The 123,360-nt window shown below is 48.5% G+C and overlaps 1 protein-coding gene and 1 pseudogene across 1 annotated transcript; one reads left to right on the top strand and one right to left on the bottom strand.

Moving 5' to 3' along the window:
• Nucleotides 1-3,790: 3,790 nt before the first annotated feature.
• LOC136119133 (large ribosomal subunit protein eL21-like) lies at nucleotides 3,791-4,276 on the bottom strand (annotated as a pseudogene).
• An 11,848-nt stretch (nucleotides 4,277-16,124) lies between these two features.
• Nucleotides 16,125-116,973, top strand: GALNT16 (polypeptide N-acetylgalactosaminyltransferase 16). Its single transcript, XM_065872953.1, has 15 exons — nucleotides 16,125-16,432; nucleotides 87,073-87,230; nucleotides 88,802-88,900; nucleotides 90,086-90,153; nucleotides 90,701-90,766; nucleotides 92,866-92,987; nucleotides 95,516-95,603; nucleotides 97,156-97,240; nucleotides 97,521-97,624; nucleotides 101,923-102,049; nucleotides 103,524-103,616; nucleotides 105,004-105,087; nucleotides 110,194-110,335; nucleotides 110,999-111,121; nucleotides 114,787-116,973. The coding sequence occupies exons 1-15, from the start codon at nucleotides 16,256-16,258 to the stop codon at nucleotides 114,922-114,924; spliced, it is 1,674 nt and encodes a 557-aa protein (XP_065729025.1). The 5' UTR covers nucleotides 16,125-16,255; the 3' UTR covers nucleotides 114,925-116,973.
• Nucleotides 116,974-123,360: the final 6,387 nt, after the last annotated feature.

Below are 123,360 nucleotides of genomic sequence, written 5' to 3'. Positions count from 1 at the left end.
ATAAAAATAATACATAATCCTCAGAATACTCTTGTTTTGGAAATCAGTTATTCTTTTTAGGTATTCACCAAGTTGCCCCCTCATGCTGGAACCAAATACCTTCTGTCTTTCCCCAGTCCTGGGACAGTTTTGCATCAGGTGATGGAGCAGGGCTGACATGCAGCCAAATGTTCGTTCCACTTGTTCAAAAGTACCTGTTCCACCTACCCTACCAGGGAGATGTCTTTGCCTGCGGCACCAAGGTCCTTTACTTAACTGGCAACATGTTATTTGGGAAGGTGGGAAGTACATTAGACCATTGTTTCCTTCTAACCAGCTTTGTCTGTGGCCAATTCTGGTTATTGGCAGTCCCTAGACGCTGTGTGTACTGGACCAAATGGGCAATCACGTGGGAGATAACCAAGAGCTGACTTGCTGTGCATAGGAATAGGGAATGTCAAAGGACCTAGTTCACACATCCTGGGCTGTTTCCTCCTCCAAGGCAGTGGTACTTGCTGCCTTAAAAGGTCATTCTGTGCTCTGACTAAATGGAGATAGCTAGTTAATCTCATACCCTCCAGATTGAACTCAAAGCATTTGCCCTCCTTGCAACTTCCTTGTTTTTTTGTTTTTTTTTTATTTGCGGTACGCGGGCCTCTCACTGCTGTGGCCTCTCCCGCTGCGGAGCACAGGCTCCGGACGCGCAGGCTCAGCGGCCATGGCTCACGGGCCCAGCCGCTCCGTGGCATGTGGGATCTTCCCGGACCGGGGCACGAACCCGTGTCCCCTGCATCGGCAGGCGGACTCTCAACCACTGTGCCACCAGGGAAGCCCAACTTCCTTGTTTTTAATTCTTGAATTTTTCTCTCGCTCGATAGGTAGCCTGTTGCCTTTCTGCCAGCATAAGCTTCCAGAGCTGCTGAGTTTACAGTCAGCATTATTATAAGCATGATGTGTGGTTCAGATATTCCTGAGTTGGAGAGGCTCCTTATATTCTACTCCTGTTTCCCAGAGACCTCCCTTCTCAGGCTGCAACATGCTGGGGCAGAGTTGGGATTCTGACTACCAAGACCACCAGGGTATCTATTAAGTCCTGGATAAGAATCCAAAATTTGAGCTTAGTAAGCTAACAGGGCTGAAAAGAAATAGGAGATTGAGGCACAGGTAGTTTTAAAGAAGGTACATTTATCTTGTTGGTGGGGGTGATGGGAGTATAGTCTATGGACTTCGTATTTTGCTTTTTCCTAAACTCAGTTGTATAGTGTGTTGGAGGATCAGAGGAGTGGGTTAGTGACCTGGGTTCTGGTTGTGGTCAACAGCTGTGTGTCTTTGGGCCAATCACTTAACTTTTCTGGACTCCTTTCTTTACCTGTAAAATTAGGAGTTTGAATTAGATGTGCTGTAGGGGCCCTACTAGTGTAGCATTCTGTAATACATCCCACCGTTTCTTTATGTGGCACTTTCCCTTGGGTGCTGTGTACCTTCTGCTTCATCGCACACTCTCATCCCACCCCCAGCCCTGGGAATGGAGGCTGTGCGTGAAAGGAAGGGGGTGAGGGAAACAGGATGACACACGGTGTCCTCCTGGCCTCATTGACTAGGGAGAAGCCTGCTCCCTCCATCTGGAGCTCCGCTGGAGGTCAGAATACTCTTCTCACCAGAGTTGTACGATGTGTGGCCTTAGGGAACTCACATTTCTATTCAGTTCACTATTTAACAGTAAAGAAAGAAGAGAAATCTTTATCTTCACCCACATCGCCAGTGCTGTAAGGCTTAACAAGGAAAAAGCATAGAGTAGAAATGAGGTAGCTTTTGCCAAGTGCTGTAATGGGAGGATGTTGGTGGGGGGTGAGGAGGGGGAAGAATGTTTCTCAGCTTAAAGATAGGAGAAATTAAGGCTGTGCTATAGAGAGAGAATTGAATAGAATTGGATACTTGAAAAGGAAAACATTAAACCAATAAGTTAAAAATATTCTCTTTTTTTATGTTGTCAGGACTGCCTAAGAAAATTTGAGGGGCCCACTGTGTTAACACATTGTTCTCCATCTGTGAGTCCTAAGACAAGGTTAACTCCCAGGGAGACTTGAGAAGTCTCAGGGGCCTGCCTTTGTATAACCCTGACCTGCCTGGGACTTGGTCCTGCTTACCTTTGCCTGGCCACCAGTGAGACGAGACATGTGCAAAATGTAAAGTTTGTATTTTATAAACTGCTGAGAGACATTTTTCCCATTTCCGATATATCCATTCCCTGTGACCTGGCAGGAAATACATTTTCCATTCCATCCTTGTGCTTAGTTTCAGTCCCAAAGGGGTATAGTGTATTGGCTTTTCTTTGTGTAGCACAGATTTATTTGTACCAAGTATGCTAAACTTGAGGCTCTTTTCACAATAATCACTTCGATGTAGACGTGAGCCCCCATTTTCTACCAAATTGGGGGCATTTTGTTGATGTTCCAGAAAAAATGACCAGATAGCCAAAAGAGAGGCTAAAGTATATTTCTCTGCCCTCTCCTAGATGGACCCTAACTTTATCTAAAATGTTGACATCTTTGGTTAAATCTCATAGAGCCAGCTGGAGCCCCAGTCAGCTGGCTTAGTTCCTGTCTAATCAAGATCTGTACGTTTGGCCCTGGAGGTTGGGTCAGCCTGTGCCGTAGCACATATGGCTCCCTCTGAGTTCTCGGATACAATGAGCAAGACTAAAGTTGGCTCAGAAAAGGAACAGAAGATGACTTGGGGTTAGTTTTTCCTTTTTAAAATGTTATACAAGTACAGAGAGTTGGCTGCCATCCCCCTCTCAAACCATCAGCAGAGCTTGACCTTGGCCAAGATTTTGCCTCATCCTCTCGGCATTTTAGCATCGAGTTGCGTTTCAGCCATGGAATGCTTAACCAAAAGCACATGCTGTAGTGGTAGTTTCCAAAGAGCAAGTTTTTGCAGGAAGTCCGCAGCGTGTTTTCTCAAAACAACAGTTTTCTCCGAACCGCCAACCCAATAAACCCCCAAATGGTGATTCTTTGGTTTATTTGTACACAAAGCTGGGATTTTTGTTGCTATTAATAATACTTTATTGGAGTACAATATAATGAACATATAATAAAGTGTACAAATTTTAAAAGTACAGCTCAGTGAATTTTTACAAATGTATACACCCGTGTAATCATTAAGGGCTAGAGTTTTTTATATTACATGAAACATACATCCTGGTGATGTACAGCTTGGCGTTGGGAGGTTGTCCATTCATCTAACTGAGCAGATTACTGTAACACAGCAAATCCAGGTCAAAATGCGATAACATTTGGTGCTTCTGAGTCCGGGCAGTTTGCCCTTTTGTCACACCTAGGGGACTTGGGTGCTGCAAAGCTTCGTGATGTTTGTTTTTAACAAGTTACTTTTAAAATGTATAATGAAAAAGGAATCTCCTCCCTGGTCCTTTCCCTCCCTGACAATAACCACTGTTACTATTACTTCTTCATTGTGCGTCCTTCAGAGAGAGACAGAGACAGAATGTGAATGTGTGTTTGCGGGGGGGGGGTTGGTTTTTTTTTTTAAGTCTCAGGTTTCTTCTTTGATTGCCAAATAAGAATTTCTCTGCCCTTCTCCCCATACTCTAGGCTCTAGTCTAGGGCATTTGTGCAGCCTCACTAGGATTAATCCTATTTGTCTTGTACTGTAAAGTTCATACTCTGGATCTGTCATCTGGCTCCAAAGTCCATGGTTCTCACAGGATTGGCCATGAGTTGTTAATTGTCTAGGCTGGGTTTTTTGGGTTTTTCTTCACAGTCCAGGTCTTTTATTTTCTTTACACCCATCATGCCATGAATTCATAGGGAATGGGCTCCAACAGTTCAGGCTCCTTTCCATTGGTTCTCACGAAGTGTGCTTCTCTGGGTGGAGCAGGCTGGTGCTTCAGTTGAATCCAAGTCCCTTTCTCTTTGGCTTCCTTCTTTTTCTGATCATTCTCCTTCACCCGTTTCAGGAAGCTGTCTCGGCTCTTAGAGTGTTTAATATTCTCGATAGGCACATGAATTCTCTTGGCAAGAATCTTGCCCTTAACCTGTTTGTTTACAATGATGCCAACAGCATGCTGGGTAACATTCTAGACTCTCCCAGTTTTGCCATGGTAACATTTGTGGGGCATTCCTTTTCAAACGGTGCCCATTCCCTTGATATCGACAATATCACCTTTCTTGTAGATTCGCATGCATGTGGCCAAAGGAGCAACTTCATGTTTTCTAAAGGGCCTAGAGAACATGTAGCGGGTGCCCCTCCTCTTTCCCTTTGTGTTGATCATTCTGGCGAATTACTGGAAGATGGCTGTTCCGGCCGAAAAGAAGTAGGCTGGGTTTTTTACATTAGGCTTTCTACTACTTTTAATATATATTTGAAATTTTCTGTAATAAATTTTTTAAAAATTCTTATTTCTTTAGCAGTAGCTCCTGCAACACACCTATCTGCTTAAGTTTTGCGTTTGTTTTAAAGTAAGGTTTAAATTGCAACCTAAAAGCAAACCATAGATGGATCTCTAGATAGTCCCATCCTCCACCCCCTACATCCATCCAAATCAGTCATTCAAAATTCCAAAGTTACAAACATGAACCAGGATGATTATTCACCTTCAAAAGACATCCTTCTTTTTTTTTTTTTTTTTTTTTTTTTTTGCGGTACACTGTTGTGGCCTCTCCCGTTGCGGAGCACAGACTCCAGACGCACAGGCTCCGTGGCCATGGCTCACCGGCCCAGCCATTCCGTGGCATGTGGGATCTTCCCGGACCGGGGCACGAACCCGTGTCCCCTGCATTGCGACAGGCGGACTCTCAACCACTGCACCACCAGGGAAGCCCCATCCTTCTTTTTAAACATAAAGTTGACCTCAAATTTATTTTGAAAAGCCAGCTTCTCTGGCAGGCAAAATTTCATTTGATTTGTACACTAAGTTTCTCAAGAATGTAAATCTCATGCAAAACAGAGGGCTTATATTCAGCCTTGAAAAGTATTTTATACAATATATGGGCTGAAGAGCCAGGGAAGGAAGAACCTCTCAGACCCACCCTCAGCTGGGGAGAAAACATAGCTTGCATGGTTTGGCCGCATCTCCTAGCGGCCACCTTATTTTGTACTCCTCTGTGACAGGTGGATGAGGGGTCAGGTCTTCTCCAGATCAGAGATTCCCAAAAGATACACAGCCCGGGGAAAGGTTTTCCAATTCAAATCCTATATGGTTTCCCTAGGGCCATTTTATCCTTGATGTCCTTTCATGCTCTCTACTTTGTCTTGCTGTAATCTGATCACCCAGGGCCTCTCCAGTTATCATTAAATATATTCCCACTGGTCAGGGAGCTCCCTTTGAGCACCCCTTTAGAGCAGCTGTCACATTTGAGCAGCATCTGTTTTCTGACAAGCTTCAAGACTGAATGAAGGAAGTCACTGAGTCTTTCCCAGTGGAAGTGCATGACACAAGTAACCTTTGGGACTGCGATCAGGATGCTGTGAGTTGAGTGGCCTGGCAACTCGTGTGTGCAGGGAGAGGTGGGTGATTCCTAGATGGGGCAGTGGATCTTCATGGTCTCAGCCCTGTAGTCCATGCAGGGTCCTAACACTAGAACGGTTCCCTAAGCCTTTGGCTCCAGCTCTTTCTGGGCAGGGAAACAGAACGAGGCAAGACGCCTGGTGTGTTTTAAATAGATTCTGCTTGCTGCAGCCAATAAGCCCAACAGCTTGGGAGGTGAGTGACCCTTCCTGAGAGATTTCTGTTGCTCCATTTCTACGGCCTCCAGCCCCGCAAGTGCTGACCACCCCCTCCCTTCCTGCTCCTTCCCTCTGACCTAGCTCCCTTGCTTTCTGGATGCTTTCTGTTCAGCCCTTTCTGGTTTTAGTATTTATTACACTTTTATTGGCTTTCGCTCTCTGCTTTTTCTTTCCCTGAAGCTGTTTTTCCTCATGCGCTGTATCTTTTCATCTCTTGGAGTCTTGTTTCTGTCCACTCTCTCAAGAGCACATCTCCACCTTCTGCTCCTTGTCTGACGCTGTCATGGCTTCTCAATTGTCCCCTTGCCCCAACCTGGGCTTTATGGACCCTGGCAAGAAAGAATGGTGGGTGGAGGAATCCACCTTGAGCAATCCCAGTTGTAGGACAGGTAGTGGCTCCAGTCTGGGAAGTGGACCTTAAAGATGGCAGCTGTTTCTGGACACGGTGGCAGTGCAGTAGGCAAGCCAAAGGAGGAGGAATCAGAGATGACAGGAGGGGTGGAGTGGCCCAGTACCCATCGCAGGTGACAATCAGAAAAGGAGGTGGAAGAGGAAGGCCAGGTGGAAGCTGGATGTCGTGAGGGAAAGCTGAGGAGGAACTGGCACCGGGGGAGGAAATCAGGGATGTGGGACCCTGCCAGAGATGCTGCAGCCCAGCTCTGCTGAGCAGATGCAGGCAGAGTGGGGTTGGGGCCAGGAGAAGAGAGCACCTTAGAGACCCTTTCTCCCCACTCTTCTCTGGCCCTTTTGTTCTTTCTCTTTCATGTTTCTGTCTTCATGTTATATTAGCAGCAGGAAACAATACAAAACAAAAGGCAGTCTGGGGACGTCCCTGGTGGCGCAGTGGATAAGACTCTGCGCTTCCAATGCGGGGGGCCTGAGTTCGATCCCTGGCCAGGGAACCGGATCCCACATGCAGGCTGCAACTAAGAGTTCGCATGCCCCAACTAAGGAGCTGGCAAGCCTCAACTAAGTAGCCCACGGGCTGCAACTAAGGAGCCCACCTGCCGCAACTAAGGAGCCCATGTGCCGCAACTAAGGAGGCTGCCTGCTGCAACTAAGACCCGTTGCAACTAACTAACTAAATAAATATTAAAAAGGGGGGAAAAAAAGGCAGTCTGTCTTTGAAAGGGAATGGCGAGATCTGGAGGATTTAAGGCTGGATGCACTTCCGCCTATGCTGAACTCTTAGGTCCTTTGCCTGTCTGGCTGCTGGGGCCATGAAGGCCAGCCCCTTAATGGAGCACCTTGAATAGAGGCCCTGTACCAGCTTGACAGTCCAGCTGGAGTGCCACCAACAGTAGGAGTGGTGGCACTCCCCAGCAAGGGCAGCCAGCAGTAGTGTGCACCCACAGACCCCCTCCAGGCACACAGGGCAGCCAGGGGAGAAGGGATGTTGGCTAACCCAGCCGGAGGGCTTGGGCTGAGGGGTGGCTTCCAGAGAATGATGGCAGCCCCATCATGGGCTCCTCCCCAGCTAGAAAGTAAGCTGCAGAGGGGCCTGTGGTCGAAGAAAGAGAAAGGAAAACTCTTGCTTAAAAAAGTTTTTAATTGAAGAGGTAATAAATGCATGTGGCAAAAAATTCAAAAGGTACAAAAGAATATATGCAGTAAAATCTCCCACTCCCGTTCACTGCGGGTTCCCCTCCTCAGAGGGGTCCCTGGATGTAACAATTTCTTGAACATTCTTCCAATTTCTCCTTTTTAGTTTGCTGTATTCTGGAAATTTTCAGATTCTTCATGCAGTGGAACATTTTAAATTGTCTGGGTGTATATGTATGTATGTAATATGGGCCGGGGGACCCAATGATAATAAAGAAAATTGTATCTCAGTTTATTGCCAATAATTCTTGCTGGGGCAGGGAATGGTTTAAAAAATTAAAATAAGTAAACAGAACCCTAAAATACCAGCACTAGAAAGGACCTTCCAAATTCTTTTGTACCAAAGATCTTATTTGAAACATAAGTAAGGGGTCACCAAGCTAGCCTATGGCACACCTAGGACTAAAACCCAGGTTCCCTACCTCCTAGTCATCCCAGTTGCCCAAGAACATACTCAATGCTCTGTCTTTAGGTAGTGGCCTTTGTAAAGGTATGTGATTCAGAAATGGAAGGAAAGACAAATGCTTGGACACGGATTTAGAAATTTCCTCCACTGGACACAAATATAGGGAAAGGAATCAGTAATTCCAGGAAAAACCCGAAGTCCAATTCCAACTGAAAAATAGCATGTGCGTGCGCGCGCACGCGCACACACACACACACAGACACTGGCAGAAGACAGAAGACGGACGTCTGTAAAGTCTACTGTCTGTCTCTCCTGCTGAGTCCAGCAGAGGCTGTGAGAGGTGGCACGACCCCCCGCTGTGCTGAAGAACCTGTGGCCCTTGGACTCGCTGGGATGTAGGTAGAGGCAGGCATCTTTGGTTGGGCAAGAGAAAGAAATGCCAACCTAGACTGGAGGAAGAGGACAGTCTGTGCAGGGACACGGGGACAGGGATGCCAAGGGAGAGCAGAAGTTGTGCCTGGCCAGGCCACCACGGAGCCCTGCCACCACTGGCCCCATGAGCACTGGCAGCCCCAACTGTTTCTACCACCTACCAGGATGAAACACCCCAAGATTTATGTGCCAACAAAGTGGCAGCATAATTTTTAAAATTCTCTCTGCTTTCCCATCAGCTCCAGACACTGTGTACAATTTCAGTGTCCAAGCCAGACTGATGGGCCTTTTGATCGCTTCAGAGGGTGACTCCAGTGAGAGGGGACACGTATGACTATAAACATTGGCTGTAGAAACCCTCAATTGCTTTGAAATGGTAAATTTCCAGGCAAAGTGGATCTGATGTCACACGCCTCCTGCATTAACAGCTTTTTCTTCCTCTTCAATTATTTTGGCTGGTAAGGGAGTGGAAATTACACTTCAGAATATATCGATGGGTATTTTCAGCCTTGCTGAGAGCTTCAAATTATATACCAATCCTGGGAACATTCCCTTAGTTTCCACTTCCCAGTTTCTCAAGGAAAATGGAGGTTTTGATTATAGGCACCATTAGATGGAAGGAAATGCAGGACCAGGACCACGGGTCTCTTTTCAATTCAAATGCTCTCTGGTCTTATCACCTGACCTATTTTTGAGCCAAATTTTGTTCCGGCCCTAGGTGTAGAGGTCCATCCTAACATGTACGAGATGATGAGGTCCTTGATAAAAAGACGAGTATGTCTAACAGCCTGGGTCCAGGGCTTGAATCAGGGCATCTGACAGGCAAGGGAAAAAAAAAAAAAAAGCCAGTTCTGTCTCTTCATCTTCACACGAGGGATCCAAAAGTCTTGATCTCTGGTGCACACGGCCTCTCCCCCGTGCTTAGGTGCTGGGTACACGGGCAGCCTCCCAGCTGCGTCTTTGCCCCAGCTGTGTTCTGGTTTTCTCTTCTCGACCTGACCGGCCTCTTCTGCTCTTCACCTGAGGACCAGACCTGGATTTACAGCTCCCTTCCTTGGCAGACCACAGAGAACTCAAGTTCAACTGAACAAGTCTCCCGAATCTGCTCCACATCCTGTGTCCCCATTTCAGTCAGTGGTTACCTTACACCAAGGTACTTGTCTCCTACGCGAGAAATGTACATGTTATTCTCAAATCCTTTCTCTCGCCTCCGCCTCCAACTGATCCCCAAATCCTCTGAGTCTAACCCTCTTTCTCTTCTGCTCCAGTGTTTCTGCCCTAACCCAGGCCCACAGCATTGCTTGCTGGGACTATTGCAAAGTCATTGTAATCCCCCACCACTACTCTCCAGCCTCTTCACTAAAATTTATAACTGATCACATCATTCCCTGTTACAAAATCTTGGGTGGCTCTCCGTGGCTTACCAGAATAAGTCCAAACTTCTTACAAAAGCATACAAGACACCTGTTAACTGGCCCATCTACCTCTCTAATCTCGTTACCATCACCACTCCCTACCCAGTACACACCACCCGCTGACCATTTCCCAGGCTCCCTCCCATACACTTCCACACGTTAGTTCCTTTCTTTGCTCTTCCTCTGTGCAGAATGCCCTTCCACGTCTTGTCCACCTGCTTATCCTTAATACTCAGCTCTCAGATGACTCCTTCCTTGGATGAAGTCCCCTTTGTGTTTGACTAGAGCTCTGTTATACCCTTTTGTGACCGTCTGTGCCTATTTCCCCATTATCAGTTACTGGGCTCCTCGGGCGGTGGAATCAGGTTTTGTTCGTTTTTGTATTCTTGGAACCTAGAAGTGCTTGGCGTGGTAGGCATTCGAGAAGGAAAGGGAAGAAAGGGACTGGAAATACCACCCTAATGGGCAAACAGGCATTGGCTTACCATCTGAGTGGGCTAGGTGGCATTTTAGTGGGACAGGATGGGGAGTAGCAACCAACCTGCTGCCCTAGATACTTATTCATTCATTTACTCATCGCACAGATACTTAGTGAGAGCTGCCATGATGGCCCATGCTGTGCTAGAATCTGGTGATACACAAAAGAAGGCTGCCAGGCCCAGAGGAACTCCCATTCGAGGGCAAGAGACAGGCATGTAACAGGCAGTGGCCTGACATTTGGGGCCAGCTGGTCTGCTCTGAGGATCTTTGCCACTCAGCTCCACAGAGGCTGTGGAGGAGGGGAAGGGGCGAAGGAGACAGGCAGTGAGATAGGGAGGTCAGGTAGGCCTTGCAAAGGGCTCTGCCTCCAGGACCAATTCTGCTGACCAGCTGGCTTTATTTATGCATTTCTCCTTTGTAGGAATTCCTTGCTGTTAAGAAAAAGCATTTGACACATTTCTAATTAGCCCTCTAACTCTGCAATCCTATTATTCCCAAATGTAGCAGCTGGGTCATTTCATGATCAGTAATAACTTTTGTAGTTCCTGCAGTTATTCACCAAATTGGGGTCATTCCTTCCCTGACTTCTGGTGGAACCACAGAGGATTTTCTCATCCCCTCATCTGGGGCAGCGGGGTTTGGCTCCTGGCCCCATGGTTGGGGGGCAGCCAGCTGCTCCTGTGGAAGCGCTGGGAGGGAACCTGGGTTACTCACTACACTGGCCCACACTGACCCAGATGAGTTGCGCCCTTTCTCTGGGTTCTAGTCCTGCACCATCTCTCAGGTGCTTGACTTAAGACAGAAATGCATGCTGCACTGAGTACCCTGCCCATCTTCTTCCCTCCTTCCTTCCACCAACAAATACTAAATGAGGGACTTCCCTGGTGGCGCAGTGGTTTAGAATCCGCCTGCCAATGCAGGGGACACGGGTTCGAGCCCTGGTCCGGGAAGATCCCACATGCCGCGCAACTAAGCCCGTGCGCCACAACTACTGAGCTTGCGCTCTAGAGCCCGCGAGCCACAACGACTGAGCCCATGCGCCACAACTACTGAAGCCCGTGCACCTAGAGCCCATGCTCCGCAACAAGAGAAGCCACTGCAATGAGAAGCTCACGCACCACAACAAAGAGTAACCCCCGCTGGCTGCAACTAGAGAGAGCCCACGAGCAGCAGCGAAGACCCAGTGCAGCCAAAAATAAATAAATAAAATAACAATAAACTTACGTTAAAAAGAATACTCAATGAGCATGGACTATATACACCAAGCAGTGTTCTAAGCACTGGGAGACAGGTGAACAAAATATACAAGAAACCCTGGCCTCATGGAGCTTCCACTCCAGTGGCAGAAACTGATATAAAAAGCCACGGTTCTCAGACAAACAGAATGATGACTAATAAAGAACTGAGTCCCTTTCAAAGAACCAGGTCCTCAACTTGATCTATAATGGTTCGTAGAAACTTAACTTATAAAAACCTTTTCCTTAGATACGCTGGTGCGTTAAGTGGGGACAGCTGGCAGTGGGTAGCATACCTGCCACCTGGTGGCTGGGTGACCTCTGCAGGCATCAGTCTCTTCATCTTTGAGATGGAGAGGGTGGAGCCTTCCTCACAGGGTCATCGTGAGTATTCTGAGATGGTGTATTGGCACAGTGTCTGTTTCATGGTAATGTACATTCTGTTCACCATCCCTGGCTCCTCTTTCCTGCTTCGAGCAGACACGGGAGTCTAATCAGGTCCCTTCAGCCTCCTTCTGGACCCCTGCTGCAGATGCAGACGGGACAAGGGGCTCCTGAGGTGACCCAGAGTCTTGAGGGTAATGGGTATGTAGCTAGATGGACACCCAGCAGAGGCTGCGGTGTACACTCTGCCTCTCCCCTCCCCCCAGCCCCACTGAGCAGAGGCTCTGGAAGAGGCAGCCACGCGCCGCGCCGGTGGGGCAGGACAGTCATCCCTGTCGGAACTTGGGTGTGGCTGAAGAGGCCTGTCTGGGGTCTGTTCTCCTTCGCGGCCCAGGTGAGCAGTCCCCCGCAGGTGCCCTGGTGGGCCCTTCGGGAGTCCCCGTCACCCCAGCAGCCAGCAGCCCTGCCTGTGAGAGTGGGCCTCCAGGGGACGCCGGTGGTTACCAAGCACTGGATTTTACTTGCTTCATTTCATCCTACCTTTCCCAACAATGCTGCAAGTTAAGGGCTGTCACTGCCCCATTTTACAGTTGAGGAAACCGAGGCTAAGAGAGGGAGTAAGAATTTGCCCAAGCCACTCTAATATGTGACGGAACCAGCATCTGAACTCAGGCTGTCCAGCTCCAGAGCTCGGGCTTCACACTGACCTATACCCTTTCTGCCCTCTGTTAACAACCCCAATCCCCAAATCCGCACATCAAATTCACAGGGGCAGACAGTTCCCTGGGACCTCTGGGAGCGCCAGGGCCACACGGCACTTTGCCCAGCTTACCCAAGTGCCGGCTTCAGCAGCTTTAAAGAGAAGGGGACCGTGCCTGAGAGCACTGTGACAAGGGAGACCACTGGAAGTCCAAAATGGCACAGCTGGAGGGACCTTGGAGGTCATCCCTCTGCAACCCTTCTTTTACCGAAAAGAAAACGGAGGTCCAGAGAGGGAAGTGAGGTCCCTACCACCCTGCAGACTGCCCAGTGGCCTCAGAAGCCCGGCACTGGTGCCCAAACACCGGCATGGAAAATGGATTCGAAGCCAGTCCCTCCACCCACCTGTTGTAGTCGAGGGCTTCACTGAGCCTCAGCGTCCTCTCCTGCAGGTCGCGGGGGCTTTAGAGATAATGTGTGTGAGACGTCAGCACAGCAGCCGGCACCTGCTAGGTACTCAGTGAACTGTAGCTATTATTATCACTCTTGTTGGTCTTGAAGTTCAAAGATGTTAGGCAACACTACCTCTCTTAGGTGTTGCTTTGATTCTGTGGTTCTGCTAGCTAGGCCCAGAGAGGGAACAATGTTCACAGCCACCTCTGAACGCTGAAATCCATCTCAGGGAGGGCTAAGGCTCAGCTCTGTGCCTCTTTGGGATTAGAATCTGGAAGAATGACCGTGGGCTGTAGCCGAGGTGGCAGCTGCAAGTTCCCAGCTCTTCCAGTGTGCCTGTGGCTTGAGACCCATCACTCAGCCTCTGTCTATATCAAATTTCTGTGAGTCCAGTGAGCGAGGTGATTACCTGCCACCTTACCTCCACCACCCACCCCCAGGGAAATTTATTGTGCTCATTTAAGGAAGGGCTAGCTATGAAGTCTAACACCTTCCAGAAGGGCTACACTCCTAGGGGTTTTGGGGGGTTTTTCTTCGTGGTGGGGGGTGAGTGGAGAAGTCTTCTCTTTGAGACAGAGCTACCTGGTGGTGACAATTTGGTGCAGACGTAGAGCATCCTCACCACTGAGCCCTGAGGAATAAGGGGTAGACTTGTAAAAACCAGCTCCTTCTTCCCTCCCTCTCCTCATGGAGCCCTCCTTCTGGAGCCATCAGGAACCCATCAGCCTGATTTCGGTTTAGCATGGTCCAGCTTCATCCTCCATGCCTAGGGGTGACTTTGGAGCCTCTCACTATGGGTTGATGTGATGTCTTTGGATCCCACAACCTCTCACCTGTTTCTTTCAAGACCAAAGGCAGCTAGACCTAATAGACCAGGCTGGGATGAGAGGAGCAGCCTATATCAACAAAGGGTCATTCCCCAGGTCTTCCCACCTGGCTGACCTGAGAGCCTGTATGGGGGTAGGGACACCAGAAGGGCAGTGCCCTTACGTTTCCTCGTCATCTAGAGATGGCTGTGGGGCCTGATTCCTAAGGAGCAAGTCTCCCTAGCTTCCCACAGAGGACATGACCACTGGGTCTGCCCCATGATTGTTGCAGAAACAAGCCAGTGGCTTGACAGGGGTTATCTTGGTCTATGGAAATGAATCCTGGTCCCTACTGCAGTCTAATTAAACTCCCCAGGCAAGGGAGACCTGGGAGAGCAAGGCTGGCCTGCATCTCCACACCATCTCCTACTGCTCCTGACTGCCACGCAGCTCACGCCTCAGATTCCCTGATATTCTTTTTTTTTTTTTTTTTTGCGGTACGTGGGCCTCTGACTGTTGTGGCCTCTCCCGTTGCGGAGCACAGGCTCCGGATGCACAGGCTCAGCGGCCATGGCTCACGGGCCCAGCCACTCCGCAGCATGTGGGATCTTCCCAGACCGGGGCACGAACCTGTGTCCCCTGCATCGGCAGGCAGACTCTCAACCACTGCGCCACCAGGGAAGCCCGCCCCGCTATTCTTATAGATTTCTTTGTGAGGCCCTCTTTTACGCGTCCCCTTCTTTCTAGAGTCACTTTCTTGGTAGGGCCATTTTTGGACTTGTCCTTGTGGTTAGTCTTCTGAGTGAGGAAAGGGTATTGCAGTTAAAACAATGACTTTTCTGCAGCAAAAAACCCATTCAGGTTTTCTTCCTTCAATTCACTTCACTCCAACCGAAGCGTACGGAACATCTATTACAAAAGTGCTTCAGTCCTGAGTGCTGGAGAAACAGGGAAATGCTGATGGGGGTGGTTGGGGGAAAGCATGAACTGTGACCTCACCATCTGCCTGATTCCGGAGGTAGCTTCATTCAGAGGCCAGGACCTAATGTGGTCCTTCAGATGAGCCAGTGCCCAGGAGTACCAGCAGGATGCAAACACCCTGACAACCCTGTGTCTCACATAAAAGGGCCTCCTGAGTCCAGACTCGCCCAGCCTGACCAACTTCAACTCCCACCAATGACTTCCCAGCATCTTGGGCCGTGGCACCGCCAGGTAGATCTCTTCCTTGAAAACATCAAGCACTTTCATCCTCTGGACCTTTTCTCATGCTGTTCATGCAGTACATCCTGCCCTGTCCTCCCTTTCCTCTCTCTTAAGAATTTATTCAAAGGATTTATCTACCTTCTGTGAGAAGCCTCCCCCTAAGACCACCTTGCAATACAATATTTTTCCTCTGTGATCCCTGCTTGGTTTGTTTATTTCACATCTGAGTGTCTGTTCTGTCCCTGATACTGTGCTGATCTCCCAGAACTAATTTAGCCCACCTTGCCTTCTGCCCGGAGTGAGAGTAGTTCACATCAGATGCTCAGTGCCACCAGGGCTGGGGCACAATCTCAATGATTTCTGTGTCCGTGTCTCTCAACACCGTGTTTTGCACTTTGTTCAAAGTGGCAGACGGAGAGGTGGTTTCTCGACTGGGCTCTGCCCACTCATTAGTCGTGTGGTCTCCAGCGAATCTTCCAGCCTCTCTGGCCGCCTCCCTTCTTCCTGATGAAATGGTGATGATAATACCCCAGGGTTGTCCAGGGGACAACGAGGCGGGGTGGAAAGAAGCATCATGAAAGCTGGGAGCCCCAGGCCAACGGAAGAGGTGGGGTGGTTGTACCCCCATTCTCCTTTCACTGGCTATGAAACAGCGTCTCTTCCCCTTCGCTCTCTTCGAATGTCAAGTGCACCAGCTTCCAATCCCTCCTCGGGGCGGGACCTCCGGCGGCTCGGAATCCTAGGCTGCGGAGGATTCCGGTGCAAACTCCAGACTCTCCTCCCGCCCAGCCGTCCCTTTCCAAAGACACGCCGAACACACCTTAAACCCTGTTCCAGAGCGCAGTTCAGAGCGCAGTCCAGAAAGGCAGCTCCGCAGCGCGGGCCCGGGCCGGGGTCGCGCATCTCCAACCGGTGACTCAGGGCCGCTCGGTCCGGGGGTGGGTGGAGGTAGGCGGGACAGACCAGGGCCGCGCGCGGGCAGCCGCCAGGAGCTCGGTCGCCCAGCCGTTGGAGCCGAGACTGGCTCTGGCCCGTCGCCATTCCGCCGCGGGCGTCTGCCTCGCCGGGCCTTCCTCCGGCGCCGCTTTGCACCCGCTACGCTCCTCTCCCGGGGCGCAGCGGCCCCGCAGCCGGCCGGGGCTGGAGCGGGGGGCGGGCTCTGCGCGCGAATGAATGGGCGCCCGCGGGAGGCGCGCGCCTCGGACTGAAGGGCATTAGGACCGTGAGGATCGCTCCGTGCTCCTGTCTCTCCCTATCCCCCCCCCCAACCCCCCACCTCTCTCCTTTTTCTGCTCTGCGGGACTGAGCAGCCCGGAGCGAGCGAAAACAAACAGCTGAGGCTGCGAGTGCCTCCGCCCCGGCTCCAAGAGCACGCCGGCCCGGGCCCCTACTCCGGGCGCCCAGCCGCCCACCATGAGGAAGATCCGCGCCAATGCCATCGCCATTCTGACCGTAGCCTGGATCCTGGGCACTTTCTACTACTTATGGCAGGACAACCGAGCCCACGCAACATCCTCCGGCGGCCGGGGCGCGCAGAGGGCCGGCGGGAGGCCGGAACCGCTCCGGGAGGACCGCACCATCCCGCTCATTGTGAGTTCGCGTTGCGAGCCGAGCGGCCGGCCGGGGAGCCGCGGCGCGCGTCCTAGCCCCGCGTGGCAGCAGAGGGCGAGAGGCCGGGCCGGGGGCTGCGTGCCCGCCGCGCCCCGCCGGCTTTGTATACGTTGGAGCATTCCTGTCCGTTGTTATGGCAACCTCTGTCGGGCTAGCGGGGCCAGGGCGCACGGGTGGAGGGAGGGTGACAGCGGGTGGGGGTTGGGAGAAAGTACTGCAAGTTTGGTGGGCCCGGTGTGCACGCGCGACTGGGAACGTGGCGGCTCTCTGGGCGCTGCGCAGCCTGGGCCGGGGGCCGAGGGCCGGGGGCCGGGGGCCGAGGGCTAGGGGTTGTCCGCGTCTCACCCGCCCCCGAGGGCGGCTGGACCTTGCGCGCGGCGAGCCGGCAGTGGGAATCACACGCTGCTAAGCGCGTAGGTGGTTGTGCGCACCCCCCTTCAGCCCCTCGGGGGCAAAGGACGTGGGGTGGGTGCGCTGGGTGAGGCAGGGTCGCTAGGGACTTGCTGGACTTTGAGCTCCCTTCTCAGCCCGGGTCAACTTGAACCTGCTTTTTGGGGGGGCACGGAGGACTCCCCACTATCACCCCCGGGGTTCTTCGGGTCGGGGAAAGGTCTCGTCCTGAAGGCGTCCCACGCCCCAACACCAGTCCATCACGACGCGCTAACTAGCAGTGTCTGCGCCCAGGCTCGGAGATTGCCTCTCACGAGGTCAGCCCCGCGATCTCAATGCGAGCGGGGAAACCAAGGCGGCGGGGTACGGCGGAGGTGCGGGGGAGCCCCCCAGGCGCTCCGGGGACCTGGGCTGGGGCGTGCCTGTCACCGCCTCCGCCCGGGCCCCGGGAGCCGGCTCTGTGTGTCAGGGGCACCTGTTGAGACGGGAGGCTCTGGAACCCGCGAGAGGCGTGCTCAGGCGGGCCGCAGTCTTCCGATGGGGGTGGATGGTGGGCGAGACTCTTGGGCGACCCGACTCGCAGGACAGACAGCTGGGCCCGGTGCAGCCTGGCCGGCGGGGGCCGGAAAGAAGGAGAGCAGAGTGAGGGGCTGAGGGTGGGGGAGTGGAGCAGGGTGGCCATTCTGAAAGATCTGGGTCTGGGGAGGCAGGGGTGAGGAGCTCCTGGAGAGGCGCAGGGTCAGGAGGGCAAAGGTTTGTGTGGAGTAGACTGAGATCTTTGTGCCAAGGCAGCTGAGCCCCAGGAATACGGTGTGTTGTTTGTAGTGGCAGTTGTAGGCGTGGAAGTGCTCTCGTAGTCCCATCCTGCCCTAGATTCCCTTTCTTGTTACCTACCTGGAAAGAAGTGAAAATCCCCTGCAAAAGAACCATATTTCCAGGCTTTGCCTGAGGAGACCTTGGGGTTTGTGGGTTTTCCCCAGCCCCACTCCCCCACTGCCAGATCCCCGTCTGGTTGAGCTCTATCGGGGTGAGCCTGACTAGGTGGAGTGTTCCCTTCTGGGCTGAGGGTCCCTGCCACTAAGACACTGTTTCCAAAGCACTTGTGGATATTTGGACGGAAAGGCTGATGAGGGAAAGCCTCCTGTGTTAAAGACCCCAGAATGTTGGGATCTAGGTGGACAGATTCAAGTCGGAACTGGGCAAACCAGGAATGGCCCCATACCCGCAGGGAGCTTCCACAGCAGGGACTCATCCAAGCTGCCCTGTTCTTACGCTCTGAGAGGGCCAGCTCTGGTCCAGGGTAGGCGGGCCTGGAGTGGCAGGGGAGAGGCAGGCTGCCCAGATGTTCTTTCCTTCTCTGTGGTGACGTGATGGAAGGAGGGTCTGAGCTGGAAGAGGAGGAGGGGAGAGAGGAGGGGGAATGGAAGGGAAGAGCACAGAGATACTAACTGCTGCTCAAAGCCTGAGGCTGGTCTCATCACGGGTGCCTCTGCTTCAGAATCCGGGAACGCCACTCAGACTGAGAGCCTGGGAATGGTGCTGGGGGCTTGGGGGGGGGCATTGCTGGAGGTGGGCGGCACTCGTTTTGGGGGGTGGCAATGGCAGGTCATGGGGGCTGCAGTGAACATCCTCTCGACCCTCTCCCTGTTTCCGTGGGGTTTGACTTACTGCAGATTAGAAGAGGGCTGTGAACTGGAAGCCGAGTAAGTTTAAAGTGTGAAGGAGTATCGGGGAGCCAGGAATGGAGGTGCAGGAAGAGAGGGAGAGTGGAAGTTCCTGGGAGTGAGCCGCGAGCCTCCTCTGGCCACTCGGGGCATAGCCAGCTCCCTCGTTGTTCTTAGGCTTTAAGCCCTGAATGTCTGTTCCATAGGCATTGATCCCCAGTCACACCCTGCCTTTGACACAGCCTTGCATTGTATTCCCATATTCGGGGTATTTCGCTTCAGTGGGACTTTCAGTCATCGGCCTGTCTCCTCACTGAATGGAAGCTATCATGCAGGGACAATGCAGGAAGCTTCTTGCATCCCCACCTTGATGAGCACAGCAAGACTTAATAAGTACTGTTACACGAGTGAAGAAGGATTTCTGCCCAACTCTGGGAGCAATGAGCCAAGCTTCATACCCCACTACTGTATTCCAGCTCCAGCTGACTATAACTAGAGAGCCAGGGGAATGTGTGTTCAGCTTCTCTGGGAGGTAAACCCTTTGTTCAACTTAAAAGGGGCAGGTGCAGCTGAAGATTTAATTTCTCTTTGAAATCTGTGGTTAACCTCTCACTGGTCTTCTTGCCGTTCCAGAACACGTCTCTGTCTAGTTGGACCAGAACACGCTGCATGTGGATTTTCAGATTCTTAGGGAATGATGTGGCTAGTCCGGCTGACAGAGGCTGAGAAAATTCAGACAAGCATCATCATCACTCCCCTGGGGAATCAGAGAGCTGAGCTGGAAAAGGGAGGGTCTGCATAACAGCCTGGGCCAGGAGGCAGCTCCGTCTTCACAATGTCTGGGTGATTCCAAGCCAGCCAAGTTGTTTCTGGACCTTGGAGGCAACTGTTTGGCATTGCAGGGTGTCGGCATGGCAACCGTATGGCCCAGATATCTCAGGGAGGTCCTAATTTTTAATATTCTGTCCTGTTGTCAGCCCGTGTGTCATAAATTTTGATGTGAAAAATTGGTTATAGAATCTGTAGAACTAAAGGGAGATACTGACTTCATCCATAAATGGCTGCTTATGATGTGGCAGGGTTTGTGATTTTTCCATGCTGTACGTTATGGGCAAGGCAGTGGATTTGGGGATATCCATTTGAATCTACATTGATGCTCGCTGGCTCTGGACTGCAGCCAAAGCAGGAGGTGGAGCAGACACAGCTGGCCTTCAGTCTTTAGGACTCACAGTCGGGAAGAACATTTGTGATTGGTTTGGTTTTCCATATGCTAATTCTCTAATAGGCATGGGTGGGATGCTAAGGTGTTACATGGAATTTCACTTTACAGACATATTTTTAAAAGACTGTCCATTGTGGGTATTTTCAGGATAGGTGTACTCATTTGCAATGTCTCCTATTTGAAACCATGAACGTTTTAGGCAAGAGTTTTCCTAAACTGGAGTTTTTTATCCCACAGTTGGGATACTGCTGAGTGAGCATGGACAAAAACTTACGTCTCTGGACCCTGGGTATTTTATATGTTAAATTTGGGTGAGGGAAATTCCCTGGTGGTCCAGTGGTTAGGACTCTGCGCTTTCACTGCGCAGGGCACGGGTTCGATCCCTGGTTGGGGAACTAAGAGCCCACAAGCCTCACGGTGTGGCCAAATAAATAAATAAATAAATGTGTGTGAAATGGTTTGTTAGGTGTGTTGATCCTTGGATAAGCTGATGATAGCTTCCTTTCTAGAAGCAAATAAATGGCTTTAAGAGAGTTCTTTTGAATGGTGTTGTGAGATTTATGGCTAGCGGAGGGATACCCCTGTCCAGAGTTGGTCCTGTAGTAACCCCTGAGGCCGCACGGGGATCCCCACTTACCTAGTAGAAGGGAACAAAGAAGGTGGCTTTTCCAGCACTGTTCTCTGAGAGCAGAGGCTTCAATTAAAATAAATATGAATTAAATTATATTTAATTTGTGTAGGTGCCCAGTTCTCTTTGCCCCACAGACACCCCCAGTTCCCTTTGCCAAAGTGTCTGAACTGAAAGGGCTTGATTTCCCATCCCTGAATTACTCTGTAGGGTTCCAAGGAATGGAACTGGGGCTAGTGGGTAAAAGTTGCAGGGAGAGAGATTTGTTTTTACCAGAAGCAACACTTTCTCACTGAGCTGTCACTGGAATGGTCCAAAGGCTGACCAGCGTTTCTCTTCACACTCCCTGTGGCCAGGTCAGCGCTTTCGTCCAGCAGCAGTGGGAGGAGGAAAAAAAGGCCCGTGGTCCTGACTGTGTCGGAAGATGTTAGGCAGCTCTGTAACCGAGTTTGAAATAGGGCCCAATTATTATACTGCAAGAGACCTGGCGCCCTGGGAAGCAAGGCTGGCTGAACACACTGAGACCAGGGAGGAGGGTGATGAAAAAGAAACCCATAACTGCCACAGTGCTGTCCCCTCCCTGTTCCTTTGGAGCTGCCAAACAGGGAAGGAGAGGGGGCCAAGGCTGGTCAGAGGCAAGGCTGCAAAGCCGGAAGTGCTGGTCTTCAGGCTCTTTCCTGCTCCCCAGAACGAGGCCCACAAATGTTTTCCACCCACCTGAGGCCCCTTGAGTCTGACCTTCCCATATACCACTTCTATTTCCCTCATCCAGCCTGGGGAGAGTTTCCAGGTGGCCTGTCCTGCGTCCCGGGGCCTTGCCCATTGCTTTCCAGGGCGGTGCCGGCTGGCAGTGCCCCTGAGCTGTGTTAATGGAGGAGGCTGAAGCTCAGGCCTGCCTGGCTCCCCAACACCCTGAATTTCAGCCACACCCTTTGCCAGTATCTGGTTAGAGACAGTAAGGCCACCGGAGGACTTCTGTGAACATTTCAGAACCGGTAGGAGTGGCAGACAAGGGGTGTTTGGGGACAGAGGGAGCCATCATTACACTCTGTAGGCAAGATAAGGCTCAGGCCACAGCTGGGGAGACACCGAGGCAAGTCTGCCCCAGGTATGGCCTTTCCACTTTTCTGGACCTATTAGGAAGAGCTGCAAGTTTAGCTTAAGGGCACCAGTGCCACTTCCTTGCCATTCCGTGAAGTGAGGTGTGGCTCCGTGGAGATGAGGACAACGCTGTCTCAGAGCACAGGGGTTGGGGGGGGGCGGTGACCACATCTCTTAACATGCTCCGAATTGTGGGCCCTGACGTTGAGATTCACCCAGGCCCTGGCTAGGCCAGGTCCAGGCAGAAGGAAACGGCTCAGGATGGAAACGGATGTTGGCTGCCAGGGATGAGGAGGTGAAGGGATAGAAAGAGGAGGCAGAATGAAGGCCAAGTGATCCCCCTTCTAGGCTGAACCCTGCTCCCAAGGGGCTGTGTTTCCATAAGTGAGTCACTTCCACTTTCGGGGTCTTAGTTTCCTCATCTGTCAGATGAGGGTTGAACTAGAGGATCTCCAAGGTCCCTCCCAGCTCAAACCAACTTTGACCTTTTGGACCCATTCCTACAAAAGTGAGGTGGCCCCAAGCCAGGGCTCGTGGTCTGATGGTGCTTGGATTAAGGAGAATAAGGCCGGGGGTGAGGTGTACAAAGACCAGACCACTTGTGTTCGGAAGAGCATGAAACCAGTTCTCATAAGGAATAAACTGTACCAAACCCACCCCGTTCTCTTCTCTTGAAACACTGTCTGATGGAGTGACGCAGCTCACCTTCTGCTGAAGGAGAATTCCATTGTATTTGTGCGTGTCTGGGAGGCATGCAGACACATGTGCAGGAGTGTCTCTGGGTGGACTTCAGACTCTCAACAATCCGGGAAGACCAGAAGGACTTTGCAACAATCTGCAACGACCCCTGAGTAGAGAATTCATAGTCTCAAGCTCTTGGACTTTATTCAGAAGACAGGCGTGGAATTAGGCCACAGCCTAGTAATCCGCTTTTTTTGGCCTCTTCGCGAGGCATGTGGGATCTTAGTTTCTCGACCAGACATCGAACCCGTGCCCTCTGCAGTAGAAGCTCACAGTCTTAACCACTGGACTGCCAGGGAAGTCCCCGAAATCCACACTTTTTGTAAAAATCAGTTTAAGGAGTTCAGAAGGTTGTCCATCTCCTGGTAACCTTCAGGTTTTCATAGGTTACATATACAGTAGATTAAAAGAAGCAAGATGAGGACAGAGCTAGGAGCTGCTGATACACTGAGAAGTGACAGGTGACAGCAAAGGACCAACCAGCCATGTGAGGTTGGAGCAGCCCCCCTCCCACAGGTACACACTGGTCAGAAGTGCTGAAGGCATCGTTTATTCCTTCACTTGACAATTATTTACTGAGTACCTACTGTGTGCCAGGACTGTTATAGGCTCTGGGGATAACAAAACAGGCAAAATCCCTGCTCTCAAAGAGCTCACATCCTAGTGGGGGAGACAGACCATAAATAGATATACAGTGTGTTAGGTGATGGCAAACGCTATGAAAATAAAGTGGCAAAAGGGGACGGAAAGATGAGAGAAGGATGGCCAGAAAAGGCTTGTTGGATAAGATGGTGTTTGAGCTGCAGCATGAATGGGAAGAGTGAGCCATGCAGACATCTAGGGAGACAGTGTACCAGACAGCCAAAGCCCAGGGCAACTATCTCTACAGGGTAAGCAAGGGTAAAAGTGGCCCAAGGTGAAAGCCCAGATCATTAGGCCTTGTAGGTCATGGCAAAGATGGGCTCAGAAACATGTTCCTGAGTCATCAGGAAGTGATCAATTACATTCAGTTTACTGGCTTGGGATGTCAGGGAGCTTATTTCATTCAGTTCAGAAAGATTTCCAGCAGTGTCGTCAGATATATTAGTAAGTGTTGGTTCTTAAAGAGGTAACTAGGTTCTTTGAAAAATGCTCTATGGCTGGAACACTTCGTTTCCCCACAATGTGAGATCAGTGAGGTACTTGTGTGTCCTGTGTGTGTGTGTGTGTGTGTGTGTGTGTGTGTGTGTGTGTGTGAGAGAGAGAGAGACAGAGAGAGAGAGACAGAGAGAGAGAGACAGAGAGGAGGCTGGTAAGGGGGAACAGAGGGTGCTAGTGCCTGAAGAGATTTAAAAGACAAAAGATAACGGAGCCCTTGTTTAAATATTGGAGTAGGGCAGGACGGGAGACTGCTCTGGGGGAGAGTTTTGTGCAGGAAGGGGAATTCCTCTGTGCGCTGGTACCTGATCCAGCACCCCTTTGTTTCTTTGTCTGGTTCGTGTTCTCTTCAGGTGCATTCGGGACTCCGGAAAGGATGTTTTCTGGCAATGCAGGAACTTGGAATTCTTGCCCTTTCCTGCTCTCTTCTGTACAAACAGACCCTGGAGGCTGAAGCATCCAGGGCCTTCCCACAGACAGGGAGGTGGGCACCTATGCCTGGGTGGACACCTGAGGCCTGGCAGAATCAACGACCCCACACAGCTTTTTGTTCAGGCGGGAGGTGGGTGAGAGGAGCTGCTTTCTGGAAGTGGGCTCTGCCTGGGCCTGTCTGAGGCCACGTGCACTGATGTTTCGTGGATTTCCCAGTGCCCAGGAGACTGGTATGATGGGGCTTCATGTGGCCGGCAAGCTGCAGCCACTCTATTTTTGTGGTTCAGGTCACACACCTTCAGTCCCAGAGCCCTGTCAGTCATGCCCTTTTAGACACCGCTTTTCAGACTTCAGATTTCCATCCCTTTATCTTCTTACAGCAGCTCCGGCTTTTAGCTTCTTTAAACTAACTGCTGGGGAGGGCTTCTGACATTTCAAGGTCTTTAATTTCAAGAGGGTCTGGCCTTGATGCCAGAGGGAACCTATGTCGCCTTCCAAAGTGGCCAAGTCAGTTCCAGGGGGCTTAGCTTCTGCTGCCTCATAAGTCTGCGACCAGATTCTTTGCTTGGAAGCCATCTTTTCCCCTTCCTGTGAAATCCCTTACTGGGTGCTGGGGGACAGCTGGCGGGGGGTATGGGAGGCTGGAGGCATCATCCCAGCGTTTGGGGTAGAGCCCAGCCTGAGGCTCAAGGAGAAGGAAACTGTGATTGATTAGTGATGTCTGCTGTGGTGCTGGTGGGTTGAAGGAGTAAAGTGGTAGGACTGAGCCACAGCCCCCAGATAGTTCACCAACCCAAGAGGACAGAGGAAGAAAGGGAACCAAGGGACAGAGCGCACCCTACAGGGACCAGGGAAGGCGATGGAGGACCTTTTGGAGCCACAGGCCAAGAGGGACTCCAGATAGGAGCAGAGGTGCCCATAGTAACGTTTTAGTACCATCTTGGTGACACCTTGTATGGGCATGAAAATGGCAAGGGCCTTCTCCCAAAACACCAAAAGGAAATGACTTGCCCCTGGATGAACCCCCAAATTGCCCACCCCTGGTTTTTTGCAAAGCAGAAACACAGCATCACCTAGACAACCCTTCCAGCCAAGCAGTGTCCCTGAACCACACCTCGGCAGGGGCACAGAGCCAGGTTGGGGTGGACTAGCCCAAGAACTGCAGAGCCTGGAGCCTGGGAGATCTGAACACCTGTGCTGGGACAAATCTGAGAGCAAGCCAAGCTGAGAGAGTAAGAAGGGGCCTGGTCAGTGAATGAAACCGGTTGTGAGGCCCACACCTGAGCAGGCGTGTTCAGAAGAGCCAGGCCATGGGTTCCCTGAACATAGTCACAGGGGCTCTGATGGGAGATGGCAGCTGCCCACAGGTAGGGAGAGCCCTGCAGGGTCCAGACCTGCACTGACCAAGGTCAGCAGCCACCAGCCCCATGTGGCTATTGGGTACTTGAAACGTGGCTAGTGCAACAGAAGAAACTGAATGTTTCATTTTATTTAATTTTAATTATTTAAATTTAAAAGCAGACACCCATGTCAGTTATTGGAAAACTTCTAGGAGTGTTTAGAAGAACTTCAGTATATGGAATCTACATTTTCAGCTGTAAATTTTATGAAATCTCAATATAGATAAAATATTTCGGGTGAAAATTTAGTATCTTTTTTTAAATTTGATTTTTAAAATATTTATTTATTTGGTTGCACTGGGTCTTAGTTGCAATAGGGGGGCTCCTTAGTTGCAATTTTGTGGGCTCCTTGGTTGCGGCTTCATGGGCTCCTTAGTTGTGGCATGCGAACTCTTACTTGCGGCATGCATGTAGGATCTAGTTCCCTGACCAGGGATCGAACCCGGCCTCCTGCATTGGGAGCGCAGAGTCTTACCCACTGTGTCACCAGGGAAGTCCTGAAAATTTAGTATCTTAATTGAAATGTGCAGACTTCCCTGGTGGCGCACTGGTTGGGAGTCCACCTGCCAATGCAGGGGACACGGGTTCAATCCCTGGTTCTGGGGGGATCCCACATGCTGCGGAGCAACTAAGCCCGTGCTCCACAGCTACTGAGCGTGCGCTCTAGGGCCCGCAAGACACAACTGCTGAGCCCAAGTGCTGCAGCTACTGAAGCCCACGCGCCTAGAGCCTATACTTCGCAACAAGAGAAGCCACTGCAATGAGAAGCCCGTGCACTGCAGTGAAGAGTAGCCCCCTCTCGCCTCAACTAGAGAAAGCCTGCACGCGGCAATGAAGACCCAAAGCAGCCAAAAAATAATTTTAAAAAGAAAGAAAGAAAGAAAGAAATGTGCTATGAGTGTAAAGTACATACTGGATTTCAGACACTTAGTACAAAAAAGAATTAAAATACTTTACTAATATTTTTTATATTCTGTGTTGAAATATTTGGATATATTGGGCTAAATAAAATATATTATTAAAATTAATTTTACCTGTTTTTTTCCTTTTTCTAATGCGGCCACTAGAAATTTTAAAATTATATATGTGGCTTGTATCCTGTTTCTTCAGATGTCGCTCGTCCTTACATGTGTTCATGACCCCTTTCTAAAGCGCTAGGAGGTTGTCAGCAGAAGGTTATATATAAAGTAAAGAATGTGGCTATGTTCCTAGCTTACCTTGACTTCAAGATGAGTACTTTCTGGTCCAGCTGCTGCTGAGTCTTTAGTTCCTAATTCACCATTATCTATGGGCACAGACACCTCCCAGTCTGGGCCCTCATCCTTATACCATCATTAAAACCAAAGTCAATGTTTTCTTTCAGTGTCTTCTCTTTTTAAAGTCCCTTCAAGGGCTTCCCTGGTGGCGCAGTAGTTAAGAATCTGCCTGCCAATGCAGGGGACACGGGTTTGAGCCCTGGTCTGGGAAGATCCCACATGCCGCGGAGCAACTAAGCCCGCAAGCCACAACTACTGAGTGCCCACACCTAGAGCGCATGCTCCACAACAAGGGAAGCCACTGCAGTGAGAAGCCTGCACACTGCAATGAAGAGTAGCCCCTGCTCGCCACAACTAGAGAAAGCCGTGCACAGCAACGAAGAACCAAAAGCAGACAAAAATAAATAAATAAACCCAAACAAAAAAACAAAGTCCTTTCTAGACATACAGATGGCCAAGAAGCACATGAAAAGCTGCTCAACATCACTAATTAGTAGAGAAATGCAAATCAAAACTACAATGAGGTATCACCTCACACCAGTTAGAATGGGCATCATCAGAAAATCTACAAACAACAAATGCTGGAGAGGGTGTGGAGAAAAGGGAACCCTCTTGCACTGTTGGTGGGAATGTAAATTGATACAGCCACTGTGGAGAACAGTACGGAGCTTCCTTAAAAAACTAAAAATAGAATTACCATATGACCCAGCAATCCCACTACTGGGCATATACCCAGAGAAAACCATAATTCAAAAAGACACATGCACCCCAATGTTCACTGCAGCACTATTTACAATAGCCAGGTCATGGAAGCAACCTAAATGCCCATCGACAGACAAATGGATAAAGAAGATGTGGTACATACATACAATGGAATATTACTCAGCCATAAAAAGGGATGAAATTGGGTCATTTGTAGAGACGTGGATGGATCTAGAGACTGTCATACAGAGTGAAGTAAGTCAGAAAGAGAAAAACAAATATTGTATATTAACACATATATATGGATCTAGAAAAATGGTACAGATGAACCAGTTTGCAAGGCAGAAATAGAGATACAGATGTAGAGAACAAACGTATGGACACCAAGAGAGGAAACTGGCAGGGTGGGGTGGTGGTGGTGGGATGAACTGGGAGATTGGGATTGATATATATACACTAATATGTATAAAATAGATAATTAATAAAAGCCTGCTGTTTAAAAAATAAGTAAAATAGGGCCTCCCTGGTGGCGTAGTGGTTGAGAGTCCGCCTGCCGATGCAGGGGACATGGGTTCGTGCCCCGGTCTGGGAAGATCCCACATGCCACAGAGCAGCTGGGCCCGTGAGCCATGGCCGCTGAGCCTGCGCGTCCGGAGCCTGTGCTCCGCAGCGGGAGAGGCCACAACAGTGAGAGCCTACGTACCGCAAAAAAAAAAAAAAAAAAAAAAAAAAAAAGTAAAATAAATTCAAAAATTCAAATAAAAATAAAATTGAGGTATAATTGAAAAATAAAAAAGTGCCTTCTTCTCTTGCTTGGAGGAGAGGTAAGAGCAGTGGAGGCAGGGAGCCTTTTTACTCCCTTGGAAACTAGAGGGATTAGTTCCAGTCTGTTGCTTTTGGTGTTTTGTCTTTGTCCTGTTAGAGCCAGAATGACAAATAGGTCTCAGCTCTACTGCCAACTCAGAACCTGTGGAAGTGGTGTCCTGGAGCACTGTGGTGAGAAGGATTCTGAAACTGCATCCAGACTGAGTGGGAAACAGGCAGTTGATTAGCCATGTCTGTAAAGGGCAAGTAATGGGACTGTAGAACATGTACATTGTATTTACAGATCCTGCATTGATGAAGCTGCCTTATCTGAGCGGTTTTCTCCGCTTAAAACACATGCTTTGGGACTTCCTTGTGGTCCAAAGGGTAAGACTCCACACTCCCAATGCAGGGGGACTGGGTTCAATTCCTGGTCGGGGAAGTAGATCCCACATGCATGCTGCAACTAAGAAGTCTGCATGCTGCAACTAAAAGATCCCGCGTGCCACAACTAAGACCCGGCGCAGCCTAAATAAGTAAATAAAAAGAAAGATATGCTTTAAGACATTGACCACTTTGAAGAAGCAGGGATGAAGCTTGTATTGAGTCAGATGTGCAGAGGAATGTTCTTTTTTCTCCCTTTGGACATGGTACATGTTTAATATACAAGAGATGGGAAATCAAAAAGGACCTGAAAATCACCCTAAAACCCACCGTTCAGGCTTACCACTGTTAACATTTTGGTGAATAATCAATTCAGATCTTTTTTGGTGGATTTTTCTTAGTGAAATCTTACATTTTATCCTGCTTTGTACCTGGTTCTTTTCATATAACACTTTATCTTTCTATGTCACCTTTCTATGTCATTGTCTTCTTCCAAATATTTTTTAATGGCTGCCTAGAATTTCAGTGGGTGAATGTTCCATAGATTATATAATCACAGTTCATAAATGATGGATATTTACATTAGACTGAACAATATGAAACTGTTCTTTTTAGGTGAAAAATAGTCAAATGTTCGCAGTTTCATATGGTTCAACCAAATGTTCTCCTGTTTTTTATTTTCGTGAACAACACAACAATGAATATCCTTGCAGGTAAATCTTTACACATAGCCTTGATTAATTCCTTAGATAAATACCTGGAAATGGAGTTGTTGAATAAATACCTGGAAATGGAGTTGTTGAATAAAATATCAAAAAATAAAGACATAATCTGATAGGGCTGGGATTAGGGTGAGGTGAGCGAGGTGAGCGCTGTAAGTGCAGGGCTGGATCCTGTCTTTAAAATTTTAATATTTGATTTAAGAAAATATTTCAGGGCTTCCCTGGTGGCGCAGTGGTTGAGAGTCCGCCTGCCGATGCAGGGGACACGGGTTCGTGTCCCGGTCCGGGAGGATCCCATATGCCGCGGAGCGGCTGGGCCCGTGAGCCATGGCCGCTGAGCCTGCGCGTCCGGAGCCTGTGCTCCGCAACGGGAGAGGCCACAACAGTGAGAGGCCCGCGTACCGCAAAAAAAAAAAGAAAATATTTCAGTAAAATATAATCTATGTTAATTCCTGAATTTTTTTGGTGTCCCTTTACATTTTGCACCTGAGTTCCTCACTTCTCTCACACTAATCCCAGCCCTAGATAACAGTGGTATTTACCTTTTTGAATTGTTATGATGAGTGACTGCACGTAAAGCTCTCAAAGCAGCATCCACGGTGAGCACAATAAATGTTGTGTACATTTCCACTCAGAAGGCATTTGTTTTCTAGTATGTGACAAGCGCTGAACTAGAAGTTGGGGTGCAAAGGTGAATGAGCCCCGGCTCCTGCTCTCTAGTTCCTTGGGCTTGGAAGGGAGCTGATGAGGGTGGGGAAGTCTGTGGGTGCCATCACAGGGCATGTGCTGAGTAGAGCAAAGTCTTTGCCTCCCTCACTGAGAGGGTGATGATGTGGCTGAGACTTTATTTATTTATTTATTTCACAAGACAACTTCAATTAAAAATTTTTATTACATATATATACATTCTTTTTTATATTCTCTTCCATTATGGTATATCAGGATATTGAATAAAGTTCCCTGTGCTATACAGTAGGACCTTGTTGTTTATCCATTCTATATATAATAATTTGCATCTGCTAATCCCAAATTCCCAATCCATCCCTCCTCCCCCGCCACCCCTTGACAACCACAAGTCTACATCTGTGAGTCTGTTTCTGTTTCGTAGATAAGTTCATTTGTGTCATATTTTAGATTTCACATACAAGTGATATCATACGATATTTGCCTTTTTCTTTCTGACTTACTTCACTTAGTATGATAATCTTTAGGTCTATCCATGTTGCTGCAAATGGCATTTAAATCTTTTTATGGCTGAGTAGTATTCCATTGTATATATACACCACATCTTCTTTTTTTTTACACCACATCTTCTTTATCCATTCATCTGTTGATGGACACTTGGGTTGTTTCCATGTCTTGGCTGTTGTGAATAGAGCTGCTATGAACATAGGGGTGCACGTATCTATTTGAATTACAGTTTGGTCCGGATATATGCCCAGGAGTGGGATTGCTGGATCATATGGCAACTCTATTTTTAGTTTTCTGAGACACCTCCATACTGTTTTCCATAGTGGCTGCACCAACTTACATTCCCACCAACAGTGTTGGAGGGTTCCCTTTTCTCCACACCCTCTCCAGCGTTTGTTATTTGTAGACTTTTTAATGATGGCCGTTCTCATTGTAGTTTTGATTTGCATGTCTCTAATAATTAGCAGTGTTGAGCAACTTTTCATGTGCCTGTTGGCCATCTGTATGTCTTCTTTGGGGAAATGTCTATTTAGGGCTTCTGGTGGCCAAGACTTTAAAGATGAGCATATGCTGGCTGAACATGGAGAGAAAGGAATATCGGGCAGGAGGTGTGGCCTGAGCAAAAGCATTGAATGCTATGCCCAATTCCAGGTAATTTTCTAAGGTTGTAGCCTGGAATGGGGGGTGGGGGGTAGGTCAAGAATGAGACTGGGTGGGTGGGGGAAGACCCTGGGATTCCACCCTTAGCCGAGCATTCGTTCTGTTCCCAAGTCTCACTGACTACAGGAGAGCTCAGCCTAGAATGGTCCACTTTTACTCCCAGGGGTGCCGCTTTCCCTGGGTAACAGAAGTGGCAATATTGATGCCTAATATTGATTTCTTCTTCTTATTTTCCTATGTTTAATTGCAGTAAAATACACATAACATAAACTTTACCATATAAACCATTTAAAAATGTACACAGTGGCATTAAGTACATTCACACTGTTGTCCAAGTGTCGCCACCATCCGTCTCCAGAGCACCTCCATCATTGTAGACTCAAACTCTGCACCCATTAAACACTAACTCTCTCTTCCTGCCAGCCCTTGGAAAGCACCATTCTACTTTCTGTCTCAATGAATGTGCCTCCTCTAGGTACCTCCTATAAGTGGAATCATACAGTATTTGTCTTTTTGTGACTGGCTTATTTCACTTAGCATAGTGTCCTCAAGGTTCCTCCATTTTATAACATATGTCAGAATTTCCTTCCTTTTTTTTGTTTTGTTTTTGTTTTAATTTTTGAGTTTTATTTTAATTTTTTATACAGCAGGTTCTTATTAGTTATCCATTTTATACACATTAGTGTATATATGTCAATCCCAATCTCCCAGTTCATCACACACACACCCCTACCCCTGCCACTTTCCCCCCTTGGTGTCCATACGTTTGTTCTCTACATCTGTGTTGCAATTTTTGCCCTGCAAACCAGTTCATCTGTACCATTTTTCTAGGTTCCACATATGTGCATTAATATACGATATTTGTTTTTCTTTTTCTGACTTATTTCACTCTGTATGACAGTCTCTAGATCCATCCATGTCTCTACAAATGACCAAATTGCGTCCCTTTTCATGGCTGAGTAATATTCCATTGTATGTATATACCACATCTTCTTTATCCATTCGTCTGTCGATGGGCATTTAGGTTGCTTCCATGACCTGGCTATCGAAAATAGTGCTGCAGTGAATATTGGGGTGCATGTGTCTTTTTGAATTATGGTTTTCTCTGGGTATATGCCCAGTAGTGGGATTGCTGGGTCATATGGTAATTCTATTTTCAGTTTCTTTAAGGAAGCTCCGTACTGTTCTCCACAGTGGCTGTATCAATTTACATTCCCACCAACAGTGCAAGCGGGTTCCCTTTTCTCCACACCCTCTCCAGCATTTGTTGTTGGTAGATTGTCTGATGATGCCCATTCTACCTGGTGTGAGGTGATACCTCATTGTAGTTTTTTTTTTTTCTTTTTTTTTTTTTGGCGGTACGCGGGCCTCTCACTGTTGCGGCCTCTCCCGCTGCGGAGCACAGGCTCCGGACGCGCAGGCTCAGCGGCCGTGGCTCACGGGCCCAGCCGCTCGGCGGCATGTGGGATCTTCCTGGACCGGGGCACGAACCTGCGTCCCCTGCATCGGCAGGCAGACTCTCAACCACTGCGCCACCAGGGAAGCCCCTCATTGTAGTTTTGATTTGCATTTCTCTACTAATTAGTGATGTTGAGCAGCTTTTCATGTGCTTCTTGGCCATCTGTATGTCTTCTTTGGAGAAATGTCTATTTAGGTCTTCTGCCCATTTTTGGATTCCGCTGTCTGTTTTTTTAATATTGAGCTGCATGAGCTGTTTATATATTTTCCAGATTAATCCTTTGTCCATTGATTCGTTAGCAAATATTTTCTCCCATTCTGAGGGTTGTCTTTTTGTCTTGTTTGTAGTTTCCTTTGCTCTGCAAAAGCTTTTAAGTTTCATTAGGTCCCATTTGTTTATTTTTGTTTTTATTTCCATTATTCTAGGAGGGGGATCAAAAAAAATCCTGCGGTGATTTATGTCAAAGAGTGTTCTTTGTCTGTTTTCCTCTAAGAGTTTTATAGTGGCTGGTCTTACATTTAGGTCTCTAATCCATTTTGAGTTTATTTTTGTGTATAGTGTTAGGGAGTGTTCTAATTTCATTCTTTCACATGTAGCTGTCCAGTTCTCCCAGCACCACTTATTGAAGAGACTGTCTTTTCTCCATTGTATATCCTTGCCTCCTTTGTCATAGATTAGTTGACCATAGGTCAACTAATGGGTTTATCTCTGGGCTTTCTTTCCTGTTCCATTGATCTATATTTCTGTTTTTGTGCCAGTACCATATTGTCTTGATTACTGTAGCTTTGTAGTATGGTCTGAAGTCTGATTCCTCCAGCTCAGTTTTTTCCCTTCAAGACGGCTTTGGCTATTCAGGTCTTCTGTGTCTCCATACAAATTTTAAGATTTTTGGTTCTAGTTCTGTAAAAAATGCCATTGGTAATTTGATAGGGATTGCATTGAATCTGTAGATTGCTTTGGGTAGTAGAGTCATTTTCACAATGTTGATTCTTCCAATCCAAAAACATGGTATATCTCTCCATCTGTTTGTATCATCTTTTATTTCTTTCAACAGTGTCTTATAGTTTTCTTCATGCAGGTTTTTTGTCTCACTAGGTAGATTTATTCCTAGGTATTTTGTTCCTTTAATTGCAGTTGTCAAGGGGAGTATTTCCTTAATTTCTCTTTCAGATTTTTCATCATTAGTGTATAGGAATGCAAGAGATTTCTGTGCATTAATTTTGTATCCTGCAACTTTACCAGATTCATTGATTACCTCTACTACTTTTCTGATGGCATCTTTAGGATTCTCTATGTATAGTATCATGTCATCTGCAGACAGTGACAGGTTTACTTCTTTTCCAATTTGTATTCCTTTTATTTCATTTTCTTCTCTGATTGCCATGGCTAGCACTTCCAAAACTCTGTTGAATAATAGCGGTGAGAGTGGACATCATTTGTCTTGTTCCTGATCTTAGAGGAAATGCTTTCAGTTTTTCACCATTGAGAATGATGTTTGCTGTGGGTTTGTCATATATGGCCTTTATTATATTGAGGTAGGTTCCCTCTATGCCCACTTTCTGGAGAGTTTTTATCATAAATTGGTGTTGAATTTTGTAAAAAGCTTTTTCTGCATCTATTGAGATGATCATATGTTTTTTCTTCTTCAATCTGTTAATGTGGTGTATCACATGGATTGTTTTGCATATATTGAAGGATCCTTGCATCCCTGGGATAAATCCTACTTGATCATGGTGTATGATCCTTTTAATGTGTTGTTGGATTCTGTTTGCTAGTATTTCGTTGAGGATTTTTGCAGCTATATTCATGAGTAATATTGGTCTGTGATTGTCTTTTTCTCTAGTATCTGTGTCTGGTTTTGGTATCAGGGTGATGTGGCCTCATAGAATGAGTTTGGGTGTGTTCCTTCCTCTGCAGTTTTTTGGAAGAGTTTGAGAAGGATGGGTGCTAGCTTTTGTCTAAACGTTTGATAGAATTCACCTGTGAAGCCATCTGGTCCTGGACTTTTGTTTGTTGGAAGATTTTTAATCACAGTTTCAATTTCATTACTTGTGATTGGTCTGTTCATATTTTCTATTTCTTCCTGGTTCAGTCTTGGAAGGTTATACCTTTCTAAGAATTTGTCCATTTCTTCCAGGTTGTCCAATTTATTGGCATAGAGTTGCTTGTAGTAGTCTCTTAATATGCTTTGTATTTCGCGGTGTCTGTAGTAACTTCTTTTTCATTTCTAATTTTATTGAGTTGAGTTCTCTCCCTCTTTTTCTTGATGAGTCTGGCTACTGTTTTATCAATTTTGTTTATCTTCTCAAAGAACCAGCTTTTAGTTTTATTGATCTTTGCCATTGTTTTCTTGATTTCTATTTCATTTATTTCTGCTCTGATATTTATGATTTCTTTCCTTCTGCTAACTTTGGGTTTTGTTTTTTCTTTCTCTAGTTCCTTTAGGTGTAAGGTTAGGTTGTTTATTTGAGATTTTTCTTGTTTCTTGAGGTAGGCTTGTACTGCTATAAACTTCCCTCTTAGACCTGCTTTTGTTGCATCCCATAGGTTTTGGATCATCATGTTTTCATTGTCATTTGTCTCTAGGTATTTTTTGATTTCCTCTTTGATTTCTTCAGTGATCTCTTGGTTATTTCGTAATATAGTGTTTAGGCTCCATGTGTTTGCAGTTATTTTTCCCTGTAATTCATTTCTAATCTCCTAGTGTTGTGGTCAGAAAAGATGCTTGATATGATTTCAATTTTGTTAAATTTACTGAGGCTTGATTTGTGACCCAAGATGTGATCTATCCTGGAGAATGTTCTGTGTGCACTCAAGAAGTGTAATCTGCTCTTTTTGGATGGAATGTACTATAAATATCAATGAAATCTATCTGGTCTGTTATGTCATTTAACTCTTGTGTTTCCTTATTAATTTTCTGTATGGATGATATGTCTGTTGGTGTAAGCAAGGTGTTAAACTCCCCCACTATTATTGTGTTACTGTTGATTTCCTCTTTTAGAGTTGTTAGCAGTTGCCTTATGTATTGAGGTGCTCCTATGTTGGGTGCATATAGACTTATAATTGTTATATCTTCTTCTTGGATTGATCCCTTGATCATTATGTAGTGTCCTTCCTTGTCTCTTTTAACATTCTTTATTTTAAAGTCTATTTTATCTGATATGAGTATTGCTACTCCAGCTTTCTTTTGATTTCCATTTGCGTGGAATATCTTTTTCCATCTTCTCACTTTCAGTCTGTATGTGTTCCTATGTCTGAAGTGGGTCTTTTGTGGACAGCATATAGATGGGTCTTGTTTTTGTATCCGTTCAGCCAGCCTGTGTCTTTTGGTGGGAGCATTTAATCCATTCACTTTTAAGGTAATTATTGATATGTATGTTCCTATGACCATTTTCTTAATTGTTTTGGGTTTGTTTTTGTAGGTCCTTTTCTTCTCTTGTGTTTCCCACTTAGAGAAATTCCTTTAGCATTTGTTGTACAGCTGGTTTGGTGCTGCTGAATTCTCTTAGCTTTTGCTGGTCTGTAAAGCTTTTGATTTCTCTGTCGAATCTGAATGAGATCTTTGCCGGGTAGAGTAATCTTGGTTGTAGGTTCTTCCCTTTCATCACTTTAAATATGTCATGCCATTCCCTTCTGGCTTTTAGACTTTCTGCTGAGAAACCAGCTGTTAACCTTATGGGACTTCCCTTGTATGTTATTTGTTGTTTTTCTCTTGCTACTTTCAATAATTTTTCTTTGTCTTTAATTTTTGCCAATTTGATTACTATGTGTCTCGGCATGTTTCTCCTTGGGTTTATCCTGTCTGTCTGGGACTCTTCTGTGCTTCCTGGACCCTGGTGGCTATTTCCTTTCCCATGTAAGGGAAGTTTTCGACTATAATCTCTTCAAATATTTTCTCACGTCCTTTCTCTCTCTCTTCTGCTTCTGGGACCCCTGTAATGCGAATGTTGTTGCATTTAATGTTGTCCTAGAGGTCTCTTAGGCTGTCTTCATTTCTTTTCATTCTGTTTTCTTTATTCTGTTCCACAGCAGTGAATCCCACCATTCTCTCTTCCAGGTCACTTATCTGTTCTTCTGCTTCAGTTATTCTGGTATTGATTCCCTCTAGTGTAGTTTTCATTTCAGTTATTGTATTGTTCATCTCTGTTTGTTTGTTCTTTAATTCTTCTAGGTCTTTGCTAAAAATGTCTTACATCTTCTTGATCTTTGCCTCCATTGTTTTTCCGAGGTCCTGGATCATCTTCACTGTCATTATTCTGAATTCTTTTTCTGGAAGGTTACCTATCTCCACTTCATTTAGTTGTTTTTCTGGGGTCTTATCTTTTTCTTTCAACTGGTACATAGCCCTCTGCCTTTTCATCTTGTCTATCTTTCTGTGAATGTGGTTTTTGTTCCACAGGCTGCAGGGTTGTAGTTCTTCTTGCCTCTGCTGTCTGCTCTCTGGTGAATGAGGCTATCTAAGAGGCTTGTGCAAGTTTCCTGATGGGAGGGACTGGTGGTGGGTAGAGCTGGCTGTTGCTCTGGTGGGCAGAGCTCAGTAAAACTTTAATCCACTTGTCTGCTGATGGGTGGGGCTGGGTTCCCTCCCTGTTGGTTGTTTGGCCTGAGGCGGCCCAACGCTGAAGCGTACCCCAGCTCTTTGCTGGGGCTAATGGAGGACTCTGGGAAGGCCCACGCCTAGGAATACTTCCCAGAACTTCTGCTGCCAGTGTCCTTGTCCTCAGGGTGAGACACAGCCACTCCCGCCTCTGCAGGAGAACCCCCAACGCTAGCAGGTAGGTCTGGTTCAGTCTCCAGACCTACCTATGGGGTCACTGCTCCTTCCCCTGGGTCCCGATGTGCACACTACTTTGTGTGTGCCCTCCAAGAGTGGAGTCTCTGTTTCCCCCAGTCCTGTCGAAGTCCTGCAGTCAAATCCCGCTAGCCTTCAAAGTCTGATTCTCTAGGAATTCCTCCTGCCGTTGCTGGGTCCCCAGGTTGGGAAGCCTGACGTGGGGCTCAGAACCTTCACTCCAGTGGGTGGACTTCTGTGGTATAAGTGTTCTCCAGTCTGTGAGTCACTCACCCAGCAGTCACGGGATTTGATTTTATTGTGATTGCGCCCCTCCTGCCGTCTCATTGTGGCTTCTCCTTTGTCTTTGGATGTGGGGTACCTTTTTTGGTGAGTTCCAGTGTCTTCCTGTCGATGATTTTTCAGCAGTTGGTTGTGATTCCAGTGCTCTCGCGAGAGGGAGTGCAGAATTTCCTTCCTTTTTGAGGCTGAACGTTTTCTCTCGTATGCATATACCGCGTTTTGCTTATCCATTCATTTGTTGACGGACACTTGGGTTGTTTCCAACTTCTGGCTCCAGTGAATGACGCGGCTATGGACATGGATATACAGATATTTCTTCGAGACCCTGATTTCAGTTCTTCCAGGTACATACCCAGAAATGGAATTGCTGCATCATATGGTAATTCTATGTTTAATATTTTGAGGAGCCGCCATACTGTTTTCCTATTCTTATTATTTTTACCAGATAAGAGAGCTGAGGCACCAGGTACATTGCCTGCCCCTGGTGACGCTGGTTGACTGAATGGGTAACTTGCCTAAGGCCCCGCAGCTAGAGGTGGGGGAGTGAGGTCAGAACAAATTCAAACCCAGGGGCCAACCCAGGGGCCAAAGGCTCTTTATCTCCAGGCTATTCCCATTTCCTGAGAGGGCCTGGCTGTCATCAGTCCTGGGAGGAGTCTCACCCTCCCTTCTCCCTTCCCTCCTTCTGGGGCAGAATCTGAGGATACAGCCCTTAGGGAGCCCCCCCAACCCTTTGCAGCAATTAGTTCCAAAGCTGCCAGTGATAAGTGTGACTCTTAGGAAAAGAAAGGGGCAGGCAGGTCCAGCTTCAGTCACCCGCGTTCAGGAGAAAAAGAGCAGCTTGGGCTGCTCATGACTAATGAAAACTTGGAGCCTTCGCCCCATGCCCACGCCACTCTCCGAGGGCCCAGGCACCTGCTACTGTGTCATCAACCCAATCACGCTAGAGATTACTCCTCCTTAGCTGATCCCGCACACCCAGCAGACAGCGTTAGCGTTTGTACCTGACCTCCACGGTGCCTGGTATGTGGTGAGCACTGATTCTGGGATGATTGAACCTACAGGGCCTCCGGTATGATGGGCCCAGGGCAAAGAACTTTACCCACGTTCTCTGACTTGACTCTGTGAGCTAGGGACTGTTAGTGTCTCCATTTGACAGATGAAGATACTATGGCTCAGAGAGCGAGCGACCTGTTTGCTGTTGCGGCCAATCCTTTGCAGTGCTGGGATATGCAGCAGGGGGATGCTCCCCACAGACTCATACAGGAGAGGGGAAGTCCATGGCAGCTCCAGACTCGTTAGGTTTGGGAGGTCTCACTTGAAGCCCCCACTTGAATCCCTAGATTAGGCGGGAGGAAAAGAGGGGTGATTCCAAACCTGGTGGACCCCTGTGCCCTGCTTGTCTGCCTTCCCCTCTTTGCAGGCTTCTGTGAGCTCCGGAGGTGGAAAGGGCTCTCCTTTGTTGCGAACAGGGCTGTGTGGTCAGGACACCAGCCCAGCCCTCCATCCTCCTGGGCTCCACATGCTCCCGTGACCCGGGGAGCCCTGACTGCTCAAGACAATGACAGCACTCTATTCTCTCAGGACACAGGCCTGTGGCATTTCTGAGGCCCGATATTTCACAGGCCTGGGGAGCCCCACTAAGTCCCCCATCACTCCAGACACAGTCCTCTGCCCCAGCATGGGGGTGTTGGTAGCAGCTGAGCCTGTTCCCAGGGCCCGTCTAAACCCCAAGCCACCACGATGGTCATTAGAGAAATGATATTCCTTCTAAAGTTACTTCCTGCTGGTGAGTACTTGCATACACAGAGCGTGTCAAAGACCAGGTGTTAGGACTATTGATTTTCCATAAGTTACGTGGTGGTGGTTTGCCCCAAAGGACCTCTGAGAGACATCAGAATTGATAAAGATTATGTTTGCACTTGGTAGCTTTTTTTTCTTTACATGCAGACAATTCAAGCTGCATGATGAGGTCAGCACCCTTCACAGGGGCTTGGAACCTGGGACCACCCTTGTCCTCTAGAGGCGATTCCTTGCATCGTTCCTTTGCACACAACCAGCTTGGACACGTTGTACGTTGGAGCACACAGGCCTGAAGTCAGCCAGGCCCAGGGTCAAATCCCCTACTTTATTGATCTCTTAATGTTCCCCCTGTTCACTGCGCCCCAGCCACACTGCCCTCCTGTCTTAACATCAGGAAGTCAAGTTGTTCTGCCCCAGGTCCTTTGTACAGGTGGTCCCCTCTGCCGAGAGCCTCCACCCCCACCCCAGAGCTGACCATACTGGCTCATCTCTCCTGCCTTTTACCTTGCTTTATTGCCTTCCCCACACTTATCACTCCTGCAAATGATCTTGTTTACGTGTTCTTTACTGCTCTCCAACTCACCCCCTTTACCTGAGAGCTCCCTTCTGTACTACCAGAGCAAGACCTACCGTGCAGCTACCTGTAAATACGTGTAGTTACCATGGGGCAAGTGACCTGACCTCTCTAAGCCTCTGTTTCTTCATCTGTTCAGTGGGCATAATTAGTCATGAGGGCTACATTAAAAGAGATATACCATACACACGGGGGGTGGCATAGAGCAGGCACATCACAACTGGTGAATCGCTAATGTCCTTCACTTGAGTTCCTTAAGAGCAAAGAGCACGTCTGTCTCGTTGTGCCGGAGAGTGCCCGTAACCTACCAGTAAACACCGACCGAATCAGCGGGAAGCTGACCATTATTGGTAAGGCTGCTGTTTCTTTGCTCACAGCTTGGCCCTCTGTGGGCCGTATCACCCGTGTCTTGGTTGCCAGGACATCGGAGCGTCTGCCAGATTCACACTTGGCCTCTTACAGGTTTTGATTCTTGGGCTCAGGCGAGTAAGGAGCTTGGTGTAATACTCCAGGAAGCTTGTCCAGGGTAGGAAAGATGGGGTGATGGTCATCACAGGAGTTAAGACCGTGGACCCTGAAGTCTAACTGCCTTGGGTTTAAATCTAGCTTCACTGGTTATTAGCTGTGTGATCTTGGGCAAGTTACTTAACCTGTCTGTGTCTCAGTACCTACATCACAGGGTAGTTGACTGTTTACTATAAGTAGTGCTCTTAGAATGGTGCCTGGCACTTAGTAAGTAAGTGCTATGTTCAGATTGTTATTATTATTATCCCTCTGTTTTCTCTGCTTCCCTGTGTTGTGTCTTCACTCACGTAAGATACAATCATTAAACACCTACAATGCATCCAGAACTGTGCAGGGTACCAGGGAATCAAAGGTGAACCAGTATCCTGGCCCCTGTCCTCAAGGTGCTTACAGTCAGGCGGGAGAATACATGATGACAGAGGTGTGGATAGATACCAGACAGACCTAAGAAGAATGATCAGGGCTTCCCTGGTGGCGCAGTGGTTTAGAATCCACCTGCCAATGCAAGGGACACAGGTTCGAGCCCTGGTCTGGAAAGATCCCACATGCCGTGGAGCAACGAAGCCTGAGAGCCACAACTACTGAGCCCACGCACCACAACTACTGAAGCTTGCGCGCCTAGAGCCCACGCTCTGCAACAAGAGAAGCCCGCGCACTGCAACGAAGAGTAGCCCCCGCTCGCCACAACTAGAGAAAGACCGCGCGCAGCAACGATGACCCAGAGCAGCCAAAAATTTTAAAAAAAAAAAGAATGATTCCGCTCAGCCGTGCCCCCTCCTGGTTTGGAAAAATAGATTCCTGCCTCAGGGTGCTCACACCTGCCTTGCTGAACATCTCTCTGACCCTCTCCCGGGACTAGACTCATCCTGACTTCTCAGAGCTGTCAGGGGCCATGGAGGCCTGCATCTCTTCCTTCTCTCCCACCCAACCCCTGCTTCAGTTCCTCCAGGAAAGGCTGTCGGCTCTTTGGCCACAGGGAACGGGGAGCACAGCCGCCTCCTTGATGCTGGCAGTGGGGCCATCCTGCCACCTTCCAGCCTCAAGGACCCTGGACCATCACTGTCAGCAAGGACAGAGGAACACAAATGTCAGGGAGTGGGGTTGGCGGGATGGTGGCACACAGATAGGTATAACTGAGGAACCCTCAGCCCCGCCTCAGCTCCCGGGGCTGCCACTTCAGGTAACTCGCGCTGCCTGGTGTGTTCCGAGGAGGTGATGGTTGGGAGCCAGAGCAAGGAGGCTCTTTTCACGTGGGCTGCTCACTTGTGACAAATGCTCCAGGGCAGAAAACTTACCACCTGGCCTCCGCTGAGCGGGTACATGAGGAAACGCCGGGGCTCCCGGCTCCGTACCACAGCTCTGGTTCCTCAGCTTGCCGTGAACTTGGGCAGATTACATCTCTGTCCTGCGCCTGTTCCCTCAACTGCAAAATGGGGACAATGCGGAGGATCAGGTGAGATTATGTGTTAAAACGTGTGGTACTGGGCTTGGCTTTATTATCACTTATTATGCTGGTGTCATTTATTATTGTCATCATTTTCCAGGGACATTTAGGTCACGCCTACTGCCCATCCCACGTGGAAGCAGGATCTCATGTAATAAAGGTCCTTTCATGTTCCTAACAAACTATCCTACATACCATTGTCTGCATTTACATTCTAGGGAGGCTGTTGTAGTTTGTAGGAAGGAGAGGCCCCCAGGTTTCCGCAGACACCGGACACCTGGAGTTGCAGCTGCAATCGAAGGGAACTAAGGCCTTGTCTCCTGTCCTCCCTCAGGGACCATGTTGTCCTCACACAGAGGCTTGCGTCTCCTGGACGCACACTCGTGGTCCTCACTAGCCCTGGCTTCTCTGTGCTTCTGCTGACATGTGGCCCGTGATTGTGGTGACCCAGCCCCAGATCTGCCTTGTGGCCTTCACCTCAGTGTCTTTGCCCAGCCAGTGCAGTCTCTCAGTGTTCTACTGATCTCGGAGGGACAGCAGTGAACCGTGGCTTGAAGCGAGATCTTAGTTCCCTGCCCAGGGAGCTAAGGGTAGCCTGGATGAAAACCAGGAATCCTAGCCACTAGTCCCCCAGGGGCTACAGGCTAGAAGCAAAGTTCCCCTGGCTCTCCCCCCTACCCTTTGAAAGCAAAAATATTTCAAGGAGGCAAAAACTGTAAAAACAGGTACAAAGTTTATCATTAGAGACACAGTACAACAAGGGGGAGAGCACACAGAGAAACAGTTTATTTATCTAAGACTGAAGCAAGGCAGAAATACACACCCGGAGAGAAAGAGAAAGGGTATGGGCGTTGTCCTCCTCTAAAGAGGTGATTTAAATCCCTTTTACAGGACAGTCCTTCCAGGTCTTTGTTTACCTTTGGCCAATTATCTAGTTTCTTTTTTCACACCTGACCTGCCCTAGGGCCCTCCCCAGCAGGCGTGGGCAACTTTTTGCTAAAATGGATCCCATCGCAGAGGCCCCTGGGGGTATGTCCACAGACTATTAGGGGGCGGCGCCCCTCCCTTTTTGACCCCCAAGGAGCCTTCCTGCGCATGTGCAGACAGGGAAGTTTTCCTTGACCTCAGGAGTGGTCATCTTATCTCTTTACTTCAGCAGAGCTCAGCTTCTGCCTCTAGCTTTGTCCTTGGAGTGTCTGGGGGAGAACAAAGCTTCACTTTTACTCCACTGGACAAACACCAGCTGTCCAGCCCAGGGGCCCATCTACCTCCTACCTTACTACCTCCTGAGAGAGCCGCTGATCGGCCCAGCCCCTCCCTCTGAGCCCGGCCACAGAGGTTAAATGTCACTAGCCAAGGCCTAGATGGGCCACCTTTGGGTCAGTGTCCACACTGGCCAGATGGCTGTGGCAAAGCAACCAGAGTCGTGGGGCGCAGATCACATAGATTATGGCAGCAGGGGCTATGGGGTTGAGGTGGGCGGTGGGTCCCTTAAGAAGGAGGCGGGCAAGGGAACTCTCTGGAGGGATATTAACGTTGTATTTCTCGGCGAGGATTTGGATGGCACAGGTGTATGCATTACCAAAATTCATCTAAAGGTACACTTAAGATTTGTGCATTTTACATCCACACATGAAACCTTAAACATGTTTTGAACTCTAGTTAATGATATGCATGCTGAAGTGTAGAGGGGTGATGTATTTCAAAGCTTTCTTTGAAATACATCAAAGAATTAAGGTGGATTGATTGACAGATGGAAGGATGGATGGAGGGATAGAAACACGATAAAGCAAACACAGCAAAATGCAATAGAATCGAGGTGGTGGGTACATGACTGTTCACTGTATAATTCCTTCAACTTTTCAGTACATTTGAAATTTTTTACAATAAAATGTAAAAGTTTTAATAAAAAAGCAAGGGAGTGTGAGTGGGCAGGTGCTGCCTGACACGGTTTGTTCTTCCTCCAGTTAGAAACACAGGACACTAGCGCCCCGGGCCTGCTACAGAAGGCTGAGCATCTCTTGTCCAGCCCCTAACTGCTGTCAAAAGCTGAAATGAGTTGATGAATAATTGAGAGAGTCTCCAGGATAGGTGGGTCGCTCACCACTCCTGGTTTTCCAGATCAGGTCCCACATCAAGCTAGGTCCCCAGCAAGTGGCATAGCTGGTGCTGATTTGCAGTTTTGCTTGCTGTTGACAAGTCTTTTTAGAATTACAACTCTGCGTCACACCCTCACTTTTATAGACCCCCTCTCAGCATCTTTTGTACCATCAACACTGGCATTGTTGTGTTTCCACTGTGTGAGAATCCCCAAGATAAAATCCCCTCAGGTCTGGTTGCTATTGTAGACCCAGCTCAGTAGGCCTCTCCTAGATGCTCAGTAAACGTTTACTGGCTATATGGAAGACTGAGTGAACTGCAGAATTCAGTGGAGGAAAGAAGCATCTCTCTCTTGACCGATGGATAGGCTTTCTTTAAGCAAAGAGTGAGAACTAAGCATCGCGCAGTGCTTCCCTTTTGGTGTGGCTAGAAATTCAATATAGCAATTATTACTGCTCTTGTAGCCTGGGGTCCCTCACTAGGAGTGGGAAAGCTACCCACTCCCTCTCTTTTACGACTCTGGATTTTTTTGTCTTCCTGTATCTGACGTTACAGGGAATCCATAACAAATAAATGAACAAAGTCAAGTCCAATTCTTTCATTTTGCTGTTGAGGAAAACAACTCAGAGAGGTTAAGCGACTTGCCTGAAGGTGAACAGCAGCCTCCTGGACAGCAGAGCCAACACAGATCCAGCCTTTCCTGCTTCCACAGTTCTTTCTCCTGGATCACACTGCCTCTTGTATTCAGATCGGAGGCGAAACTACAGCTTGGAAATGATGCCACTGCCTCTGAAATGAGATACACTAGCCGAAAATCCTAACTGTGTAGGGTCCAAACCAGCAGAAAACTCTCCACTTGATCCTCTTCTGGGTATTGAGTGACTAATTCTCAGGACGCCCAGAAAGCTCTCCAGAGCACCAGGAGCTCTGCATTGTCCCTGAAGTCTCCTGAGTCCTGGAAGACTGTGGGCTAAGAAGCCAAAACGTTTCTTGGAATCAGTGACCCTGCACGTCCAGAGCAAACTAGCAAAGGTGTCTGCCACTGCCTCCATCAGGTCCCCACACCCTGCTTCCCAGCTGCACCGGGAGGGAGGGCCAGTCAGATCTGAAGAAAGGACCTGGCAGGCCACCTGGTAGCCTGATTTACAAGGAAGAATTGAAGGACGGAGAGACCATCCCTTGTTTAAAGCCACACCGTTTGTTTGTGCAGACGAGGGCTGGGATGCAGGCCTCCAGGCATCCCAGCCACAACTCTTCCCACCATATCACACTGCCTCTTCACAAAGCCACAGAACAGTCGTTCTGCATTAGGGTGAACCAGAAGGCAGTTGGAACGGGCTGACAACCGACTTCACAGAAGCCTCTGGTACAGTTGTTGGTGGATGAATTTAGTGGAGATGCTACCAAATCGGACCGGCACCAACATGTCAGGCCCAGGAGACCACAGCACTCCTACCAGTAACCCCAGCACCAGTGCATCCCCAAGACCCAGCGTGGCTGGTGGCATTGACTTTATTCCTGCATTGAGTGAGCACCTAGCCTGGCCTAGTGAATTATGGTCCCAGGCTTCACTAGTTTCCCACCTGGAATCACTTGGAGATAATGAGATTCGTGGGCTTTTCATGGGGTACATCCTCAAGGACCAGAAGGTTCCAGCAGGTTTCCATCAACCCAGAACTCAATGGGTTGGAAAATAGTCAGTCTCCACAGCCTCAGAAACTCAAAAACTCAACCCAGGGTCTGGAAAAGTCAGCACCTAGAGAGAGAGGGAGTGTGTACGCGACCCAGGCTCATGTTTGAGTCTGACGACGACCTGGCTTTTTTCTCGGCCAGTGGATAGAGGTCATTAATTATTTTCCCTCTGGGGCCTCTGAGAGATGCTGAGGTGCTGGAGGCCTTGGAGAGGCTTAGTGGCTAAGCCCACCTGGAAGTCATCACTTTGATGGGATCGCCATTTTGGAGTCTTTGGTCTTAAGTTAGCATGACAGACTTCAGTTGTAGGCGAATGTACTGCTGGGATACCTGGGAGGCTGGGGACCAGCTGCTTCAGGTGATCAAAACCTCCGAAGGCTTTACTTTGCTAGAAGGCTCACCCTCTGCACTTCTCTGTTGCTGGTCTCAAGCCTAAGGCCCAGGAGGGCCTTGTTGGCCCACTTAAGCCCCGTGGTTGCCCTTTGGTGGGAAGAAGTTGGATGTCTCCAAAGGGGCCTGAAAGGACCCCTCTGGCTTCCGTGGTAATGTTGGGGGGTGGGGTGGGAGGAGACCCTTGGATTTACCTTCCCACTGAGGTTGCCCTCAGAGACAAGAGGCATTTCTCTAAAAGGAAACCAGGGTGCTCCTCAGAAGGGGAAATGGATGCTGGGCTTCCCAAAACAAAGGCTGTCTCCCATGCCCAATGTAGAAATTGTTGTACAATTTATTTTTGTTAATTAATTTAATATGAACATGTGGTTTGTTGGTCATTGTCAGTGATCTAACCTGTAAGATTCTTAAAAGCGAGAGGCAATGCCACAATGCTTTATTGCTACGTACCCGTATGTGCATCTGTGTCCACAGAACTCATATTTGTAGACACTCTTGTTTGCACTTTGACCCACACCATCTCGCCTGATCTTTGCAAGATCCCTGGGAAGCAGTTTTACCGGATTCAGTGCTCCCAGGAGAATGTCCCTTTGCTTCAGGAAACCAACATCTTGGATGGCTTTGCAGGCAAACAGGAAGGTGGGGGAAGAGAAAATTGTCTCAAGACATGAGAAATGAACCCAGGCCGCCTGCACTGGGAACAGCTCTGCATGGGCGGACTCCCAGAATCATCTGTCCTTGGTGCCTCCCCAGAGGAGCTGAGACATCGGCCTGGGCTTTACCCTTTGGTTTCACTGTTGATGATTTTAAGATGACAGAAGCAAATGAAAAAGTTATAAAATAGTAAGGCTCTCATTGACCCCCCAGATGCTGTGGCGGAGAATGATTGAAAGATTCACATTAAGAATGTGGCTCCTGAGAGCACCTTCCTTCGCCCAGACCTGCGGAGGAAATTTCCCTACACACTTTACCTCTGGTCTGGGAACAGAATCTCTGCCCCGGCGATAATGGTCCCAGAAAATTACCAGCCCTTGGAAATGAGGACGGAGAATGAAAATGCTATTTCAGCCCTATCTGGAAAGAATTAAATGCACAAACCCTCCATCCCAGTTCCATTATTGATGACAGTTAAACTGTGTTACAGACGCATACGTCAGCTGGGAAGGCACCCCACACACAGCTCTCGGGACCCACGGAGCTCCTGGGACACTTGTGATTCTCGGAGGAGGCCCCTGTGCCCACAGGGAGGGAGAGAGGGGCTTCCAGACCCCAATTCTCAACTTCAGTGGCCTTTACCTTAGGGTTAAATCATAAGGGAGATTCTTTTTGGAAGGGCTGGTCTTTGCTTTTTTTCCACAAGACTTAATATTTTAAAAATTTACATAGATCAATACCTTGTAATAACCTATAATGGAAAAGAACCTGAGAAAGAATATGTATATGTATGTATAAAACTGAATCACTTTGCTGTACACCAGAAACTAACACAATATTGTAAATCAAATATACTTCAATAGAAAAATTATAGTCACTATAAATATTTTAAAATACAGAATGAATTCAAGAAAATAAAAATCACCTAAAATTCTGTCAACAATTTTTTTTATATAGAAATGTTTGAAGTTGGTTCCCAAAATCTCTTGGAAGGACCCGACTCGACTTCCCGTGTCTCTACAGGGGCTGATCCCAGGTAGGCCAGCTGGGTTGGTGAGGATACAACCCAGTGAGACCAGGGCCTGTCCCCACCTCTCCTGCTCTTGGTCAGGGCGGTGGGAGGGGGTTTTCCTCCCACAGACATATGTCAGGCCCTGACCTTGGCTCTGGCCTGCCAGGCCTGTGGTCACAGACCACAAGGCACAGAAGCTCAGGCAGGAAAGTGAGTACATGCCGGAGCAGGACAAACCCTCACCTCTGCCACGATGAGCAAAAATGATATGGAACAGAAAGCCCAATGCCCCGGGCTTCAGTCTCCCTTCACTAGCTGTGCAATCCCCCCTTGAATCTCTCCATTTCTCAATCTGTAGAACCGCAGTTATAATACACACGGGCTTAGATGAGATAGTGCACGTGAAGCTGCTTTACAAACTGTCCAGTGCCGTAAAAGCATAAGGAGCCACCGTCGTCACTGTAGTGGGTATGGTAAGTGGGACCCCACAGGAACTGCTAACTTGAGAGGGGTTTGGATGCCCCTCCTGGGCACAGACCAGATGGCATCCTGCTGTGTCCCTCTTTAAGACAAGAACCTGGGGTGGGAAAGGGGACCTGTGGATGGCTTTGTCTCAGCCTCAACGCTAGCTTAATTATAGTGCTATTTGTGGAGCAGTAACTCTGTGCCCAGCACCGGCTAAGCATTTTACACACATGCTCTTGTTTTCTTCTTCCAGCATCCCTGTGGGATAGTTACTGGGCACAGAGAGGTTAAGTAACTTGCCCAAGGCTACACAGCTAGTCAGGGGCAGAACTGGGACCCCCACATAACTTGTCTCATTCTTAAGTTAGTGCTCTTAGCCCGTTGGCCAGACCACCTCTTTGTTTCCCATTATGACCTATGCCCTGGGATGGAGGGCAAAGGTGGGTCAGCTCCTTGATGGTATTGCTCGTGATGGGCCCTGCTCCTCCTGGGAGAGGAGACCGAAGCCGAGGCAGGCAGGGCAGGGAGTGGAAGCACCATTCCAGAGCCCAGGGGAGCGTAACTGACTGCCCCTCAGCTGTCCCCTGTCCCCTGTCTCCTTCCACACCCTTCATCGGTCTTATGGCCACAGAAGTCCTTCTTTGTGCCTAACTTGGCCAGCCTGCTGGCCCAGCCTAGACCCAGCTGCTCTTCTGCTCTCTGGGGAGATGGAGAATTATTCCATCCTACCCACAGTAATCTTCTACCAAACTCACAGATCTAAGTAAAGCCCCTCCTTCCTTTGGTCTTCAGTCTAGTGAGGTTGGCTTCCCATCACCCGTCTGGTTTGCAGGCCCTGTGGAGAGGCTGGCAGATGCCTCCCGGGGACAGTGACTGTAGTTCCCGGCTCCCCTCAGGGTGAGGACAGGGTTGGCCCACTGGGCAGCCTTGTCCCAAAGTCGAATCACAGTGTTGGGACCACAAGACATTCGGTTAATCTTCCTCTACAAGTGCAATGCTTCCTTAATGATCTACAATGAGAAATCTACCCGTAGGTGATAAGAAAATTAGATAGAAGACAAGCGCCTCCATTTATTAAGCCCTAAGTGTGTGTCGTGAACTTGTGCTGATCACTTTATACGTATTATGTAATCCTTTCAACCCCCAAGCTGGTCCTCTTTTTTTTTTTTTCAACCCATTTTACAGATGAGGAAGCTGAGACTCAATAAAAGTTAAGTATCTTGTCACTGATTGGATGGCCAAATTTGTGGAGGATCTGGGATTAAACTCGTTCTGTTTCGCCGTAAAGACTGGGCTCCAGATGCCTCAGCACGCTGTCCCACGGCCTTGCAAAGAAACCCAGACACTTAAGTACATATTAGGAATAGCATTGACTTCTCCCTACTCTCTCCATTCCTTAGTATCTAAACCAGATAGAAAAGAGATTTCTTTATGGCTGCTCTGTAGGGTTTAGCACTTTCCTTTCAGACTATTTCTTAGACAGGCTTGGCTCTTTATTCTCTGAACATTTCAAAATACAATTGGACAAACACAAGCTATTTGAGTCAATTAGATGGTGGTTTCTTCCCTCTGTAGCGTTTACTGAGTACTTAATGTAGGTCAAGAACTTTGTATTAATTATTTTTATTTGGTTCTCATAATAACCTGAGTTAGGTGGTGTCATTGTGAGGTATTGCAGTCAGGTGGTTAAGCACTCGGCCCTTGAAATCGGCCTACCTGCTCTTCTGCTTGCTAGCTGTGCGAGCTGGTGTGACCATGGGCAAGTCACTTAACCTCTCTGTGCCCAGTTTCCTCATTTGGAGTAATGCCTAGCATTATAGTAAGCATTAGTTATTACAGACCCACTTTACGGTATGGACATTGGAAGGAAGTAGCTTGCTCAGCTGAACTGGGACAGCTGACATTTTAATCCAACGAGTCTAATGCCAAGACCCTTGCACTTAACCACTACCACTCCTTAGTAGCCCCAATTCTTTCGCTTTTTTTAAAAATTAATTTTTAGGCCTTCCCTGGTGGCGCAGTGGTTGAGAGTCCGCCTGCCGATGCAGGGGATGCAGGTTCATTCCCCCTTCCGGGAAGATCCCACATGCCGCGGAGCGGCTGGGCCTGTGAGCCATGGCCGCTGAGCCTGCGCATCCGGAGCCTGTGCCCCGCAACGGGAGAGGCCACAGCAGTGAGAGGCCCGCATAACACACACACACACAAATTAATTTTTACTGGAGTAGAGTTGATTTACAACGTTGTGTTAGTTTCAGATGTACAGCAAAGTGAATCAGTTATACATATACATATGCCTCCACTCTTTTTTATATTCTTTTCCCACATAGGTCATTACAGAGTATTGAGTAGAGTTCCCTGTGCTATACAGTAGGTCCTTATTAGTTATCTATTTTATATATAGTAGTGTGTATATGTCAATCCCAATCTCCCAATTTATCCCCCTCCTTACCCCCTTGGTAACCATAAGTTTGTTGTCTACATCTGTGACTCTATTTCTCCTTCACTTTTTTTTTTTTTTTTTCTCCTTCACTTTTTAAAGTGACTTTAATGAGGTATAATTTACACACCATAAATTACATTCTTTTTTTTTTTTTTCCGGCCGCACTGCGTAGCTTGTGGGATCTTAGTTCCCTGACCAGGGATTGAACCCACACCCTTGACAGTGAAAGCATGGAGTCCTAATCACTGGACTGCCAGGGAACTCCCCAGATTCATTCATTTTAAGCGCACAATTCAATGACTTTTATTAAATTTATAGAGTTGCGCAGCCATCACCATAAGCAAGTATAGAGCATTCCTGTTATCCCAGAAAGAGCCCTCCTGCCCATTTACAGTCACTTCCCCTTCCCAGTCACAGCCCTAGGCAACCACTCATCTACTCTCTTTCTCTATGGAGTTGCCTTATTTGGACATTTCCTAGAAATGGAATCATACAATATATGGTCATGTGTCTGGCTTCTTTCACTTAGCGTGATATTTTTGAGGTTCATCCAGGCTGCAGTTTGCTTATCGGTAGTTTGTTGCATTTTATTGACGATTAGTATTCCATTGTATGGATAGACCACATTTTGTTTATCCATTTACCAGTTGATAAACATTTAGATTATTTCCAACATTTGACTATTATGAATACCTTTTATTTTATTTATTTTATTCTTTTATTTTAAAATTTATTTTATTTTTTTATTTTTGGCTGTGTTGGGTCTTTTTTGCTGTGCGCGGGCTTTCTCTAGTTGCAGCAAGCAGGGGCTACTCTTCTTGGCTGTGTGCGGGCTTCTCATTGCGGTGGCTTCTCTTGTTGCGGAGCACAGGCTGTAGGCGCACAGGCTTCAGTAGTTGTGGCACGCAGGCTCAGTAGTTGTGGCTCACGGGCTCTGGAACGCAGGCTCAGTAGTTGTGGCGCACGGGCTTAGTTGCTCCGCGGAATGTGGGATCTTCCCGGACTAGGGCTCGAACCCATGTCCCCTGCATTGGCAGGCAGATTCTTAACCACTGAGCCACCAGGGAAGCCCCTTTTATTTTATTTTACTAATTAATGTATTTATTTTTGGCTGTGTTGGGTCTTTGTTGCTGCGTGCGGACTTTCTCTAGTTGCAGCGAGCGGGGGCTACTCTTCGTTGCGGTGCGTGGGCTTCTCATTGTTGTGGCTTCTCTTGTTGCGGAGCACAGTCTCTAGGCGCGCGGGCTTCAGTAGTTGTGGCTCACGGGCTCTAGAGCGCGGACTCAATAGTTGTGGCGCACGGGCTTAGTTGCTCCGCAGCATGTGGGATCTTCCCGGACCAGGGCTTAAACCCGTGTCCCCTGCACTGCCAGGCGGATTCCCAACCACTGCACCATCAGGTAAGTCCCATGAATACCTTTTACATTTTTGATAATTTACTGTGAAAAATTCTCAAACATACAGTGTACCCCCACAGAGCCATCTGCGAGCTTCAGCGTTTAGCGTTAACATCCACTGTCGTTGCTTCATCTAGATCCCTCCCAGACAACATATCATTGCACTCCTTAACTTCTTCCTTTAAGCATATAAATTTTTATTTAACTTTAATAAGTTATATATTCATAAGATTCTAAGACCAAAGAGTATGAAAAGGTATACAGTGAAACGTTTCATTCTGGAAAGTTCTATTCCCCATCTGCTCAGTTTTCACTCAGTGCCCTCCAACTTCTGTTATTTCCATGTATTCTTCCAGAGTGCATATGTAAGAAAATAGGAATATATAGTCTTTGCCCACGTTTTACATAAATGGTAGCATGTTTACTATAATACTGTTTTGTACTTTGATGCTTTTAACTTAATAATATAGCTTAAAAATCTTTCCAGGGCTTCCCTGGTGGCACAGTGGTTGAGAGTCCGCCTGCCCATGCAGGGGACACGGGTTCGTGCCCTGGTTCGGGAGGATCCCACATGCCGTGGAGTGGCTGGGCCCATGAGCCATGGCCGCTGAGCCTGCACGTCCGGAGCCTGTGCTCCGCAATGGGAGAGGCCACAACAGTGAGAGGCCCACATACCGCAAAAAAAAAAAAAAAACTTTCCATATCAGAACATAGTTTCCTTATTCTTTTATCTTTATTTTTACAGCTTATACTATTCCATTGTATGGATGGACCATAGCTTAGTCAAACAACCACCTACTGGTGGACATTTGGGCTGTTCCCAGTTTTTTACTATTATAGGCAATGCTGTGGTCCATAAACTTGTATATACATCAATTCTCACTTACACAGAATATCTGTAGGATACATTTCCTAAAATTGAATTGCTGGGCCAGACAGTATATGCATTTGTAGTTTTCATTGGTTCGTCCTGTTTAGCAGTTGTACCATTTTATACCCACCAGCAATCTATGCAAGTATTTGATTCCCCATTGCCTCGCCAATAGTGTGAGCTATCCAGTTTTTTAACCTTACATAATAGTTCTGTTTGTCAGCTCTTGCCTCATTTTCTTTCTTTCTTTCCCTTCTTATTTTGCTTTAGTTTATACATTTTTATGTTAAGAATTTTTGAATGAGTTATTGACTGACCACCTTGAGTCATTTTTTAAGGCTTTTTTTGGCAACAGTTCTTTGAGCTATAATTCATACATCATACAATTCATCCATTTAAAGTATACCCTTTGATGGTTTTCAGTCTGTAGCTCATTTTTAATGCTCATCTCTGACCTTTTATAAAAGCTTTTTTTTTCTAATTACAGAAGTAATACATGTTCCATTCAGAAAACTTGGAAAGACAAAAATCAAAGAAAAAAAGAAAACATAGTGCCATCACCTAAAGATATGCATTGTTAACAGTTTTTTAAATTTTATTGAAGTATAGTTGATTTACAATCTTGTGTTTAATGTCTGCTGTACAGCAAAGTAACTCAGTTATACATGTATATTCTTTTTCATATTCTATTCCATTATGGTTTATCACAGGATATTGAATATAGTTCCCTGTGCTATACAGTAGCACCTTGTTGTTTACCCATCCTATATATAATTGTTTGCATCTGCTAATTCCAAACTCCCAGTCCTTCTGTCCCCCAGCACTCCTGCCCCCTTCTGGCAACCACAAGTCTGTTCTCTATGTCTGTAAGTCTGTTTTTGTTTCATAGGTATGTTCATTTGTGTCACATTTTAGATTCCACATGTAAGTGATATCATATGGTATTTGTCTTTCTCTTTCTGGCTTACTTCATTTAGTATGATAATCTCTAGATCCATCCATGTTGCTGCAAATGGCATTATTTCATTCTTTTTAATGGCTGAGTAATATTCCATTTTACATACATGTATATATATAAATGGGCAATGTATATATACATATATGTAAATGGCAATGGACATTTAGGTTGTTTTCTTGTCTTGGCTATTGTAATAGTGCTGCTATGAACATAGGGATGCATGTCTCTTTTTGAATTAGACTTTCGTCTGGGTATATGCCCAGGAGTGGGATTGCTGAATCATACAGCAACTCTATTTTTAGTTTTTTGAGGAACTGCCATGCTGTTTTCCATTGTTAACATTTTTAAAAACAAGAATGATACTTAATATATATACTGTGCTGGGGTTTGCTTTTTTCCTTCTCAGTTCTTTTATCTCTCAATTATGTCTTCAATATTCTAGGTCTACTAGTCAACATAATTATCATTGATGATGATAACAATAGCAATAATAACCACAGTACTCCCCACTTACTGTGAGATTGCAGTGTGCCAGGCACTTGTGTGTTGCATACTTTATGGGCTTAATCTCAGTTAATCCTGGAAATAATTTTATGGCATTGGTACTATGCTCATCACATTTTACAGCTGAAAAAAACTGAGGCTCAGAGGTTAAGTAATCTTTTTTTTTTTTTTGCGGTACGCGGGCCTCTCACTGTTGCGGCCTCTCCCGTTGCGGAGCACAGGCTCCGGACGCACAGGCACAGTGGCCATGGCTCACGGATCCAGCCTCTCCGTGGCGTGTGGGATCTTCCCGGACCGGGACACGAACGTGTGTCCCCTGTATGGGCAGGCGGACTCTCAACCACTGCGCCGCCAGGGAAGCCCAGAGGTTAAGTAATTTGCCTAATATTAAACAGTAAGAGAAGGAGCTGAGGCTTGAACTCTTATCTGTGTGACTTCAAAACCCCTGGTCACTAAACTATACTTCAGATTAAAGACGTTCAGGATTGGTTCAAATAAATGGCTTCTCTCGAGACCAATCAGGGGGACCCAGGGGTTACAGCGCCCTTGTCAAGAGCAACCGTGGGGCCTGCCAACACACTCTGTTCGGAGTGGGGTTGTCTCAGGCCCAGTGCCCTTTTTTCTCCGGGCTGTGTGTGGTCCCCTCTCCGCCCCTTGAAGTCCCCCTCCCTCCTTCACCTTTCAGAAAGGGAGTGGAAGGGGTAGGTGGGTATTGCTGGAGACACGGCCTACATCCCAAGAAGAGTGGGGACCCCTCTGGCACAAGTTCTTTACAGCTCTCCGCACCCCAACCTGTTGGTGGAGAATTATGGCACAACTGCAAGAGCGCTGGGCGCTGAGGCTCACAAACACCCGCCCGTCCCCCACTCACTTCCCACGTCCCCCCACCATGTTCCGGCCTCTCAGACACTTTAGGGGTATCTTCCCCTGGGTTCACCAAGCCAGATAGCCAGCGGGAGGCTTGTGGCTGCTTAGAACAGCAGGCTGGCTGCTCGGTTGCCATGGCAACAGCTGTTGTGAGTAAGTGGTCGCTGTGGCAGAAGATTTAATTCAATAAACTAAATGTGGGGGCCCAGTGGGAAGATCTGGTACAGGCTTTACTGGGTACCTTCTGTGGCGCTGGGGCTGCAGCAGGGCATGTGTCGGAGGAGGGCTGGAAGCTTTTGTCCTGCAGAGGTAGGCCCAGTGATGAGAACTACATCCTGTGTCCTCAGAGATCCTGAGACTCAGCTCTAGACGTCACCCATGAGCGGCCGGCTGAGGCCTTGCACTGCTGCTTCCAGCTAAGAGGTATCAGAGCAGCCCTACCGCTGGGAACACCTGGAAAATCTGGACAGAGTGTGCAGACCTTCTGCGTGAGGTCGAGACTGAGGTGGACAGGGCAGGTGTCCACCGCTAGGGATCCATCTCGGTGTGTGCAGCGGCCCTGGGGAAGCAGGGGTCTGGGTCTCCGTGCTATGATTAAAATAACAAACTAAAAAGTCTATGCTTCCGCTCTTTCTTGATCTACTTCAATCAGGTTTTTGTCCCTACTATTCCTTTGAAATGCTCTTGTCAAGGTCACCAATGACCTCCACGTGACTAGATCCTGTCATTAAATCTGGGTCCTCATCCTTCTTTTCTATCAGCTGCTTTTGACACTGTCGGTCACTCTCTCTTTTCCTTGTCACTCTCGGCTTCTGACAGACCACACTCGGCCAGCCATTTCCTCCCCTCTCTGTGCTAGGGCTTCCTCCTCCCTGACCCTTAAACTTTGGAGGGCTAGGACTCAGGGCTTAGTCCTCTTGTTTGTTCTGTCTTCTCTGGCTCCCTAAGGAATCTCACTTAGATTCTTAGGTTCCCAGGAAACAGGCTCTGAGACAGAGGTTTGCGTGGAGCCGGTTCACTGGGAGTGCCTGGGGATGAACACCTGTGAGGGACTGAGGGATGCTGGGGGCGCAGAGGGAGAAGTTGCACAGTGATGCTGTTGCAACAAAGGCTTCAGCCAACAGGGCTGGGATCCAGCCAGTGCTTTGCGGAATTATCTCAGTGAATTCTCATAAAGCCCTCATGGAGCAGATTTTCTCAGTGTCCCCATTCTGCAGGTGCAGAGGTTGAGGCTAGGTAAAGTTATCTAACGTGCCCCCTATGAGGAGCTGGGACTCAGACCCAGTCTGGCTGCCTCTCAGAACCCTACACAGAGCCTCTGAAAACCATACTGAACCTACTGTATAGCACAGGGAACTCTACTCAATACTCTGTAATGGCCTACATGGGAAAAGAATCTAAAAAAGGGGGGATATATGTATATGTATAACTGATCCACTTGGCTGTACAGCAGAAACTTACACAACATTGTAAATCAACTATACTCCTATAAAAATATTTTTAAAAATTAAAAAAATAGGGGCTTCCCTGCTGGTGCAGTGGTTGAGAGTCTGCCTGCCGATGCAGGGGACATGGGTTTGTGCCCCGGTCCGGGAAGATCCCACATGCCGCGGAGCGGCTGGGCCGGTGAGCCATGGCTGCTGGGCCTGCACGTCCGGAGCCTGTGCTCTGCAACAGGAGAGGCCACAACAGTGAGAGGCCCGCATACCACAAAAAAAAAAAAAAATAGAACTACAAAAAAATAAGCATATTGAGTAAAACTCTTGGGCCAGGTCCCTTGGAGGTCCTGCCAGATTCTGCAGCCCTGCCACTTACTCCCCTCACCACTGGCATCCTAGGATGAACCCCTGCAGGGCTCCCAGGGCCTGTTCCCAAAGCCTGTCAACTTCCTGAGGAGAGGGGACACATCCCTCCGGGGCTCTGGGGCAGGACCTGAGGCCCACAGAACTATGGGAGTCTCCTGTTTCATTTAAAGATATATGAGAAGTTTGTACCTACTTCTTGTGTAATAGAAAAATAGCTAGCTCCCAGATCTTCCAACAAAAGGAAGATGCTCTGTGATTATCTCATGTCTTTGTGTATCCTTGGCTGGATTACCTCATATTCTTGAGGTTCATGGGCCTTCCTTTGATAAGCACCGACGTCCCTCTTTACTTAATAGACGTGGGCTCTGAGAATGAGGGCAGGTGGGCAGATTCTCCCTTCCCCCCACCCGGTCCTGGAGCAACTACACTCCTCCCCCCATCCATCTTTTCTTTCCTCCCTGATCAGTCACGGTGACTCACACTGCCCTGGGCTGGCTGCGAGAACCTCCAGCTTATCTCTGTGTGGCTGTCAGGGTGAGGGTGGTAGAGGTGGTGCCAGAGGGTCCTCCCCTGGGTTCCGTCCCTAAGACACCAAGGTGGCCATGTTTCAGGGTCTGATGGAGCTGTTCGCGGTTGATGAAAGAATTCTATCAGCTCCAGAAGCAAAATGAAGGGATGAAGACCTGCCCAGCTGGTGGCTTTCAGCACATATGTGTGCAAACTTCAGGGAGGGACATTTCTTAGGGTGCTGCCATATGTCACAAATGGTTCAGAAATTTGCACACAAAAGAAGTCCATGCCAAAACAAGCAAATCTCTAACCTTTGGGGTGAACCCCTCTGCCTTCTTAAAGAGGTTTTAGGGCTTCCCTGGTGGCGCAGAGGTTGAGAGTCCGCCTGCTGATGCAGGGGACGTGGGTTTGTGCCCCAGTCCGGGAAGATCCCACATGCCGCGGAGCGGCTGGACCCGTGAGCCATGGCCGCTGAGCCTGCGCGTCCGGAGCCTGTGCTCCGCGACGGGAGAGGCCACAACAGTGAGAGGCCCGCGTACCGCAAAAAAAAAAAAAAAAAAAAAAGAGCTTTTATATTTAAACATTTAAAGTAGACGTCATGTGCCACATCTGTGCATGCACACACACGTATGTCCTGATGCACACAGCATGCCCACGTCCTCACAAAAGCTTGTGCCCATGTATGTACGTAAGCATACCTGTGCCACCCACCAGCATACCCGTGCAGACAGACATACGCACCCATGTACTCATACAAACAGGCAGACTCAGAATGGAAGCCCCGACCGGAGTCTGCCTAGAGCGAAGCCATTCTCTCCTTTGCTGTCCCTGGGGTCACCAGGGATCGAGGGGACATTATCTGATCTCTCGGAAAAGCGTTCTTGCCTTTGCACACTCAGAGCCCAGGGTGATGTTTGAAGCCTGCAGGACAAACTTTGCATGTAGGTTTGGGGGATGGCCATTGAGGCCTCTGCAGAATGTTCACAGCATCCACTGTGGGGCTGGAGGGGAAGACGGGTAGGCTGGCTTTAGATGCGGCCCCTTGGATTTCACTGACTTTTGAAGTCCTGGGCGTCAGTGTGGGGCCCAAGAGAGGAGGGCTGAGGACTAGGCTCTTGGCGGGTGGTGGCAGGTGCAGGTGGAGGGGGGTCTGGTCTGGTGTGGAGTCCCTGGGACAGGGCAGGGAAGGAGTGACTGCCCAGTGGCAGAGGCCAAGAGCATCAGTTGGCCCATCCCTGAGAAGACCAATTAGCAGTGCTTGGTTTTAGGGCTGTGGGCTGTGCCCCTAACTTGTCCAACTGGAGGACGCCGGAAGGACTGGAGCTTGGCAGACTCCTCCAATGGAATAAGAGCTGCTCAGGATGGGGGTGGGGGGGTGAGGGGGCTCCCCGCTGAGAACCAGGGGACTCTGACAGTCCCGTTTGCGCTCCCTCATCTCATTCATAGCCTCAGATGAACTACCTCTATTTTCTGGGCCTCGTTTTCTCTGGGGACAGCTCTTTGCTCACGTGACTTCATTTAATCCTCCTGGGAGCCTGAGGTAGAGGCAGGAATTGTGCCCATTTTATAGCAAGAACGTCAGGTCAGACAGTTCATGAGGGGTGGAACCAAGAATTAAAGCCCATATTCTTTCTTCTTTAAAAAGGATTGTTAGATTTTCAAGTCACAAAAGCAACATATGCCTGTTTTTTTGGTTTTTTGTTTTTTTTTTTTTTGCGGTACATGGGCCTCTCACTGTTGTGGCCTCTCCCGTTGCAGAGCACAGGCTCCGGATGCGCAGGCTCAGCGGCCATGGCTCACGGGCCCAGCCGCTCCGCGGCATGTGGGATCTTCCCGGACCGAGGCACGAACCCACGTCCCCTGCATCAGCAGACGGACTCTCAACCACTGCGCCGCCAGGGAAGCCCATCATATGCCTATCTAAACACGTGCAGTGATACAGAGCTCTCTAAAGAAAAAGCTAAAACTCTCTCTTCCTGCCCCTTCTCCCCACCCCACTTCAATCCCATCTCCCTGAGCTAAATATTAACAGCCTACTATGGAATTTCCTATTCTTTTCTCTATGTTCATAGAAATGCATATACACATATACATAGCTAGCTTTCTCTCCCTTGCTCTCTTTACACAGAAAATGGAACCTTATAAATGATTCCTCAACTTGCTTTTCCTCTTAAAATATTGGGGACATCTCTTCAGAACAGTGTGCTGAGATGTACCTCTTCCTTGGAATGGCCTTAACACAGTTGTTTACCCATTCCCCACTAATCGGCATTCAGGGTGTTTCAAATCTTTGCCAATATACACAATGCTATAATAAACACTCTTATACATAGGACTTTGCACTCATGCCTTTATTTCTGTTGCATAAAGTTCCCAAACTAGGGTTATCGGTCAAAGTTTTGTATATTTTAAATTTAAACACACCTTGCCAAATTATTTTCCCCCAGGTGGTGGAAATGAGTACCTCCGCTAGCTGTGTTTCCCGCAGCCTTATCAGCGCTGGATGTTATTATTCTGTTTTCATTTTCGCCCATCTGATAGATGAAAATGGCATCTTATTTTATTTTGATTTTTTTAATTTTTTTTTTTTTTTGATTTTTTACCTATCAGTTGTTTCATATGTTCATTGGCAATTTGTATTTCCCCTTTAATGAACTGTCCATATCCTTTGCCCAGTTATTTGGGTTGTCTTTTTCATATTTCAGAGATTAATTTTTATCTGTCAAATGTGGAATAAATAATGAGTTACTAATCCATAGGATATTATTTGTCTTCTGAATTTAATAGTATTTCTGCCATAGGAAAATTCTTAATTTTTGTAAAGTCCAATCGATTTACTTTTTCCTTAATGGCTTATGGGCTTCCTGCCTTTCTTAAGGATCTTCCTCAATGTTCAGTTATTCTAAATTTTATTATAATATTTTTATTGTTTTAAAAATATTTATATTTAAAATTCATCTGGAATTTATTTTAGTACCTGTTATGAAGTGAGGACCTAATTTGGTTTTCTTCCATATGAGTAGCCAGTTATGTCAACACTATTTATGCCAAGCTATCTTCCTTATTGAATTAGAATACTCATATGTCACATACTAAGATCTCATATTTCTAGATCACATTTTGTTCCACTGATCTGTTTTGTCTTTTCCTCAGCCATTACCATATTGTTTTGATTATACTGGCTTTAGTGTTAGTTTTTTTTTTAATTATTTATTTATTTATTTATGGCTGTGTTGGCTCTTCGTTGCTGCGGGCAGGCTTTCTCTAGTTGCGGCTAGTGGAGATTACACTTCCCCGCTAGCAGTTGCAGTGCACGGACTTCTCATTGCGGTGGCTTCTCTTGTTGTGCGGCACAGGCTCCAGGGGTGCAGGCTTCAGTAGTTGTGGCTCGTGGGCTCTAGAGAGCAGGCTCAGTAGCTGTGGCACACAGGCTTAGTTGCTCTGCGGCATGAGGGATCTTCCTGGACCAGGGCTCAAACCCATGTCCCCTGCATTGGCAGGCAGATTCTTAACCACTGCACCACCAGGGAAGTCCTAGAGTTAATTTTAATAACTGGCAAGGCAAATCTCTTCTTGTTATTTGCCTTCTTTTGGGGGTGTGGGGCAGGGGAGAGGTCTATTCTAGAGAGCCCAGGGCTCTTTTCAGATGTTCTTCCAGATGAACTTTAAGATCTTTCTGTCAAGATGAAAGCAAAGAGAAAAAGCAACTGGTGTTCCCACTGGAAGGACATCCGTTTTAGTCTTAACATGAGCTTCCAAGCCCAGGCTCCTGCTGCTGTACAGGGCTGTCGTAGGTGCTTGCTGGTCTTGTGATCCTCTGAGTACATAGGAATGAGGTGAAAAAGATAAAGGTGGCTTTAGCCTGAGTTTGGAACTTGCCCTATGCAGAATATTGTTGTGTTTTTCTCTAGGAAAAGAAACATAAATTTGTGTTATGTTCATAGGGTTTGGTGATTATGTTTTGGTTTAAAATGTATAATGGATCGGCGATAACTTTGTGTTGGTTACCACGCTCCAAAAAAACACCCTGTTCATTCCTCCTTGGGTATGTAGGTTAAGTTTGTTTGTTTGTTTTTTAAGAGATGCCAAGATGTAGAGCTGCTAGATAGGAGGGTGTGCACGTTTAACATTCCAATAGCTACTACTAAATTACCCCGCCCTCCGTGGGGCTGTCCTCCCAGGCTCCCAGCCCTCTCCCACACCTTGTCAACCCTTATCAAGGGTTTTAAGGGCCATAAAAGAGATTGGTTCATGTTACTTAAGTCCCTGCTTAAGAGCTATTAAAAGGAGTGGGCGGCCAACTTGGAGTTGACACAGTACTCTGTATTCCACTCCCACACCCTCTCCCTGCCCCACGCAGCCATCCCAGGCACAGATAATACAAAGCAAGAAGTACCAGCTTTGGATCTCCCTCTGGTTCTTCCTGTCAACTCTAATGTTTTTCAACAGCACTCAGGGTGCAAAAAGCTCTTCCTCTGCATCTTTCTCTCTCTCTCTCTCTCTCTCATACACACACACACACACACACACACACACACACACACACACAGCTTTAGAAGTGCTTGCTGTGTGATGGTGCCCTGGGAATGCTGAGCTAGATTCTATCCCTGGCTCTGTTCCTTTTTTCAAAGTCTATATTTAACCAGTTTGGCCCTAAAGGGAATTAACCAAGTCAGGGCTCCAGTGAGTGCCAGAGGCCTGGGATTACACCAGAGGTTCTGACCTGGAGTCTGAGAATGGACCTCAGGGAGTTTGTGAGCCTCAGAAACCGCCTGCAGCGGCATTTGGGTTCATGTGTGCTTTTTTTTCTTAGGCGAGTCCATAGCTTTAAATAGGATCTCAGAGCAGGTGTGAGACCACTGCCCGCCCCCCCGCAAAAAAAGGTTAAGAACAACTGCCACAGGAACAGAGTAAGTAGCTTTATGAGCAAGCAGAATAAAAGAATGGCATTCTAGAATCTAAGGAGGGGTTCTTAACAAGAAGGACTGAGAGGGGGGACTGTATGCAGAATTTTCTGTGAAAATACCTTCTGAGTCTAGGACAGAGAGACTTCATTAGATCCCCAAAGAGTTCATAACTCCCAAATTGAAGAATCTCAGACATAGAGGCTTAATGATGTTAAAGTACTAATGGCATCTGAGAGGCTAGATATTTCTAATAGCAATTTTTTCAAAATAAACACATTTAGTTCATCATAGAAAATCTGAAAAAGTCTTCTAGAAATCTTCTAAAAATCACCTATAATCCCAACATCCAGAGATAATAACTTTAAAAAAAAGGATTCTTGGGAATTCTCCGGCAGTCCAGTGGTTAGGACTCTGCACTCCCACTGCAGGGGTCATGGGTTCGATCCCTGGTCAGGGAACTAAGATCCCGTGTGCCTCGCAGCCAAAAAACGGATTCTTCCAGAGTGTCTGTATCTTTCTCTCACACTCTCCCATTCTCTCTCTCCACATATGTGTGTGTGTATATGCAAACCTAGAATCCTACTGATTTTTTAACATGAATTTTTCTACTTATTATTTATTTATTTTTTTTTTGCGGTACGGGGGCCTCTCACTGTTGTGGCCTCTTCTGTTGTGGAGCACAGGCTCTGGACGCGCAGGCCCAGTGGCCATGGCTCACGGGCCCAGCCGCTCTGCGGCATGTGGGATATTCCCGGACCAGGGCGCGAACCCGTGTCCCCTGCATCGGCAGGCGAACTCTCAACCACTGCGCCACCAGGGAAGCCCCTCTACTTATTATTTTATAGCACTGTCTCCTGTTGTTAAATAGTTTTCTAAAACAGTGTTTTTCAACCTTCTTTTAGCAATGGAACCTTTATTTTCAAACCAAATCTTATGCAAAGGCTAAAATATAAAATAAATAAAAGATGTGATGTTCTAGCTAAAGCATAGGGAGAGAAGAAACACAATTTGAAAGCTCCTGCTCTAAAAATACAAGTTTTAATGGCTACATAGTGTTCTATTATATGAACGTGTAGGGTGGCCAGATTTAGCAAATAAAAATACCAGATGTCCAGGTAAATTGGAATTTCAGGTAAACAATGAATAATCTTTTAGTATAACTGTGTTCCAATTTAAATTTCAGATAACAAATATACTTTTTTAGAATAAGTATATCCCATGCAATATTTGGGATATACTAAAAAATTTTAGAAATTCTTATTTAACTGGGCAACCTGTATTTTACATGGCAACCTTATCATGTGCCGTAGTTTACCTAACTAAGATCCCATGGTCGGACATTTAGATTATTTCCAATGTTTTACTAGTATCAAAAATATTGAGCGGTATATCTTGTACCCATATCTTTATATATTTATTATTTTATAACACCTTAGGATCAGAATTACTATACCAAAGGCTGTAAACATTTTAAAGTCTTTCAATACATTTGCCAAGTTGTTTCCCCCAAAGGAATGTACTCTCGAGGGCTGTGTATGCAATCACCTGTTCTCGGAGGGGTTAAACATGCGTCAGTCCATTATTAGTGGTGTATGTTAGGTGGTCATTCTGCCCCTGCAAGACCCTGAGACATTAAGGTTCAAAGCTGGCAGATTTGATCCATGGGCTCTGGGATTAGCCAAAGGGGGCTGGTTAGCTCAATAGCATCTGGGTGCTTGGGGTCAGGGGTCCAAGTTGATAAGCAATAGGGTAGAGATGTACAGGCCTATAAAAGGAGAAGGTGTCACCAGGATAGACTTCACCCACAAGAAGTAAAGGAAGCTGCAAAGAGCTAGGCCCATTGTAAGGCATTATTTTAAGTAAGCAGCCTTGCGTTCCCTAAAGACAACCATTCCAAGCAGGGGAAAGGCTACAGAGGAAAAAATCTCAAAGGAGTTTTTTCTACTTGAAAAATAAAAATTACATGAACATAGTAATAACCAAAAGGATGGAAAATCACTCATAATCTCCCCATCCTAACAAATCGCTGTTTTTATTTTTATTATTATGTCAAGCTCCATAATTTTTACATAACTGCAATCACAGAGTATATACAATTTTTATCTTGCTCTTTCCTCCCATTATTTTTTTAAATTTATTTATTTTATTTATTTTAATTTTTGGCTGCGTTGGGTCTTCGTTGCTGCGCACAGGCTTTCTCTAGTTTCAGTGAGCGGGGGCTACTCTTCACTGCGGTGCGCCGGGCTTCTCATTGCGGTGGCTTCTCTTGTTGCGGAGCACGGGCTCTAGGCGCACGGGCTTCAGTAGTTGCAGCACGCAGGTCCAGTAGTTGTGGCTGGCGGGCTCTAGAGCACAGGCTCATAGTTGTGGCACATGGGCTTAGTTGCTCCGTGGCATGCGGGATCTTCCTGGACCAGGGCTCGAACCCATGTTCCCTGCATTGGCAGGCGGATTCTTAACGACTGCGCCACCAGGGAAGCCCCTTTCCTCCCATTATTGTGCAAGTAATTTTCTGTGCTGCTACACAGCTTTCATAGCTAATATTGCTAATGTTATTTTTTCTTGATTTCACAAGTAATAATTATTCATTAAGACAAATTAGAACATCTAGATAAAAATGGAATCACAATGCACATGTTAATTTGTAGCCTGTTGTTGTTGTTTTTTTTCACTTAACTGTGTATGGCGAACATCTTCCCATGTTAAAAAAATACATTTCTACATCTTTTAAGATAGTTGCAATGTATACTGTTGGTGGAGGGGTGTACCAAAACTTATTGAACCAATTCCCTGTTACTGGAAATCTATGGGATTTTCCTCCACCATCTTTTGCTATTGTAAATGGAATCCATTTTTAATCATTTCCTTAGGACAGAATTCTAAAATTAAATCATATGTGCACATCTTTTTCAGACTCTTGATACACACTGGTAAGTTTACCTCTAGAAGATTTGTACCAGTTTATACTCCCTCTAATAACATGAAAGAGTGTATTTATTTCCCCCTAGCCTATGACAGTTATAGTAAATGGTTGCCAAATATTCTTTTTAGTTGATGGAACATAATTTACTTAATCTTTTCTCTGCTGTTGACATTGGATTGTTTCCAAATTTTCATTCTTATAAATAAGACTGTCATGAACATCTTTATGCCAGTATTTGTCTGTAATTAATTATGTGGTTAAAATAAGAATCCTAGATGAGAAGGCATATTTACACGTCACTCCCTTCTTCCAAAGGTTAAATTTAAATCTTCTGGGTATGTGGGAGATTTGGGGCCCATTTGGTACCCTGCCATGACTAAGGGAAGATAATGGACAGAATAAAATAGAAAAGGCCATGTGCCAAAAGATATAGCACTAAAAATGTACTGCCAGACTGTTTTCCAAAAGGGTACTAATTTAATAACCATTCTGTTGACTTAAAAATTAATATAATCCTCAAAGATATTAGTCAAGGGAGAAAAGCACTGTCTGCCATTTACCCACTGTAATGTCATTTCCTGCAAATGACTCAAACCACAATAAAACACACATTTCTGTCCCTCCTGGACCCAAAGCTAGCATGCCCATCTGCCTAGCTCATGCACTTGGCTTCACCCGCTTCCTGCAGCTCCCCCATTCTAGAGGTCCTTTGTATTCTTACTTCCTGTTCGAACCCGAGGCCCCAGAAGGAGCAAGTACCATTTTGGTGACACTTAATCAGAGCTGCTGACCATTCCTCCAGCTCCCTCGGAACCTGGGTCTCTGGGGAATAATGTACACACCTTCCTAATGTGACAAACACCCCACCTGAGCACCTACCATGTATCAAGGTCACATAAGAAGATGCTCTTGGCTCTTTAGAGGGCCTCCGTGATCTGCAATAAGTATGTCTTGAACAATGATGAGGTGAATGGATGTAGTTATAGTTCATTTAATGTTCAAGATGGAAGAGGCCTCAGAGGCCGTCTTGTTCAACCCCCCTCCTTTTATACAATCATTTAGTGAGGGCCTCCCATGGCCCGGATGTGATGTATCTTATTGAATACGCTTGACACCTCTGGGTGGTAAGTATCATCATCTCCTTTCTGCAGGTGAGGAAACTGCTATGCTCAGAGGTTAACCCAGGCGCTGCAGAATGACTTGTGGGCTAGCTGGCCTGAGGGACTCCACCGACAGCCCTTCGAAGCCCTCCTTGGCCCGCCCGCCCCTTTCAACCAAGTTACTAAGTTAAGCACTCAACACCAGGCACTTTTAAAAGGTTACAAAAGCTTAAAATGGACAAAATGAAAAGGAAATGACACCAGTCGCCCGTGAGCCTCCCTACCAACCTCTTCAGAGTGTACTTCTCTGGTCGGTACCTGAGATGAGGTTAATAGCCCCTGGCCAGGATTTGCCCTGCACCCCATTTTCAGTTGTTAGACTCACGCTTCGGGGAGAAATCAGGAGAAACCCAGCTGGCTCTCAAGCATTACCTGAATGATGGATTCACCTGCAACAACACCCCTATCCCTGCTCTCCCCCAACCTTACATATTCTCTCTTCATCTGGCTCTTGATTTGTATCCTTCAGTATCCTTTGTAATAAACTGGTAACCTAGCGAGTTCTCTGAGCTACTCTAGCAAATTAATTGAACCCAGTGAGGGGGTTGTGGGAACCTCTGGTTTTAAGCCAGTAAGTCAGAAGCACAGGTAACAATGTGGGCTTGCAATTGGCATCTGAAGTGGAAGGCAGTCTTGTGGGACTGAGCCCTCAACCTGTGGCATCTGATACTACCTCTAGGTAGATAGTGTCAGGATTGAGCTGAATTATCGGACACCCAGCTGGTATCCAAGAATTGCTTGTTGGTGGTTTGGGGGAAACCCCAGCACACCTTGGATTTGGGTCCCAGAACCCTTTATCTGTCTTTATTACAGGGGTCTCAGCTAAGAATTCAGAAGGGCAGAAGGAAAATTATTTTTCCTCCCTTAAACTTCCCTTCCCGTCCTCTCCATCTGGTACTTCTGCCCCTGGTTGTTACTTCTGCCCCCAAATGTTACAGCTGAGGAAGGGCTTACTTTTCATCAATTTATTTATATCTGAGATTCACTTTGAAAATGTTAATGTTGATGATGACAGTAATTAGCTAAACTCTTTTAGGTAGAGAAGAATTAAGCTTCATCTAGTTTTTAAAAATAATTTTATTGTAAAAGAATAAGTACTTATTTACAAAAAAATTCAGATTTGTATAAACGAAAAGGTAAAATTCTTTAGTCTTCCAGCCCACTCCTGTGCCGCTTGCTGGAGGTGCACTGTTTAGCAGTTTGCCGTGTATTTTTGCAAACAAATCTATGCATTTAGATATGCATGTATTTATGAACTCTTTATAGGAAATGAATCACAATATTCATACATAACTTATTCCTTCTAACATTTGTTCAGAATTCTACTGTAAGGATAAACTGTAAGTTATTTAATCAGTTCTCTACTGATGGGCATTTAAATTATTTCCAGCATTTTAAATAAATACTACTGTAATTAAGATACTTGTATATTTAAAATACTCATGTGAGTTTAATTATAGAGTTAATATCTAGAAATGTAAGGTGATCATATAATCTATCATGTAAACTAAGGCAGATTCTAATTCAAATTAGATTCTAATTCAAATCTCAGGGGCTCCTGAGAGCACAGGTATATACTGAGACTGTCTCAGGAAAACCAGGTATGTGTTTATACAAAATTGAAACTTCTACTGAGTCAAAAAGTAGCATTTAAAATGCTGATGTTGTCAGGCTTGGTCATACCAATTTATAATCCACCAACATATAAGGGCTTCTGTTTCTTCAAACTTTCAAAATACTGAGCATTATAGTAATAATTATTTGCAAATTTACCAAATTAGTAAGAAATTGTACCATTTTAACTTGCATTTATTTAATAATCAGTGATGTTGAACATCTGTCATTTATTATTGGCCATTTGTATGTCATATATATATATTTTTAATATTTATTTATTTATTTGGCTGCATTGGGTCTTCGTTGCTGCACGCGGGCTTTCTCTAGTTACGGCGAGCAGGACTACTCTTCATTGTGGTGCATGGGCTTCTCATTGCGGTGGCTTCTCTTGTTGTGGAGCACGGGCTCTAGGCGTGTGGGCTTCTGTAGTTGCGGCACTAGGACTCAGTAGTTGTGGCTCGCAGGCTCTAGAGCACAGGCTCAGTAGTTGTGGCGCACGGGCTTAGTTGCTCTGTGGCATGTGGGATCTTCCCAGACCAGGGATCGAACCTGTGTCCCCTGCATTGACAGTCGGATTCCTAACCACTGTGCTACCAAGGAAGTCACAGTATATCATATTTCTATGAACTACTTGTTCATATCCTTTATGGCTACATTTCTTTTTTTAATTTATAAGAAATTGAGCCCTGGAAATTAGGTGGCATCTTTTTTTTTAATTGAAGTATAGTTGATTTATAATGTTGTGTTAACTTCTGCTGTACAGCAAAGCAACTCAGTTATACGTAGATATACATTCTTTTTTATATTCTTTTCCATTGTGGTTTATCTTAGTGCATTGAAGATAGTTCCCTGTGCTATACAGTAGGACCTTGTTGTCCATCCATTCTATATGTAATAGTTTGCATCTACTAACCCCAAACTCCCAGTTCATCCCTCCCCCATTCACCCCCACTTGGCAGCCACAAGTCTGTTCTCCATGTCTGTGAGTCTATTTCTGTTTCATAGATAGGTTCATTTGTGTCATATTTTAGATTCCACATATAAGTGATATCCTGTGGTATTTGTCTTTCTCTGTCTGACTTACTTCACTTAGTAGGATAATCTCTAGGTCCATCCACGTTGTGCAAATGGCATTATTTCATTCTTTTTTATGGCTGAGTAATATTCCATTGTAAATACATACCACACCTTATTTATCCATTCATCTCTTGATAGACATTTAGGTTGTTTCCATGTCTTGGCTATTGTGAACAGAGCTGCTACGAACATAGGGGTGCATATATCTTTTTCTTTTTTAATTTTTTAAAAATTTATTTTTTGGCTGTGTTGGGTCTTCATTGCTGCGTGCGGGCTTTCTCTAGTTGCGGCGAGCAGGGGCTACTCTTTGTTGGGGTGAACAGACTTCTCATTGCGGTGGCTTCTCTTGTTGCAGAGCACAGGCTCTAGAGTGCAGGCTCAGTAGTTGTGGTGCACAGGCTTAGTGACTCCGTGGCATGTGGGATCTTCCCAGACCAGGGCTTGAACCCATGTCCCCTGCATTGGCAGGCGGATTCTTAACCACTGCGCCACCAGGGAAGTCCCAGGGGTGCATATATCTTTTGGAATTATAGTTTTTCTGGATATATGCCCAGGAGTGGGATTACTGAGTCATACAGTAGTTCTATTTTTAGTTTTCTGAGGAACCTCCGTAATGGCTATGCCAACTTACATTCCCACCAACAGTGTAAAGAGGGTTCCCTTTTCTCCACACCCTCTCCAGCATTTGTTGTTTGTAGTTTGTCTACATTCTTTTGAATTCTTTGTTCTTATTGATTCATAAGAGCTCTTTGTATATTAAAGAAGTTAGTTCTTTGTGTGCCATATATTTGGCTAATATGCTTTTTTCCCAGTGTGATATTTGTATCTTGACTTTCTGGTGTTTTTACTCATAAAATCTTTAAGTCTTTATGTAGTTTTTAAAATAACATTTGAATTTCATGTCCAAGATTGCCAAAAAGCAAGAATAAGAAGTAAACAGTTTTTTCTTTATACTTCTTAGTTTCTTTTTTAAATTAAAATTTTTGGGCCACCTAGAATTAATTTTGGTTTAAGAAGTGAATTCAGCTTTACTTGTTTCCATGTTGTCTAGTCACTTTTCCTAGCATCATTCACTGAATAGCACATCATTCCCTTCCCCCTGCCATTTGAATTGCAACTATATCTTATGCCAACGCTTCATATTTACATGAGATCTATTTCTGATCTCTCCATTTTCTTCTATTGATCTGTTTGGTTTTATGCCAGTAGTATCTTGCTACATAAAGCCTGCAGTCTTTGCTGTTCCTTAATATCTGTAGGTCTATTTCTCTATATTTTTTTTCAGATTTTCCCTGATTGTTCACTCATGTTTAAGCGCTCCCAGCTGAATCCTTCCTGTCCCCACCACTGCCCCTCCCACTGCCAACACAGTTGTTTTTTGTTATTTAAACAGATTGCACTGAGTCTGTAGATTAAGTCAGGGAGGATTCATACCTTAATATCACTAAAACTTTTTCAAGAATGAGCTATGTCTTCCCTTTAAGATTCTGTTTAGCTACAGGCTGGCCATCAAGGAAAACATGGATGAGCATATATAATACGTGGCTCATTTAGATTACATGACAACGCATGACATAGTTGTGGGTTGTTGCCCATTAACAATGTATGGTTCGGTGCATTGTGCAAAACTGCAGTGAATGTGGTACATAAGATCACATTTCCATGGATCCTAGCACATGCATCTGTGATACGCTGTGCTCAGATGATCTGTGTCTCTGATTTCTCAATGAATAAAACTGCATCTTTAGCATATTCCAGAAGAAGTCATCAAAAGGGCTCTATTGGTTAAAAAATATTAGTATTATCCCTGTTTCCAGATTTTTACGGCCACTTTGTATATTGTACCTAGATAAAATGTTGGGCTGCGGGGGAGGTGAGAGTCCAGAGCGTGGTCCTGTGGAGGGGACAAGTTGTACCTGTCCCAGTGGTGGCCCTTGAAGAAAGTTGCCCACGAGGCAGGCTGCTTTTTCCAGTTCCCCTTCCCAGCCTCCTTTTTCTTTATGTTTAACCTGATTTTAAAAGTCTGCCTTGTTAAAGAAGATGTGGCACATATATACAATGGAATATTACTCAGCCATAAAAAGAAATGAAATTGAGTTATTTGTAGTGAGGTGGATGGACCTAGAGTCTGTCATACAGAGTGAAGTAAGTCAGAAAGAGAAAAACAAATACCGTATGCTAACACATATATATGGAATCTAAAAAAGAAAAATGGTCATGAAGAACCCAGGGGCAAGACGGGAATAAAGATGCAGACCTACTAGAGAATGGACTTGAGGATATAGGAAGGGGGAAGGGTAAGCTGGGACAAAGTGAGAGAGTAGCATGGACATATATACACTACCATATATAAAATAGATAGCTAGTGGGAAGCAGCCACATAGCACAGCGAGATCAGCTCAGTGCTTTGTGACCGCCTAGAGGGGTGGGATAGGGAGGGTGGGAGGGAGGGAGACGCAAGAGGGAGGAGATATGGGGATATATGTATATGTATAGCTGATTCACTTTGTTATAAAGCAGAAACTAACACACCATTGTAAAGCAATTATACTCCAATAAAGACGTTAAAAAAAAAAAAAGTCTGCCTTGGGAATTCCCTGGCGGTCCAGTGGTTAGGACTCTGCACTTTTACTGCTGAGGGCCTGGGTTCAATCCCTGGTCAGGAAACTAAGAACCCACAAGCCGCATGGTGTGACCAGAAAAAAAAAAAAGTCTGCCTCTGTCATGCTTTATCCCATTGATGTGTCTAACCTAATTGTTTAATTACACTAGTCATGAACCACAGGTAAAGTACTTCTGAACGTGCCCCACAATGCCAATAATGTACTGCATCAGCCACTACACAGATTTGGCTCTCTGTTCTGAAAAGTGTTACAAACTGAGGTGCCCAGCCCATGACCAGGGCCTTGCTGAGTGCTAATGGGTTGAATTTTATCCTGGCCCAGCTGGTCGCGACCTCAGTGTTGAGACGGGAGGCTATTGCTGCCTTCAGCATCGTCGGACTCTTTATGTTCTATGTGTTACATGGCCCATTATTGCTTTTATTTTTTCAGTTAATATCTGACAGGTTCAAGTTCAATAGATTCTGAATATGAAACACCAGAAGTGCAACGATAACTTACAAACATTGACATATTACACCTGTGTGACTAGAGCAGAACGGGGTGGTGACCCCCACCGTATGTTGGCCAAGAGGGTGTGTGTTGGGCCTGGGGAGCCCTGAGAGCTGTCACAGCAGTTCTTTCCGCTGACATCCTTTCTCTCAGCCGCAGAGCATGGCAGTGTCGTTTGGGGGATTGATAACGATCCAGCAGACAAGAACCTGAAGGGGAATCAACTTTGTCCCCCTTTTGATGTGACTGCAGCTCAAGGTCACCAGGACCCTGGAGGCATCCCTGGCTGGAAAGATCAAGCAGGGCCTGGGCTGACCTGAGGAGATCTGGTTATGTGCTGTTTTGGTCTGAGTAACACAAACTCTTACACTTTCCGTTTTTCTGTCTTCTTTCTAGCCGTAAGCAGAGAAGTGTTTCCATGCTCATGTTAGGCCAAGAGATGACAGCACTGGGCAGATCTCCATCAGAGTCATGAACTGATGCTCTGAACCCTGAGCCCAGGAGGGAGGCCGCCTCCGGCCTGCACTTGTCAGGGCCTGGTTGTGGAGCTGAGGGACTCAGAGTTGGAAGTGGGGTGCCAAGCACATCTGGCCCAGAGTAGTCTGAAGGCACACAGAGGGAGCTTTGTGTTTAGGCTTTCCAGATGGACCGCCTCAATTCTAGTCCCAGCCCAGCCACTCAGCAGCTGTGTGACCTTGGGCTTGTTGTTTTACCTCTCTGGGCCTCAGTTTCCACCTCTGTAAAATAAGGGTGAGAAGAGCACCTATTTGGCAATAAGACTACTTGAAGATAGAAATAAGCACCTCGTATAGCATCCAGCTTAGGGTAGGCCCTCAGTGAGCAGACAGTATCGGTTCAGATTAGAAGAGGCCTAATCTTTCCTCATGGTCTGCAGCAGCTGTGGCTGGGAGGGTCAGGCAGAGATCTAGTACCCGTCACAGACCCAGGAATGCTCTACTCAAGCTGGGTAAACTGCTAAGCAGGTGGAAGCTGAGCTATCACACCACGTATTCCTAGCATGGACCGCCTTCAGAACCCCTCCATCCCTACACGGCCTCTGGGCCGGGTAGAGAGTGGGAAATGAGACTCAGAGAGCTTGATTGGGCCTGGAAGCTTCCTGGATCTGAGCACAGGTGGTCTGGAACAGTGGGCCTGATGCCTTGTCCCAGCCTTAAATAGAGGATCCTAGTTGGCTCAGATAGCTAAGAGAATGGGAAACGTGCCCTCTCTCTTTCTTGGTGAGATCACCATAGCCACTAGAACTCCTTCTTGGTGAGACCACTGGTATCGTAAAGCTGTGCCGTCATTAGCACCCTGGAGAAGTCAGGTCATGGTGGGAAATCTAACTGGGAGTTCCAGGTGGGCCTCCCAGGCAGCCCCTACCTTGTGCTCCTTGGTATGAAATTGAACTAGAACCTCCCAGGCCTGTGAGCATAAGTGTTGCAAGGTGGGATTTCTATAGTAGCCTTGGAGGCTCTAGCTGAGTTGCAGCTGGCTCTGCTGATGGTGGAGCTCTGGGTCAGTACAAATAGAGGCCAGAAAACCAGACTCACGGTGAGGCTCCTGGGAAGGGGTCAGGGGAGATGGCCTAGGTCCCTTCTCGTTCTTGGTCCTGTGATTTTAGCAGCCCATGACTAGCAGTCGCTCACCACCCTGCATCCATTCGAAGCAGCTGCTCAGCCTTGGTAGCACATTGGAACACCTGGAGAGCTTTGAGAACCCCTGTTGCTTGTGACCCACCCCTAGAGATTCTGATTTAATTAGTCTTGGGTGGGGCTTGGACGTCAGGATGTTAAAAATCTTCCCACGTGATTCTAATGTACAGCCAGGGTTGAGAGTCCCTGCTAAAAAGACAGGCGCGCTAATGATAATTAATATATAATTTATGTGCCAGCTACCGTGCTAAATATATTATCTACATTATCTCCTTTAATCCTCACCCTAATCCCCATTTTCCAGATGACGAAGCATGCTCAGAAAGGGTAGGTGACTTTCCAAGGCCAGAGAGCAATAAGCACTGACATTTTATCCCAGGGCCATGGGATTTCAAAGCCCAGGCTGGTAACCCCTATGACAACTACTTTTTTTTTTTTGCGGTACGTGGGCCTCTCATTGTTGTGGCCTTTCCCATTGTGGAGCACAGGCTCCGGACGCTCAGGCTCAGCGGCCATGGCTCACGGGCCCAGCCGCTCCGCGGCATGTGGGATCTTCCCGGACCGGGGCACGAACCCGTGTCCCCTGCATCAGCAGGCGGACTCTCAACCACTGCGCCACCAGGGAAACCCTATGACAACTACTTTTGAGACAATGTGTAAAGGAAGATGGGGACATATCTGGGGCAGGCCCTTGGTAACCTAGGTGAGTTCCGCCTGTGCCCAAGCTGAGGTTGCCAGCCCGGTGCCGCCCCTGGCATCTCGTCTGGTTGAGCAGGGGCACTGGCTGTCCAAGAGGGGTTGGCTGCTTCCGCAGAACCCAGCAGCTTGCAGGGAGACCCAGGGGACCCACCTTTTCATTTGGGAGAGGTGGAACCCAAGCCTGTGCTCTCCGAGATGGTGACTCATGCACTGTTTCCCAGCTCTTCTGATGAATGGCAGTCTTTCAACTTGGGACACAGCATCAGATGAAATTTTTGTCCTAGGGGAGTCAGGAGTGGTTGGGAATCACATTTTGTTCGCCAGGTGTTTGGCGTTTAAAGCAGACTCAGAAAAAAAAGTCAGGAGTCATCCATAAAATAGGACCAGAGCCTTTTTATTTGCAGTTTCAGTGACTTTAGTGAAAGGCAAACCCAGCAGGTACCTGTTTTACTGGCAATAAAAGGAAATTGGGCAGCAGTCATTTAAAAGGGGTTCGAGTTGTTTAAATCTAAAATTTAGGGGTACACGTGCGTATATGTTAAAAGAAAGTTTACAAGGCTTGGAGATTTGGGTTGAACTGTTTTTGATGAAAATGACTTGGAAAATATTGTCCTTTCTTACTTTCGACCTTCCCCTTGGCTGTTTGTTTCCTAAATTTAGCAGTCAAGAAGAAATAAGCAAATCTAGCTGGAAAAAAACATACAAGTCAGGCAGGTTTCAAAGTTTAATCGAAGTGGTTGACTGAAGATAAAAGTCTCTAAGATGAGAAATAATTCTTCCCATTTTATAAAGCAGAGTCATTATTTCAGCTTAAAAAATTTCAGATGTGATTGGCCTTATTGGACATGGAAGTGCTGGATTTGGCACTTCCTGAAAAGACAGACGTGATGGTTAGGAGGCAGCTGCCTAAACGTCACCAAGAACTCTCGGCAGGAGAGGCTGGAGGGCTGTGGGAGCCTCATCAGGCTGTCACTCACCATCTTCCCAATGCTTGTTCCTCACCATGGCAACCCAAGGACCTCTTAAGTCGCTGTCCAGATGGAACCCCCTCCTGCCCCCCGCCCTTCCCAAAGCCTGGCCACAGCCCTGCCTGCTGGACAAGGCTAGGAATGCCTCACCCGGCTCTGGGCTCAAGTCCCTGGGCCAGATGCCAGAGAACAGCCTGAAAATCTCGGCATGGATGGCTTTCACCCACACTGTGTCATTGCCATTGGTGGCTCATTTGTGGGTTTTTGGTTTTGATTTTTGTTTCTTACTTCTGGAGAATGGCTTGCTTTTCATTGAAAGGACCGAAGGACTGACATCTCAGAACTTTTGGTTATGAGAGAAGAACAGCCAACTCAAACTAGTTCAAGAGGGAAAAAAAAAGACAGATAGGTATATAGAGAGATAGAAAAACCCCAAAGTGAACTTGGATCAGATATAATTGGCTCCAGGGACCCCCAAACAAAATCGTTAGAGCTCTTTCTTTCCATCTCTTGGCTCTGATTCTTTCTTCTCGGTTTCATTCTCCAGACAAGATTTCTCCATGTGACGGGCAGGAAGACGCTCGCCTCCCAAGCTGACCAGTGCTGACAAAAAGAGCTCAGTTTATAGAAAAGTCTCAGGGTGGATTCTGATTGGCCCCAGTTGAGTCAAATGACCATTCCTGAACCAGTCCCCTGCGTCTGGGAGTGCAGTGACAAGATCACTCTAGCCTGGGTCTTGTGCCCACCCCACGGTGGTGATTGAGGTGTTGGTGGGATGGGAAGACAGTGATTAACAGCCCTGCCAGGAGCATGTGAGTGAGGAGGTCCCTAAGACGAGCAAAGCTACCCTCACCTTCTTGGTCCACTTCAACTCCAAGTGTGTGTGAGCTGAGTGTGGGGAGGCAGGGAAGGGGGGGAGGGGGGCAGGAGATGCTTACCGGCATGACAGCTCATCACTCACATACTCATTAGCCATTGTTTTCCAGTCCCATGGGGCACTGTTCTGGGCTTTGGGATCCAGCATTAAACAAAACAGACAATCCCTGCCCTGGTGAAGCTTATATTCTTGTAGGAAGAAGGAGTCAAAAAGATAACATTAATAACAAAAGTGCACATCGAACATCCGATGATGCTACGTGCTATGAGGAAAGCCAAAGCAGGCGGGAGGATGGAGAAGGCGAGGGTGGGGCTGAGGCCACAGTTTCACAGATGGTGGCTGGGGAAGGCTCACAGAGGAGCCAGGTTTGAGCAGAGCCCTGCAGGGGGTGAAGGAGGGAGCCATGCAGACAACTGGGAGAAAAGCCTTCCAGAAGGGAAGCAGAAGGAATAAAGGGGCTAAGGAGAAGGTGCTGGGAGGCTCAAGGAACCTCAAGAGGCCAGTGTGGCTGGAGCAGAGCTAGGCAGGGGGCAACAGTAGAAGCTGAGTCCAGCGAGGTGACAGGTCATCCGCTCCTGGGCCACTGTGAGCTCTGGGGCTTGTGCCCTGAGGGAGAGTGAAAGCCACCGGAAGTCATGTGTGGTGTCAGAGGATCCCATTTGTCCGCTGTGGTTTTCTCCCCACTTGATTATAAGTAAGGTGAGAGCAAGGACACTGTCTAGGTACCCATTCCTTCATTCACTCCCTCATTCATTCCTTTATTCAGTAAACATCTGCTCAATACCTACTATGTGCCAGGTGCTAGGAGCTCACTAGTGGAAAAGAAAGGGAAGTAAAGCACAGATGTCAGTGCCATGTGGTATAAGAATTCCACAGACAGCCCCAAATGCCCTCACCCCCTCCAGAAAGGACAGCAGTGTGAGTCCTCCTATCCAGTGGCTCCGACTGGCTCCAAGCCCAGGATCTTGGGTCTCTCAGGCTGATCCAGATATATCTCCTTATGGTCCCGCAGCCTAGAGCCAAAGGATGTATTTACCCCTCACCGATATACTTAGTAAGCAGTGTGGCTGGGAGAACAGGATAGCACAACACACTTCCCCTTTGGAAGAGGGGAGCAGGGAGGCGGCATTCACTGGCCACCAGTGCCTGGTGCCTGTGCCATCACCGGACTCCTGCCCCAGCCAGGGTGGGGTGGGCGAGGTTCCATGGCCAGTTCTCCAGCTACCCGTGATCTGAGTTTGAGAGTGGAGGTTTCTTCATGATCCTCCATGGCCATGCCTGGCATGGGATGGGGGAGGAAAAGGGAGTGACCTAGATTCCTTTTCTGGGGGCCATACTTTTTGTTTATTTTCATCCTCCCAGCTTCTTGCACAGTGTCTGCACAAACTAGACTTTCGGTAAATAATCTGTTGATTTAACACTAGTGGCATGTGCATAGGACACTGCCTGTGAGACCCAGGGCAGGGGTCTGCTTCAGGCTGTGGAGCATGGGGGAGGGCACTAGGGGTGACCCCTGGATTTGTCACCTGGAGGACCAGCGGGGTGGGACTGCCCACCTCTGCATCAGGCAGCACAGAAGCAGCAGCTGCTTTGGGGATGGATGAAGAATTCATTTTGAGGCATTGAGTTAGAGGTAGCCACTGGGACACTCAAAGGCCTGGAAGTCTCAGAATCAAAGACCAGAGCCAAAGGGAAAGGAGAGTTCAAGAACTGGAGGGAAATGAGCTGTGGTGTGGGTGTGTGGATAGATGTCAGGTAGAAGAGCTCAGGGCAGTGACTGGGGTGAGGCCAGAGAGGGACTGGATAGAGGGGTCGCATCCTATCCTGCCTCGGTATCGCCTCCGCTCGGCTGATGCAGGGCCAACTGATGTTTCAGCTCTAAATCCCGGGGATGCTGGGTCAACGTGAAAGCAGAGCTGAGACCTCTGGGAGGGAGCAGACCCTTGTGCCCTTCTTCACAAGGTGTGTCACGGGTGAAGGGTCTAACCTCGGAGAAGGGTTAGACCATCAGAGGCTATGGGTCTGAGGGAGGGAGAAGCAGACGCATCTTTGAGGATGTCTAGCTCAGTTTTGAGGTCCTGAGAGGAACTTCTCTAGAGATGCTTTTCCACAGCCTTCTCTGTGGCCCTGAAGAGGCTTTGAATGAGGCGCAGGAAGGCAGCAGGCTGGGGATGGGGACGGTGTCAGGACCATTCCTTCCCCTTCCTGGCACATAGGTGGTGCTCAGCGGACTTTTGCTGAATGAATGGGTGGAGGAATGAATGAGCGAGTGGAGGCAAGCCTCTGTAAACAAATGAATGAATGATCAGGTGCAGAAGGGTGTCCCAGTGCCCGGTAGCTGGTGGCTCTCGATCAATGTTTACTGGGCAATGGGTGAGTGTGGGTTGAGAGCTAAGGTTTCCTGAGCCCACAGCGTGGCCATAAGTCCTAAATAAATAAGCATGGTTATTTCTCTCAGTTGACTGGCGGGGTAATTCATTGGCATGCTCTCCCTTTGGGAGCTTCTGCAATTTTTTTTCTTATTTTAGCTCCTCCACCATCAGCTGGAGGTCGCTTTCCATTTGCTTGATCCCGGGCTGGGTGGAAGTGGGGGGCAGAGTTAGCACCCACTCTTTTCTCTGGTGGAAAGGGCACAAAGGAACCCTCATCCTCACTCTCACAGTTAACAGCTTGGGTCCTTCTAGCAATCCAGGGTTCAAGCCAGAACCTTCTTCCTCTCTCTCTCCTCCCCTCTCCCTCCTTCCTTCACTCCTTCTCTCTCTCCTCCCTTCTCCCTCCTTCCTTCACTCCTTCTCTCTATTTATTTTTTTAGATGTCCTTACCTTTTTCTTTTTTTTTTTTTTTTTTTTTTTTTTTGCGGTATGCGGGCCTCTCACTGCTGTGGCCTCTCCCGTTGCGGCGCACAGGCTCCGGACGCGCAGGCTCAGTGGCCATGGCTCACGGGCCCAGCCGCTCCACAGCATGTGGGATCTTCCTGGACCGGGGCATGAACCCATGTCCCCTGCATCGGCAGGCGGACTCTCAACCACTGCGCCACCAGGGAAGCCCCCTTTTTCTTTTTTGCATTGTATTTTATTTATTTTTTTATACAGCAGGTTCTTATTAGTTATCCATTTTATACACATTAGTGTATATATGTCAACCCTAATCTCCCAATTCATCCCACCACCAACACCCCCTGCCACTTTCCCCCCTCAGTGTCCATACTTTTGTTCTCTGCATCTGTGTCTCAATTTCTGCCCTGCAAACCAGTTCATCTGTACCATTTTTCTAGGTTCCACATATATGAGTTAATATACGATATTTGTTTTTCTCTTTCTGGCTTACTTCACTCTGTATGACAGTCTCTGGATCCATCCACATCTCTACAAATGACCCAGTTTTGTCCCTTTTTATGGCTGAGTAATATTCCATTGTATATATGTACCACATCTTCTTTATCCATTCGTCTGTCAGTGGGCATTTAAGTTGCTTCCATGACCTGGCTATTGTAAATAGTGCTGCAGTGAACATTGGGGTGCATGTGTCTTTTTGAATTATAGTTTTCTCTGGGTATATGCCCAGTAGTGGAATTGCTGGGTCATATGGTAATTCTATTTTCAGTTTTTTCAGGAACCTCCATACTGTTCTCCACAGTGGCTGTATCAATTTACATTCCCACCAACAGTGCAAGAGGGTTCCCTTTTCTCCACACCAGCATTTGTTGTTTGTAGGTTTTCTGATGATGCCATTTCTAACTGGTGTGAGGTGATACCTCAGTGTAGTTTTGATTTGCATTTCTCTACTAATTAGTGACGTTGAGCAGCTTTTCATGTGCTTCTTGGCCATCTGTATGTCTTCTTTGGAGAAATGTCTATTTAGGTCTTCTGCCCATTTTTGGATTCAGTTGTCTGTTTTGTTAATATGAGCTGCATGAGCTGTTTATATATTTTGGAGATTAATCCTTTGTCCATTGATTCGTTTGCAAATATTTTCTCCCATTCTGAGGGTTGTCTTCTCGTCTTGTTTGTAGTTTCTTTTGCTTTGCAAAAGATTTTAGGTTTCATTAGGTCCCATTTGTTTATTTTTGTTTCCATTACTCTAGGAGCTGGGTCAAAAAAGATCTTGCTGTGATTTATGTCAAAAAGTGTTCTTCCTATGTTTTCCTCTAAGAGTTTTATAGTGTCCCGTCTTACATTTAGGTCTCTAATCCATTTTGAGTTTATTTTTATGTATGGTGTTAGGGAGTGTTCTAATTTCATTCTTTTACATGTAGCTGTCCAGTTTTCCCAGCACCAATTATTGAAGAGACTGTCTTTTCTCCATTGTATATCCTTGCCTCCTTTGTCATAGATTAGTTGACCGTAGGTGTGTGGGTTTATCTCTGTGCTTTCTGTCCTGTTCCATTGACCTATATTTCTGTTTTTGTGCCAGTACCATATTGTCTTGATTACTATAGCTTTGTAGTATAGTCTAAAGTCAGGGAGTCTGATTCCTCCAGCTCTGTTTTTTTCCCTCAAGACTGCTTTGGCTATTCGGGGTCTTTTGTGTCTCCATACAAATTTTAAGATTTTTTGTTCCAGTTCTGTAAAAAATGCCATTGGTGGGCTTCCCTGGTGGTGAGTGGTTGAGAGTCTACCTGCCGATACAGGGGACATGGGTTCATGCCCCGGTCCGGGAAGATCCCACATGCCGAGGAGCGGCTGGGCCCGTGAGCCATGCTGCTGAGCCTGCGCATCCAGAGCCTGTGCTCCGCAACGGGAGAGGCCACAACAGTGAGAGGCCCGCGTACCACAAAAAAAAAAAAAAAAAAAAAAAAATGCCATTGGTAATTTGATAGGGATTGCATTGAATCTGTAGATTGCTTTGGGTAGTATAGTCATTTTCCCGATATTGATTCTTCCTATCCAAGAACATGGTATATCTCTCCATCTGTTTGTATCATCTTTAATTTCTTTCATCAGTGTCTTATAGTTTTCTGCATACAGGTCTTTTGTCTCCCTAAGTAGGTTTACTCCTAGGTATTTTATTCTTTTTGTTGCAATGCTAAATGGAAGTGTTTCCTTAATTTCTCTTTCAGATTTTTCATCATTAGTGTATAGGAATGCAAGAGATTTCTGTGCAGTAATATTGTATCCTGCAACTTTACCAGATTCATTGATTAGTTCTAGTTTCTAGTTTTCTAGCTCTAGTTTTCTGGTGGCATCTTTAGGATTCTCTATGCATAGTATCATGTCATCTGCCAACAGTGACAGTTTAACTTCTTCTTTTCCAATTTGTATTCCTTTTATTTCTTTTTCTTCTCTGATTGCCGTGGCTAGGACTTCCAAAACTATGTTGAATAATAGTGGTGAGAGTGGACATCCTTGTCTTGTTCCTGATCTTAGAGGAAATGCTTTCAGTTTTTCACCATTGAGAATGATGTTTGTCTTATACAGCCTTTATTATATTGAGGTAGGTTCCCTGTATGCCCACTTTCTAGAGAGTTTTTATCATAACTGGGTGTTGAATTTTGTCAAAAGCTTTTTCTGCATCTATTGAGATGATCATATGGTTTTTCTTCTTCAATTTGTTAATATGCTGTATTACTTTGATTGATTTGCATATATAGAAGAATCCTTGCATCCCTGGGATAAATCCCACTTGATCATGGTGTATGATTCTTTTAATGTGTTGTTGGATTCTGTTTGCTATTATTTTGTTGAGGATTTTTGCATATATATTTATCAGTGATATTGGTCTGTGATTGTCTTTTTCTCTAGTATCTTTGTCTGGTTTTGGTATCAGGGTGATGGTGGCTTCATAGAATGAATTTGGGAGTGTTCCTTCCTCTGCAATTTTTTGGAAGAGTTTGAGAAGGATGGGTGTTAGCTCTTCTCTAAATGTTTGATAGAATTCACCTGTGAAGCCATCTGGTCCTGGACTTTTGTTTGTTGGAAGATTTTAAATCACAGTTTCAATTTCATTACTTGTGATTGGTCTGTTCATATTTTCTATTTCTTCCTGGTTCAGTCTTGGAAGGTTATACCTTTCTGAAAATTTGTCCATTTCTTCCAGGTTGCCCATTTTATTGGCATCGAGTTGCTTGTAATAATCTCTTAGGATGCTTTGTAGTTCTGTGGTGTCTGTTGTAACTTCTCCTTTTTCATTTCTAATTTTCTTTTTTTTTTTCTTTTTCTAATTTTCTTGATTTGAGTGCTCTCCCTCTTTTTCTTGATGAGTCTGGCTAACGGTTTATCAATTTTGTTTATCTTCTCAAAGAACCAGCTTTTAGTTTTATTGATCTTTGCTATTGTTTCCTTTGTTTCTATTTCATTTATATCTGCTCTGATATTTATGATTTCTTTCCTATGTTAACTTTGGGTTTTGTTTGTTCTTCTTTCTCTAGTTCCTTTAGGTGTTAGGTTAGATTGTTTATTTGAGATTTTTCTTGTTTCTTGAGGTAGGCTTGTCTTGCTATAAACTTCCCTCTTAGAACTGCTTTTGCTGCATCCCATAGGTTGTGGATCATCGTGTTTTCTTGTCATTGGTCTCTAGGTATTTTTTGATTTCCTCTTTGATTTCTTCAGTGATCTCTTGGTTATTTAGTAATGTATTGTTTAGCCTCCATGTGTTTGTGTTTACTATGTTTTTTTCCCTGTAATTGATTTCTAATCACATAGCATTGTGGTCAGAAAAGATGCTTGATATGATTTCAATTTTGTTAAATTTACTGAGGCTTGATTTGTGACCCAAGATGTGATCTATCCTGGAGAATATTCCGTGTGTAGTTGAGAAGAAAGTGTAATCTGCTGTATTTGGATGGAATATCCTATAAATATCAATTAAATCTATCTGATCTATTGTGTCATTTAAAGCTTGTGTTTCCCTATTAACTTTCTGTTTGGATGATCTGTCCATTGGTGTAAGTGAGGTGTTAAAGGTCCCCCACTATTATTCTGTTACTGTCGATTTCCTCTTTTATAGATGTTAGCAGTTGCCTTATGTATTGAGGTGCTCCTATGTTGGGTGCATATAGATTTATAATTGTTATATCTTCTTCTTGGATTGATCCCTTGTTCATTATGTAGTGTCCTTCCTTATCTCTTGTAACATTGTTTATTTTAAAGTCACTTTATCTGATATGAGTATTGCTACTCCAGCTTTCTTTTGATTTCCATCTGCATGGAATATCTTTTTCCATCTCCTCCCTTTCAGTCTGTATGTGTCACTAGGTCTGAAGTGGGTCTCTTGTAGACAGTATATATATGGGTGTTGTTTTTGTATCCATTCAGGGAGCCTCAGTCTTTTGGTTGGAGCACTTAATCCATTCACTTTTAAGGTTATTATTGATATGTATGTTCCTATGACCATTTTCTTAATTGTTATGGGTTTCTTTTTGTAGGTCCTTTTCTTCTCTTGTGTTTCCTACTTAGAGAAGTTCCTTTAGCATTTGTTGTAGAGCTGGTTTTGTGGTGCTGAATTCTCTTAGCTTTTGCTTGTATGTAAAGCTTTGATTTCCCCGTAGAATCTGAATGAGATCCTTGCTGGGTAGAGCAATCTTGGTTGTAGGTTCTTCCCTTTCATCACTTTAAATATGTCATGCCATTCCCTTCTGGCTTGTAGAGTTTCTGCTGAGAAATCAGCTGTTAACCTTATGGGAGTTCCCTTGTATGTTATTTTTCTCTTGCTGCTTTCAATAATTTTTCTTTGTCTTTAATTTTTGCCAATTTGATTACTATGTGTCTTGGCATGTTTCTCCTTGAGTTTATCCTGTCTGGGACTCTCTGTGCTTCCTGGACTTGTGTGGCTATTTCCTTTCCCATGTTAGGGAAGTTTTCGACTATAATCTCTTCAAATATTTTCTCAGGTCCTATCTCTCTCTCTTCTCCTTCTGGGACCCCTACAATGCAAATGTTGTTGCGTTTAATGTTGTCCCAGAGATCTCTTGGGCTGTCTTCATTTCTTTTCATCATTTTCTCTTTATTCTGTTCCATAGCCGTGAATTCCACCATTCTCTCTTCCAGGTCACTTATCCGTTCTTCTGCCTCAGTTATTCTGCTGTTGATTCCCTCTAGTGTGTTTTTCATTTCAGTTATTGTATTGTTCATCTCTGTTTGTTTGTTCTTTAATTCTTCTAGGTCTTTGTTAAACATGTCTTACATCTTCTCAATATTTGCCTCCATTCTTCTTCTGAGGTCCTGGATCATCTTCACTGTCATTATTCTGAATTCTTTTTCTGGAAGGTTGCCTATCTCCACTTCACTTAGTTGTTTTTCTGGGGTTGTATCTTGTTCCTTCATCTGGTACATAGCCCTCTGCCTTTTCATCTTGTCTATCTTTCTGTGAATGTGGTTTTTGTTCCACAGGCTGCAGGATTGTAGTTCTTCTTGCTTCTGCTCTGTGCCTTCTGGTGGATGAGGCTATCTAAGAGGCTTGTGCAAGTTTTCTGATGCGAGGGACTGGTGGTGGGTAGAGCTGGCTGTTGCTCTGGTTGGCAGAGCTCAGTAAAACTTTAATCCGTTTATTTGCTGATGGGTGGGGCTTGTTTCCCTCCCTGTTGCTTGTTTGGCCTGAGGCCACCCAACACTGGAGCCTACCTGGCTCTTTGCTGGGGCTAATGGCGGACGCTGGGAGGGCTCACGCCGAGGAGTACTTCCCAGACCTTCTGCTGCCAGTGTCCTTGTCCTCACAGTGAGACACAGCCACCCCCGCCTCTGCAGGAGACCCTCCTACACTAGCAGGTAGGTCTGGTTCAGTCTCCTATGGGGTCACTGCTCCTTCCCCTGGGTCCCGATGCGCACACTACTTTGTGTGTGCCCTCCACGAGTGGAGTCTCTGTTTCCCCCAGTCCTGTGGAAGTGCTGCAATCAATTCCCACTAGGCTTCAAAGTCTGATTCTCTAGGAATTCCTCCTCCCGTTGCTGAACCCCCAGGTTGGGAAGCCTGACGTGGGGCTCAGAACCTTTACTCTCGTGGGTGGAATTGTGTGGTATAAGTGTTCTCCAGTTTGTGAGTCACTCACCCAGCAGTTACGGGATTTGATTTTACTGTGATTGTGCCCCTCCTACCGTCTCATTGTGACTTCCCCTTTGTCTTTGGATGTGGGGTATCTTTTCTGGAGTTCCAGTGTCTTCCTTTTGATGATTTTTCAGCAGTTGGTTGTGATTCTGGTGCTCTCGCATGAGGGAGTGAGAGCATGTCCTTGTACTCCACCATCTTGAACCAATCCCCTCCTTCCACTCATCCTCTCTTTCCTGCAATGGATTGTGAGTCTATGGGGACACTGACCCATCTGTCCAGTCCCCGGCATGGCACCAAATAAGAATATCACAGTGCGGCAGTGCAGCTGTTGTCACCATCCTGAGTATGTGTGTGACACAGGGCTGGGCCCAGTACACATGAGGAAACCTCCCTCACTGGCTGTGACCTCAGGGAGCTCAGGGACTGGTTCCTAGGAGGCATGAACACTACAGAGAGGCAGCCCTAGGAGACAGGCACTCCCCGGAACCTTTGCATTCCTGTCCCATGAGGCTGGGAGCTAGGCTCTCAGGGGAATGTGGAGGCCCTGGGCTGCTGGTAGATCACCCAACACATCCATCTCCTCTCCACAGGTCGAGCTGTCTTCTTGGGACTGTCCCTCTAGAGACTAGGCCTGTGATGGAGTTCTCATGCAGGGGTTCTGTGCCTGGACAACTCTCACCCGCCTTCCTGCTGCCCCTGTGGGCTCACAGCTCCTGCCCGGGCTTCTGGTCAAGTGGAAGGGGCGGAGTCGAGATGCACTCACCGTTGATGATATTTCCAGGCAACATCCAGCTGGCAGTGTGTTTCAGATAATGAGATGTCAGGATCCATCCACTCATCCATGCGTCTCAGATGTATCTTTCCCCAGTGTCTTTCATGGGGGGACTTTGGGAGCACAAAGCAGGGTGTGGCTAAGAGGAGGGAGGCTGGGCCACGGCATCTGTCATCCATCACTCCCCAGCACTTAAAACCAGGCTGCCCGGGAGGTCTGACGTGAGCTATTTCAGCAGCAAACACAAGTCCCAGAGAAGATGCATCACTGCCCGTGCGTTTGCATCCTAGCAGCTCTGGCATTAGCCTGTGAGGGCCCACCTGACCTCACAGGTGGTTCTCTGGGCAGCATCTTGTCCCAGCGTTGGATGTTTTACTGATCAGGCCCCTCCTTCATGCCTAGCCCAGTGTCAGGCCCAGGTTTATCCCTAGGAGACTGTCATTCTGCAGGTTGCTTGGTGACCTCTCAGGACACCTCATCTTGGGGGTCAGGTGCCCTCCAGGTGTCACCATCTCCATATCCAGCGAAGAGCCCTGGTCAAGAGTGTGGGCTTCAGAGTCAGAACAACCATTTTGACTCCAGAAACCTGTGAGTCACTAGCTCTGACCTTGAGCTTTTTTATTAATAGGTTTTATTATTTAAGAGCAGTTTTAGGTGCACAAAGTTCAGCGGAAGGTATGGAGAGTTCCCATGTACTCCCTGCCCCCACACAGGGGGGTACCGTCACGAGCCTCAGTTTCCTCATCTGTACAGCGGGGGAAATAACGATCTCCTGCTCACAGGTACAAATGAGGTAATGCAGTTGGGTCCTACCGTGTCGTAAGTGCTTACCACACAGTGGCTACTTTCTCCTCTTGCCTGTGGCCCCTCTGATGCTGACCTTTGTCTCAGGTGACAGGAACACCCTCGAAAGGCTTTGAAGAGAAGGCATACCTGGCAGCCAAGCAGCTGAAGCCTGGAGAGGACCCCTACAGACAGCATGCCTTCAACCAGCTGGAGAGCGACAAGCTGAGCCCTGACCGGCCCATCCGGGACACCCGCCATTACAGGTGTGGCCTCCATTGTGCCGGTGGAGAAAGAAAGGTGGAGGGAAGGGCCAGCACCAGTTGGCTTTTCTTTCAGCCATGTGGATTTAAGAAATGAGGAAGATTTCCTCAGACTCGGTCCAGCTATTGAGACATTCAAACCCTTACCATCTGTCGTTTTCCTGACTCACCTTTATTTCATTGACCTCCTGAGAGCCTGAGAGGTCCAAGGAGACTTCCCAGTGAGGCCAGAGAGGCCCCTAAATACCTCAGGCTGGAATCCCAGCAAGAGTGACCTGCCAGGGGACCACGGGGAGGTCTGAAGGGGGTGGGCTAGCCTGGCGTTCTTGGTGCCCATCTGGTGATGTCTGAGGTGAAGAGGGGCCGCCAGCCCTGCCTGCACTGTGCAAACAGTAGAGCGCTGTGCACCGCCCCACTGGTATCCCTTTCCTTCCTCTCTTCCTGCCCCACTGCCGCCACTTCCTCAGCAACTCCCAGAAATGCTCGGCAGTCTTTTGCTCTTTGTTCTCCCAGAGTGGTAGGTGGGAGAGGCCCTAGACCAGGCTCAAGGACACCTTCCGTGCTGATCCCAGCTCGGACTCTGCTCAGTGTGAGCGGGCAAGTCATCAGCCCCCTCCCTCGTTCAGGCCCTTGTAGTGTCCTGTCTGGAGGATACGGGTCTCCACCTTCAATCTCTCCTCTTGCCATAATGAAAAAACAGTCACCAGTGGAATAGTCAGAGAGCAATTGTAATAAAGAAGATTGCCATGAAAACTAGCACTGCGGCTGCTTTCCCACCACGGCCCCAGGAGCACCAATAAATGCATTCACAGAAGCATTTGCAGAACCGACAAGGATGAAGCCTGGCAGGGATGGATCATTTTAATTCCCTTTTCTGAGCATGGGGAAGCCAATTGGCCCAAAATGTGGTGTCTGGAGAAGGTGGAGCACAGAGCTGCTGGGCGAAGGAGTGAGGTAGGGGGAAGTGCCTTTGGTGTCTCCTCAGAGACTCGGTTTCCCCTAGGTGTCCCAGGGCCCATGGGAAGAGTGGGGCTGCTTCCCTGCCTGGTGTCACCAGGTGGCTGTTAATGGTGGCAGCGAGAGGGAGGAATTCACGGGAGGACGGGATGGGAACGATTCCTCTCCAGATCCCACCAGATGTCAGGAGCCGCTACATCCGAAGGAAGAAGCTACAGGGTGTCAGAGACAAAGAGAGGCCATTTTCCCTCTTCTCCCCTCCACCATTCTGTCTCTCTTGGCTGCCCCATCGGGCAGGGAGTTCTGTCTGTTGGTCCGGGGCTTGATCCTGGGGCCTGTGTGGTGCCTATACACGTCGATCCCTCAACACTTCAGTGACTGTGGGGCTCCGAGTGCTCTAGGTCTTTTGTAAAGAGCATGCAGGCCTGGAAAGGTCCCCCAACCTGTGCTTCCCTCCAAGGACTCCAGGCTGGGCGGCCTGAGTGGGGTGTGCATGGGTGTGGAGGCCCAGGGCCCACGCCTGGCTTCAGGGGGCAGCAGGCCGGCCAAAGAGAAGCTTAAGCCTGCCCTGAGATCACTCTCACAGCTGCCCTCTGACCTCTCTGCTCTCTTCTCAGTTGCCCATCCGTGTCCTATTCGTCAGACTTGCCGGCCACCAGCGTCATCATCACCTTCCACAACGAAGCCCGCTCTACCCTCCTGCGCACGGTGAAAAGGTAAGCCCCACCTTGGACCTTTCATCTCCGTGGTGCTGTTCCCCCAGGCCTTGGGGATCTGCTGGGCCCTGGCAGGGGAGAACACTGAGACTGGGTGCTGTGGCCAGATGGCGTGAAGACCAGCGGGCACTGGCAGGGGGGGATCTGCCCTTCTGAGAGGCTGAGGCTGGCGCATCAGGGTCAGGGAGACCCAAGAAGTCCAACTGTTAGCGAGATGCACAAACACAAGGTCAGGTCCCCAGGACTCAGGCGGAAATGCAGGGGTCAGGAGCCCAGGGTGGTGGGGACAGACGTGAGGCCTCAGGTGGATGGATACCAGCCCAGTAGGCACCTGTCAGCGACTCAGAGAGCGGTGCCCCTCCTGTTCTCCTAAGCTTGGCCCCGTGGTCAAGTCTGACTTCTACTCACCTCATTTCTTAATGAACTTAGATAAGAATAGGATTCAGGGGCTTCCCTGGTGGCGTAGTGGTGGAGAGTCCGCCTGCCGATGCAGGGGACACGGGTTCGTGCCCCGGTCCGGGAAGATCCCACATGCCGCGGAGCGGCTGGGCCCGTGAGCCGTGGCCGCTGAGCCTGCGCGTCTGGAGCCTGTGCTCCGCAACAGGAGAGGCCACCACAGTGAGAGGCCCGCGTACCGCAAAAAAAAAAAAAAAAAAGAATAGGATTCGGAATGGAGTACCCAGTGATATTCCAGGGATTAAAGAAGTTTAGGTTTCCTTCACCAGGGAGTGAAGGAGGAGGAGGGATGGTATGAGGGAAAGAGTTGGCAGGGAAGCTTTCTGAGAACACCCCTCCTGACCCATCAGGCCAGAAGGAGCCTCGCTAGCTTTCCAAGCAGACAGCTTCGGGGCCAGCGGGGGTTGTCCTCAGGTGGGCTTGTTAAGCCCAGGTAGCCAGAGCGGCTAAGGTCCTGCCTCAACAGCTAAACTAGGGCAGTCCCTACCCCCCATCTGAGGTGGGTCCCAAGTACCTGAGGGTCCAGGCAGCAGGGTCGGCTGGGTCTTGGAGGAGCCTGAGGAACACACTGCCCCTCAGCCATTGACCAGGGCCCAGAAGGTTTGCTAGCAGCTGCCCGTGGCCAGTGTGCTGGCTTCCGAGGTGGGCGGTGGGGGAACCCATGGCAGGAAGAAGGAAGTAGAAGGTGGCCCCTAAATCTGGGCTCCTCTGTCCCCGTCACTCCTCCAGCGTCCTGAACAGAACTCCTGCCAGCCTGATCCAGGAGATCATTCTAGTGGATGACTTCAGTTCAGATCGTAAGTGTGCACCTTCTTTTTTCGCACCCCTTCACACCCCATTTCCCCAGAATGCCAAGGGAAGCACTCTTGAGGTTGTTCTGGCCATCACAGGCTGACCTCTGCTCCCCACGGGGATCTTCAGTCTTTTCTAGGTGCCCTCCCTGGCTCTGCTCCCTGGTGCAAAAGGAGTGGTGTTGCTTTGATGGGACACCAGTGAGATGACATTAAAAAAAAAATTAAAATGAAGCATCCTTCATTATCACAACTGCCGTGTGCAGAATATTGTCCCCACAATCTAGCGCCGAGGCTGTTGGACTGGTGACAGTGCTGGCGCTCTCTGGTGCCCCCTGGGGGGTAATGCCACAAGTACAGGCAGTCCTCAGTCTGGCTGGGGAGTGGAGGACAGGGCAATCCTTTGGCCTGTGGAGATGACCACTCTCCTCCATGCCTCGCCTTCCCCTGGGCCTGGTCTGGAGAAGCTCCTGGGAAGTTCCAGTAGTGGTCGAACCACGTGTGGTCTGACGTCAATATCTGAATGGGCTTGCTTCCTTCTCTCCACCCTCAGCTGAAGACTGTCTTCTCCTGACCAGGATCACCAAGGTCAAATGCCTGCGCAACGACCGGCGGGAAGGTAAGTTCTTGGACCCGAGGTGCCACCGCAGAGCTCTTTTGATATAGACTTCTGCACCTCCCCGCTCCCTTTTGGTGCCATGTCATACCAAGCCAGTGTGGTCCTGCTGCATTCCTGGTGGCCAGGACCAAGGTCTGGAGAAAGACCCTCTTGCTATCTTGGGTCAGCCCCTATCACAGTATGGCTGTAGGTAAGTAGCTCTACTTCCGGCTGCCTTCGTTGTCTCTCGTGAGAAATGGGAATAATAATAGTACCCTTTCTGTCCTGCACAGTTATTGTAAGGATTAAATGCTTTGAGAAAACCACAGGGCAGTATAAAGCAGATGTGACCTCACTTGCAATCAAGAGCTGTTTTGGAGCACCGACTACAGTGTAGGGTTGTACACGGCACTCTAGGGGACACAAAAGAAGTATAAATATGGTCCCTGCCCTCGGAGAGCTTATTATGGAGCTGAGGCTGGTTATAATTATATGGGGTAGAAAGGCGATGGAGGAGAGGGGAATAATCGGAGAGGGCCCCTGGATTGGGTGAAGGGGTTGTGAGACAGATGAATAGGGCACAAGGGAGGGCGTTCCAGGCCCGGAGACTCTGCAGGCAAAGGCATCAGTCCGGCCTGGGTACAGGAAGTACTAACAGTCTCCCTACGTTTCCTGCATTCTCACCCTGTAGCACTCACTCTGCCCACATTCTCACGTTCAGTCCTCATAACAGCCCATCATTCTGTTTTGCAAATAAAGAAACTGGGGTTTAAGAAGGTTCAGTAATTTGCCTGGAGTGACGAATAAAGGAACCAGGATTCCACCCTGGGGCAGGGGGCCCACCCAGAGCCCAGCCTCTTAACCTCCGTCTACTTAGTCTCCCCTTCCTGGGAGAATTGGGCCTGGTCAGCACGAGGAATGAGTGGGGTGAGGATAGATGACGGGGGTCATTTAGACTTGATAAAGCAGAGAATAGGGAGCCACTGAAGGTGAGAGAGGGAGAGAGAGAGAAAAAGAGAGGGAGAGAGAGAGGAAGGAAAAAGGGAAGGAGGGAGGGAAGGAAGGAAGGAGGGAGGGAGGGAGGAAAGAAAAAAAGAAAGAAAGGAAGGAAGGAGGAAAGAAAGAAAGGAAGGAAGGAAGGAAAGAAAGAGATGTGATGGGTGTATTTAAGAAAGTCCAGTCAGGCCGAAGGGACCTTCAAACTGGAATGGAAGAGGCCAGAGAGAGATCTCTCCCAAGCCCTGGGTTGCAGGTGCCTTTAGGCCTGGAGTATGCTGTTCCCTGGGGTTTTACCCAACATAGATGTACATTTATGATTAGGTGCTTTACAGCTCCCTATGGAGTAGAAGGATGGGGCAGTAGAGTGCCGGGCAGAGGTGTGGCCAGGGAAATCTCCCCACACCAGTGGCTGCTCTGTCAGGGGCAGGACCATCTGGGTCTCCTCCCTCCTGATCAGGCAAGTCCCCAGCTCCGACCAGGGTGCTGCCAAAAGCGAGGCCATTTTTTGACAGTTGACGAGCCTTCGAGGAGACTGGGGAATGAGGTGGAAGCAGAGTAGAATCTCTGCTCGTGTCGGCTTCCTGGACACCACGCACTGTCCCCAGGAGGCAGGGATTACTCTCTCTGAATCTTCTGGATAAGAAAACTAAGGCTCAGAGAGGTTAAATAATATGCTACAGTTAGTGAAGGGGCTGGCATACTAACTCCAGCTTGTCTTAGTCTAGAAGACTCTCTGCATGTCATAGAGTATCCTCTATGCAGCTGGAGGGGACCACCCTGAGGTTTCTGAGTGGTGGTTTCTGGCTCTCCTTTGGTACCAAACCACACTATATTGCAACTTCTGTTCACTAAACTCTGACTGTTCATCAGTGTGTCCCCAGAGTCCAGTGTCTGGCATGCAGAGGGCACTCAGAGAATAACCTTGGAGTAATGATGGTTGATGGATGGGTGAGAGAAAGAAAAAGAGGGAGGGAAGAAATCAAGAAATACGAAGTAAAGTTAAATCACAATAACTCAGAGGAAACCTCAACCCTAAGGGGCAGAGAGCCCTGAGACTTTGGGGGGACGGATGAGCAGATTGGCTCAGTCCCAGCACCATCCTTTGTCCCTTCCCATTGCAGGGCTGATCCGGTCCCGAGTTCGCGGGGCAGATGCGGCCGCAGCTGCTGTCCTCACCTTTCTGGACAGCCACTGCGAAGTGAACACCGAGTGGCTGCAGCCCATGCTGCAGCGGGTGAAGGAGGTAAGTCTGTCTGTCCCTGGGGGAGCTCTGGACGTGCCCACATGTTCTTGGCATGAGGGGGGATGATGAACGGTCTCTGGAGTTGGGCAGGCAGAGTAGGAAGCCTAAATGGTCTGCTCCCTCCTGAGTAACTTCACCTCATTGAGCTTTCTCATCTGAAAACAGGGATAATTGTAATATTTGTCTGACTGGGTTGTGGTGAGAATTAAATTGGCTGAAAGCCTGGGTGAGCCACAAAGCTCCTACTATGAATGGGTGGTGTTGTTTTCCTCCTGAGGGAGTGATGAGTGAGGGTGAGTCAGGCTGGGAAGCCTGAGAAGGAGGGAGGAGAGGATGGTGTTCTCAAGCAGGGGGGGCCCCTCCCATGTGCCTGCTGTTCTCTAGAATGGGGAGGATTTGGACATATGGAACATAGGATGAGGTGATTTCAACTCAACCATAAAAGACAAATAACCCAATTTAAAAATGAGAAAAGGGCTTCCCTGGCGGCACAGTGGTTAAGAATCCACCTGCCAATGCAGAGGACACGGGTTCGAGCCCTTGTCTGGGAAGATCCCACAGGCCACGGAACAACTAAGCCCATGTGCCACAACTTCTGAGCCTGCGCTCTAGAGCTCGCGAGCCACAACGACTGAGCCTGAGTGCCACAACTACTGAAGCCCGGGCGCCTAGAGCCCATGCTCCGCAACAAGAGAAGCCACCGCATTGAGAAGCCCACGCACCACAATGGAAAATAGACAAATGGTCAACCAGCGCATGAAAAGATGCTCAACATTAAGTCATTAGGGAAATGCAAGTCAAAACCACAATGAGGTACCACTTGATACCTACAGGATGGTTATAATCAAAAGGATGGACAGTACAAGTGCTGGTGAGGATGTAGATAAATAGGAGTCTTTATACATTGATGGGGAGCATGTCAAATGGTGCTGTTCTCCACTTTGGAAAAGTCTGGCACTTCCTCAAAAGTTTAAACATAGAGTTACCATATGACCCAGCAATTCCACTGCTAGGTATATACTCAAGAGAAATGAAAACATACCTCACACAAAAACTTGTGTCTGAGTGTTCAGAGCAGTGTTATTCAGAATAGCTGAAACATGGAAACAGCAAAATGTGTATCAACCGTGAATGGATAAACAGAATGTGATATATCCATACACTGGAATACTGTTCAGCCATAGAAACAATGAAGTAATGGTACATGTTACAATATGGATGAACTTTGAAAACCTTATGCTAAGTGAAAGAAGCCAGTAACAAAAACTGCATATTATATGATTCCATTTATATGAAATGTCCAGAATAAATAAATCCATAGAAATACAAAGGGGATTAGTGGTTGTCAGGGGCTGGAGGGAGCGGGGTATGGGGAGTGACTGCTAATGGTACAGGGTTTCTTACTGGGGTGCTGAAAATGTTTTGAAATTAGAGAGTGGTGACGGTGCCACAACCTTGTGAATATACTACAAACCACTGAATTGTACACTTTAAAATGGCAAATTTTATGGTATATCAATTATATCTAATAAAATTGTTATAAAAATGTGAATTAAATCTCAACACAAAAAGTCTATAAAAACGATAAGGTGAGGCCCCCATAGAACACTGTGGGAGACCATGGATGGTCTCCCCTGATCCGCCACATCCCACATTTTTGTCGTCCTGAGACGGAGTGTGAACTGAGGGGCAGAGCTGGATTCCAAGTTGCAGACAAGAGGATTTTGAGGGTCAGCACAGAATACAGAGAGAGGAGGAAGAAGAAGCCCTGTTCCATGTCCCTCCATGGAGGGAGAAAAGAAGAGAACAGACATCCTGCTGATGGAGGGCAATTAAGTTTTGCACGTGGTATATGATAGAATCCACCACGACCACTATCCCCCCACCCCTCACCCCCAGAAAAAAAGCCTTTATTAAAGTTGGCATATTACCCACCAATGTTTTGGAGGTGGATTTGTGTCTGGGAGATGATGAAGGGAGCGTGAGTCTGACTTTGAAGCGGATGTGGCATGAGAGGAGTGCCACCCAGGTTACACAGAGCCTGCAGCGTCCCTGCCCTTAAGCTGCCGGTTGTCCAGTTGGGAAGACTCAACCTCAACATGTACAAAGATGGACGACAATTAGTAAAACAACAGTTCACACCAGCAACAGAAGATCCACATCAGGCAGCATCTGACTCACTGTCCCAGGAATTGTCTGGTCTATAACTGTGAGAGCAGTTTAAAAGAGGAAGAAGTCCTCAGCCTGCAGCAATCAGGGAGGGCTTTACTGAGGAGGTGAGATCCTGGCAGGGTTCAACAAGATGTGAGAGGAAGAGGCTGGGAGAGCGTCGTGCCCATGAGACCCAAGAGGGACCTTCCAGGAGCCTAGATGTGGTGATGCAGGACAGCTCCTGGGAGCCTAACGTGTCCTGCAGGAGGTGCTGCTGAGTGCCCAATGCCTCGAAGAGAACTTCTTCCCAGAGCAGGCAGTTGGGCCTTTATTCACAGAGTCCCTGGCCTCACGCCATCTCATGTGTCCTCTCCTAGGATCACACCCGCGTGGTGAGCCCCATCATTGATGTCATCAGTCTGGATAATTTTGCCTACCTTGCTGCATCTGCTGACCTTCGGGGAGGTGGGTCCGGCTCCCAGGGGAGGGGCTCTAGACCTGAAAGGAGGCAGGTGAGGGCAGGCAAAAGCCCTGGCTTGGTGCTCTTCTTCCCAACTGTGCCAGAGCGTCTCACGCCCCCACCCCCTTTACCTCTAGAAGACGAAAGGGGATTGTGTAGAGCCATGGGGTTGGGGACGAAGGGCCAGGGTTGGCAGTTGCAGGCTCCTGGCACAGTCAGGCACAGAGCCAAGCTAGTCTCTGATCTTTCCCTCCCCCCGAACTTGGACACATGCTTCTCAAATACTGCCAGCCCCGGGGACCGTTGCCACAAGTCCTGGTAGAATAACGTGATATGACTGCTGTCGTCTTGGGGGTGAGGAAGGGGGAGCCCTCAACTTTGCACGGCTTCCTGACCTGCACGCCTGGAAACGGTCTAGAGCTGGCCGAATATGGTAGTTATTAGCCAGATTTGGCTATTGAGCTCTTGAAATGTGACCAGTCTGAACTGAGATATGCTGTAAGAAAAAATACACACCAGGTTTTGAAGACTTAGTATGAAAGAATATAAAATAGCTCATTAATAATTTTTTGTATTGATTATGAATATGATCATCAATGATAATGATTGAAATGATGGTACTTTGGATATATTGCATTAAAAATACATTATTCAAATTAATCTCATATGTTCTTACTTTTTGACATGGCTACTGGAAAAATTTAAATTGCATGTGTGGCTTGCGTCTCCGGCTTGCATTGTATTTCTTTTGGGCAGCTCTGGTCTAGACTTTAGAACTGTGCTGTCCAATACAGTAGATAATAGCCACTTTGGGCTACGTAAATATAAATTAATTAAAATTAAGTAAAATTCAAAACTCAGCTCCTAAGTTGCCCTAGCAGCATTTCAAGTGCTCAATAACCACATGTGACTAGTGTCTACCATGTTGGACAGTGCAGATATAGGACATTTCCGTCATTGCAGCAAGTTCTATCGGGCAGGCTGCTCCAGAGAATCTGTTGCCAGGAGCTAATGCGAGAGTGGATTTCCTATTTGGGGCTCAGATTTCCAATAAATGGACACAGTTGTTAGTTAGATGTTGAGGCTGAGTGGGATTCTGAAGGGAGCCAGGCATTTCTCCTTAGGGAAATCACCTCAGGGCCTTTGCACTTGCTGTTCCCCCACCTGGAATTCCCTTTCCCTACATGTCTGCATGGATCAGTTCTTCATTCAGGTCTCTACTCAAATGTTACCTCCTCAGAGAGCCTTTCCTGGCTCCCCTTACTAGAATAGCATGGGTACCCCAACTTTCTTTTCTTTCTTTTTGATTTTTAGCACTTTTCAACCCCAACTGACATATTATCCATTTACTGATTTATCTTTGTAAGTCTTTGTCTTACCCAGTAGATTGAAACTCCATGAGGACAGGGACCTGTCTCGTTCTGAATGAAGGAATGAGTACGTGAATTGCCCAGGGCCCTCTACAAGCTGGGTTCTGATCAAGGGAGACTCTCGGGGGTGGTGGAGTGAGGGGACAAGAGCCCCCGAGCCCCATCATCACCCTAGTCTGGCCCTTAGGATTTGACTGGAGCCTGCATTTCAAGTGGGAGCAGATCCCTCTGGAGCAGAAGATTGCCCGGACAGACCCCACCAAGCCCATAAGGTCAGGACTGCTGTGGGCTCTGGAGAGACCCCTTCCTTCCCTGAGTCAGGGGCTTTGGAGGCTCCTGGGAGGGCCATTTCAGTTGCCAGGGCTCCTAGGGGTACACGATCCAAGGGCCCTGGGGAGAGAGAGGCCAGAGGCCAGCAAGCGGGCCAGATATCCGACCCCAGTGACTCTGCAAGTGGGGGATGCTAGGGCAAATGGCGTGGGCCCTGGGGCCATCTAGAGGGGTTCAGATTTTCCAGCTCACGTGTTGCCTCTTTCCTCTCCTTGCTCCCAGGACGCCTGTCATAGCTGGAGGAATCTTCGTGATTGACAAGTCTTGGTTTAACCACTTGGGAAAGTATGATGCCCAGATGGACATCTGGGGGGGAGAGAATTTTGGTAAGTTGGGAAATAACCACAATAATAATAATGGGTAACCTGGGTTGAGTGTTTTCTATATGTAAGGCCCTAAGGATGTTACACATATTGACTCCTTAAATCCTCACACTGAATCTCTGAAGTAAGTACTATTATATCTCCATTCTACTGGTAAAGAGACCGAGGCACAGAGAGGTTGAGTAATTTGTCCAGAGCCACACAGCTAGTCAACAAAGAGATTAGGTGGTCAGAGAGAACCTGTGGCCACATGGCTAGACATGTGTATGGAGGAAGCACATGGCTGCTTCCCTACAAGAAAGGCTGGGGGTGGTGTGTGCAGTAGGGGGTGGCGGTTAAACGTAAGCAATGGGGTCAGATGGCCTGGCTGCAAATCCTGGCCCTACCACCTATAAATTGTTTGGCCCTGGGCAAGTGAAAGCCTCCCTGAGCCTCAGTTTCCCCAAGAGGCTGTTGTAAGTACTAAGTGAGATGAGGGGGGTGAAGATGTTGGCAGCCATTATTATTATTATGAGGCCATAGGAACCCTTTAGCCCCACAAGGAAAGGGAAGAGCCAGTGAACCCCCAGGGTCGCTGGTGAGGTTCAGGTGAGATAAAGGCTGGGTACAGATGGAACATCTGATGTGGGTAATTTAAGGGGGGTTTATAAAAGGGCCTATTTACACGGCGTGGGCAAGTTACAGGGAACCACAAGGGCCAGGGTAGGGCTGGGCTGGTGACTGCTGGGAGGTGTAGCCACCCTCAGGTCTGAAAGACAGGGAGGGAGTGCTTCCCGGACAGTAGCTGTGGTCTTGGGGCGCCTGCAGCCAGTCCACTGTGCCAGGTAGAAGGTGTCAGGGGATAAACACCCGCCCTCACTCTCCCCCGACCTGCTGGCTGAACTTCCTCACATAGGAAGGAAGCCCAGGGGTACAGCCCACACAGGCAGCCTCCCAGATGAGGAGCGTGGTGGAGGAGGGTGGCGATCGATCCCAGGGATCCAGGAGTGGGCCAGGGTTTGTGGGGGCAGGTACCTTGAGGCTTGTGAAACACAAAGGCCTGTCCTTGCTCTGGCAGTGGACCCAGTCAGTCCTTTGCAGAGCCCTGTCCCACTGCTTCCTTTTTCATCCTGACCAGGTTTTTTGCAAAGTAAATAGGGCTGGTGGTATCTCACCCATCTGACAGATGGGCAAACTGAGGTAGACGCCGCCTTCCAGATCTCAGCTGGGAAACTCCACGTCTGACAGGTGTAGGTAGTGCCTTTACAGGAGCCACTTAAGTGTTGTGAGGTGTGATCCAAGTCAGAGTCTGTGTTTCTGGGAGGCAAGGACCAGGTCTTTCTTCCCTCTCTGACTAGGGCAGTGGGGCAGATGGGCAGTGGGGCTCCAACTCAGGACCAGCCGGAGTGGAAACAGGCGTGGGATTTTCTCCCCTTTGTAACTTAACGCTTGGAAACCGTTTCCAGGCAGGCATTCAGAGGAGTAAATTCTGGGAACTGGGGTGCAGTGACCCTTCCATTCTGACCTCCTTTTATGTATTTTGGGCCTAAGTGACCTCTTTTGTGTTCTCGATCTCAGCCTGAAGGGAGCTTTGGCAAATCCAGTTTCCTGTAAAGATTCAGAGGGCTGGGAAACTAATGGTCTCTGCTGCTTCCAGAGGCCTTTTTCTTTTCTCCTTCCTTCCTTTTTTTTTTTTTTTTTAAGGCTGGGGCCTGATGGAGAAACAAGTGAAAGATCAAATAGCTAACTTCAAACTCTGCCTGAGGCCAGGGCTCAGTGATTGGGGAATTGAAAGGTGAACCACACAGTGGTTCTAGGGAGGGTTTTGTTTCTTCGAAAAAATTCAAAGAAATTCCTAGGCTAGCCGTGGTACTCAGACGTTCAGCTGCTGGGACTAGTTTTGAGCCAGGAGACTCTCGTCACTGATGGGTTTGGGCCTTTCAGAACTGTTCATTCGGGGCTTCGCTGGTGGCGCAGTGGTTGAGAGTCCGCCTGCCGATGCAGGGGACGCGGGTTCGTGCCCCGGTCCGGGAAGATCCCACATGCCGCGGAGCGGCGGGGCCCATGAGCCATGGCCGCTGAGCCTGCGTGCCGCAAAAAAAAAAAAAAAAAGAACTGTTCATTTGTGGAAGGAAGGGAGATGCCCTAAACCCAGACTCGTTCCTGTTTCCCCTGAGAGAGCCAAACGCCAGAACCCAGAGGCCACCTTGAGTGAGGGTGGCAAATGTGAAAACCTTGGGATTCTCATTAGGGATCCTTTTAAAAGGTAGTCAGATCATGTTACTCAGCTGCTCAAGACCCTGCAAGGGCTCCCGCATCACTCAGAGCAAAACCCGGAAGTCCTTACACCATCTGCCCTTCCCCCACAAGCACACACCGCCAGCTCCGCCCTCAGCCCCTCCTGACCTCCACGCACCTCGCTCCTCTCCTGCCTGCTGTGCTCTTACCTCTATAGCTCTGTGCCCTTGCTTGTCCCTCTGCCCGGAACGCTCACCCCTAAGAGTCACGTGCCTCTTCCTCACCTCCTTCAGCCTCGGCTCAAATGTCCCCCCCGCCACCCCGCTCATCGAGAACATCCCTAATCAGCCTCATTAAAACTGCAGCCTCACCCCCAACTCCACTCACCTGCTTCAGTCTCCTACCTGCTTCGCAGAGGAAGTATTCTACTCATTTTCTTGTCTACTTGTATTTTGGTTTCTTCTTTTACTGAGTTCCTGCCTCCCCCCACTAGAGTGTAAGGGATTCTACAACGGCCTCTGACAGATCATGATCTGGTTCAAACAGTGGGACTTGCTGGACAAAGTGTGAACTTTACACTGCAGTTCTGCACCTGAGCATGGAGTGACCTTGGAGAGGTCATTTAACGTCTTTGAGCTTCACAGTCCTTATCAAAAACATGGGGATCATAACACCCCATGCCACATGGTAGCTGTGAGAATTAGATATCAGCCATAAAGAGCACGGAGTGAGTGCTCAGTAAATGGACGATGGTTACCGCTTTTGTTGTTGCCACTGTTGTTTTTTTTTTTGGCTGCGCCATGCAGCTTGTGGGATCTTAGTTTCCTGACCAGGGATCGAACCTGCCCGTGCCCTTGGCAGTGAAAGCGCAGCGTCCTAACCACCGGACCACCAGGGAATTCCCTGTCATTGCCATTGTTGATAAAAATGACAATAAGTAATAGTAATGTGGACAATATGGACTATGTGGGATGAAATGACCTAAATAACATAACAAAGTTAATCTGGAAGAAATGGTACCAGAATGCAGATCTCCTGTCCCCAGTTCTAAATCTCAGTTGCCGAACCAGCTGCAGGGCTCTGACCAGGAGAAGGGACAGAGGCCTGGCAGTTTGCAGGCAGACCTAGGGAAGCCCATTAACGTAGCCAACCCTGGGTGCGGGTCCAGATATGCCTAACGTCCAGTCGTGGACCACACTGGGAAGTCACTGGGTGCACATAGGCTGGCCAGGAGGTAGGCCTTAGCCCTGCCGCCTCCGCCCCCCACTCTGCTAGTCCCTGGGAGGTCCCTGAGCAGTCGCTCCAGATGAGAGCCCCCAGACCTGGCCAGGGACCACAAGTGTCCTTACCAGCCACCTGGGGAGTAGGAAGAGGAACCAAGGCTGGAACTCATGAAAAAAAATGGTCTTTCCGTTTGTTTTTTTTTAATTAAAAACAAAAAAACAAGGGCTATGGATTTTCTGGGACAGGAGGGAGGTGTTTTAATGTCAAAGGGTATCCAACTTCAGGGTTAAAATGAAAGAAAGTAGAAAATCAGAAGAGGTTCAGCCAACTGCCGAGGTGGGTCCTTGCCGGAAGTGAGGATTGTTGAGTGGAAAACAGAGTAGGCAGCTTGTGACGTCCCCTTCTGGGGGGCAGGATGGCCACTGCTCGCCTCTCCCAGCGCTACTAGGGACCACAGTCATCTGTGAAGGCTCGTTCAGCATCACACCCCCACCAAAAGGAAGTATGTCTCATTAGGGCCACTGGTAGCTGTAAATGGAGACCCCCCGGGGCCGTGAGGGAGGTCTGGGCCAGCCAGAAAGATGCCAGCAGGTATGTGTGTGTGGAGGGTATGTGTGTGTGGGATGGGTGTGAGGAGGGTGTGTGTGTGTGGGATGTGTGCGTGCACACGCATGGAGGAAGCAGTCAGGAACACATGCAAGGAGTGGGTGCACCCCGTGTAAACAGGCCCAGGAGCTCTGACACCAGCATATGCCTCCAAGGAGACACCAAAGGCAAGGGAAGCCAGCTCCTTCCCACCTTCACTCCGTGGGGACTTGCCGAGTGGCTCCTTCCCGTCCTGATGGCTGCCGTCTCTGCAGAGCTCTCCTTCCGGGTGTGGATGTGCGGTGGGAGCTTGGAGATCGTGCCCTGCAGCCGGGTGGGCCACGTCTTCAGGAAACGGCACCCCTACAACTTTCCTGAGGGCAACGCCCTCACCTACATCAGGTGGGTCACAGTGCAAAGAGCACCGCGCTAAGAGCTAGGACACCTAGACCCCAGCCCTGTCAGTTACCCAAGGGACTGTGTGTAGCTACCCCACCTTTCTGGGCCTCGGTTTCCCCATTTGTCCCCCATTCTGGGATCCCAGTACTTTCAGGCTGGAAGGAGGAAGCTGGGAGAGTCTCCACCAGGCCTCGCTTGTTTTGACTGTCCTTGTCCATGAGGGTCTTGGAAAACCAGCCAAATGACCAACTGGAAGCTGCCCTCCACTCACTGGGTCCCAAGTACTGGTCATAGACGCCATGTCCTGACCCTGACTTGGTCAGCGTCTGCCCATCCGTGTCCCCAGCCACAGCGTGCACTTCATCTTGAGGGGCAGTGGGCAGGGTCCTAGAAGACCACCCCCATCACCCACCCCCCTGATGCTGGTGGCAAGGGGAGAGTGGGCGGAGCGTCATGAACACTCCTTCCCAAGGATGAGTCTTCATCTTCTAAGGCTCCCTTCTTGCCAGCGGTGGCTCCCCAGGTCTAGCTCATCAAATGGCCTGTCTTTTTGTTTTGCTTCCCCTTATCCCATTTTAGTTTTTATACTTGTAAAAGTGATACATGTTTATTGTAAAAATTCAAACTATATCATATATATATTATATATATGTACATATAGTATATTATACATTATAATTTTTACTCTTCATATCACACAGAGAGAAAAAAGTGAAAGTCCCTTTCACCCAGTCTTACTATCTACTTGTCTCTCCAAAAGTAACTACTGCTAATAGATTTCTAGCCTATCATTTCAGGTCTTTTAATTTATTTTCATATATATCTATATATATAGTTTCTGTATAGAGATGCATGTGTTTGTGGGGTGTTTTTTTTTACATTTTTTTAACTTTTTATTTTATATTGGAGTATAGTTGATTAACAATGTTGTGTTAGTTTCGGGTGTACAGCAAAGTGATTCAGTTATACATATACATGTGTCTATTCTTTTTGTGTTTTTTATATAAATGGGGTCGCACTGCATGATTTTTCTGCAGCATGCTTTTCTGCCACTCCACACTAAATTGTAGACGTCCTTCAGCGTCAGTATGTACTAACCTTGATGTTCTTTTTTGAGGCTACCTAGTACTCCATCATGTGGACGTAGTTCATTATTCTCCTATTGATGGGCATTTAGGTTGTCACGAATGTTTTATGACACAAGTATTCTTGTACATGTCCCTTTGCCCACATGCTGGTATTTTGGTAGAACAGGTTCCTCAAAGTGGAGTGTCAAAGAGTATCCATACCCACAGAGCTGATGGATGCTGACAGATTGTCCTCCAAAAAGACTGTTCTCATTGATACCACCCCAATCAGCATTCTTTCGCGTGCACTCCTGTCTCCGCACCCTGTACTTCACAGAGCTGATCTTGAGCCCAACCCTAACTCTGTCACTGCCCTGGTGACCTTATTTTGCTCCTTCCTACCCTTTTAGGAATACCAAGCGCACTGCAGAGGTGTGGATGGATGAATACAAGCAGTATTACTACGAGGCCCGGCCCTCGGCCATAGGGAAGGCCTTCGGCAGGTGAGCCCCTCTCCCAGCCCCCCTTGGCCTTCCTCCACAACCTTAGCAAAATACAAAATTGTGTGTACACCAGGGAAGCGCTCAGGGTCTCCTTAGCACCTGAGCTGCCCCAGGCCGCTGGGCTCTTCCGGGCCTGTAGGGTATATGACGCAGAGACAAGGTTCTGGTCCTTGAGGAGGATGCAGCCTCATAGGGAGAAATAACCAGGGAGGGCTCGCTTATGAGAGCACTGCCGGTCCACAAGCTGCCTGCAGGACGGACATCTGTGGAAGTGCTTAAGGATGGCTCTCTGTAGAAAACACTCGGGGGTTTGACTCCACCCCTTGCTGTTCAAAATCTGACAGTGACCTGTTGGCTTATTTTTCTGCCCTGGACTGTTATGACTACAGTCTAGTTAAGCATTTTCAAAATGTGGATTAATTGTGAAATCAATTTAGAGAGTCGTGACCAGTTTTTTTTTTTTAAATGATAGAGAACTAGAATATTACAGATTGGTATGGAACAGAACAGAAAATAACAGTTGATTGCAGTTATGGATAGATATTGTTTTGTGAAAATTCTTATTTTGGTTGTATGTTTGTAGCCATATATGCCCATGGGTATACTTGGTCACAATGTATTTATTTCTTACTTAATGCTGTGGTCAGATATGTTTGAAAACATTATTAGCGATCATCAATGAATCTCCCTCTATTTGTTTGTATCTATCCCTTGTTAAAAAAAAAAAGAAGTTATGTCACTATTTCTTTTAGTGGGGAAGTAACATGTGCTGAGGACCTACCCTGTGCTAGGCACTTATGTCCCCTTTATTCATTTGATTCTCACAAAAACCTTTGGAGGTAGATGGTTGTGTCCCCACTTTCCTGAGAACAAACAGGCTCAGAGAGGCGGTGAGGGTCATCTGTCAGTGGCCATTATGGTCAGTGGAGCTGAGGAAGGTGTCCATGGACACATCAGATGGTTTTTATCCGCCAACTTTATGGAAAGATGTTTAAAGCGTGGTTTTCTTGTTGGTAGACACTTTCTGCTCAGCTGGAATGCAGGAAAGGAAAACTTCTAGTTCATTAAGGCTCTGCTCTCTCTGTGAAAATAAGGACCAGATAGTGGTATCCTCACTCGAGGTCTCAAGGAGTAAGAAGCCGAGATTAAAGCCCGGCCCCCGTGGGCTGGGCAGATCCTGAAAAGTGAGCAGGAATTTGAGGAGAGAAATAAGGCGTGGCCAGGAACCCTGGGAGGAGCTTGCAGGTCAGAGAATGACTTAAGGCAGGGACCAAGGCTGGAAGGCAGCCTTGGACAGCTCCTGGCCCTAGCTCCCTGGGGTAGGTGGAAAGAGGGGGCCAGCCTCCCGGGCCTTCTCACGCCCACTGAGCATTGCCTTTTCCTCCAGCGTGGCCACGCGGATCGAGCAGAGGAAGAAGATGAACTGCAAGTCCTTCCGCTGGTACCTGGATAACGTCTACCCAGAGCTCACGTGAGTGCAGCCCTCAGCTCGTGCATCTGGCCTGGGTGGGGGCCGGCAGCTTGGGGACCCTTCACCCTGATCTCTCCCCAGCCCAGGCAATCTGGCTCTTTCTAGCTGTCAGTGTTTGTTGTCATGCGAAGGGTCTGGAGGAACCGGGAGGAGGTCACCAGGAGTTAAGAGTGAGGTGTGGTAGGAACCAAAGTTTAACAGACCGGGCCTTAGAGCTAGAAATGGGCATTGTCCCCTTAGGACAACAACAGTGCATTATGCAGCAAAGGCTGCAGAAACACTCATTTCCTTTGACTCTCCTCTCTTCCTTCTGGGAGTTTATCCTAAGGAAATAAAGCAACCAAAGCAAAAAAACCTGTTGACAAATAAATGTCCGCTGTAGGCTTCTCTGCTGTGAAAAAATTGAGAAAAAACTAATGATAGGGGCTGGGTTTAGTGAAGCATGATACGTCGATCTAAACAAATATGTGTCAATTAATGTTATAATCATAAACCGTGAAAAAACATGGGGAAATGTTTGCTCCAGCAAATGAGGAAGCAGCATGCAGATGGTGTATGTGTGTGGGTGACAGGACGGTGGGCAGTAGCTGTAGTGACAGGGGTAGGGAGGGCAGAGCTGATTCTTTTTTTCCTCATTTCAAAATCCTTCTCAGCATCCTGGCTACATCATTCCTCACCTCCTCCAGGTCTTGACTCAGCTGTCCCCGCTGCATGAGGCTCCCCCAAACTCTGCACTGGCCGGCTGCACCTTCCCCAGCGTTCCCTGCTTATTTTCCTCTGTCACCCTTATTGTCATTCAGCATATATGTGGCCAGTTAATTTTACTGTCATCTCCCAACACTTGACGGGAAGCTTCGTGAGGGTAGAGGTGTTTATCTGTTTTGTTCACTGCCTTATCTCCAGCCCCTAGAACAGTGCCTGGCACAAAATGGGCACTCGATAAATATTTTTAACTGAACACATTGCAGAGTCAATAAGCATCAGTAATAACTTTGAAATTAGCATCGTCTCTTCTGGAAATGTCACCTCGGGGAGCGGGTTATTCCACTGCTGTCTCCCGAGGATGCTATCATGGCTTTCCAGAACACTCCACCTCTCAGAGCCTGCAGATCCTCCAAGGAGGCAAACTTTGTCCTTCAAGGGCAGATTTGATTTTTGGAAAACAGCCGTAGTTAAGTTGTAGCCAAGTCCAGTGAGTAAGCTGGTTGCTTAACCCAGATAATACAATCCTGGGTCCCAAATACAGGGTGACAAGACTGAAACAAGTAACAAGGATAAACTGACTCTGCAAGCAATGCTCAAGGAATTCCAGAAGAGTCTGAGCAGCGGCCGCATCCTTGGAAAAAGTTGGCAGCTGGATAACCCCAGCTCCCCAGATGATGGCTGTGCATGGAAGAACATTTCTTTACAAACTTGTAATAAATGAACAGCTTCCTCAAGTGGCCACTTTTGAGGAGACGGTTTCATTCAGACATGTCATTTCTGAGGGAAAAAAGCATAGTCTTTCTTTATGTTCTGTCAGAGTTCATGCTATCTGGTTGGAGTCATGGACTCCAGGCCTCAGACAGGAGCTGGGGAGCTGGGGGAAGAGTTGCGAGGATCGGGGATGTGTCTCTCCTCCCCACACCCCAGTCCCCATGCAATCCCTTGAGGACCAAGAGGAAGAAGTAGTTTATAACTACCATAAGTCTGGATCTATCACAAAGACAGGAGAGTGGATGAAACCAGCCGTGTGATATGAGGAGCATAAGTCATCTTCCGTTTGTTTTGTCACTGTGTGGACGTTTAAAAATGACTTTTTGTTGTTAAGGTAGAAATTGCAGCTCATTCCTATCCAGTTTACTCATCCTCGGTCTGTTCCTTCACGTTCTGCCTCATTTCTCAGGGCGAGGGGCCCGGAGTGGATCAGGTTGTTAATTAGAAAGGAGATCTATAGGCCCAAATGATACCATGTTCCTCCAAACAGGATCCTAATAGTTGGGCCACACTTGCAGATGGTCAGTGGAGAAACTTAGGAGGCTGAACGGAGAGGCCTTTGCTTTCCTAGGCCTGCCTGCAGTACTGCTTTTCCAGATCAGAGTTCTGTGGCTAGCCTCAGCAATTGCTAATGTATTACTTTTATTAGGATGTTCAGGAACAGTTGGGCAGGCTGTGCATTGCACAAGCACACCATATTTGAAGGGTGCTGGTCACACAGTATTGTACATTTATTACTACCATTCCTGGCAAATGACAGTAAAAGTCTTCTAACAAAAGACTTTTTTGTCTTTTTTTTCATAATGTAGGAAAATCATCTATATTATGATGATTTTCTAACAGATGGAAGTAAAGTGTCTCAAGAAAGGGATGCCTATTGCTGTTTCCACAAAGGCATCATAAGGGCTAATGGCAGCCCAGCTTCGAGGTGGTCCACAGAGAGGAAAGCAGATGCAGACTTAAGAGGGCTACCAACAAATAGGACGGCTTAGCCTGGCTCTGCCAGAGAGCAGAGGAAGGGTGGTGATGGCCATCCCAGCTGCTGCAGGGCTGCTACCACTCAGACACCTCAGGAGCTGCATCTGGTCTCAAGATTGCTGCCCAAGCCCCGGGTTTCCTGCATAAGCATCAGTGGGCAGGCCTTTGTTGTCAGTGACATTGCCACACTTGGACAGTACACACCTCACCTCTGAAAACTGATCACCTTGCACATTTTCCTAAGCAACAGCGGGTAGGGAGGGGAAGAGAAGAGAAGGGTCTGAAACAACCTTGGCTTCTCAAAGAGGCTCCCGCAGGACCTTGTCTCTGTATAGAGGGGAAGTATAACACGTTGCCCCTGGATGAAGCAGAGGGGGTGGAGCTTTTGCCTCCCAACAGCCTTGCACCTAGCAGGTTGCAAACTTACATCCTACAGTGATCAGACAATGTCAATAAGTCAAGTGGGTGGGGATGACTGTAGGGAGTGGAGGGGACTGTGGCAAACTGAAATGCACAAGCTCCACCCATGAGGGGGCAGCTGCTGCTCATGACAGTGTGTTAGTGCCGTGCTGGAATGCAAGTTCGGTGTGGCAGCCTGACCTTGCTATGTTTTCCAAAGAAGCTGGATTTTTGGTGTGATGCATTGGGAGATTGGGATTGACATATATACACTAATATGTATAAAATGGGTAACTAACTAATAAGAACCTGCTGTATAAAAAAATAAAATTCAAAAAAAAAATTCTAAAGTTCAAAAAAAAAAAAAAGAAGCTGGATTTTTCTGTGTAAACTTGAAATCTTAAAATACGGCCAACTAATTAAAAGCACCAGTAATCACCCTGTGCAGGTCAGAAAAAACCTGTCCAGGGCCAGATTCAGCTTAGGGGCCAGCAGTTTGCAGCCTCTGTTCTAAAACTGCACGACCTCTCACAAGGGGGTGTGGGGTTCTGAAGGGGCACTGCTACCAGTAGTGTGGAGGGAAAGTGAAGGGCTCTCCTTGAGGCTCTGTGAGAGCGGGTAGGTTCTGGGAATCCGGGGGCTTCCAACCAGCCCTGAGGAAGGAAGACCTGGTTTGCTCGAGGTCCTGCAGGATGTCCACATGAGACAAGAGAGTGCCGGAAATGTTCTGATCCATGCGCCCCGCCCAGGTTCTCTTCCTGACAGAGGTAACAGAGGCAGATAGGATTAGCATGTGGTCAGACTCTAAGCCCTCCTGGTTCCCCATCACGCCCTGTGGGTCCGTAAGCCAAGTGCATGTATAACCTTCTAAACCCAGGAATACCAGCCCACATCAGCTGGGGCCAGCATCCCCCTTAGGTTTATTACCCACAGGGTAAGACAGTGTGTTTTATATCTGTGTGTGTGTGTGTGTTTAAGCATATTTTTCCTGTGCATACACAATGTTTTAATAATACACTATTTTGGGGCTTCCCTGGTGGCGCAGTGGTTGAGAGTCTGCCTGCCGATGCAGGGGACACGGGTTTGTGCCCCGGTCCGGGAAGATCCCACATGCCGCGGAGCGGCTGGGCCCGTGAGCCATGGCCGCTGAGCCTGCGCGTCCGGAGCCTGCGCGTCCGGAGCCTGTGCTCCGCAACGGAAGAGGCCACAACAGTGAGAGGCCCGCGTACCGCAAAAAAAAAAAAAAAAAAAAAAAAAAAAATAATACACTATTTTGAAACATGCCCCTTTTACTTAACTGTATGTTTTGAACACTTTCCCACATTACCAGAGTCATTTTTAATGGCTAAAGGTTTTTTCCATCCTACAGATGAATCAGAATTTACTTAGCCCATCCCCTATTGTTGGATATCTAGGAATTTCCAATGTTTTCAGTATAAGCAGTCACTCTGAATGAATATCTTTTAAACTAAATCTCTACACACATATCTAACTATTGCCCTAGGATACTAAGTTACTGGAAGTGGGACAAAGGTGTGCACATTTTTAAGGCTTTTGATAAGTAATACCATACTGCCCTCCAGAAAAGGTGGTCAGTTTATGTTCTCACCCAATCCCACAGCTATTGCCAATACTAGGTGGTGATATTTAAAAATATATATCTGTGTATATATATATATGTATATGTGTATATATATACATAGATATACACACATACTCTTAAATATATAAATGTTTTATGTATGTAAATAAATTATACACACACATACACACATATATATATATATACACATATGGTAAACAAACAGTGGTACCTCTCTAATATGTATTTCTTTAATCGTTGGTGAGATTGAACACATTTTCATATTTGTGTATTTTACATTTGCCTCTTCAAAGTGACCCCTTCCCTGTCATTTCGAGATTGTTTATTGAGCCCACATTTGGGCCTCAGCCTCTCCCCAGCCTGTCCTCTTTCTGGGCTGGGGAGCCCTGGTTTCTGGTTTGAACCCTCTCAGGCCTGGCCTCCAGGGCAGGCCCTGGGGCTCCCGGAGCTGCCCAGAACCCAGTAGGGCGAGGCCCAGTCTTCCCAGAGGCACCCCTGCTCACCTCCCTCTGCTGCCAGGCCTGCTCCCCGGCTCCCCTCCCCACGGACACCTGGGTGCCCCGAGAGCTGGCAGGGCGCTACCCTCTGGGTAAGTGTGGGTAAGCCTGGGGAGGGCAGAGGACAAGCCTGACCGCTGCCTTTTCTCTCAGCGTCCCCGTGAAGGAAGTGCTCCCCGGCATCATTAAGCAGGGGGCTAATTGCTTAGAATCCCAGGGACAGGACACGGCTGGTAACTTCCTGCTCAGCATGGGGACCTGCAGAGGGTCTGCCAAGAGCCCGCCGGCGGCTCAGGTAGGTGGCTTAGGGCCCCCAGGTCAGGTCCGGGCATGGGTGGGGGCCTCCCTCTGCCCGTTCTCATCTTCCCTCTGCCTACACCTTCCACAAACGCACTTTCCCAAGGACCCTGCAAGCTGTCCCCTCCCACTCTGCTCCTTGGATCTGCTCCCACCATACTCGGTCGCCTTTGTAGCCTGTCACACAGTCGCCCTATGGGCACCACCTGCTTTCTCCTTGCAGAGGGAGAAATGCTGCCCAAACAGAGTCCAGTTCTCTCCTGGGATGCAGCTGTGGTCCGCCTGTATATACAGGGCATCCAGGACTCCTGTGTACACATGCGCGCAACATGAGTGTTGATGTGCCGTGTTGAACTAGAGCAGGTCATGGAGACCCCGGGACAGACATGCTCCCATGTCCTGTCTTCCTCCCCATCCCCTGAGCATCCCTTCATACGTCCTCTGGCCAGTTCCAGCTAAGCTCCCCCACCCCAATATTTTATTATGAAAAATTTCAAACAGAGAAAAGTTGAAAGAACTGTACAGTGATTACCCATACACCCATCCCTAGTATTTGTAGAAAATTTTACCAAAATACACAGTGTATTTGCTCTATGTACCATCTATCCATCCATCCATTGCTGTACTTGTGGACTTGGCCTTTCTGCTCCCTGTCTTGCAGGCATGGCTGTTCAGTGACCACCTCATCCAGCAGCAGGGGAAGTGCCTGGCTGCCACTTCCACCTCCATCTCCCCCGGGTCCCTGGTCGTACTGCAGGCGTGCAACCCGAGAGAAGGCAGGCAGGTAAGCCTTCTCGCCCATGGGCACGGGATGGCGGCAGCCCCGGGGAACACAGTGCGGGTTTGACATACAGACTCAAATAAGCCCTCCAGAGTGAGGATTTGGGGGACCTAAGCCAGTATCCAGGTCAAGTCTATTGTTTTCCTCATGAGGAAGTACGGTAAGTAGTTGTTAAATGTCCATCCTGCATCCAGTGGCTCCTTGCGGGCAGGGACTATTTATCTTGTCAACACTGTATCCCTAACCCCTGACGACCAGCACAGCCAAAATAAATGTGAGCTTTTACTGGGAACCCGTGCTAGGAGTTTTACATAGGTCATCTCATCTAATTCTCCCAGCAACCCAGCAACGTGGGCCCTAGTACTAACCCCATTTTAGAGGTGAGAAAACTGAGGCTCACTGAATTTAAGAAACGTATCAGATCACATAGTTGGGAAGGGGTGGAACTGAGGTTCAAACCCAGGTCAGCATGACTCCTAAGCCCACAGTCTTGCCCCAGCACATAGTAGGTGCTCAGTAAGTATTTCTTGACTGCTAGCTGATTGGGGAAACAGATCCAGCAACAGTGTTTTCCAAGCTGGCACGCTGGCCTCACGTGAGCACTGCCTTTTCCATTTGCCAAACACTCTCACGTGCCCTATTTTTATTAATCCTGGGAGACACAGGTCAGACCTGCCTGTTGAGGAAGAATCGGATGCTCAGGGCACACAGCAGCCAGTGACAGTCAGCCCCACTCCATTCCTGGCTGGGAGGGCTGCCCCTCTGCCCAGGAATGGACACAGAGGCCAGAGCTCTGGTCCAGTCCTTCTTCTGCCCCCACACCTTCTTGTAGCTCCCCCTGTTCCTGACCCTGGCCAGCCTGCAGGGCAGTGCGAGGGGCAGAAGAGTGTCTGGCGTTTTGATTCAGCCACGGGCTTTCCTCCCACCCCTGTGCTGTTGCCTGGGTCGGCTCTTTCTTTAGGGATGACCGGCAGTTTGCTATTTTATTCTGGAAAAGCAGCCGGATCCTTCCTCTCCCTTCAGCCTGTGTGTGTGTGTGTGTGTGTGTGTGTGTGTGTGTGTGTGTGTGTGTGTGTGCGCGCGCACGCGCGCGCATGTGGGAGGGAGGGAGAGAGAGCTCTGAAGCACTTCCTGGTTGGGACGCTGCAGCTCGTCCTGCCTGCCCCCTCTGCCTGCCCTGCAGTTAGGTGGGTCCCCAGGCTCCCCTTTACCTGGAGCACCGGCCTCTCTGAGGGTCAGGCCTTGAGCCCACTCCCAACCCCATCCTTGCTGAGGCCAAAGTCAGGGAAGTAGATCCTAGGGCAGCCACCACTCAAATACTTCTCTGGAGCTGAAGCATCCATTTTCTCCTTCACACTGACCCAGAGCTCCGAGAAATCTCCTTTGGCCCCATTCCTTCTGCCCCTGCAAATCCTGCAGGGGCCCCAACAGCTGAGCCCTCTCTTCCAGGAGGACAGGGTGAGCAGCTCTCCCACTGACGGTGCCTTCTCAAATCTAGGCCTCCCTTCCTGGTCCCCCTTTGGCCCCGTTTCTGAGGCCACCTGGGTATCAGTTATGGGAGAGATACACGTGCATAGAGCTGCTGGGATGGTGTCAGCAGGTCCTAGCTCCGTCACCCCTCCTCACCTCTCTGAGCCTCAGTCTCCTCACTTATAAAATGAGGGGCTCCCTCCCTGTCTGCCTTATAAGAACCAAGAACCAAGACTGGCGATGGGAGAGCACTGTGAGGTGACATTGTTTCCCTGGCAAGGCCAGAACACAATGGCCAGGAGAGTCAGGGAGACCCCGAGACCGTGCCTGATGGCACAGGTAAGAAGTGAGAATCCCATGATTTGCAGAGCACTTCCTCATGACTGGGTGATTCATTCATTCACCCATGCATTCATTCTTCATAAAACAAAACTGCATTGGGTGCCTACCTTATGTCAAGGAGGGTGCAGATCACATTGGCCATAAGGATGAAAGAAGGGTGTGGCCCAGCAATGCCCAGATGGGGTGTGTGGCCAACCCTTCCCAGGAGGTCAGAGACTGGAAGAGCACAAGCCAGTAGGATGCTGTGACTTCCAGAGGGACCAAAGGCCCTATCCTGCCCACTGCCCAGGACCTTTAAGCCAGGGAGCCCTCTCTGCTGGGACCACATGGGCCAGAGAGACTGGTTCTCAGCCCCACATTCCTAAAGGGAATCTGGGCTCTGCAGCACGCCCCCTCGCTGCCTTCCACCCTGTTGGCACCTCCCAGTTGGGTCCCTTCTCTGGCCGCCCCATGTTCCCCTGCCGCCCCAGCCCTGGCCCTGCAGCTGGTGCTGCTCATCTCCCTCCTCCCAGTTGCTCCAGTGAGAACAGGGCCCCTCCCCCTCAGAGCCCTGCGGCTCCAGCGTTACCCACTTCTTCGGAGGACAGAGGACGAGGTAGATATAGGAAGAGGGGCTATGGATGCAAGGGAGGGAAATAGGAGAGAAACCAGAAATAGACCTGTCTCCCTGTACTTTTCCCTGAGCCTCGAAACCTGGGTCTCAGCCGCTCATCCCTTCTCCAAACCACACTCCATCCTCCATCCAGCCACTTCCAAAATGGTCTACAGGAACAACTCTTGTCCCCCTTGTCAAGCTTGGGGCAGGGGAGGCACCAGGAGGTGAAGGCACTGCCTCGGGAGCCCCTTCATGACTCTGATAGGGGGAACTCAAGTGCCCTCACCCTCCCATCACTCTTTTTTTTTTTTTTTTTTTTTATTTATTTATTTATTTATTTATTTATTTATGGCTGTGTTGGGTCCTCGTTTCTGTGTGAGGGCCTTCTCTAGTTGCGGCAAGCGGGGGCCACTCTTCATCGCGGTGCGCGGGCCTCTCACTATTGCGGCCTCTCTTGTTGCAGAGCACAGGCTCCAGACGCGCAGGCTCAGTAGTTATGGCTCACGGGCCTAGCTGCTCCGTGGCATGTGGGATCTTCCCAGACTGGGTCTCGAACCCATGACCCCTGCATTGGCAGGCAGATTCTCAACCACTGCGCCACCAGGGAAGCCCTCCCATCACTCTTAATCTCTGCAGGGACGGCGACCAGTTCCCATTAAAGTGTGTAGGTAACCGGCTGCACAGCTGCAGGCAGAAGCTTAGAGCTGCAGGAAGAAGAAATCTTGTTTGAAGGAGTAAAAGATTCACCTAGTCCAGGACTCAAACTCAAGGGCCTACAGAGTGCAAGTGGGGAAGCCCTAGAGGAGAAGAGTCGGGCCCAGGTGGGACTGTGGCGAACAGGAACCAGGCTGACTAGCAGAGAGCAGGTCTTCAGCCGCAACCAACTGATGCCACCAAAGAAACCAGGCCCGTGTCTAAAGGGAAGTTGGAAATGCAGGTTTTTACTCGACGACTAAGCCAACTTTTAAATAAGTACGTGCAGGCCAGACAACATACATCTCTGGGCCAGACTCAGCCCATGGGCCTCTGAGCTAGACAGTGAGTTCTTCGTGCCAGCCTACAGAAGCCAGAGCGTTCAGGAGGAACGGGCTTCAGGCTTGCACGTGGGGTGTGGGCACCTCTTCTGTAAGGGACACACAGACCATTTAGATGGGGGCGTGTCCTAGGGCCACTTGCATACACGTGTAATGAAGGGATGAACGTTATGGTTATTATTAATCATGGTTTTCTCTTTCCCCTCCTTTCCTGCCTCTCCCCACAGAGATGGAGGAGAAAAGCCTCTTTCATCCAGCATTCAGTCAGCGGCCTCTGCCTGGAGGCCAAGACCACCCAGCTGGTGACCAGCAAGTGCCAGGCCGACGTCCCAGCCCAGCAGTGGCGGCTGTTGCCGCACACATGACCGTAGCCTGGGGCTTCCTGTACCTTTTGCATGAGACTTTGGGACCGGAAGGGGGTTAGGGTGGGGGAGTGTAAAGCGGGCCGTTTCCATCTCCTCACATTTCTGCCGGAGTCATCAGCAAACACCACTGCCACGACACACGAGTCTCCAAAGCTTGTATGGGGAGGACGCAGGGGTGATGCCCTGCTGCCCTGGCCACCACCCCGGCCTTGCCTGGGGAGAGGAGCAGGTCAGGATGCTGGACTGCTACTGGGCAGAGACTGGGCAGGAGCCCTGGCCCTTTGTTACCTCCCTTCACCCTTCCGAGGTCTGGACAGTGGTTGGGGGCCTCCCCTTGCTGGCTGGGGAGAACGAGGGCAGCAGCCCACACGGGTCCCGCTGGGCCAGGGGTCTGCCTGTGGGATCGGGCACGAGAGGAGAATGTGGGCAGTGTGGACGGGGAGCAGGCTGAAGGCAGAGGAAGGGGCAGCCTGCGGGGCAGGTGGAGAACAGCAAGAGGTGAGCAGCTCAGTGGCCTGTCCCAGGCAGCTGCTGGGTTGGGGGCGGGAGGGATAGGATCCAGGGCAAAGGATGGGTGATCTGCAGAAAGACGAGGACGGAAGAGCAGCATAGCACTGAAAAGGCTGGGTCTCTCCCCGGGGACCTAATTCCTCCCACACGTACCAGCCCCAGGGACAGTGCCTCCGGTCCTGCGCCCTGGTTCCCACGCCTCAGCAAGGGGCTGAAGGGGGATCTCCAGGGGCAGCCTCGGGACACAGTTTATTAAACAGATCCCACTTCTATGTGGATACGTGTCAGGACAAGACCTCTCCCTTGGGCCTTAAAGACCAGCGGGTGCCCTGGCTCCCTGCCCGGTCGTACCGTGTGGACCCCATAAGGACAGACACCACTGAACAGCCCCATCCTCCCTCTTAGTTTTTGACTCCTGCCTTCTCAAAAGCCCTTGCCTCTGTAAATACAGCGTTACAGGGTCGGCGGCAGGGCGGTAAGAACGGGACCTCCATTCTGGAGCATCCCTAGGTCATGGGGGCTAAGCCATCCAGGCTGGAACTTGTCCTCACCCCGCCCCACTGCAGGAGGGAGGCCCTTGGGGCTCGGCTGCTGCAGTGGCCTGGAGGCTGGCTGGAGGCGCCAGTTTGTGCAGAGCTCCCAGCTCCTTCTCACAACCACTGGGAGACTCTCCCCTCCCCCAGGGCTTGGTCTTAGAACCGCTTCTGCTGTTTCCCACGTTCCTCTTCCCCCCCGCCCCACTGGCTCAGGCAGTGTGATCTTAGGGAAAAGACTGGTGGTACCAGGAACCCTGGTGGGTCTCCCACCCAAAGCAAATCAGCCTGGAACCCCTAGAGAGTTCATGGATTCCAGAAGGCCTAGGAATGTCCTGAAATGGTCCCCCAAAGACTGCATTGTGTGCATATATGCATTTTCCTGAGGAGAGGGTCCACGGATTTCCCCAGCTTCTTACAGAGGTCCCTGATCGCCAAACGGTCTGGATTGGAGCTAGCAGTCACTGCAGCTGCCATGCCCCTCCCCCTCCCTGCTGTGCCTCAACTGCTGTGGTCCTGCTCCCTCCATGCAGCCCTTGGGGCCGTGGTGCCCACACCCACCCTGGAGGGCTCTCGGTGGTTTCCTCTCACCTCCTGGCTCTGGCTGGCGTGCTCTCAGCCGTGCTTCTGTGCCCTGGCCTGAACCCCTGCGCTCCCCAGCATGGAGCCCTTGGCCCGCAGGGCAACACTTCTCCCATCCTCTGTGTGATGTTTCATCCACCGCCATCTCCCTTGTGCGTTTCCACCCCAGTGGGTAGTGTGGACCTTTGGGGACAGGGAACGTGGGCATCTCTCAATGAATGTAAGAGGACTGCTGCTCAGAGAGCCTTTGAGAGGGCCCCCTCCTTTCCTGTGATGAAACCAGGCTCAGCACTTGTCAGCTGTCCTTTGGGACGCAGCCCTATTCTGTTTTGCCTTTCCTCTTCCTGACCAAAGCATGTGCCACTCGCTGCCCCTGAGGACCTCATTTTTATGAAGAACTCCTGGAATAAAGCCACTTCTCACATGCACACGTGCACCAGCGCCTTCCTTTCTGACTCCAGAGCCAAGGCCTTCAGTGCCACCCTCCCTCTATTCTGGAAAATTGAAACAGCATGCTCAGCTCTCACCCCTCCTGCACCTGGTAGCTTGCTCCTCGGCCCACGTGCTCCCCCATACGACCCCAGGCGCTCCTGGAAGACAGGCTGGCTGCTCTGGGGGGGAGCCATCAGGTGGGGCAGGCTGGAACCAGAGCCCAGGCTCCCAGGCACCAGCCTGGTCCCTCTGAACTGCCCTTCCTTTCCTCTGCCACGCAAGACGGCTGTGGTAAAAATGCAGGTGGGACGGTTTTCCTAGGTAGAAAGAGCAAAGTAATTCCAGAAAGAGTCCTACCAGCCTAGCCTTGTTTGATGGGGCAGCAGATGCTCTGTCTAATGTTTCCATGGAAACCAATGGAAAGCCCCCACCATGTCTGTGATCAGAAGCTGAACCTACCCAGGTAAAAATAAGCACTGCCTCGGTGCACACATGAACAGTAGTGGGCAGGCCCGCGCGCCACTAAGTCCCCCTGAACACGGCCGTTCCCACCCCCGCACGCACCTGGTCTCAGGGCTGCTCATACAGGATTCTCCAGAGCTGACCACCAGGCCTGAGGGGCCCAGAGCAAAGCCCGAGCACACAACGTGGCTGCAGAGTCTGTCTGTCCCTCTTCCTCTCAAGGAGTGTAGCACACTGCCTGCCGCCTTCTCGGGCCTCTTTCCCGGCCAGGCTGAGCCAGCTTTCCACTTGGCATCTATTTTCACTCCTAGCCTGAAGGGCTCTGGTGCTGGCTTCTCCTGAGTCCTGCTCTCTCTTGCCCTCTTCCAAGCCTACCTCTCCAGAGGCCCATTCTCTCTCTCAGCCCCAGTTTTTTCCTGGGAACTAAGACTCTTTGCCCTTAGCCAGCCCCTGGAGGAATCAGCAAAAGCCCTGGGGCCGGCAATTAACCATGGCCTTGGGCCTTACCTAACCCTAATGCGCAGAAGAGAGTCTTCCAGAGCACATGGGAAGGGGAGGGCGGGAGGGGTGTCTGCATGGGGCCAACCTCCCATATGTCAAGCGGGGAGGGGGTCCCCCGTCCCTGGGCATCTGTGACTTGCCTTCACAAAGGCTCCTCCCGGCCCCTCGGTATGGGTCTCCCCACTCACAGTTGGGAGAATATAACCCAGGCAACATCTCTGTCCTCCCGGGGGTCTGGCACCCCCAGGCCTGGGGAGGATGTCTTCCAGTGCTGAAGGGGTGTGGTCCTCTCCCACCATGGGACAGGAAAGGAAAAACCTGGAGAGGAAGGGCTGGAGTTCACAACGTCCACAACTTCGTGCCCGACAATGTTCTCAATGTCTGTGGTATTTCTGTGTGTCCCCCTTGAGAGTCTGAGTCAGTTTCCTCCAGAACGAGGGAGGGGGACCAGGGCAGCTTCTTTCATCTTAAAAGTCTTCGCTGCCAGGCCCTTAGCAAAGACCTTGAGATGGAGCAGGGTGGGCTGCTCTCTCCTGACCTGGCAACGAGTCTGTGGGCAGCCAAGCTGGATTGAGGCTCCAGAGCCATCTGGGGACAGCCCTCTGCTGTGGAACACAGCCCCACGGAGTGTGGGCAAGGGTGTAGCAGGAGTGGGGATCCGGAGACCCCATCAGCCAGGTCCATCCCGCTCTGCCACTTACTAGCTGGAAAGTCATTTCATCTCTCAGCCTTGGTTTCCTCACCTGTGCAATGGGGGTACTCATAGCTCTCGAGGGTCTTTGTGAGGACTGGCTTATTTAACTACTGCGAAGCAGCCAGCCCTTTCTAAGGGCTTAGTAAGTGTGTGTTATTGCTGTTATTAACGAGCATTTTCTGAGTGCCTGCTGCACGCCAGGCACTTTCCTAGGGGTGAGGACACAAATATAAACAAGGCAAATGTTCTAGAACTAATGTTCTAGCAGGGGAGATGGACAGATACATAGGCAACCGTAATACCAGAAGAGAAGAGCTACAGGGAAGGCGGGAGCTATGGGAGCAACACGGAGGGGGCTCTCACTGTGGCCTGGGGGCCGGGCAGTCATGATGCTTCCAGGGCAGCTGGAAATGACATTCTGGGCAATGCCTGTCTCGGGCCAGGTAAAGGGCAGGTTGGATGAGGCCTGGTGAGGCCAGCTGGCCATACTAGCCCAGCTGGAGGCTCAGCGGGCAGCTGCCGAGTGGCCTTGGCTTTCTGCCCCAGTGCATTGCAGCATGGTGGTGATGTGGACCAGGCTGGAATCATAGAATAGTTATAGAGAGAAAATACAGGAGCCATTTAAACCCAGACAGATGGGCCTTCTGCTCCTTGAGCCAGTGACCACTCCTGCAGGGCTCAGTTTTCTTAGTGTGGGGAGGGCAAAAGAAAGGTTGGGATGAGATGGCCTGGAAAATTCAGTGATTCTTATCTGGAGAGAATGAATACAAATGACCAGCAGGTGTTCAGAAAGGCTCGATTTCTTCTTGCTCCCTGGCTTGGGTTATCTCTGACCGCTCAAGCCGTCTGAAAAGCAGGCCTGTCTTTCAACAATTCTTCTTTCAAATAAGTTGTCTCTCAAGGTGCGTCCAGATAACCCGCTGGAATCACTTGAGGTGCTTGTAAGCGCGTTTGTGCCCGGGCTCCCACCCATACCTGCTGATTCCCAGTTCACCGGCGTGATGATACGTGGCTCGGCTGATACGACGCATGTTGAGTCCGCAGCGCTCTGAAGCAGGAGGGAGAGAAAGCCGCGCAGGGTAGAGTCAGGACACAGTGCACACAGGCCGGCTCCGGATTGTGTACACTAAGGACAGTGGCCCTCGACCCCACTGCGAGAAGGAGAAGCCAAGGGGGAGCTGGATGAATGTGGGGACAAGATCTGGGAGCCAGACATCAGAGCCAGACCGGCGCCCCCATGAGGAGAAATGCCCCCAGCTGGGAAACCCTCTTTCGGAGGGGAAACCAGGGCTGGCAGGAGAGTCTGGGGTTCTGGGTCCAGAACCAGGAGGGCAGAGTCTCCAGGGCCTCGTCGGGACCTCTGCCACTGTCCGGGTGGAGGCGGTTGCCAGCGCAGCAGGAGGCTGGCTGCAGCACGGGTGGCCCTTGGCCCCAGCCATCTGGGGTAGCTGCATAGCTCCGGGCTCCTCTGCTTATAGGCAAGGGCAGACCTTGCCTGGATGACTGCTCTCCAGAGCCTCTTCTCCACAGGGGTGGGAGAGTGGGGGGTTGTTGAGTTTAAGTCAGGTCACAGTAAGCAGTGGGGGGCAGCAGCTGTAGCAGCAGAGTGGTGCTGGGGGCCCTCTCCTGGGTGTGTGCGTGACCTCAGCCCTGGGCTCATGTCCTGCGGCTGTCGGGGGAGGGCAGGGGACTGACGGATGCTGGGAAGGTGAGCAGGCTCTGGGCAGCGGTTTGGGCTCCTTGTGGATACCCTTCCTGAGTCACGCAGACTCTCACACCTGTGGTATCCTCACCAAGCCCATAATGTGCTGAGCGCCGACCCCACAGAGGGCACAGAACAGGCTCGGGGGAGCCGTGTCAACCACCGACGGTCAAGGCCATCCATCCCTGGACACCAGGCAGCCAGGCCAACCTCAGCTCCCACCCTCTGTTCCTCACCCTGCAATCCAGCCAAACCGCTCTGCGTCCTGTTTCTGGAAGTTGCGGTCTGCCTTCTCTTGTCTGTACTTTTGTGTTTCTTCCACCCTCTACTTGTCATCTCCAAGGGTTGAATGCTATCCCTTTTCCAGGCAAATGCTGCTGCCATAAGGAAACCTGAAAGCATCTCTCTGGCCTGTTTCTTCCTCGTCTTGAATGTTCCTCTCCAGCTGAAGTGAGCACCTTCCTCCTTATGCCGGGAGGTGGACTTTTCTCTTTTCTGTTGGACTGCAGCTCCTTGATTACAGGACCTATGTCTGCTCCAGCTTCATACAGCACTTCCCAGCACAGCACAATACAGCTGCAGCACAGAGCCCAGTTCTCAGACTCACCCGTAAGTGTTGGCTTGTCGACTCTAGCTGCATTTCATCGGTTGGTTGGTTTTTGCTTTGAGTGATAAGGCGTTTTTGCGTTTAGGAATCAGTACACTGCATTCAGAAAGCACCCAATCTCTATTTGTTCATTTTCCCTCTCACTTGTCTTTAAAAGCTTAGGATCTTCAAAACTCCACCCTTCCTACTTATTAGTTGTCTCTGAGCCCTCAACAACAACGCACTGGTGGATTAATGGATTGAGCATTTCCTGGGATCCCAGAACTGAAGAGGGCTACCATGTGCCTTATCTCATTTGGTGTCCACACCCCCATGAGGCAGGTTCTGGTGTGCCCACCTTAGGGATGAGGGAGTGGCGACTCTGTCAGGAGAAGAAACTTGCCCAAGGACAAACAGCAAGGTGTAAACTCAGTCCCACAGAGGTGCAGGTGAGTGGTTCTTCCCACAGACCAGCAGCCTCAGCATCGTGTGGGCACTTACTAGAAATACAAACTCTTGAACTCCACCCAGACCTATTGAATCAACGCTGGTGGTGGCGTTCAGCCACCTGAGTTTAACAAGCCCCCAGGGGATTCTGATGCACCCTCAAGTTTGAGAGCCACTCACTGGTTTGGTGACTGAGATGGGTCCTGGTCTCCTACTGGAGGGCGTGGGTCATCACCTGGCACAGAGGGCTCAGAGAGCTGACGCTGCGTGTGGCAGACCTGGCCTCTGCTAAGTAGGCTGCCAGATATCTCCGGGGCAGAGGGTGGGTGGGCAGGGGGCTTGGCCAAGGTTTGCTGCTAAGCCAGATGTCACATGCCAACTTCGCTTTGTGTGATTTCTGAGTTTCTTCCCCAATACCAGCCACAGATGGCTGACTTGGTTATAGAAGAGTTTCCACCCCAGAAGATTCATGAATCAAGGAATCAGTGCTGCACCTCCCAAGCCCACAGGATGGGCATACATTTTGCCATGAGTTATATGACTAGGTCCTTTTTATGGGTCATCCAACTGATGACATTCATAGCCAGTACTATCACTTATCCACCAGCCACTGACAGTCACACACTTCAACTTCTTTAATCCTAACAACAACTCTATCAGGTAGGTGTTTTATCATCACCCCGTTTACAAAGTAGGACATTGAAGCCCAGAGAGGTTAACACACCTGCCCAAGATTACCCAGCTAAGCTGGAGGTAGAGCCAGAATTTGAACTCATGAGGTCTGACCCAGGGTCCAAGCTCCTTACTGCCCTTCATTGCCTTTCATATATTAGTTCATACCCTCTTACTAACTCTGACACACTTCTGTATTGTTATTTCCCCATCTTGCACTTAAGGAAACTGAGGCCCTGTGCAAAGCTCTCAGTCTTATTCCAGGGCCCAAGGTTTGTCCCCCTACACCCCAGTTCCTTCCATGGCTGATTCCTAGAAGCCTGAGCGGTAGGGTGGGCCAGGATCGGCTCTACTATCATCTTCTACAGATGTAGAAACAGGCTGAGAGGCTGAGACGCCCAAAGTCACAGAGCAGGAAATTGGGGGCCCCAGGAGACCTGAGAACGTAACCTTCCGTGACATAGTAAGAGAGACAATTGCTGATGTCTCTGCCTGGTGCCAGGCTCCCCCCGGCAAATGCTCCGGCCCCACAGGCCAGGGTTCTCTCCTACATTGTCTGCTTTCTCCCTGCAGCCTGGCCAGGGTACTGTTTTCCACACACCTTCCTGCCAGTAAGTTTCTTTGTTCTGCATTATTTCTCCTCAGGCCCTAGTTTTGTGCTTGCTCAGGTGGAATCTCCTTTTGCACACTAGCCCCTGTGGCTTTGTCCAGCTCGGGTGGGGACTTGAGGGTTCTTTGTGGAGCCTGGGAGATTCACCCAGTTCTCAGCAGGCACCTAGGTGGTCTCTGTATGCTCGTCAAGCACCTGGGTTTGTTTTAAACTTATAACCCAATGTGTCCGTCCCAGTTATTTCTTGGCTGTTTACCATGTGACAACAGGGGTGGCGAGGAGAGTTCTGGCCTGGCAGTAAGAGAACAATTGCTCCGACTCTAGCCCAGCCCTTTATGAGCCAGGTAATCTCCAGCACGCCACTTAGGCTTCCTGAGCCTCAGGGTCCTCAACTGTAAATGGGGTGATGTGGGCAGAGGTCACATGAGAAAATGTCTGTGGTCAGAAACTGGAAAGCATGTGCAGCCTTCTGGAAACTATCAGGGAGGGTTTCTCTGACCCTGGGCCAGGCCAGAGCTGCCAGACCCTGGGCCTGTGGGTTTCCCAGCTGCTAAGGACGTTCTCCAGCCAACAGGAGACGGCCTCGCAGCTCAGACGTGGGGGCCGCGTCCTGGCATCCACTTTGTTCCTGAGCTGCTGATCTGGCTCCGAAGCTTTGTCGGTGCCACTTGCTTTTACCTTTGAGAAGCAGAGAAAGTTGATTCA

This window comes from Phocoena phocoena, chromosome 2 (genome assembly GCF_963924675.1).
Source record: "Phocoena phocoena chromosome 2, mPhoPho1.1, whole genome shotgun sequence".
NCBI lineage: Eukaryota > Metazoa > Chordata > Mammalia > Artiodactyla > Phocoenidae > Phocoena > Phocoena phocoena.
Note: the sequence above shows the minus strand (reverse complement) of the source record. Positions and strands in the feature narration are given on the sequence as shown.

Coding starts and splice junctions, on each gene's coding strand:
- GALNT16 (XM_065872953.1), top strand. CDS start 16,256: ATGAGGAAGATCCGCGCCAATGCCATCGCCATTCTGACCGTAGCCTGG. Junction 97,241..97,520: donor GACCCCACCAAGCCCATAAG/GTCAGGACTGCT, acceptor CCTTGCTCCCAG/GACGCCTGTCATAGCTGGAG. Junction 105,088..110,193: donor AACGTCTACCCAGAGCTCAC/GTGAGTGCAGCC, acceptor CTTTTCTCTCAG/CGTCCCCGTGAAGGAAGTGC.